We start from the raw sequence: 144179 nt of genomic DNA on the forward strand, positions 1-144179 counted from the left end.
ACTAATATTAACAACACAAGAAACAACAGATGTTGGCAAGGATGCAGAGAAAGGGGAGCCCTCTTACACTGTTGGTAGAAACGCACACTGGTGCAGCCACTCTGGAAAATAGTATGGAGGTTCCTCAGAAAGTTAAAAATAGAACGACCCTATAATCCAGCAGTTGCACTAAGTATTTATCCCAAGGATACAAAAATACTGATTCAAAGGGATTCATCCACTACAATATTTATAACAGCACTATCAACAATAGCCAAACTATGGAGAGAGCTGAAATGTTCATTTGCTGATGAATGAATAAAGAAGATGTGGTGTGTGTGTGTGTGTGTGTGTGTGTGTGTATGTGTGTGTGTAAAATAGACAATGGAATATTACTCAGTCGTCAAAAAGAATGCAGTTTTGGGGCACCTGGGTGGTTCAGTCAGTTAAGTGCCAGCTCTTGGTTTCACCTCAGGTCATGATCTCAGGGTTCTGGGATGGAGTCCCATGTCAGGCTCTGCACCCAGTGAGGAGTCTTTTTGAGGATTCTCTTTCCCCCTCTCTCTCTGTCCCTCCCCTCATTCATGCTTTCTCTCACTCAAATAAATAAATAAATCTTTAAAAAAGAAGAATGAAATCTTGTCATTTGCATGATGAAGATGGAGCTAGAGTATATTATGCTAAGAGAAATAAGTCAGTCAGAGAAAGACAAATACCATATGATTTCACTCATATATACAATTTAAGAAATAAAACAGACAAACATAGGGGAAAGGGGAAAAAAAGAGGGAAGCAAATCATAACAGACTCTTAACTAAGACAAAGAGAATAAACTGAGGGTTGCTGGAGGGGAGGTAGGTGGGGGATGGGTTAAATGGGTGATGGGTATTAAGGAGGGCACTTGTGATGAGCACTGGGTGTTCGGTGTTGTATGTAAGTAATTAATCACTAAATTCTTCCCCTGAAACCAATATTACACTATATGTTAATTAACTAGAACTTAAATAAAAATTTGAAAAAGAAAAAATAAAACAAAGTGGTTATACCAATTTGTATATTCACTAGTAGAGGAAAAACTAGAAATAACCCAAATATCACCAGCAGTAGAATGTATCAATAAATTGTAGTACATTCATAAAATAAAATGCTATTGAGCAATGAAAGTAAAAGAAATACTGCTTCACACGATAGAGATGAATCTCACAGGCATAATGTTGAGAGAAGCTTGACATAAGAGTTTATAATTTATGACACCACTTACTTAGAGTTAAAACAATAACAAATCTGAAACATGCTGAGAGAAGTCAGAATCATGGTTATCTGGGGGAGTTATGACTGAGGACTCCAGAGCACCTTCCCTGCACTGGTAGTGTTCCAAACCAAGAGCCGCATGAGGGTTCCAATAGTCCATTCATTTGGCAAAGATTCATTCAACTTCACACTCAATATTTGTGCATGTTGTATAGGTTTAAATTCAACAAAAAGTTTTAAAATGTTAGTTAAAAAGCATAAGACAGAATGATTGATAGAATATACAAACATAAATGTAAAATTTTCCAAGGTAAACAAAGTAACACTAGATTATATCTCTCTCTCTGAGAGAGAGGGAGGGAGAGAGAAAGAGAGAAGAAAGGAAGTCAGAAAATAAGCCTAGGAAGTTGAAAATGAAGGACTTCATTTATCTGCAGGGATAATCATCACACTTACTTCGCAGGATTGTTGTGAGAACTGGATGAATTAACAGATATAAACACATAGAACAAGGCTGGGCACAAAGGGAACACTAATATATACCATCAGTCTTGTTTACGCCACAGAGAGGCAGTGTTTCAGCAAGAAGTAAGAATAGGCCATTCTTCAGGATTGTTGCCTACCTTGTCCATTTCTACTCTCCTCATATGTTTGTGTGTGTTTTCTCTGTGTAGATGTGTGTATGTGTGTGTGTGTGTATAGATGTATTCTCTGCATATATATATGTATTTATATATATATATATATTCTCTGAAATATTTCTTGTTGTAGACAATATAATTAAATGAAGGAAATATGATATATTCAGTAACCTCTAAATGGAATAACAAAATGTCTTGAGCTAGATTAAAGTTTAATCTTTAATCATGCTGAACAACATCATTACCCTTTCTCCATAGAAAAATTCTGTTATAATAGAAGATTTAATTATTCAACTTTAATTGGTAATTATAAGCTTCAGAATTCACATCTTTTATTTCCAAAATCACAAATAAAGCAATCAGCATAGAGGATAAGTTTGGGTTAGGTACAATGCATATAAATGTTACTGAACTGCTAATGTACCTATGAGTTTAATTGATATGTTTACTCAAAGCATGATGTGGTGTGCTTTTTTAGCCAAATCATTTTGACCCTTGTCCTTATTCCAGTGCTGCTTTATAATTATCACCAACAAGGTCAGAGAGCTCAGAAGCACACTGGTTTTAAGAGAATTAAAAAAAAAAAAAGAAAAGAAAAAACCAGAAAGCTAAAAGTATTCATAATTTTTTTAAAGATTTATTTATTTAACAGAGAGAGACAGCGAGAGAGGGAACACAAGCAGGGGGAGTGGGAGAGGGAGAAGCAGGCTTCCCGCAGAGCAGGGAGCCTGATGCAGGGCTCGATCCCAGGACCCTGGGATCATGACCTGAGCTGAAAGGCAGACGCTTAACAAACTGAGGCCACCCAGGTGCCCCAAAAGTATTCATAATTTAAAGGTAAGTTTGAATACTTTTATGCCTTAGAAATATCTCCAGGGGAATAAAAACATCCACAATGTGTAATCATTTACCTACACTCCAGTTAACAACTCTTTTTCATCCAAATATATCTTTTCTGATATTGAAGAGCAGTGCATTTATTGAACATTCAAACCCTTGCTTTAAAAATAAAATGTATTACTATTTATTGAAACATACTATATGCCTGACACTTATCTAAGCCCGGGGAGAAGTGGTGATCAATATGACTATATCACTGTTCTCTGCAAGTGTAATGTATTTTAGGGAAAACCACAAGTATGCAAATAGTTAATTACAATACTGGTGAGTGCCCTGAAGGATAAGTACTACCTGATAGGAAACTAATGAAAATACTGAAAGGGATGAGTACTGTCTGGGGCAGTTAGAGGAGACTATCTCCCCTCTCACTAAATAAATTCTTAGTGTCAGCAGAAAACCATTATACTCCTGCCAAATTGCCTTATGAGACTTTAATTGGGGCTTAATGGGATTGATAAACAATGTGAATCAAATTCATAAGTTTATTTCTGTCCTTTTATCACTTCCTAAACTTGATTTGAAGAACTACAGTCAACCTTTAAAAAAGTAAGGAGAAATTAAGGCAAAAAATAAATAAGTAAATATATATTTTTGATGCTTTTCTTTTTGAAATGTGTTAGGTGATAATGCAGTCTATAAAATTCAAAATCACTCAAATTCTTCATTGGTGGGTTTTTAAATTTTTGAACATAGAGAAGAGTAAATAATTCACTCAAGACCTTCTTAGCACTATAATGTTAAATGTGAGACCACGAACAGAATAAATGTTTCCACACTTTACTTCTGAAGTGAGAAGTATTTTAAGCACAGAGGTTAAAAAACTAAACTATGATAGCATGAAAATGACCATACAGTATCCTTTACAAATGAAAAAAAAAAGTGTATTCATTTTGCTTTTTAAAATAACTAGTATCTAAACTTTAAGAAAGTATAAATAACAAGTGAGTAAGATGTGAGACTGATGTAGTGGAATGAAGACAAGACTTATTACAGTTCAATTTTTGGAAACTATTCCAGATTTGATATATCTGACTGTCCTGGGTGAGCTGCTCTCAAGACTGATTTTTACAAAACCTTTTACATGATTCTGATACAGCTTAAGAAGTGTTTTGAGACCAGTGAACTAAAATGCCCCACCTATATCTAGCATTATATGGCCTTATGTATAATGAAAAGGAGGAACTACTAGAATATATATACATGTGCATATAATATATATATATATATACATATATATTAGACAGGTATAGTACTAGTCAGAAAAAGATAGCTATTTTGTTGTTGATTTAAAAAAAACACCTTAATCAATCTTTTATTTCTATTTATGAAAAGAAACTAATAAAAGACTGAAAGAAGGTTGGCCAGGAGAGAAATATATTAAAAAGGAAAGATACACACAAGAACATGTTGCATTCAGCATAGATCAGAATAGATGACATAGTAACTTTACAATAGTATATGAATATATATATATACATACACACACACACACACACACACACACACACACACACCAGGAGTGGTTTTTTATGGTTTATAAATACTGATATTCAACAAATGAAATACAGCTTTGTGTCTTCTTTACAAATGAAGACATTTAGGCACAGAGGGTTGAGGTTACTTGCCAAAGTTCAAAGAATTGATAAGAGGTAGGGTAGATTTTTGAGCCCAGGCTGTCAAGATTCAAAGGTCAAAATCTTAACTATAACTTTATGCAACTTCTCCAATAGAGAATTTGAACATAGAGATAGTCAGGAAGAATTATTAAATATATAGGACATTGACCTCAGATAATAAAAAACTTAGATAAATCAAACCAAACTACCTGCAAAAGAAAATTAGAAAATCTGGAGTATATATGGAACCTGCCAGAAGTTATCAAAGAACTAACACTGTTGTGAAGAAATAACAGACCAATAAATGAGGCTGACACTTTAAGTTATTGATATAGAAAAGGCAACTGAAAGGCTGCTCAGCACTTTTGATAGTTTCATGGATTGAGGTTACAAAAGTTGGAGCACAGGGCACATGAAGAATGGTGTTTTTAGCAACCCACCTTCTATTTAGAGTTAGAATGGCAAAGGACTGCATCCAAGATATAAGCATGAGCTGAATATACAACCGGGTTTGCACAAATGATAGCTAAACTTCAAATCCAAATTTCTAAAACATTTAATTCTTGAAATTGGATTACAATGATGCTACATTGTTAGTGGTCTTAGAATAAGGCAGAAAAAATAAAATCCTCCCTGAAGAAAGAAAATATCATTCTTGCCTTCAAAATGTTTCTGATTTTTTTCCAGACTATAAAATATATAATCAAAAAGTACAAGAGAAAAAATATAAAAAGTTACATGAAGTAAAATTAGCAAAAGAACTAACAATGGTTAAAATGGCCCCAGAAATTGAAATTATCTAATACTGACTTCAAAGAAAAGGTGATCACCACATAAAGAGATAAAGATGAACACAGAATATCAAAGCAGAGAACTGGAAACTGAGCACTTTTAAAATACCAAAAAAAGAAATTATAGAAATGGAAAATATGGTACCAGAAATTAGGGACTCAGGGAGGGGGTGTCAAAGCAGGTGAAAAAAAATTAGTGAGACACTTGGAAAACTAGAACATAAAGGCAGGAGAAAATAAGTAAAAAAAAAAAAAAAAAAAGAAAAAGAAAAAAACAGGCACAGAGAAGTAAAATGATGGAATAAAAGAAATGAAGTATATGGTAAAAATATATAGCACACATGTTAATTAGCATCCCAGAAAGAGAGGAGAGAGAAAATAGGACAAGACTGAAGAGATGTGACTAAGAATATTTCAAAACTAATAAAAGACACTAACCTACAGATTTAGCAAGCTATTCTGCACATTCAATCAACCTATAGATTCAAGAAATCCATACCTTCACATATCATAATAAAAGTACAAAAACTTAAAGAAAAGACAAAATAGTAAAAGTTACTAAAAAAATTACAGACCATAAGGAGGAACTTATAGGTGACTTCTATATAAACAATGGAAGCCGAAGACAATGGAATGACATAGTCCTAGTGCTGAAAGAAAATAATTACCCAAATAAAATATCATACTGGTGAAATCGAGACATTTTCTACCCAAAGCCCAGAAAAATATATTATCTAGCAGACATGCACTAAAGAAATATAATAAAGAATATTCTTCATCCAGAATAAACCATACATAATTGGTAGGTTGAAGACACAGGAAGAAATGAAGAGAAATAAAACCAGTAAATCTTTGATCAATATAAACAAACATTGACCAGATAAAACACTAAAAATACTTATAATAGCATAATAATCATAAACAGCAATGTACTCATAAATAGTAGTAAAAATCATTAAAAAATCATAAAAGTAGTAAGTGGAGCTAAAACAGTCTAAGATTTTAATGTTGGATGAAAAGAGAGAAGAACTGATGATTAATATTAGGTTTTAATTGTTCAAAATCTTTGGGATGCAGCAAAGACGGTCCTAAGAGGAAAGTATATAGCAATACAAGCCTTTCTCAAGAAACAAGAAAGATCTCAAATACACAACCTAACCCTACACCTAAAGGAGATAGAGAAAGAACAGCAAATAAAGCCTAAACCCAGCGGGAGAAGAGAAATAATAAAGATCAGAGCAGAAATCAATGAAATAGAAACCAAAAGAACAGTAGAACAGATCAACGAAACTAGGAGCTGGTTCCTTGAAAGAATTAATAAGATTGATAAATCCCTGCCCAGACTTATCAAAAAGAAAAGAGAAAGGACCCAAATAAATAAAATCATGAATGAAAGAGGAGAGATCACAACCAACACCAAAGAAATACAAACAATTATAAGAACATATTATGAGCAACTATATGCCAGCAAATTAGACAGTCTGGAAGAAATGGATGCATTCCTAGAGATGTATAAACTACCAAAACTGAACCAGGAGGAAATAAAAAAACCTGAACAGACCCATAACCACCAAGGAAACTGAAGCAGTAATCAAAAATCTCCCAAAAAACAAGATCCCCGTGCCAGATGGCTTCCCAAGGGAATTCTACCAAACATTTAAAGAAGAATTAATACCTATTCTTCTGAAACTGTTCCAAAAGATAGAAATGGAAGGAAAACTTCCAAACTCATTTTATGAGGCCACCATTACCTTGATCCCAAAACCAGACAAAGACCCCATGAAAAAGGAGAATGACAGACCAATATCCCTGATGAACATGGATGCAAAAATTCTCACCAAAATACTAGCCAATAGGATGCAACAGTACATTAAAAGGATTATTCACCACCACCAAGTGGGATTTATTCCTGGGCTGGAAGGTTGATTCAACATCCACAAATATGGTGAGATACAATATATTAATAAAAGAAAGAACAAGAACCATATGATCCTCTCAATAGATGCAGAAAAAGCATTTGACAAAGTACAGCATATTTTCTTGATTAAAACTCTTCACAGAGTAGGGATAGAGGGTACATACCTCAATATCATAAAAACCATCTATGAAAAACCCACAGCAAATATCATACTCAATGGGAAAAACGAAGAGCTTTTCCCCCAAGGTCAGGAACACTGCAGGGATGTCCACTATCACCACTGCTATTCAACAGTGTACTAGAAGTCCTAGCCTCAGCAATCAGAAAACAAAATGAAATAAAAGGCATCTGAATCGGCAAAGAAGTAAAACTCTCACTTTTTGCAGGTGATATGATACTTTATGTGGAAAACCCAAAAGACTCCACCCCAAAACTGCTAGAACTCATACAGGAATTCACTAAAGTGGCAGGATATAAAACCAATGCACAGAAATCAGCTGCATTTCCATACACCACCAACAAGGCAGAAGAAGGAGAAATTAAGGGGTCAATCCCATTTACAATTGCACCCAAAACCATAAGATACCTAGGAATAAATCTAACCAAAGAGGCAAAGAATCTGTACTCAGAAAACTATAGAATACTCATGAAAGAAATTGAGGAAGACACAAAGAAATGGAAAAAGGTTCCATGCTCATGGATTGGAAGAAAAAATATTGTAAAAATGTCTATGCTACCTAGAGCAATCTACACGTTTAATGCAATCCCTATCAAAATACCATCCACTTTTTTCAAAGAAATGGAAGAAATAATCCTAAAATTTGTATGGAACCAGAAAAGACCCCGAAAAGCCAGAGGAATGTTGAAAAAGAAAAGCAAAGCTGGTGGCATCACAATTCCGGACTTCAAGCTCTGTTACAAAGCTGTCATCATCAAGACAGTACAGTACTGGCACAAAAACAGATATATAGATCAATGGAACAGAATAGAGAGCCCAGGAATGGACCTTCAACTCTATGGTCAACTCATCTTCAAGAAAGCAGGAAAGAATGTCCAATGGAAAAAAGACAGTCTCTTCAACAAATGGTGTTGGGAAAATTGGACAGCCACATGCAGAAGAATGAAACTGGACCATTTCTTTACACCACACACAAAAATAGACTCAAAATGGATGAAAGACCTCAATGTGAGACAGGAGTCCGTCAAAATCCTAAAGGAGAACACAGGCAGCAACCTCTTCGACCTTAGCTGCAGCAACATCTTCCTAGAAACATCGCCAAAGGCAAGGGAAGCTAGGGCAAAAATGAACTATTGGGACTTCATCAAGATAAAAAGCTTTTGCACAGCAAAGGAAACAGTCCACAAAACCAAAAGACAACCGACAGAATGGGAGAAGATATTTGCAAATGACATGTCAGATAAAGGGCTAGTATCCAAAATCTATAAAGAACTTGTCAAACTCAACACCCAAACAACAAATAATCCAATCAAGAAATGGGCAGAAGACATGAACAGACATTTTTCCAAAGAAGACATCCAAATGGCCAACAGACACATGAAAAAGTGCTCAACATCGCTCGGCATCAGGGAAATCCAAAACAAAACTTCAGTGAGATACCACCTCATACCAGTGAATGGCTAAAATTAACAAGTCAGGAAACGACAGATGTTGGCGGGGATGCAGAGAAAGGGGAACCCTCCTACACTGTTGGTGGGAATGCAAGCTGGTACAACCACTCTGGAAAACAGTATGGAGGTTCTTCAAAAAAAAGTTGGAAAATAGAGCTACCCTATGACTCAGCAATTGCAGTACTGGGTATTTACCACAAAGATACAAATGTAGTGATGCGAAGGGGCATGTGCACCCCAAAGTTTATAGCAGTAATGTCCACAATAGCCAAACTATGGAAAGAGCCTAGATGTCCATCAACAGATGAATGGATAAAGAAGATGTGGTATACACACACACACACACACACACACACACACACACAGTGGAATATTATGCAGCCCTCAAAAAATGAAATCTTGCCATTTGCAACAACGTGGATGGAACTAGAGGGTATTATGCTAAGTAAAATAAATCAATCAGAGAAAGACAAGTATCATATGATCTCACTGATATGAGGAATTTAAGAAACAAGACAGATTATCATAGGGGAAGGGAGGGGGGAAATAAAACAAGATGAAACCAGAGAAGGAGAAAAACTGTAAGAGACTCTAATCTCAGGAAACAAACTGAGGGTTGCTGGAGTGGAGGGCGGTCAGAGGGGTGGGGTGGCCTGGTGATGGACATTGGGGAGGGTATGTACTATGGTAAGCACTGTGAATTGTGTAAGACGGATGAATCACAGACCTGCATCCCTGAAACAAATAATATGTTATATGTTAATAAAATAAATTTTCTTTAAATTAATTAATTAATTAATTAATTAATTTTATGAGTAGCAAATTGAGGAAATAAAACCATAATTTGATTCTCTGAACTGTTTAGAATTCAAATGTATAAAGTGTATCTCAATAATGTGAAAAACAAAACAAAACAAAAATTAGATTTTAATTAACCAAGGACATGTAATCTGGGTTAACACTAAAATAATAATAAAAGACTGTATGACTTACAAATAACAAAGAAAAGCAACTTAATAATAAATACAGAATAATTTTAAGAGAAAGGAAGAACATATTAAAAATTGATCATAAAACAGGACAAACAGAAGGTATTCATTAACATGGTAAATATTAGTGATTACTTCATAATTGGACAAAGAGACAAATTTACAAGCAGTATATTTTGGAAGTAAAGTTACATTCTGTTTATATGAGACACATGTAAAACATATAAACACTGTAAAATAAAAAAAGATACATGTTAAAAATATTAATAAAAAACAAGCTGGGGTAGCCATATTAATATTTAATAAAAGGTAGACTTTAAGAAAAATGATTTTCAGGAATATATATTTTACAAGACCCTAAATATATGCAGCAAACACTGACAGATCTGAAGGGAAAAAAAGACAGCAACGCAATACTAGTAAGAGATTTCAATACGTTACTTTCATTAGTGGAAAGAACAACCAGAAAGATCAATAGAAAACAGAAATTTGGAAATACTATAGACCAAATGAACCTATCAGACATATACAGTTAGTCTACCCAATATTAGTAAAATACACATTCTTCTCAACCCATGGGACATTCTCTAGGATAGATCACACTGAAGGGTATTAAGGAGGGCACTTGTTATGTTGAGAATTGGGTATTGTATGTAAGTGATGAATCACTAAATTCTACTAATGAGACCAATATTACACTATATGTTAACTAACTGGAGTTTAAATAAAATTTGAAGGGGAAAAAAAAGGACTACTTATACTCTCAAGTCCTTATTCCGAATTGTTGAAGTGCCAATACATAATGAGATCTCAAGGACAAACTTAATATCTCTGCATTTTAGTTTTAGCTCAGATTAACCTTGTGAGCCTTATCTTTATTTTTAGCTTTCAAATGTTTTAAGAAGTTTGTCTTAACTATTTTCTTCATTTTTACTTGAGAGAATTGATCTGAATTACATATTCTGATATTCTAGGTTGTCAGCTTTGATTTACTGAAATGACTCAGGCAAAACATTTATTTAAGGCACTTTTATGGTAAAATTCTTTTTAACCTAAACTTGTTACTTAAAATTAGAGTATTGTTCCAAAAATTAGCATCTTCTCTATCTGGATAGTCTCTAATATTCCATCTTAGAGCCATCTCAGCCTCTGAAAAATCTACTCTCAGGATGCTCACAGGAGGGAGTCCATTGTTTTCTTTTAGGTTCCCTATCTTGCACCTGGAGTGCAGACATTCCTTCCAGGCAGAAGCCAGGATGATTGTGGGATTCATTTTGTTTTCATTTTCTCAGGGATCATAGCCCCGTGCTACTTCTTTCCAGTGTCTGAAAGTAGTTCTCTCATATACTTTGTTCAGTGTTCTAGTTATTTCTGGCTTGAGGTTAAATTCAGTCTTATTTACACCACTATGAATGTTTTTACCATTAAAATACTAGTTTTTTTAAAATTTATTATTGATTTATAGGACACTTTTCATCTATTTTGGATATAAATTGTTTGTCATAATAGTTTGTGAAACTATGAAAACTCTAATAAATGGTATCTATAATGTGTCCAGATGTGTACTACTACTATTTATTATTATAATTAATAAAGTGTACATTTGTCAAAATATTGGAAAGAAAAGACTTAAGAACACTGAAATCACACTAAGTATCTTTTCTGACCACAGGGAAATAAAATTAGGAATCCATAGTAGAATGAACAGGAGTATGGGGAAATTAAACAACATACTCCTAAACAACCAATGGGTCAAAGAAGAAATCAAAAGGGAACTTAGAAAATATAGTGAGACAAATAAAAATGAAAACAAAACATACCAAAATTTATACAATGTGGCAAAGGCAGTACAAAGGGAAATGTTCATAGTGGCAAATGCCTACATTAAGAAAAGAAAAAAGATCTCAAACAACGTGAGTTTACACCTCAGGAAGGAAACAAAACAAAACAAAAAACAAGCAACTAAACCCAAAGTTAAAGGAAGGAAGGAAATAATTAAGATGGGAGCAAAAATGAATGTGATGGAGAATAGACAAACCATAGAGGAAATCAATCATACTAGGCGTTGAATTTTTTTTAGGTCAATCAAACTGAAAAGTCTTAGCTAGACTAAGAAAAAAAGAAAGAACTCAAATAAATAATATCAGGAATAACAGAAAAGAGATTACAATTGATGCCACAGGAGGGAAAAGAATTATGAGACTACTATGAACAATTATATGTCAACAAATTAGATAACCTAGAAGAGAAGTATAAATTCCTAGAAACATACAACTTACCAAGGCTGAATCATGAAGAAAGGGAAAATCTGAGCAGATTGATAATGAGTAAGGAGATTGAATCAGTAATCAAAAACCTCCCAACACAGAAAAGCCCAGGACCAGATGGCTTCAATGTTGTATTCTACCAAATATTTAAAAAATTCATGCCAATCCTTCTCAAACTCTTCAAAAAAAACTGAAGAGAAGGTAATAGTCCAAACTCATTTTAAATGCCAGGCTTACCCAGATACCAAAGCCAGATAAGGACACTACAAGACAACTACAGAACAGTATTCTTAGATATATATATAGATATAAAAATTCTCAGCAAAATTCTAGGAAACCAAATGCATTATAGCACATTAAAAGGATCATTCACCATGAGAAAGTGGGATTCATTCCAGGGATGCAAGGATGGTTCATTTTCAAATCAATAAATGTGATATGCAACATTAACAGAACAAAGGATTAAAATTTTGTGATCATCTCATTAGATGCAGAAAGAGCATTTGACAAGTCTGAACATACTTTTTGATGAAAACAATGAACAAACTAGGAATACAGGGAAATTAACTCAACATAATAAAGGCTTATATGAGAAGTCCACAACTAGTATCATACTCACTAGTGAAAAACTGATCTTCTGCTAAGCTCAGGAACAAGGCAAGGATATACATTCTCACTACTTCTATTCAACATAGTACTGAATTTTAACCTCCTTGCCTTATTAGGCAAGAAGAAGAGATAAAAGTCATCCAAACTGGAAAGAATAAAATTACCACAGATGATGTGATTTTATATGTAGAAAACCATAAAATGCACATGTGCACACAAGCACACATACACATACATAAACTGTAAGGACTAATAAATGAATTCAGCAAAGTAGAAGGATACAAAGCCAATGCACAAAAACCAGTTGCATTTCTATACACTAACAATGAACAGTCTGAAAGGAAAGTAGAAAATAATTACATTTACAATAACATAAAAAATAAAATACTTAGGAATAAACTTAACTACAATGGTGAAAGATTTATTCACTGAAAACTGAAAAACATTGCTGAAAGAAATTAGACACAAAAAATGATAAAGCATCCACTGTTTATGAATTAGAAGATTTTATATTGTTAAAAAAAAGATTTTATATTGTTAAAATGTCCATACTACCCGAAGTGATCTATAGACTCCATGCAACCCCTATCAAAATCCCAGTGGCATTTGTTGCAGAAATTTTAAAAACATCCTAAAATTCATATGGACCCATAAGAGCTCAAACAGCCAAAACAATCTTGAGAAAGAGGAACAAAGCAGGAGGCATCACACTTCCTGAATCTGAGACACTTTACAAAGCTATAGTAATCAAAACTGTATGGCACTGGCAAATACTGGGTATGGCAAAACTGTATGGTATTGACAGACAGCCAATGGAATAGAATACAGTGCCTAGAAATAAACCCATGCATATATGATCATATTATTTTTAATAAGGGTGCCAACACTACACAATGAAGAAATGATAGTCTCTTCAACAAACAGTATTAGAAAACTGGATTACTCACATGCAAAAGAATGGGACTCTTATTTCACATCACTCAAAAACAAAGAGAATGGATAATGACTTCAATGTAATACTTGAAACTACTACACTATTAAAAGAAAACATAGGGGAAAACCTTCATACCATTGGTCTTGGCAATGATTTCCTAGATATGACACCAAAAGCACAGACAAGAAAATCAAACACAAGCAAGTAGGACTACAACAACAACAACAAAAAGTTTTGCACAGCAAAGGAAAAAATTAGCACAGTGAAAGGCAACCTACAGAATGGGATAAAATATTTGCAACCTATATATCTGATAAGGGTTAATATCCAACATATATAAGGAATTCCTACAACTCAGAAACATATAAACAAATGGCTCAATTAAAAAATGGACATTAAACTTGAATAGATATTTCTCTAAAGACATACAAATGGTCAGCAGGTATATGAAAAGATGTTCAACATCACTAACAATGAGGAAAATGTGAATCGAAATCACAATGAGAGATCACTTCACGCAAGACAGGGTGACTATATTAAAAAAAGATAGCAAGTATTGGTGAGGATGTGGAAAGTTGGAATCCTTCTTCACTGTTGGTGGGAATGCAAAATTAAGCAGCTGCTATGGAAAACAGCTCGTAGTTTCCTCAAAAAATTTAAAAATGGAATTATTGTATGATCCAGCAATCTTACTTCTGGGTCTATACCTAAAAGAATTGAAATCAGGATCTCAAATCTTTATCTGCACTCCCATGTTAACCGTAGCACTATTCATAATAGCCAAGTTATGGAAATAATCTAAGTGTCCATAGACAGATGAATAGATTTTTAAAAGTGGTATAAATATATATATATATATATATATATATATATATATAATGAAATATTTTTGAGCCATAGAAAAGAACATAATCCTGTCTTATGCTACAACATGGGTGAAACTCAAGGATATTATGCTAAGTGAAATGAACCAATCACAGAAGTCCAAAGACAGCATAATTCTACTTATTTGAGGCATTTAAAGTAGTCAAACTCATAGAAGCAAAAAGGAGAATGATGGTTGCCAGGAGCTGAAGGTTAAGCAAATGGGGAGTTGCTAACTCAATGGGTATATAAGTGTCAGTCCTTTAAGATAAAAAAGTTCTAGAGATCTGCATTACAACAATATACAAGTACAGAAGCCATACAGATGGCCAACAGGTATAAGAAAATGCTCGATGTCACTAATAATCAGGGAAATGCAAATCAAAACCACAATGAGATGTCAACTCACATGTTAGAATGGCAATTACCAAAAGACAAGAAATAACAAGTGTTGATGAGGATGTGGAGAAAGAGAACACTTGTACACTGTGGGTGGGGATGCAAATTTGTGCAGCCACTATGGAAAACAGTATAAAAAACTTAAAAATAGAACTACTGGAAAAAATAAAACAAGACAAAATCAGAGAGGGAGACAAACCATGACAGACTCTTAAGCATAAGAAACAAACTGAGGGTTGCTGGTGGGGAAGGGGATTGGGGCATGGAATAACTGGGCGATAGACATTAAGGAGGGCATGTGATGTAATGAGCACTGGGTATTATATAAGACTGATGAATCACTAACCTCTAACTCTGAGACCAATAATACATTATATGTTAATTGAATTTAAATAAAAATAAATAAATTTAAAAAGATTAAAAATTTTAAAAAATAAAAAACTAAAAAAAAATAGAACCACCATATGATCTGGCAATTCCACTTCTGGGTATTTATCCAAAGAAAATGAAAACACCAACTTGAAAAGATATATGAACTCCAATGTTCACTGCAGCATTATTACAATGCCAAGATATGGAAACAACCTAAGTGTCCATTGATGGATGAATGGGTAAAGAATATATATATATACGTATATATATATATATATTCACTATATATATATATATAGTGAATATAACGGAATTTATTCAGTCATAAAAAGACAGAAATCTTGCCATTTGTGGCAAATGGATGAAACTTGAGCACATCATCCTAAGTGAAATAAGTTAGAGAAAGACAAATACCATACGATCTCACTTACTTGTGAATCTTAAAACAAAAACAAACACAAATAACAACAAAAAACCCAACCTCATCTATATACAGATTATAGATTGGTGGTTACCAGAGATAGGCGGTGGATGAAATGGGTAAAGGGAGTCAAAGGTACAAACTTCTGGTTATAAAACAAGTAAGTCATAGGGATATAAAGTACATCATGAGGACTATGGTTAATAATACCACACAGTGTATTTGAAAGTTGCTAAGAGAGTGAATCTTAAAAGTTCTTATAAGATTGGGAATAAGAACTGAATCACCATTTCTATTCATTTTTATTTACTTTTTTTAAAATTTTTTATTGTTATGTTAATCACCATATATTACATCATTTGTTTTTGATGTAGTGTTCCATGATTCATTGTTTGTTCATAACACCCAGTGCTCCATGCAGAATGTGCCCTCTTTAATACCCATCACCAGGCTAACCCATCCCCCTACCCTCCTCCCCTCTAGAACCCTGTTTGTTTTTCAGAGTCCATCATCTCTCCTGGTTCGTCTCCCCCTCTGACTTACTCCCCTTCATTCTTCCTCTCCTGCTATCTTCTTCTTTTTCTTTTTTCTTAAAATATGTTGCATTATTTGTTTCAGAAGTACAGATCTGTGATTCAACAGTCTTACACAATTCACAGCGCTCACCGTAGCTCATACCCTCCCCAATGTCTATCACCCAGCCACCCCATCCCTCCCACCCCCAACCACTCCAGTAACACTCAGTTTGTTCCTGAGATTAAGAATTCCTCATATCAGTGAGGTCATATGATACATGTCTTTCTCTGATTGACTTATTTCACTAAGCATAACACCCTCCAGTTCCATCCACGTCATTGCAAATGGCAAGATCTCATTCCTTTTGATGGCTGCATAATATTCCATTGTGTATATATATACCACCTCTTCTTTATCCATTCATCTGTCGATGGACATCTTGGCTCTTTCCACAGTTTGGCTATTGTGGACATTGCTGCTATAAACAATGGGGGTGCACGTACCCCTTCGGGTCCCTACATTTGTATCTTTGTGGTAAATACCCAGTAGTGCAATTGCTGGATCGAATGGTAGCTCTAATTTCAACTGTTTGAGGAACCTCCATACTGTTTTCCAGAGTGGTTGCACCAGCTTTTTTTTAAGATTTTATTCATTTATTTGACAGAGAGACACAGTGAGAGCGGGAACAGAAGCAGGAGGAGTGGGGGAGGGAGAAGCAGGCTTCTCGCCGAGCAGGGAGCCCAATGTGGGGCTGGATTCCAGGACCCTGGGATCATGACCGGAGCCGAAGACAGACGCTTAACCATTTGAGCCACCCAGGCACCCAATTTTTATTTACTATTTTCCTTAGTCAAGCAATGCTATAATAAAAAAGTGTGAAGTTGGAAAAAGAAAAAAGAAAATATAAAACTTCTATCACATGTTTCTATATTAGAAAATCCAAGAGAATCCACAGATAAATTATGAAAACCAATACTAATAATTTGATCTGTCGAAAGATAAACTGAGGAACATTATTAAAATTTTGAAGATTTTACTTGAGCAAACATGGATTGGAACCTGACCGCATGGAGCCAAAGGTGATTAGGAGCACTCCACCCACCAGAGCTAAGGGTAAGGTTTTTTTTTTTAGGGAAGACATTGAAGCAAATAATAGAATTTATTTGGTTGGTTATAGCTTAAGAAGTTGCTGTATTTGGCTGTTTGTGATTGGTTGTTCTTAAGTTTCATTTTCTTGGATTCCAGTGCATCAACTCTGGCTTAGGTTTTGGTTTGTTTATGAAGGCTACCAAGAGTCACTTCCTTTAATGCCTTCCTTGTTTAAAGACTTTAACAGAATAATTGTAAGAATGAACACATTTGCTAGATGTACGGTCTAGATATAAAATCACTGTTTTTCTATATTCCAGCAACAAAGATAGAAATTAAAAGTTTAAAAAATATTTTCTTTATAACATACAAATTGTGCATCAAAGAATAAAATACTAGAAAATAGATCATAACTTCACAAGGGGAGAATTAACTTTTTTGACAAAAATTAAAGACAAATGGTGACATATATCATATTTAAGGATTGGGAGTCTCAATGTCATATAAAGATGTAAGAACAATCTCATCTGAAATGTGGACAAATTTTACTTCTTTTCTTTTGATTTTCTTTGGCTTTTTTCCTAGAACTTAGCATATTGATTGTGAAGTTTACATGAAAACATATGCATTAATGCAAACATTGACTCTCTTTAAGAACATGAAGGGGAATACTCCCTCTGTCATGTACGAAGATTTATAAAACTAATTAAGTATGCCTATGTACTCAAGGATAGGCAGAATAAAAAACCCAGTAAGAATACCCACACATAGAAGGATGTAGGAGTTAAAGCAAAGGAGCATAACAGAGTGGTGGAGAAAGAATAAGGACAATCTTTTCCAAAATATCATGCCTGGACATTTGGACATCCATCTAGGAAAATAAATAATTTGGACCCCACATCCCTGACACAAAAATAACTTCCAGGCACATCACAAAACTATATGTGAGACACAACATAATAATGCTTTTAGAAGACAATGCAAGCAAGTATCTTCATGTCAGAGAAAGATTTCTTTAAATAGTACACAAAACACACTAACAATACAAGGAAAAGGTTAATCAATTTAACTACATTAAAAGTAAGAAAAAGAAGAAGATAGCAGGAGAGGAAGAATGAAGGGGATTAAGTCAGAGGGGGAGACGAACCAGGAGAGATGATGGACTCTGAAAAACAAACTGAGGTTTCTGGAGGGGAGGAGGGTGGGGGGATGGCTTAGCCTGGTGATGGGTATTGAGAAGGGCACATTCTGCATGGAGCACTGGGTGTTATGAACAAACAATGAATCATGGAACAGTACACCAAAACAAATTATGTAATATATGGTGATTAACATAACAATAAAAAATTTTTTTAAAAAAGTAAGAACTTTAAAAAAAAATTTCCAGTGTATAAGTACATCAAGTCATCACACTGAACACCTTAAACATATATATTTAAAAAAAAGATTTATTTACATATTTGAGAGAGAGAGAAACAATGTGCATGGAGGGAGAGGGGCAGAGGGAGAGAGAGTGAGAGAGAATCCCACAGGTTCCCTGCTGAGCGCAGAGCCTGACCCAGGGCTCAATCTCAAGATCCTGAGATTATAACCTGCGCTGAAATCAAGAGTCAGATGCTTGGGCGCCTGGGTGGCTCAGTTGGTTAAGCGACTGCCTTCCGCTCAGGTCATGATCCTGGAGTCCCGGGATTGAGTCCCACGTCGGGGGTCCCCGCTCAGCGGGGAGTCTCCTTCTCCCTCTGACCCTCTTCCCTCTCATGTTCTCTGTCTCTCATTCTCTCTCTCTCAAATAAATAAATAAAATCTTTAAAAAAAAAAAAGTCAGATGCTTAACCAACTAAGCCACCCAGGCGCCCCTAGGTAATTTTTATTTGTAACTATACTTCAATAAAGCTGGTAACATAAATAAACAAATAAAAATAAATACACAACTTTGGGAGAGTAAAAAGGCACATTAGAAGAATATTAGTAGAAATTTGTAACCCTGTAATTGACAAAGAACTTGTATCCAGATTTTATAAATTAAAAATCAATAAGAAAACAAATTTAAGAATGGAATTCCCAGTACTAAAAGATAGAGAGAGACTTGAATAGGCACTTCATATAAGAGATACTAAATATCCAGTAAACATGAGAACATTTCAGCAGAAATAAGAAAAATGTATATTAAAATTACAGTGAGAAACAACCACTGCCCATCAAATAGTTAAAATGAAAAAGACCAATACTACCAAGTACTGTCAAGTATTGAAACTGCAGGAACTCATATATATTGATGATGGAACAACCTGTTTAGAAAGCAATTTGGCTTTATTTCAACACATACCCTCAAATCAAGTAAGTCCACTTCTAGATAGGTATGCAGCATAGTACTAGGAACTATATATATTAATGTTCATAATAGAATTATTTATAACAATTGCAAAATAGAAACAACCCAAATAATCATCAACAATAGAATATACAATTAATTTTTACATATTCATACAATGGAGAATGGGTGAACCGCAGCTATGTGCATGGTGTCATCATACAAATGTAATACTAAATGACAACAGACACAAAATAATACATATTTTTCTGTCTATAAACACTACACAAAGGGGGCAAAATTAAAGTTTAGTGTAGAAACTCTTCCAAAGAGGAGTGATAAATAGGGAAAAGTAAGGAAGTGATTTTCACAGAAGTAGGGGTAAGCCATAGATATGACTGAGAAGGAGGCATAGGAGGAGTTGGTCTCTGTAATATGAGCAATATTCAATTTCCTAACCAGGATAGTGGTTATGTAGGTGTTCATTTTATAATACTTTAAGTAGATCATTTGTTTCTTTGCACTTTTTGACTTGTGTGTTAAAAGTATAAAATGTAGGTTAAAACTATTAAAATTACATATTCATTTGAAAGTATATTGGGGAAACTAATTTTTTACTAACATGTTTTCATATGTATTACTAAAACAAAATAAGAATATTAAAGTGAAGTTCGGGTAAAGAAAGGAACATTTGTTAGTGTTTATCTTATTATAGCCTCAAGAAGTTCTAACATGTTTATCAAAGAAAAAAATATAAAAAAGAAATAAATCCAAATATGTTTCTCAGTTGTTTGAGTCTTATGGATGGGAATAAGCACTGGTATTTTGTTCTGTGCATGTTTATGATGAATAAATACAATGTAAGAGATATGTTTCTTATTGCTAGTATAATTGGGGAACACATGAATCATCCAGTCTCTTGAAGATCAGTTTAAGATTATTAATCTTCAGACTCTAATTTTGAGCAGGCTCTAATTATTGCTCTTTACTAAACAGAATTTTCTGAAGTGTCATATTGATATACCTTTTGCAAACATCCTAAGGAAAAACTGCATCCTTCCCTTTGAGTTGTTCCAGCAATTTTTTCTACTTTGTTATTTTTCAGTTAAATAATAGCACATTTTAAGCTACAGTAATCCACATTTGACTGATTATTAATCTTCCATATACAAATTATGCATATTCTTGACAAGTTGAAGGTAACGTAATATAAATGAGGTCTGACATATGAATGAATGCACATCCATCTGTTATATTTGTTGCACTATCTTATTTATGTTGTTCTATATAGTCTTCAAAGGAGTGATCAGCTTTCTGTCAAATTAATCAGTGTGATCCATTTATAAGACAGCATATTTAGCTAATACAGAGAAACATTGGTTTTTCAATGGAGTGTAGAAAGACTGTGCTAACAGATTTGACCAAATACGGTGTTGTAAATGCTTCTGATTATTTGTTTAAGTATATAAAACCAAGTTGAACCTAAAATCGAGCCCATCCATAAAAACACCAGACACTTAATGCATTACTCATTGACCATTTCCTGTTCCACTTTGATATTCATGCAATAAAAATATCCCATAAAATAAATGCTATATCATTTACCATGTAAATTTAAGTATTACTCCCTTAATTTCATAAAAAACTAAGCCCTCCCCCAACAAAAAAAATTGTAATTTAACCAAGGTCACGTAGCAAGGAAGTTGCAGATAGGGGATAAAAACGAAGTTATTTTATTTCCAAATTAGTGCTGGTTGTGTTTTCAAACACAGATATCGTTTTCCTTTCAGACCACTCCTCCTGAAATCTGTAGTTTGGTGTTCATTGTTTAGCATTTTTGTTTGTTTGTTTTTTACTTAAGGAATGAAAGACTTCTCTTTTTCAAATGACATAACTACCTGATTCTAAATTGTTTCCCAAGGCAGAGTTCAGTATGGTATGTTTCTCACACTGAATTACACAAATATACTTCAAAACATAGATTATCTATGTTGGTATAAAACTAAAAATAGATCTAAATCTCTATATACTTGGTACACAAGGACATGAATGTATTTCCTTTTCTGAAAAATAGAAATTTAGTTTATTTAAAAATTCAAATGATTATTTCATTCAGTTTTTCATCCAAATGCAAACTTTCTTTTAAGCAGTAGTTGTAAGACTTATATGTCACAGAGGAATAATGCTGTGAAATATAGAAACACTTTATTTCGGATTACAGTTACTAAATACATATTTACTTGGTAAGTTGTTCTTTAGTAGTAAGAATATTTCCTAATTATGTCTGTACAATAAAATGTAGGGGGTCATTCCCTGAATTTATGTGTCACTCTGCAAGACCCTGTTTATAGAATGAAACCTTGTTGATTTACTGTTCCACTAATCTCCTAAACCTGTAATTCTGTATTTAGTCAATGTTAGTTCTACTCTTCTTTGCTTCAGTTACTTAAGTAAGTGCTTAAGTTTTCATTACATGTGTATTGCCAAGAATCACCACAGTTACATGAAATTATATTTATAAATATATTTCTAGTAGTGTGCCTGCACCTAGAAGTATCTATGAGTAACTTTCTTTTTGCCCGACAACAGCAACTACTTGTATCATCCTTCAGTGGCTAATATGAGAGCAACTTACATTACAGGAGGCTGACACCATGGTGTAAGTATTAAAGCAGTATCTTTATGTATTTTTTAATGCCACACTCCATCTTTTTGCTCATATCTCTAAAATTCCAAAACATAGCAGTTAACTAGTTTTTGACCTCAGCTACTCTGCAGTCATTTTCCCAGGGAAGAACTTAGGCTTTTTTCTGATTTTGGTATTATGAGGCATTTCTGATAATGTAACAAAGGGTTGAGGAGAGTATAATCAGAGATGTAAGCTGGAAAGACCAAATGTCAAGCTAAATAATGATAATTTGATTACTTAATACCCCTAAAAATATTCCATTAGAATTTCTTAATTAAACCTCCACCCCTAATCCTCAAAGTTTAAGACAAAGGGCAGCTAACATTGTTTAGAGGTACAAAATACTACAGAGTGGAAATTTTCATCTGACCTCAGTGTACAAAAATATCTTCTGGATTTTTCCCTCTGATTTACAAGGTTTATGTTTAGAAATCTGGTTATGGGATGACTTTCAAAACAGCGCTCTGAAAAACACACAGTCAGTGCTTAGGCAACTCATACTGGCTCTTATCTAGGACAAGTGCTTAAGTTTTTTTTTTTTTCTTAATTCAAAGTCGTTATTTCAGCTTGAAAGTACTCTTTAGTCTCCATAGCAATCCTTTGACTATACAGTAACATGATCTTCAATATCTTTGTATTTGTTCTGACATAAAAGATCCTGCTGTCTTTCGTATTATTTGAACACTTGGAAAGAAAGGATGAAAATGCTCCAAAATAATTCTGTGATTTTATAACTAAAGGGTGGGAGCTCTTCAACAGAAGTTCCTTCTTATTACCTGTTGGAGTTCTAAGAAAAAAAAGAAATCTGGGAATAAGTTCTCATAGATATCACAGCCCCTGTTCTCAAAAGTTTTAATATCCTATGGAAGATTTAGAGAACACAAATACTTAATATATAGACCATATATATATATATATATATATATACACACACACACACAAACTTTATATTCATTTAAATATGTATGCATATATATGATATACACACACCCACACACACATATATACTCTATATTGGGAATACGTAACCTTAGAATATGAACACTATGTAACCACAGTATATAAAACATTTCTCAACCATATTGTGGACTAGGCAGAACGAAATAAACTGGAAAAGTTTACTGAGATAATTTGAGAAAAATAGAGAGGTGGAGCATTATTTTTTGTACTTTTTTTAAAATGGAGATATTGGTACCTGCCATGTCTAATAAGTACCATGTAGGAGTGTTTGTGTTAGACCTAAAAGCTACTTGAAGTCAGAGATGTGCATAAAAGATATCTTGAATGATAAAGAGAATGGATTGTCTTCAGTGAATGATGGAGAGAAAATCAGGTGACAGCAATAAGAGAAAAGCAAGATGGTGAATTATAATGGTGTTAGCCTCAAAGTAGCAGTGGACTTTGCTTGTTCATGTTAAGAAAGCTAAGTCTTCATGGAACAGCGAAATTCAGTAAAAACTGGAAGGCAGAAGAGGTGTTCAAGAAGAAAGCTGAGAATACACTGCTGATGACCTCACCACAATTCTGGGAACGCAGTGAAAGATTTGGGTACCACAGGAGGAGTGCACAGATCACAGCAGCACAAAGGTTGGAGTCCCATCAATAAAGGGCAAATGTGAAACATCAGAAATCTCACAGTGCCTAATTAAATGTGCATAGACCGTGGTGGGGTTTTTCTGACAGTTTCTTAGAGGGGAGTGGGTGCTCATTCTCTTCTGGAGTAAGGTGACATCAGTAAGATGGCTTCCTAGAAGCCCTCCCATCATACAGCATCTGGCAATGATTGATGGCTTTAAAAGGAAATGGCACAAGGGATGAGAGTTAACAGATGAACTGGTGGTTGCAGATGGACAAGTTCAGGATGGGCATGACAGTGAAGAGAGTACTGTTAATAAAGATGATTGAAGTGACAACTAGTAGATAAGCTGCCTTTGAGGAGCTAAATACAGTAGGAGGAAAAAAGGCTGGATACATATACATATACAACACTAAAGACAACGTCTTGACTGATTTCTCCATCCTCAGTTATTTGTGCAGAAATGGACAGCTGAGGACCAAGCCATCATGCAACCCCATGACCAGGTTATAGGCCATGTTTTTTGTTTTCCTCAACTTCTTTCTGTACAGAGTGGGACCTGTGAAATTGCTCTATCCCAGAGGTTGGCCAACTATTGTCCACAGGCCAAATCAAGTCTCCACATGTTTTTGCAAAGAAAAAGTTTTGTTGGAACACAGCCCCGCTTATTCACTTCCATTTTGCCCATGGCTTCTTTCACATTACAAGGCACCGTTGAGTAGCAACAGAAACAATATGACTGGCAAACCTGAACATATTTACCATCTGGCCCTTTACAAAAAAAGTGTGGTGACTCCTCTGTTCCATCTATATTTGTTACATTTGCAGTAGAGATATATTTTCTATTGACATACTTACTTATATAGCTTGCTAATTAGAAATAGGGGCTAGAAATTTTTTTAGCTCAATTCTTTTGCCTCATTTAATTGGACAAAACTGAGACATATTAAAACATTATCAGGGTCACTAATTTTGTAATTAGTACATAGTATTTTGCCTTTTCTCGTACTGCTTATAAACAAATTTGAAGATTATTCTTTGATTGTTCATGAAAAAGTTTGAAGTTTCTTCTCCTTTTCCCTAAATATGAGATAATTATGAGTCCAAATATGAGATAATCACAAATAGAATTGTATTTTCTATCGTAGGAGTTAAAAGGTCAATTATCTGCCTAAAGTGGGTGAAATTGGTGAAGTGTAAAACAATAGGTGCTAAATTTCTAGAGTTATAACTAATTTTAAAAGACTTCCAGATATAAAAAAATTCCTAAATAAAACATGTCAAACATGTTGATTGGTGGAATGAAGCCATAGACCATCAGTTTGAGACAGCCATCATACAGAATAATTTAAAAATATAATAATGATGGTAGCTTCACTGTGGTGAGCATAGCAATGCATACAGAGAAATCAAATCACTATGTTGTTAATGTAACTGTGTGTCAACTATATTCAAATGAAAAAATATTTTAAACTGTAATAATGAAAGTTCACAGAAGTAAGCTAAATTACATCTTAAGAAAAACCTATGTTCTTATGAAATATTAAGTCAAAAAGTAAATAAAAATAATTATAAATAATTTATAAAATTATGAAAATGATAGCATTATTTACAGAAATGTTTGTTATACAGTCAAAGTTCCACATAAATATGAAATTATTGCATACATTATTAAATAAAAAGCTATTAAAATAAATTAATATTGTAAGACAGCAGAAAAATAACAGCTAAGTGCATCTAGAGAAAGCAAATAGAAGGCAAGGAAACAAATTGATGAGATTGGTTTGGAGCTTCAGAATAAGAATGGTCACTGTAAAGTGAGAAAATTATTACTATTAACAGGCAATATTTGTCTGCCTATAGCATACACGAAATATCTGCAAAAAAAAATAAAAAAAGAACATGATAAGCTGTCCACTTACAAAATAAATATTCACAAATTAAAATTTACTTATATACGACAAAGCCTCAGAAAATCTAATGGGAATATAATATTGTTTTTTAAAAAGTCAATGGAGTTATTTCAAATAACCTGTAACCATCTTAATAAGAAATACAAGAAAAGTAAATAGCTCTAAAATCTTTGCTAAGAGGTCTTAAAAGAAGATACACAAAGTGGAGAACAGAGGTTTACTTTCCTGAATATCAAACCATGATATTGTAAAACTTCTTCCCAATAAATATTTATAAATATTTAATGTACTTGCAAATAACATCTCCATAGATTTTTTTTTAATTACTTTGAAGTTCATCAGGATGGAATAAACGGGAGTGAATAAATTTTTTCCTGAAACAGTGACAAATGAGATAATCTTCTCTCTCTAGAATATTAAAATGTAATTTAAAGACAAAATAATTAGGCTTCTGGTTGTAGGCAGTGAATTAAACATGTGCATTTTCTTTTGCTCTTTTCTGAACCCCCGGAGATAACAGTAAAAGATGTTTTTCGTTTTCTGTAGTCACACAATTGCAGGAATAAAGATACTGGGGGAAGAGTTTTCAGAAACAAAATCCGAGAAGCTTAAAAACAGAAGATGAGTGGTAAATGACTTAGCAGAACACAAAAAAAGTGAGTCCTAAGCAGGCATGTAGTGAGTCCAGTCGCACTGCAGAACCTCCTGAAGGTTCACTGAGGCCCCTGCGTACTGAAAGTGCTGGACTCTCCCCCACAACTGTGCTAGTGGCTCTGCCAGATCTGGTTGCCGCCACTAGAGAAAACCCTCAGTCTGTTACAAACGAGGTAAGTAAGAGAGACCCTTCTGCCAGGAATCAGGGAGGGGACATAGAGGCCTAATTTCTTTACTTCTCTCTCTCTTTTTTTTTTTAAAGTAATATCCACCCAATGTGGGGCTCAAACCCATCAAAGTCAGATGCTCTACCAACTTGGCCGGCCAGGCATCCCAGCCTAATTTCTTTTTTAATTGTACTTTCAACCAATCCTGTTTGCTCCACTTTCACCCACAATGGATGTGATGCCATCCATTCTGCAGGTCATGGGTCAAACAGAATTACCATAAACAGGGGCCTCAGCGAATCTTTACTCAACGACATACTGACACATCTAGCATGATTTCTCCACTGAGCTCCCACAAAGTTGGCATTTTACACCCTACACATGGCTGATTGAGGGATTCTTTTGTGGGGGATCTGACTAGCCTGAGGAAAAAAGTTCTAAAGATACACTGGGGGCAAAGCAATTCTTCTCAAACTAAGTTCTGTGGAAGAAGTAAACCCTAATGCTCTAGAGCTTCCATCGTACACAAGGAATTAAATTATCTTCTCTGAATCTAGAATGATACTAGCTAAATAACTCCCTTGGGACAAATGAAAAGCAGTCACTTATATAACATTCTGTAGAGCCAATTTCTTTCTCAGACACTGATGAGAAAGGCCAGGCCTAGAAAGAAGTCCCCAGTCTGCAAAACCCACCCTTGCAGAGAAAATGTTAATCAGCTTCTTTGTGTTCTTCTCTCGGGTATGCAAATAAGCGAAGAGAATGTCTGAAGGAATATTCCAACAGAAGAAATGGAGGCCAAAATAAACAAACAAGCAAAGAGGAGGAGAAAATGTAGAAAAGCAGACCATGTGAGATTTCTATAATATTGCATCTATGAAACAAGAACGAAGTGTTTTGATAAATGAATATTTGAGAAAAAAAGAACTTTAGAAATCATAAATGTATTAGCAGAAATGAAAAAAATATAATGATTGGAAGATAAAATTACTACATCATCCCGTTGAAGCGGGAGAGCTAGGTTCTTGTCTCACAGAGTCGAAGAATGAATCTCACGGACAAAGGAGAGTGAGTAAAGCGACAGAAGGTTTTTTTTTTTAAGATTTTATTTATTTGACAGAGAGAGAGAGAGAGAGAGACAGCTAGAGAAGGAACACAAGCAGGAGGAGTGGGAGAGGGAGAAGCAGGCTTCCCGCGGAGCAGGGAGTCTGATGCGGGCAGGACTCTGGGATCATGACCTCAGCCGAAGGCAGACACCTAATGACTGAGCCACCCAGGCACCCCACAACAGAAGGTTATTAAGCGAGGATACAGAAAAAGCTCTCAGGAGTGAGAGGGGTCCCAACAGGGTTGCCACTGAGAGCTTTTAGGGTTGGTCTTTTATAGAAAGATAACCAGGGAACTTAAATCTTTTTGACTTCGCTACTGTTGGCACCACTGATCAAGGACTAGTGATAACATCTTTAATGGCTTACTTCTTTTTAGGGTCTGGTTATTTTCTGTTGACCACAGGAGACTGTCATAAATAAGACTTCCCCCTCAGACACCTAGGGCAGGGTGGTCTGGAGTGTTCCCTTATCTCTAGTTTCCTTACATCTCCACAGTTTTGGGATTTCTGTGAGTCTGATCACCGAGCCCCCTATCTATTTCTCCCTACCTAGCCCCACCTATCCCTTACTCACTGGGAAGCAGAACAGAAGTTTAAAAATGAAGAAAAGCAGTGAAAATATTCTTTTAAATAAGTTCAGTCCAGAAGTTCCAACATGCAAATCAGAGTTCTATAAAGAGAAAATCAGGAAAAAGAATCATCAAAGAAATATCACAGAAATAGGATCATAACCCTCATTTTGAAAAGACCCACTGAGTATTCAACACAATGGCAAAAAAATGAACTCACACTAAAGGTGCAGTTTCATACAACTTTAAAATTTAGGGAACATAGAAGAAAAATCAAACAAATACCATTACAAAGGCTAAAGAATCAGAATGTCAACAGCAACACTAGAAGCTTAACCACAATGTGGTATTGCCTTTAAGATTACAGAGTGATAATTCTCTCCAACCTAGAATTCTATCCCCAGCCAAACTAATACAAAAATTCCAGAGTGTTACAGAATATACTTTCAGATATAAAATAGCTCCCAAATCTTACCTTCCATGCCACCTTTCTAGGAAGAAACCGAGAAGAAATTAAGAAAGAGGAAGTCATGGAATTTAGAAAACAGAAGAACAAACAACAAAGAGGCAAAGGGAAGGGAAATTGGTAAGGGAGATTCTCAGATGACAGTCTCACGGTAGTCCCCGGAAGCAGCCAGTCCTGACTGAAGCAGGTCAGGAGACGTGGGAAAGATGTCTGGAAGAAAGTGGAATTAACAAAATACTGTTGTATTTAAAAGCATCGAGAGGTGATTTAAGCAATTGGAAGAGATTTGGGGAACACACTACATAGAAACAAGTGAGGATGACTATTAAATTCAGGGGAAAAATTTTGTATAGGAAAATAGTGTAATCTTATTGCATCACATGCTTCTTCTGTGAATTCACTTCACATAGTCAAATACGTCAAAAATGAAAAAAAAAAAACAACCACCTCTGGCCAGTGTTATGACATGACCACTTTGGGAGCATTGGGAAACAGTATGCATGCATATAACAGTGATAGAGAGAATGATAGTACTTATTTTCAAGAGTGCAAAGTCAACAGATAATGATAACATCATGTAGCACACAGTTTAGATACAGAGGTAAATACCAAAAGAAACCCCTGAAAGAGTTGCAAGATCTTGCTGCTTGCAGCACATAGGCACTCCCCTCTCCCTGTTCTGTGTGTTCTAGGGTCTTCTGCTCCAGAGTCTGTACCTGGGGTTCTTCCTGGGTCTCCAGTCCTTTTCACGCATTAACCACTACTCCATTTTTAGCTCTTCTGCAATTGTCACTTCCTCAGGAAAGTCTTCCTGAGCATTCAGATTCTCCTATTTTGTCCCTCACAGCATTGTCACCTCCTCTTTGTAAAATACATCATGGTTCCAATTGTACCTTATACTGTGAGATCCAGGAGTTTAGGTATCACACTGGTTTTGTGATCCATTGCACTCCTGGCACCCAGCATAATGATGACAGCAAAGTGAGTGCTTACTAAGTATTTGTGGAATAACAATCAAATACTGCAACTAATTAATTATTTAGCACAAAAATGCAAACCATAAGCAAACTTAAAATATTATGGATTTTAATTTCAGCAGGAGAAAGACAAATACCATATGATTTCACTCATATTAAAAAACAAAACAAAGGAACAAAGGGAGAACAAAAAAGAGAGAGGGAGAGGCAAACCAAGACACAGACTCTTTAACTATAGAGAACAAACTGATGGTTACCTGCAGGGAGGGGGTAGGGGGATGGGTGAAATAGGTGAAGGGATCAAAGAGTGCATTTGGTGTGATGAACACTGATGTTGAATCACTATATTGTATACCTGAAGCTAATATTACACTGCATGTTAACTAACTAGAATTTAAATAAAAACTTAAAAAAGTTATGGATTTTAAAATCCTAAATCATATATTTGTAAATAAAATTCAGCCATACATTAACAAACTAATTCACCATAATTTAGCGAAATTTATTCTGGAATGCATTTATTATGAGAATGTATCTAACCAACATGACCAATAAGAAAAAAAAAAAATATGTGCTTATGTCACCACCAGAAAAAATATGATTTTTTAGATCCCATCATTAACCAAATTAACCAAATTATATCTTTAAACAAAACAGAAAGAGAAGAATAACCATGAGACCAATAGTCATCATCTTATACTTGTAAGGCACTATTTATTCCCTTTAAAGTAAGGAACAAGGAAAATTGTTGCTTATTTACTCAACCATTATTTAACATTGCTCTGTGCATTGTAGAGACTGCAATTGAAAAACTGGAAAAAAAATCCAAAAAACTAATAGAAAAATCTTTCAGTAGATCAGAATTCTTTTAGTTCCTATCTACAAGAACCAGTTGGAAAAGTATAGTGGAAAAGTGGGAAAAGATCCTATTTACAATAGTGAAAACAAATATAAAAGAGTTAGGAATAAACTTATGCAAATGAGTAGTCAGAGATATTGGAGGAAAACCAGTACTGAGGTATTATTAGATCAAAAAGAACAACATGTTTTAAGAAGAGGGAATTTCGGGGGCACCTGGGTGGCTCAGTCATTCAGTGTCTGCCTTCGGCTCAGGTCATGATCCCAGAGTCCTGGGATGGAGCCCTACATCCGGCTCCCTGCTCAGAGGGAAGCCTGTTTTTCACTCTCCAACTCCCCCTGCTTGTGTTCCCTCTCTCGCTGTGTCTCTGTCAAATAAATAAATAGAATCTTCAAAAAAAAAAAAGGAGGAGGAGGAGGGAATTTCGAACAGTGTCAAAAGCTGGTTAGAGCTCAGGTAAAATGGGAGCTTAAATATAAACACTGGACCTGCAAGACAGATAACTGGACCGTTGGTGAAACCCCTATGTGAAGAAAACCACAGAATTTTACTGAAAGATGTCAAATACTTAGCCAGTAAGAAAGTATACCCTGTTTCATGATGAAAAGCCTTTTAACTTCCTGAGACTGATATTTTAAATTAGTGCAATTTCATTCAGTATCATAAGTGTTATTGTAGAACTCAGTAATGAAAGTACAGATTATTTGTTTTCAACATAATATAATCTACATTAGTCCAAATTCTTTATCCTTAACAGAGAGGCACCAGATTTCCTAATTAAATGAAGAAAAAAATAAAAGGATACTGCTATTATCTGATGTTTTACTGCAAGTAAAATAAGCTATTAAAATTGAACAAGAGATAAAACTATCATTATTTTCACATAATGTGACAGAGTATAAGAATTCAGTAAGTTAGCAAGGCATAAAATTGATATACAGAGATCAATGCCATTTATATAATCAGAGTCTCATGTGGAAAAAAGACTTGATTTCCTATAGCCACAAAATATATAAATACCCAAGAAAGAAACTTAACTATAAATGTCAAAAACCTCTATGAAGAAAAAAAAATTTTTTTTCAAGATTTTATTTATTGATTTGACAGAGAGAAAGACAACGATAGAGGGAACACCAGCAGGGGGAGTGGGAGAGGGAGAAGTAGGTTTCCGGCTGAGCAGAGAGCACTATGTGGGGGCTCGATCCCAGGACCCTGGGATCATGACCTGAGCCAAATGCAGATGCTTAACGACTGAGCCACCCAGGTGCCCCCAAAACTTTAAATACTACTAGAGAACACAGAAGGCTTGAAACAAGTAGAAATATGTAACATACTCTTATTTGAAAATTCCATAATCCACATTATGTCATCACCCCTAAGCTATTTTAACAACTTCATTATGTTTCTAATTTTTTAAAAGAAGATTTCCTTGGAAGTAGACAATTGATGATAAGTATAGAAAAATAAACAAAAAAAGAAGAGCTAGAAAAGCCTCCGCAAGAAGAGCAACGAGTGAGAGATGCTCTGTCAGATATTCAAATGTATTATGAAACCTCAATAGTTGAAAGAGTGGAAAACGTACATAAATAGGCAGACCATTGGAATTAGAAAAGGAAGCCCAAAACTAGACTCCCAATAGAAGTTGAAATTTAATATATGATCAACGTGGCATACCAAATCAGTGGGAAAAGGGGTTGACACAATTTCATTGCCAATTAAACCAAAAGTATGTCAAATCCATACTTTAAATCATACAGCACAATAATTACCAAAAAATCATTCATTATATTTTAAAATGAAATAATAAAAATATAGGAAGAAATCATACAATTCATTACAACTTTCAAGAAAGGAAGACTTTTTATGACTCAAACTTCAGAAGCCATGAAAATTTGATATAATTTAACCACACTTCTTTAAGATCTGAAAAAAAATTTAAAGACAACATACTGGGGAAAAGTATTTTCAACTCAATCACAAAGTGTTTTGCTTTTCCCTTATTTGTAAAGAGCTCCTAGAAAAAAAACTCCACTAAGAAAAATTGAAGAAAAAAATACAGTAGCCCTTAATCATAGGAAAAGATGTTTAATATCACTCATACATAACATAATAATAAAAAAGTTTAAAAAAATGTGATACCATTTTTCATGATCAGATTAACAAAAATCTAAAAATTAGATAATACACAACGTTGTTAGCACGAGGAGGAAACAGGTATCCGCAAACATTACTAGGGAGAGCGTAAATTTATGTGACCCCACACAAAAGGCAATTTGGTAAGATCTATTAGAATTATACATGCTTGTGCTTTTTGACCCAATAATTCTATCCCCGATAAATTATTCTACTGATACAATTATTCTTTCACTAATTTGGGTATATGAAAGTTGGCAAAAGACTGGCAAAACACAAATGTCCATCAAAAGGGGACTAATTATATAGATTATGGTACATCCATAAAATGCTATCAAATTATAAAAAAGAATAAGAATTATAAAAAAGAATAAAAAATTTTTATTATATGAAATTATAAAAAAAGAATAAGAATGCTGCCTATATGAAGATATTCCCAAAATATATTGTTTAAGTGATAGAAGTATATTGTTAAGAAGTAACTTTCATTTAAAAAAGAGGGAAATCAAGAATCTATAATTGCTTTAACATGCATAAAGAAACCCTGAAGGATACATATGAAACAAATGTTAGTGGTTAGGTGGGTTTGTGGGAGAAGGATGGCATGGGAACCATAAAGATGGCAAACAAGGAGGAGAGGAATAATTTTCACCGTATAGCTTCTGATAGCTTTTGAACACCATGAATGTCAAAAATACTTACTTTCATATTGCCAAAAGATTTTTAGATTTACTAGGAAGAATAAATAAGTAGGAATAGGACAAAATTGTGAGAACGATGTCTTTCCCTATTGGATAGCAAAATGCCCTCTACAAATGCAGCTTGAATTAAAATGAAGCTGTGCTACATTGGTCCAATGAAGGTAGCCATAGCAATGGCAAAGAACACAGAAACACACCTACATGTGTACAACATATAGTACATCAGAAATATGATATGGGGTGTCTGGATGGCTCGGTCAGTTAAGCATCTGCTTTCTGCTCAGGTCATGATCCCAGGGTCCTGGGATCAAGTCCAGAGCCAGGCTCCCTGCTCAGTGGGGGTCTGCTTCTTCTTCTCCCTCTGCCCCTGCTCATGCTCTCTCTCTCACTCACTCTCTCTCAAATAAATAAAATCTTAAAAAAAATATATGATAAATGTCAGGAGAAAAGATAGATTATTCAACAAATGGTAATGGAATCAATGGGCAACAAATGAAGAGAAAAATAAATTTAGATCCCTACCTCGTACCATATTGCAAACTAATTCTAAAAGAATAAAAGAAAAGAATTGGGCACTTGGAATAACTGACCTAGTGCCAAGAGAATTTTAGAGTTCGTTTATGAGGATATGGTGACTATAGCTGGACTCCAAGCCTGAAAAACCACTTAAAACGACCTGTGAATAAGCAAATTAGAACTCCTTCAGAGAAGAAGACTTTCATAACCATCTCGGTCGGCAATGACCCAAAAACTCCCACTTATTTCAAATCAGCTCTTCGCAGGTAGTTAAACAGAACTTCTGTTGCTTATGTTGCAACCTATTTTTCCTCAGTAAAAATTCACAGCTATTCTCTGTTGCCAGTTTGAACTACCCAGCAATAGTAGTTTTGAGTATTCTTTTTAGGTTTCATCCTGCACCAGGTACCTAAGTGGTTCTTAAAATTGGCCCATCTTCTAGGCTGCGCTGCGGCTATCTGGGTGTTTTCCTAAAGAGGGCTCTTGATTTGCACTGGAACACTAAACTTAGATTGTCAGCATGAAATTATTTTTCTTTGACTTTATTTCCCCCCAGCATCAGTTTTCTTCATGAATTTATATTTTACTGCTAACTGCACTGTCTTTGAGTCTAACACTTTATCTTGTAAGTTAGGCAATGACTACAAAAAAGAAAATTACTTTCATCTTAGGATTTCTTTCCCTTTTTCTTGCTCTGCTGTCCTTTCTAGCCATCAAGGACTTTGTTCGTTAACCCCCCAGATCTGTCAATTAAATGGAAAGAGAAGTATTTGCAAACAAATGAGGTGTCTGGGTATATGGGGAGAATTTCTCCTTTTGTTTGTTTGTTTCTCTTCTTGTTTGCTTCCTTGCTTGTTTAATTAAGCAGAGCTAGGAGTGTAAGTGGAGTCAAAATATACTGGGTTCAATTCTCATATTTACCTGTTATATGAGAGATCACAGATGCATTACTGAACCTTGCTGAAATTCAGATTCCTCACCTATAAACTAAGGAGAACACCCACCTCTTATAACTGTTGTGAGGATTAAATGCATGTCACTGTTATCCTAGGTATATTGATGCTAACAATAAATCCTAGTTGTTCATTTTATTTTCTAAATACTTAAAAAATTTGGCAATTATGAATATTGATGATGTTTCCTCTGAAAGACCCATGTAGAACAGTGACCTCAGCAATCCACTGCCTCTCTGCATGCACAGCTCTGCTGTTGTGCAATGCTCATCCTTTGGATGTAAGTCACAAAAATCTATTCTAGACCCTAGGAAAGTAATGTTTTTCCTAAGCTGTGATGCTAAGAGGATGCTTTCAGGGCAGAGAAGCAGAGTTTTTAGAACCATCCTCCTATTCCAGAAGTGACACAGATTGGTTTTTAGCTGCCCACAGAGAGATATATTCCTGCCCAGGGGGAGACATGATCTCTGTGGAGTCAACCTGAGAAAGATTAGGAAATGGATTGTGAGTAACAAATGCATTGTCGCATTGAGCTCTGGTTCAGGAACCCAGCCAGAGGCCCAGAGTGGGACAGCCAAGTGCATAGCGCGGCACTGTGGGTTCCCATGGGAAACTGTAACTGGATGGATGTATTATTCCACAAAAGATTTGCTTCAGGACTGCAAACCTGCTTGTGGATATTCCTTTCCTGAAAGCATGCTTGTAACCTATATAAATCAGTGATTCGAATGCTTGCTTGACTATAACTCTGACTACAAAGAAATTACTCAAGATTCAGACCCAGGTTCACACTTGGAAACCTAAACCTATGTGGTGGACTCCTTCATGCCACTTGGCAAAAGCAATTTAGCCTAATCCGTGTAACTTCTGATGAAGTAATGCATATATGTTGGTGAGGCTAAGGGGTTCCAGAGGCATGATGGACGCCAGAAATTATTAGAAGCCTACAGTAAAGAAACATGGGGGGAAAAAAAAAGGAAAGGAAAGAAGAAAGAAAGAAAGAAAGAAAGAAAGAAAGAAAGAAAGAAAGAAAGAAAGAAAGAAAGAAAGAAAGAAAGAAAGAGAAAGAAAGAAAGAAAGAAAGAAAGAAAGAAAGAAAGAAAGAAAGAAAGAAAGAAAGAAAGAAAGAAAGAAAGAAAGAAAGAAAGAAAGGAAGGAAGGAAGAGAGGAAGGAAGGAAGGAAGGAAGGAAGGAAGGAAGGAAGGAAGGAAGGAAGGAAGGAAGGAAGGAAGGAAAGAAGGAAGGAAGGAAGGAAGGAAGGAAAGAAGGAAGAGGAAAGAAAGAAACAGAGTGAGGAAGAAAGAAACATGGGCCAGGTAAGGGTGGTGCTTCTTTCATGAGTAATGAGTAATAAGCAAAGCCCTTCAAGCTGGACCTGGGCTCTCTTAGTTATGTGGATAGGCAATATAAATACATAGATATTATTCATCAGATTTCAGGTGATGAGAGCTAGAAAAGGACATATACAGATCTGAGATACTATAGAGAATGGGAGGGAATTTCTTTGAGGAAAATAATATAGATGGTTCATCTTCTAAATCCAGTGTTATTTCTCTATCTTCTCATTCAAGTGTCCACAGCCACAAGTGACAGAGGGAAAATTGATGGGGTTGGAAAACAGAGAGAAATTGCCTTCTCTGATGTCCCACCACCTGGTTTCACTGTGGACATGATGACGTTCACCACTATCCTTAAACATGCCATTTTAAACAAAAGCAAGAGTAATGCTGACAAATATCAGGTCAATCTTTAACTCTTGAATTTTATCTCTGTAAAAGAAAAAATTTCTTAGTACCCTTACATCAACTATATAGCCAAAGTTTCAGCACCTGACTAACAAAAACTTAATTTTATTACCTTAATATTCAGTGACCACCTATCCCTGTGATAGGACCCACTCCAGGCACTGTGAGTATAGCAGTGAAAGAAACAAAGTACATGCATTTGGGAAATTTACATTCTAGTGTAGAAAGATAAGCAAAATAACCTTGCATTCTATTGTGTCACTTTATCTTCATTTATCTGTATCTTTTCTATAGTACTAAAAAGGGAAAAGAAACAGATAAATGAAGATAAAGTGATGCAATAGAATGCAAGGTCTAGTTTATACACAGTGGACAGAGAATATCCCTCTAACAGGTATTGGAGCAGAAGCCTAGAAAAGAGGAAACAGGGTATGTGTATAAGTAGGAGAAAAGCATTCTAGGCAGAGGAAAAGCAAATACAAAGGCTATGAGGTGGGCAGCTTGATTTGTTCAGAAACACAGAGAAGACCAATGAGGCAAGAAGGTGATAGAAGCAACAGGAAGGACAGCAGGATCTGAAAGTGTCTTGCAGGACCTAGGAGAAATGGGCAGCTATTGGAGGATTTTTAAAATAAAAATGACATGATCTGACATATTTTATTTTAAAAGGCTCATCTGGCTGCTCTATGTAGATGAGACTGGGCAGTCAAAGATGTGTTTTTAAACATAGATATTATGATTCACAACAGATCAGGATAATTTGTTCCTCACAATTCAGAAGAGGAATGGGCATACCAAGTCCTGCAGGGGATAGGTGAGGAAGCACTGGGGTTGGTCAGGAGGCAGAGGGAGCTAGAGGAAAACCTGGGCAAGAACTTGACTGTGGTTTCTGTGGGAAAGGTAAGGCAATGCAGGCTCTGCAGGTTCAGGCTTGGCTAGTTTGAATAATTTCAGCAGGCTGTACGGATGCTCTCAGGTTGTCAGTTAGCTAGCACTAGTGTTATTAGGGCAGGTGGATAACTGTCTACAGTATAGCTCTATAAAGGAGGTGATTGGGGGTGTGGGCTTGGATTGGTCTGCATATGAAAGGAGTCATTGGTTTGCATATGAAAGGAGGACTTGCAGGCCAGCACTATTTGGATCTCTAGAAATTGGCTAGCCCTGGGAGGGCCAATCTCTTCAGGGTCAGCAAGACCTCTGATGTCAAAACATCAGAAACGTGGTTAATAGAGGATGGAAGCAGAAGAAATACTTAGGAGGCTATACAATAACTCAAGCAAGAGGAAATGAAGAGAAATGACTGAGTTTGGGTATATTTTAGAAGAATAGCTGACAGGCTTTGAAGATGACTTAAGTGTGGTATGTGAGAGAAAGAGAAAGTCAATGATGACTCTGAGATTTGGGGTCCAATCTACTGCAAGAAGAGAGCTGCCCATTGACTGAGATGGAGAAGAAAATCAAGAGTTTTGTTTTGAACTTACTAATTTTATGAATCCAAGGCAACTGGATATATGTGTCTGTAATCCAGGAGATGGTCCTGGCTGGAGATAGAAACTTCTGAGTCATCAGTATATAAATTGTATCTAAAACCATAGAACTAATTCAGAGATGAATTTATTATTGATAGAAATGAAGGCTAAAGGACAGAGTCATGGGTTGTTCAAATATAGGCACCTCAGGAACATGAAAAGAATCCAGTTGCCAAACAAAAAGGAGTACAAAGAAAGGGTGGTCTTCATTGCCGAGGGATCTGAACCTTGGTTTTCCTGCCGATATTAAGTTTCTGTAGACTTCCACTCACTTTACCACTGGATGTGGTAGTATTAGGAGACACACACAAAACTCCCTGAGATTTAGACATATTTTTCTGCCTCACTGCAGAGCAGCAATCATAATGACTGGTCATAAAAATCAAACACCCTAGCCAACATAGCCTTTTTGGCTTTTGGGTTCAGTGGTGTCAGGAGCCTAAAATGGCGTGTGGTGTCCCAGCTTCCAGTGCAGTGAAACAATTGCTGTTATTAAACTTTTAAGCCAGCAGAATTCAAGGTCAAGAGAATGGAAGAAAAAATTTTACAAATGGGTTATCAGGTTTAAAATGGAAAAAAGGGCACTAATTCTTTCATATATTCCATGAGTACCATATATCCGCCACAAATTCAAAGAAAATATTAAATACTGTGGGCAGTATTCTAATCTGGTAATGTATTAGACCCAAGCTAATGCCATAACTGACAGTTCAATAATCCATTTCTCCACATTATAAGGCCAGCTGCTTCTGCATACATGTAAAATTAGTAATTCTCTTAATAGTCAACTTGCTATTTCACTTCTGTTACTGCAAAATAAATTCCTTGATCAGAAGCAATAATAGATGGGATGCATGACATTGAATAAGTCATAGATATAAGCCACAGGATGGTGTTTCTGGTAGAAGCATGATGGATAGAGAAAGCAAATCCATATTCAGTATAAGTACTCATTACAGGAAGGGCAAATTATTTCCCCCTCCATGATAGAAGGGATCCAAATATAATCATCCAGCTACCGGGTAGCTGACTGGTCCTCCATATTCTATATCAGCAGTAGCTCAGCATTGTCCTCTGCCATTGGCAAGTGGGTCCTCAGCAGCGACAGTAGTCAGGTAAATTTTGCCTAGATGCCCATGTTATAAAATACATAACTGCCAGCATCCCTGATACCACAGCCACTTTGTTCAGGAGCCCATCGAGAAAGCATGAGAATTGTAGAGAGAGAGACTGACATTCACAAAGTGAGTTATTTGTCTGATTATTTAGAGCCATCTCTGCAGTGGGTGTCATTAAGAAGGCTTTTTTAGGGAAAACAAACACCCACCTACTCGAAGACATCCATCCACATAGCTCTCCCTTCTTGCTTATATCTTGTCATCATCAATCCTCCAATACTATTCCTTCCAAGCCCCTAACCACTGGACCATACCACTCACCAGGCAGCCTAAATCCAAACCTCAGATTATCTCAACTCCTAGGCAAAATAGACAACCAGTTCTAACTATGGAATGATTTATCTGCCTTTTATATCCATCATTTAATGGGATTATAATTCTCAACAATGAATTTATGGCAAGTGCCAGCATGTCATGTACAACCACCCATAAGCCAGAATCTACTTTTTTTTCCTTACTCAACTGGTGATAGGAGACTCCCTAGGTGGCTAGAAGATGCGCTGAAGTGTGGGTGCAAGTGCAAGGGAAGGTACACTGGGGGTGTGGACCACCTGCTTATACCATGTACATGTACTCCAGCCCAATCTTGGGTGTACCATCTCCATTTGATGAGGGTGTGCCACTTGGACACCCAATTTTATAACTTGGAGGATCAAATAATACCCAATCAGTGATGGGCATCTCAGGTCATCTGGTCATGTTTTGTCTTATGGTTAGGCATTTAATCTCAATCAGGTACATTTGCAAACAAAATTTTTTGCCAAAAGAAGAGTGGTTGTAGAAAACCATGTTTTTGTATGGAAGTCTAAGGGACTTCGGTTCCCTTATCAGGGATTTTCACAGGCTCCCTTCAACATCCTGTTCTATCATGGACACTTAAAGCAACACTGAATATACAATGGCATAGGAGTCAAGTGGGAGAGCTTCTTGTATGTAAGCTAGAATGAGCTGAAGAGAATTGTCTTGCTCTGCAGTCCACTCAAATCCTTAGGGATTACGAGGTAAGAAGGTAACATACACTAATAAATGCTGTACGTCTATATAACTTCCAAAATCCAAAGATACAAACAAGGCTTCCTTTCTTATTAGTAATAGTGCCTTAAAATGTAGCATCTTGTTTTTCACTTTATGGACATCACTACACACCATAAACCATGGGCTCCAAGAAATTTTACTGAGATTTCAGCCGCTAAGTGGGGATTTTATCTCCCAGCTTCTAAAATAATTATATCCATGGGCATTTATGTTTCTTGCTTCTTCCTGTTACTGACTTCCCAACAGCATGACATCAGCATTACAGAAGATTTGTTGTATTGTGGGTTGCCATGAAGATCAAATCAAGAAAAGAGCTGGAAAGTTAAAAGGACACTAATTAAAGATTAAAAATTGTCCTAATATCTCTGCTAGGGGAACTCGGTGTATGTGTATTATATACAGAAGTTTTGTTTTATATTCTCCAGTAAAAGAAAACAATTTCTGGAATGGAAGCTGGGATTGTAAACCTCATCTTATTAAGTTTATCAGTCCATTGTCATTCTCCAAGCTCCTTGGAGCTACAAAATATCAGGGATCCTTTAACGTAATCATAGAAAGTCCCCTGTTCTCTGTGTCTTGAACTTCAAGCTCTAAGTTTTAAGTTCTAGCTTACATTTGGAAATACCCAGTTTATTCTAACACATTCCTCATGTCCATCTCAGCGACCACCCATACTACCACAGAGGTGCCTTAAATTGGAATTTCACTAGAGAGGACAATAGGTACGAATTGAGGAAAACATTTCCATCCATTCCATGGACTACTAGAGTCCCATGCACTCATTTTTAATATTTCACTTACTAAGAACATTTTCTCTGCTCTCATCTCCAGTGAAATATTCGTAAGATTCATTTCTAGTTCCATCTCCTCAGGACAGTCTTGCTTAAACAGAAGGTATTCTTTCATCCTCTGAATTCTCCTATAATAGTTCTATTTGTAATTGATTTTAATAAAATCACATCTCTTCTGGCAATTCCTTAACTCTTACTTAAAATTGATGTTGTTTAGTTTTTAGTATGTGTATTTATAATTTCTTTCTTAAGATAGATTATAATTATTTTAAAGGTAAAGTTAATATCTGATACATGTTTGGTATCTTACATATCTTGAAAGGGTTCTAGTTACTGGAACTGAATTCAATGGACCACTTATTTAAATCAAAGTCACATAACTGGCTATGGAAATTGTTATCAAAATTATATACATATATACATATATATACTTAAAAAAATACAAAAATGTCACCTTTCCCCATCTTCCTGGGGGGATGGGCCTAGATCTTCATAGGAGCTTAAATATTTAGCATGCTCTAAATTATATTTGCCAGAAAATCTTTTAAGAGTTATTCTCTTTATCCTACAGCCTCTGCCTTCATATTCCACTAAGTAGAATACCAGTGACATATTTAGTCATATTTCTTTATAGTAAAATGCTATACTTTTCTAAATTCATATTAGACTTTTAGGAACTTAATATACTGAAAAGTTACTTAATGTGAATGGATGATTATCACTTATAAAATGCAATTACAGTGAAGAAGGCTGAAAAGAATATCCTATGGGTACTGTCTGCCTTTCACTGAGGGAACCATGAAAGATGAGATACACCACAGTATTGAAGTAATTAGAAACTATTCACACACACACACACACACACACACACACACAAACACACACTGATGCAATTTTTGTCCTTCAAACAGATACTGCTGCTTGCATGCCAGGTAAGACTGCCTCTCCCTGAACCTCCTTGAAACTTTAAAATATTCATGACAATAACAGCCATGCCTTTTCTGATCTAAGTACCATGAATGAGAGTGGTTATATATAAGTTGAAGATAACTTTTCTTGTTCTCTTTTAAGTGTGCATTTAGGTTTTGTTGAAAATTAAAGAATAAGCTCAATTTTCTTTTCTTTCTCCGTTCTCTCTCTTCCCACTGGGGAGAGGGAGCAGGCACACAAAATAATAAAATCGTTATGTGTTTAAGCAGAGACTAGAAACAACTCTATGTGGGACATTCCCCATCTGTGCCACTGCACCAGAATTAAAAATGAATGTTCTCTCTGCATACACCCCTCTCTCCTGCCACCACTTCCCTGCACATAGCAATTGTTTTCTCTCTACTCAGTTTGAAGGGATGTAAATGATAAGACTTAATGTAAACCTGACCCAATCAGAAAGCTTTTGTCTTGTTCTCAGGAAACTCTCCTCAGCATGATAGAAAAACCACTTGGCAACAATGCGCCAAAATAAAGAATAGAAATGATTTCCACATCAAAATGCTAACGCACCTGTTAATTCCCTGACATAGTCATATTTTAAGCCAACACTTAAAATTAAATCCTATCCCAGTAATTCATTACATCTGCTATGATAGACATTGGCTAGAAATAATACTTATTTACTACTGCCTGGCAGAGGTAGTCAGCCATAACCAGGATATTATTTTGGGCACCAAAAAATGTGAGCTGTGATGTTCAAAAACTAATGAAAAACTTTATGAGAGTCTATAAATTTCACTTGCATAAGAAAATATTTTCACTTTCTATGTGTTCTACCATTGCACTAAAACTCTGATTAAATCCTGAAGACAAATTAAAACTTACTTCTGTAACTTAGAAACAAATTAATTTTTGTAACAATTTTTATTGGCAGTTGATATATGTTTTGATTTCTTTTACAACTGACAACTTAGGTCTATTGTCTTTGAAATGACAGTACTCAGGATATTTTTTCAGCCTTCTTCACTGTATTTGCATTTTATAAGTGAAAAACATCCATTCATGTTATGTAACTTTTCAATATATTAAGTTCCCAAAAATCTAATGTGAATTTAGAAAAGTATAGTGATTTTACTACAAAGAAATATGACTAAATATGTCATTGGTATTCTACTTAGTGGAATATGAAGGCAGTGACTGTAGGATAAAAAGAATAATTCTAAAGATTTTGTGGCAAATACAATTTAGGGCATGCTAAATATTTAAACTCTTGTGAGGATCTAGGCCCATCCCCCAGGAAAGTGGTGAAAAGGGGTAAAGTTTGTCACATGGAAAATGTCTCAAAAATAACCTGAAAATGGGGGGGGGGTGTGGGGAGAATGGGTGTAATAGGTGATGGGGATTAAGGAGTGCACTTATCCTGATGAGTACCAGGCATTGTGTGGAAGTGTTGAATCACTGTATTGTACACCTGAAACTAATATAACAGTGTATCTTAACTAACTGGAATTTAAATAAAAATTTAAGAAAAAAAGAAACAATCAACTAAACTGCTCCTGAATTCCTGACCACAAAAACTGCTTAAGATAATAAGTGCTTTTTTGTTGTTACCAAAAAAAAAATCTGAAAGTAATATTCTGCCAATGCAATTAACTTAGTTACATAGAGAAAGTGAAGGTCACAAGTTTTCTTTTCCCCTTAAAATTCTGAAGAAGTTGCTCATCACCCTCAGATGGACTGGTTTTAGACTTTAGAAAAATCCTCAGATTTTTAATATTGGTAAGTCTAAAACCAGTCTGATTTTCCTTGTTTTGTTGCTTAGACTGCATTCTCGTCACATTCTTTATAAGTAACATGGAGACACTTCAAAAGAAAATACTGTGAACTTGGTATCATTCTATTAACTTCTCATACTCAGGGGACGCTTTTGATGTTATTCAAGAGTGGGATTTTCTTTTTTTAACTCGATTTGTATATTTTCATTTTGTCCACTATTTATCCTATCACTCAACTTTTCCTCACAAAATTTGCGGGAGTTTACTGAGGTTCTGCTAGGGTTTCCTCCACGAATACTGCCCATTGATAATGACATTCTGTTAGGAGGGAGGATTGCAAGTTGATACAGTGTATCTGTTATCCAAACTATCTCAAGTGCAAATTTCCAAAGTTTTAGTACGTGGAAGGTATTACTCCACTGTCACTAGAAATGATGTAGGTTTTCTTCCATTTGTGTCTTCTGTTGGTCATTGCTAAGACAACTTGGAATCAGGGATTAGAGTGTCCCAGTAGGCTCATTTTACTTTTTCCCATAAGTACAACTGGTACTTTGTCACTTAGTTTTGTTTCCACATTAAAATAATACATGATGGGGGCGCCTGGGTGGCTCAGTTGGTTAAGCGACTGCCTTCAGCTCAGGTCATGATCCTGGGGTCCCAGGATCGAGTCCCGCATCGGGGTCCCTGCTCAGCAGGGAGTCTGCTTCTCCCTCTGCCCCTCCCCCCCTCATGTGCTCTCTCTCTCTCATTCTCTCTCTCAAATAAATAAAACCTTTAAACATAAAAAAATAATAAAATAAAATAAAAATAATACATGATGTATAAAATAAAAGTTTTGTTGATGGATTAAAACACATTTGATTGATACATTTGATGCTGCTACTTACATTTTCAAAATTATTTTATCAAAATCACTTTTGTTCAGCATAATAGCAAAGTTAGAATAAAAAGCCATTTTGTACCGACTTCTAGACTGAAACATAAGATTCCCAAAATCCAGTTGATATTCAAATTGTCTTTACTTGACAAAGTTTTTTAAATGAATTTTAATCTGACCCTAGATTTATTGGGGGAGGGGAGCTTTCTAAAATGCATAAGTATCACACTCAATTGTTCATCTATTGCACCATAATTAAAGGTAGTGAGACTCTGGTGTATATTTGTAGTAGTCCCTATTAGTGTGCATTTTTTTAAAGAATTTATTTATTTGAGAGAGAGAGAGAGAGAGAGAGAGCACAAGCCAGGGGAGGGGCAGAGGGAGAGGGAGAAGCAGACTCCCTGCTGAGCAAGGAGCCCACCGTGGGGTTGGATCCCAGGACTCCAGGATTATGACCTGAGCCGAAGGCAAGTGCTTAAGGCAGATGCTTAAGGCAGAGGCTTAACTGACTGAGCCACCAAGGCACCCCTAGTGTGTATTTTTAAAAACAAAATATCTTATCTTGATGAAGTTCCAATAGTTCATTTTTGTTCTTGCTTCCCTTGCCTTTGGCGATGCTTCTAGGAAGAAGTTGCTGTGGCTGAGGTCGAAGAGGTTGCTGCCTGTCTTCTCCTTCAGATATTTGCAAATGACATATCAGATAAAGGGCTAGTGTCCAAAATCTATAAAGAACTTACCAAACTCAACACCCAAAGAACAAATGATCCAATCAAGAAATGGGCAGAAGACATGAACAGACACTTTTCCAAAGAAGACATCCAAATGGCCAACAGACACATGAAAAAGTGTAGTGTTTCCTTCTGTTAGTATTGTCTAGTAGGAATGGGGAAAGATTAAGTCACAAAAAATGAATCAGGCTTATTTGCCAGATTTAGTGGCCCCCCAAAGAAGAGCAATTAAGAAAGCTGACAAGTTTTTATATAAATTGGGCTTATGCATCAGGAGAATAATTTTCTTAGTTAAGGATGTCAGAAGGAGGGATAGGTAGGTAGGCAGTGGCTACTAGAATCATTTCTGACTCCTAGTCCAAGTTCTGATATCAAGTGCTATCCTATTTCCCCAAGTTTTAGGATGATAGGCCTAGAAATTAAGGATAATCTAAGTTTCTTACATAAATATTAAAATCCCACAATAGTCCCATTAATACAGAAAATTTCTCAATTTCCATGTGAAAATATATATATACAATAAAAAAATTTAAAAAAAGAAAAAATATATATGTAGATAGATAGATAATAAAAGGAATGAGACCAGATAGAAAAGACTATACAACTTTTAATGTCTCATTGGGGATTTCATAGAACTGTTATTAGTGAAAGTGAAGAGTTCCCAGGTGCCAGACAAGGAGTGGGAAATGGGGATGACCCAACTGCTGATGCAATATCTACATTAATTTCAATGTGAAGGATTGTCTTTTAAACATTCAAATGAGAGATATTATTGCAAATATTTAAAACATTGATGGATAAATCCACCTCTGAGACCTTCTACTCTTGACCCCTGCCTTTTCATGACCTTTAGTCTCTATCTCCTAACAGGGTGAGTTGGAAGAGGTGCTAGGGCACATTTATATACCAAATTTAGGTTCCCATCAAAGTCTTACTCAAATATTCATGCATGGAGTGTACATTAAAGATCTAGGGGAAAAGTACTTCAATATTTAAAGCAAGAGGAATTTCTTACATTCTGAAGAATCCTTTATATTATTCATAACAGGAAGGAACTCCAGACCCTGATCTGCAAATTCTAGATAAGCAAGTTTAATTAGAGCTAAAGCACCAATATTTTAAAAGATTTTTCTTAAAAGGTAGTATAGATTGGACTGCAAAGAAAACTGTGGATTGCTTGTTAGGTATATGTACAAATTTAAAATTACCTAATAATGGACAAAATTAGAACATAGTTTGTTTTCATGCCACTGGCAAATCTTTACTCAAAACCTAGTTTATTTTGTAGGACAATGTCAATGCAAGTTATGTGAGAGGTAGAAAACAGTGCACTTAAATGACTAACATAGTACAGGTGTTAGTTAAGTCAAGGTGCATCTATGAAAATGGAGTTATAGAGAGAGTTAAAAAATTAAAAATATCCTGAAGAATTACTGTTACTTTTTTCTAAAACACTTAAATAACAATGTCCTTTAAACATTGATTTTATTTAGCATCTAGTTTCTTTAAATCCTTGCCAAGATTTTTAGAGACAAATTTTGTTATAGTTTTTGTTCATTGTAACGATTGACACTTTATTGTTCCTGGGAAATCACATTAGATTTTTTTCATTGCCTTATCTCTTACTTCAGAAGTATAACCCACTTTATTATAACTTGTTGGCCATCAAAACAGCACCTAGAACTTACTTTACAAAATTGTATAATTTATTTCTAAATCTAAAAAAAAAAAACTGAACACTAAGGCCATATCCTCCAGTATTATACGTTACTCTTTTTTGTGTTAATTTTTGTGTAATTCTGATTTTGAAAAATCTCATTGATCCATTAAATTTTTAAATCTTTGACCATTACATTATCAGTACATTAAAATATCGAGCTAGTGCCTTAGTATTTTTATATTATCACAGATACATATTCATTTTATTTTTTAAATTTGATAGTAAGTTAAACATTAAGACAGAGGTATTAAATTTCAAAGACTAGCACTGAGTCATTATAGAAGGATACTTCCTTTGTATGACTTTTTGGAAAAAAATGACAAAAGCAATTCAAATATTACAAATAGGAACACATTTTAGCTAAAAAGTGTTAATATTAATAAATCATTAAATCAATGAATGTTTCTAGTATTGAACAACTAGTGTAGCTTTTTTAAGTATGGAAAGAAAAGGAAATATCTGAAGATAAGAAGAAAAAATCAAAATAAATGTTCAAGACAAAAATTCTATGAGGGGGAAAATAGAGGTAATATCTAGGAAATCCAATGTCAATCTTTGTGAAAATTGGTAGAAATGGGGGCAGTAAAATATGTATTAAACACAGACTAGTCTGGAATTTGTTGTTGTTTTCAAGTGACAGAAATCTAACTTGATCAATTTAGTCAAAAATGTCAGTTTATTTATTTACCTAATTAACCCTTGAGAAAGGCAGGGATACAACTAAGCTTCAGGGAAGATAAACCAGTAACTTCAGCTCTGATAAAGCTCTCTCATTCCACCTTGCCTGTCTCTGTCTCTCTCCACATCACCTGTATTGTCTCAGATGACTTCCTTCCATGAAGATGGAAGAAGGGCTGCTGGTAGCTCTCAACTTCTTCACCAGAAAGGGATTAAAATATAATCTTGCTTTCTTCCCATTCAGTTTTCCCTCCCTTCCCCTATGGCCCTCCACGCTATTCCTCATGTTCCACATCTGAGTGAAACTATATGATACATGTCTTTCTCTGCTTGACTTATATCACTTAGCATAATCCCCTCCAGTTCAATCCATGTCAATGCAAATGGTGGGTATTCATTGTTCAACACTACATCAAAAATTAATGGTGTGCTATATGTTGGCTAATTGAAAATAATAAATAAGTAATCTTGCTATTCTCAAAAAAAAATTTCAAAGGAAGGTTCTTAGTCCATTTGGGCTGTAATAACAAAATACGACAGACTGAGTAGATTATAAACAACAGAAATTTGTTTCTCACAGGTCGGGAGACTGGAAGTCTGAGATCAGAGTGCCAGTGTTGGCTGGTTGAGGGACTTGCAGTCGGTTACAGACTTCTTACTGTATCCTCATATGTGGAAGGGGCTAGGGAGCAATGTGAGGTCTCTTTTATAAGGGCACTAATCATCTTCATGAGAGCTCCATCCTCATGACTTAAAACACCTCCCAAATTTTAATATGAGCTTCAAATGCCTGACACCAATAAATTGAAGAGTGGTTGGGTGTGGTCTAGACAATTGTGCCACTTAGTTTGGGGTGAGTAATTGACGTGAGGTCAGTCTTCCTGTGATTTGACTGAGTGTCCATGAAGCTTTGGTGAATCCAGACCAGGTGTCTTTAGTGTAAAATATAGGGACGTCTGGATGGCTCAGTCAGTAAAGAGTCTGCCTTAGGTTCAGGTCATGATCCCAGGGTCCTGGGATCAAGTCCCACATCGGGCTTCTTGCTCAGCAGGGAGCCTGCTTCTGCCTCTCCCGCTACTTGTGCTCTCTCTCTCTGACAAATAAATAAATAAATAAATAATTTTTTAAAAAATCTTAAAAAAAAGATATGTAAAATATAGTTATTTGAAAAATTAATAAAAATTATGTATAAATATGCAATTGTGTACAACATGATGTTCTGATAAACATATACATAGTGAAATGATTATTACAGTCAGACTAATTAACATATATATCTCCTCATATAGTTACCATTTTTTTGTGTGTATAATGAGGTACCTAAAATTGACTCTCCTGCCAATTTCCAGCATACAATGTAGTACGATTAACTATAGTCATCATGCTAGACATTAGATCTCATCCTACATAACTGCAATTTTGTGCCTATTGACCAACATGTGGTTCTGAGTATTCTCATCTAGGATATGGTCCACATGTCCAAGGAGAGGGAAGCTTTACTCAATGATATTACATCAAGGGAGGTGCTTTGATTTGTCAAGTTAGAGTTTATGGGGTTGTGATCATTACTTACACTAAGAAGTTCAGACTTCTTTCTGAAAAAAACCAGAACATCCTATCAAGGAGATAGGTTTGGAGAAGACAGACCAGAAAATAACACATTATAAAGCTGGTGATTTTAGTCTATAGCTTACCTCTCAAAATATGATAGGATCTTAAATGACTGAAGTTGTCCCCCTCAAGGAAACTCTAGCATATGAAGACCACTGGGTAAATTTTTCGTGGTATCTTTCCAATCAAATTCCCCCACTCTCCCACCCTTCTTGTTTATTTCAGTTAAGAATTTGTAAATCAAAGTGTGACAAATTTCCCAGAGGTAAATTTTCCACATTTCTTAGTTTAAAGCCACTAGAAAGCTGATACTTAATACTTAAAGGTAATTCAAAACTTTATGTCAGTGACTATTCAGATATTCAGATAAAATACTCTGAAGAAGACTTTTTCTTTAGTGAGAATAATGGACCCATAAAGAATCCTCATTTCTGATTGGTATCTCAGAGCTCAAGGTTTTAAAAACTTTGAAATCAGATCAGACTTACAGGTGCTGCAGCAGGACTGGAATTTTCTGGCATAATGCAGTTTATCAAATTATTGTTCCCCATCCTTTATAGAGATTACTAAATTAGTTGTCTTTAAAATTTCTTTAGGTGTGTGTGAGGGCATGTGTAATGAAGTTTCATCTATTTTGGGGAGGCAGTTTTACATTTAAATCCATTTCATACAACCTATAGATTTTCACATTGGATTACATAAGATTTGAGAAGCCTGTAACCCAATACTGACCTAAATCCCCAAACAACCATATACTAAACATATACTCAGTAACTTATTGTTACCTCAATGTATTGAACATTTTCTTAAGAATAATTTGTGAATAGGGCACCTGGGGGGCTCAGTCAGTTAAGCGTCTGTTTTCAGCTCAGGTCATGATCCCAAGGTCCTGGGATCGAGCCCCCAGTTGGGTTCCTGGCTCAGCTCCCTCTCCCTCTACCCTGCTTGTGCTCTGTCTCTCTCAAATAAATAAATAAAATCTTAAAAAAAGGGGGTGCCTGGGTGGCTCAGTCATTAAGCGTCTGCCTTCAGCTCAGGTCATGATCCCAAGGTCCTGGGATCGAGCCCCGCAGCGGGCTCCCTGCTCTGCAGGAAGCCTGCTTCTCCCTCTTCCACCCACCCCTGCTCTCGCTAACTCTCTCTCTCTCTGTGTCAAATAAATAAATAAAATTTATTTTATTTAAAGATTTTATAAATAAAATCTTTAAAACAAATCTTAAAAAAAAGAAGAATTAGTGAATATTTGGAAGGGCTCAGAAAATATTTCCTTGAGCATACATATATTTTCATATTAAAGGGGGCCTATGGGGTGTCTGGATGGCTCAGTTGGTTAAGTGACCAACTCTTGATTTTGGCTCAGGTCATGATCTCAGGGTTGTGAGATGGAGCCCCTCATCAGGCTCCGCAGTGGGCATGGAGTCAGCTTAAGATTCTCTCCCTTTCTGTACCCCCACCCCGGTTTACTCACATGAGCTCTCTTCCTCTAAAAAAAAAAAAAAAAGAAAGGAAGAAAGAGAAAACAGGGGGGCTATATGTCTATTGAATCTCTAAAAAAGGAGAGGAGACTGTGTTGGGTTTATAGCAAATAGGTGGGTACCATTTAAATGTATCAGTCCATTATGAGTTCTGCCAAAGCTGAGAAAAACCACAGAGCATATTATAAGCATCAAATACTTAAGGGTTATTAATTTCTGTTTTAAAAAAGATTTAGTTATTTTAGAGAGAGAGCATGAGTGGGAGGGACAGAGGGAGAGGGAGAGAGACTCTCAAGCAGACTTCACTTGAGCTCCAAGCCCTACCTGTGGCTTGATCTCATGACCCTGAAATCATGACTTGAGCCAAAACCAAGAGTTCCATGCTTAACAACTGCACCACCCGGATGCCCCAGGGTTATGGATTTCCAAAGCTTTTTTGGAACATGTTTGGGCAGTAAAACTAATAATTAACAACTTTGCAAACCATAACTTTCATTTCTGGCTACATCAGTGTATCTTGCATTGGATCAGCTCTTGGACTGAGCCAATAAGAAAAGTTAAATTGAAAAACAAAATTAAAAAAAAAAAAGGAAAGCTAGGATATGAGAGGCCAAGGCCATATAGAAAGGAGAGGCTAACATTCTCCACCAGGCCTTTCTCTCAATACATTTTCAACTGTGCTAGAGCAGCCAAATAGAAAGCAGAGGCTGAGAGCTTATGGAAGTCTCCCAGAAAAAACTACAGTTGAAGGACAAAAAATCATCTAGGCTAGGGGCGCCTGAGTGGCTCAGTCAGTTAAGCATCTGCCTTCAGCTCAGGTCATGATCTTGGGTTCCTGAGATGGAAGCCCACGTGGCACTCCCAGTTCAGCAGGGAGCCTGCTTCTCCCTCTCACTCTCCTTCTCCCCCACCACTTGTGCTCTCTCTCTCTCTCTCTCTCTCTGTCTCAAATAAATACAATCTTTAAAAAAATCATCTAGGCTAAGGCCCTGGGAAAAAGGGAACCACAGAGAAGTGAACCCAACATTATGTAGAAATTTGCTAAATTGTATGCTGTGCTGATATTAGAAATGAGAAGTGGATGCTAAAAGCGACAAGGCTAGGCAGAGATGTCAACACAGCCATGGCGCTGGGAGACTAGAACTGGAGTCTGAGTCCTTTCACAGAAGACAGCTCAGGTGGACCCATGCCAGGAGACAAGAAAGAAGAGAACATGAAACTCACCATGCATTAGGGCTCTCTTTCAAGGTTTTACTTCAGTCCTCAGTTCTTCTGCTGGTGTTTACTTCTCAGAAACCCCAGGGCGTTGCTGTTTGTAGTCTGCCCAGAGTTTTGAGTTGTAAACTGTAGTTGGCTTACTCCACCTTAGCAATTACCAGAAAGATGATTTCTTTATTATATTATGTTAATCATCATACATTACATCATTACTTTTTGATGTAGTGTTCCATGATTCATTGTTTGCTTATAACACCCAGTGCTCCATTCAGTACGCGCCCTCTTTAATACCCATCACCAGGCTAACCCATCCCCCCACCCCCTCCCCTCTAGAACCCAGAGTTTGTTTCTCAGAGTCCATCATCTCTCATGGTTCGTCTCCCCCTCCGATTTCCCCCCCTTCATTTTTCCCTTCCTGCTATCTTCTTCTTTTCTTTTTTTTTAACATATATTATTTGTTTCAGAGATCTATGATTCAACAGTCTTATACAATTCACAGTGCTCACCATAACACATACCCTCCTCAATGTCTATCACACAACCACTCCATCCCTCCCACACCCCACCACTCCAGCAACCCTCAGTTTGTTTCCTGAGATTAAGAATTCCTCATATCAGTGAGGTCATATGATACATGTCTTTCTCTGATTGACTTATTTCATTCAGCATAATACTCTCCAGTTCCATCCACATCGTTGCAAATGGCAAGATTTCATTCCTTTTGATGGCTGCATAATATTCTATTGTATATATATATACCACTTCTTCTTTATCCATTCATCTGTCGATGGACATCTTGGCTCATTCCAGAGTTTGGCTATTGTGGACATTACTGCTATAAACATTGGGGTGCACGTACCCCTTCGGATCCCTATATTTATATCTTTGGCGTAAATACACATTAGTGCAATTGCAGGGTCGTATGGTAGCTCTATTTTCAACTTTTTGAGGAACCTCCATACTGTTTTCCAGAGTGGCTGCACCAGCTTGCATTCCCACCAACAGTGTAGGAGGGTTCCCCTTTCACTGCATCCCCGCCAACATCTGTTGTTTCCTGACTTGTTAATTTTAGCCATTCTGACTGGTGTGAGGTGGTATCTCATTAAGGTTTTGATTTGGATTTCCCTGATGCTGAGCGATGTTGAGCACTTTTTCATGTGTCTGTTGGCCATTTGGATGTCTTCTTTGGAAAAATGTCTGTTCATGTCTTCTGCCGATTTCTTGATTGGATCATTTGTTCTTTGGGTGTTGAGTTTGATAACTTCTTTACAGATTTTGGATACTATCCCTTTATCTGATATGTCATTGGCAAATATCTCCTCCATTCTGTCGGTTGTCTTTTGGTTTTGTTAACTGTTTCTTTTGCTGTGCAAAATGGGCTTCACAGACATATTCAGAACATTCCATCCCAAAGCAACAGAATACACATTCTTCTCTAGTGCCCATGGAACATTCTCCAGAATAGATCACATCCTAGGTCACAAATCAGGTCTCAAATGGTACCAAAAGTTTGGGATCATTCCCTGCATATTTTCAGACCACAGTGCTTTGAAACTAGAACTCAATCACAAGAGGAAAGTCAGAAAGAACTCAAAGACATGGAGGCTAAAGAGCATCCCACTAAAGAATGAATGGGTCAACCAGGAAATTAAAGAATTAAAAAAATTCATGGAAACCAATGAAAAGGAAAACACAACTGTTCAAAATCTCTGGGATGCAGCAAAGGCAGTCCTAAGAGGAAAGTATATAGCAATACAAGCCTTTCTCAAGAAACAAGAAAGAATTCAAATACAAAACCTAACCCTACATCTAAAAGAGCTAAAGAAAGAACAGCAAAAAAAGCTAAACCCAGCAGGAGAAGAGAAATAATAAAGATCAGAGCAGAATTCAATGAAATAGAAACCAAAAGAGTAGTAGAACAGATCAATGAAACTAGGAGCTGGTTCTTTGAAAGAATTAACAAGATTGATAAACCTCTGGCCAGACTTATCAAAAAGAAAAGAGAAAGGACCCAAATCAATAAAATCATGAATGAAAGAGGAGAGATCACAACCAACACCAAAGACATACAAACAATTATAAGAACATATTATGAGCAACCATATGCCACCAAATTAGATAATCTGGAAGAAATGGATGCATTCTTAGAGATGTATCAGCTACCAAAACTGAACCAGGAAGAAATAGAAAACCTGAACAGACCTATAACCTGTAAGGAAATTGAAGCAGTAATCAAAAATTTCCCAAAAAACAAAAGCCCAGGGCTAGATGGCTTCCCAGGGGAATTCTATCAAACATTTAAAGAAAAATTAATACCTATTCTTCTGAAACTGTTCCAAAAAATAGAAATGGAAGGAAATTTTCCAAACTCGTTTTATGAGGCCACCATTACCTTAATTCCAAAACCAAAGGCCCCATCAAAAAGAAGAATTACAGACTAATATCCCTGATGAACATGGATGCAAAACTTCTCACCAAAATATTAGCCAATAGGATCCAACAGTACATTAAAAGGATTATTTACCATGACCAAGTGGGATTCATCCCTGGGCTCCAAGGTTGGTTCAACATCCACAAATCAATCAATGTGATACAATACATTAATAAAAGAAAGAACAAGAACCATATGATCCTCTCAATAGATACAGAAAAAGCATTTGACAAAGCACAACATCCTTTCTTGATCAAAACTCTTCAGAGTACAGGGATAGAGGGTACATACGTCAATATCATAAAAGCCATCTATGAAAAACCTACAGCAAATATCATTCTCAATGGGGAAAAGCTGAGAGCTTCCCTCCTAAGGTCAGGAACGGGACAGGGATGTCCACTATCACCACTGCTATTCAACATAGTATTAGAAGTCCTAGCCACAGCAATCAGACAACAAAAAGAAATCAAAGGCATCCAAATCGGCAAAGAGGAATTCAAACTCTCACTCTTTGCAGAGAATATGATACTGTATGCGGAAAACCCAAAAGACTCCACCCCAAAACTGCTAGAACTCATACAGGAATTCAGTAAAGTGGCAGGATATAAAATCAATGCACAGAAATCAGTGGCATTCCTATACACCAACAACAAGACAGAAGAGAGAGAAATTAAGGAGTTGATCCCATTTACAATTGCATCCAAAACCATAAGATACCTAGGAATAAATCTAACCAAAGAGGCAAAGGATCTGTACTCAGAAAACTATAAAATACTCATGAAAGAAATTAAGGAAGACACAAAGAAATGGAAAAACGTTCCATGCTCATGGATGGGAAGAACAAATATTGTGAAGATGTCAATGCTACCTAGAGCAATCTACACGTTCAATGCAATCCCTATTAAAATACCATCCACTTTTTTCAAAGAAATGGAACAAATAATCCTAAAATTTGTATGGAACCAGAAAAGACCCCAAATCACCAAGGAAATGTTGAAAAAGAAAAGCAAAGCTGGGGGCATCACGTTGCCCAATTTCAAGCTATATTACAAAGCTGTGATCACCAAGACAGCATGGTACTGGCACAAAAACAGACACATAGGTCAATGGAACAGAATAGAGAGCCCAGAAATGGACCCTCAGCTCAGAAAATTACTGCTATCGAGGAATTAGTACTTCCTTTCATGAAGCCATCTGCTGAGACAAACTATCCACAGTGGTCAAGGTTTACCATAAATTGCATCTCTTCTGGTAATCACAGTTTCATAAGATGATCAGACAGGTACTAGTGTCTCCATTTTTCACATGAGGAAACAACCATATGATTTTTCCCCAAATGCATAGCTAATATCATTAATGAAAACATTAATACTTTGGCATCCGAAGCCCTTTAAAACTAAAAACTCCATGGTGTACTTGTCACCATTTTTAATGGTGAAATCTCTTATAGTCAGAGAATTCATCCTTTTAGTTAACACAAATCCCTGAGGTTTTTATGTAAGTCAAGGAAGATTGACCAACTAGAGATACTTTTTAAAATAACAAATGTAAGCCCTTTGAAAGCAGGGACAATATTTCTGAATCAGCAGCACCTAGTTGCATGCCTATCCTAAAATAGAAATTTGATTTTTTTAATAAATAGGATAAACTTATATTTGTTTTGGATTATTTATGTTTCCTTTATTTTTGTGGTATCTCCAATTCTATAATGAGCTATGCCATAGTGAGACCTATTTGGAATGTCAAGGAAATAAATTTAATTCTAGTATGTCATTTGAGGAAAACCTACAACAAACTAGGAAAAATGTATTTCGATAACTCAAGAAAGGTCATTTTCTTGAAAACAAAACAAAACAAAAACAAAACTATAAACCTAGCTAGAAATTGATTCCAAGAACAAATGTTTTCAACATCCACCTGACCTTTATGTTTGTTTCCTCTCCAATTAATATGTGCCAAACCAAGGCACAAAATTGTAAAGTTTATTTAAACTACATTGGTAATGCTCTAACGGGATGTAGGAAAACTCAAAATTTCTAATAACATTTATCAGAAGATCTTTTTCCTAAAATATAAACTGGGTGGTTTATTATAAAATATTTCTAAGAACATAATTCTTAATCCAGCATTTTTTAAAAAATAAGTTTCTATTTCAAACTCCTGCTGTCATAAAATGAAAAAAAAAAAAGATGATCAAGCTTGTTAGCAAAAAACATTCATCTATAAAGCATCACCCATCCAAACTGATTAATAATATAAGCAATAAGACCATTATCTAAAGGGCTACTGTTTTATATGAACAGAAAACAAAGATACAACCAAGATGCATCAAATAAGTGGAAGGGTCATATTATAAGTCTTGTATCCTGCCAATACAATTTCTCAATAACTGATAGCATTCTGGGAGAAGTAGCCAGCAAACCTTGACTCTTTTTTTTTGAATGGAACCCAGCGTGGGGTTTGAGCTCACAACCATGAGATCAAAACCTGAGCTGAGATCAAGAGTCTGATGCTTAACTGACTGAGCCACCAGTTACTCCAGCAAACCTTGAATTTAATTGGGTGTGGAGTGGCTTGCTAACAAAAAAATTTAGCCAAGTAATTAAGGTCATTCACAAACAAATCTCTCTGTCCATGAAGGTTACTTTTCCAAGGGAAAATTATTACAATCCTACTACATATTTCAGTATTTATCATTGGCATTTTACATTAATATACACTGTAAATTTCCTAAAAAAGAATAAAGCATGTAACATTTCCCAAACTTATTTGGCCATTACATTAGTTTCCTATTGTTGCTATAACAAAGCACCACAAATATAGTGGCTTAGAGCAACACAAATCTATTGTCTTACAGTTCTGGAGTCCAAAGTATAACATATGTGTTTCTTCTGAAGGCTCTAGGGGAAAATCCATTTGGTTGCCTTTTCTAGCTTCTGATGCTACCTGCATTCATTAGCTTGTGGCCTCATCCACCATCTTCAAAGCCAGCAACATAGCTGGCTTCCAATCCTTCTCTCTAGCCCTCTGCTTCCACTGTCACATTTCTGACTCTGATCCTCCTGTCTCTCTCTTACAAGAACATTTGTGATTACACTGGGCTCACTCAAATAATGCAGAATAATCTCCCCATCTCTTAATCACATGTGCAAAACCCCGTGAGCTATGTGAGGGAACATATTCATCGATTCCAGGGATTAGGATGCAGTCATCTTTAGAAAACCATTATTCACCCCACCACAGCCATGGCATCCTTCTTTTTTCCCCCATGGAGCCCCCATTATAATCTTGCTGAAATAGAATTCTGTAGAACAAAGTTTGGTAAACTTGTGTTTTTATAAGAAGAAGGACAAGGCCCCAGACTCTGGAAGCAGAGGTGAGAAAATGAGGAATAAGTTGTACAGCAAAGGCCAATTTATTGTGAGGAACCTGTAATTGCTGGAGCCTTGTGGCTTGTGACTTGAACCAATTGTGTCAACATAAATAGTCAAATGCAGTAACGAAAAGCACTGGGGTACTAGGACCCTGTCTGGGCACACCTCCAGATTCCTTAGGTGCTATGTTAAATGCTCCTTATGATAATTAGAGAATTATCCAAAGTGTAATAAATGAACAAAAGATGAATGTGAGTACTATGACCTGTTGAATTAAGGGAATTTGTATGTTTAATGAGGATGTGCCATGATGCATGGTAATGAGGGGTAATTAGAAAATGGGATTTGGAAAGTGCATAAGGTTATGTGAGGTTGATGTGATTTGGGTATCTTATGTGGTGCTAAAAGTATATTCCCTTGGTTAAGCCAAGACCAAAAAAAAAAAAAGTAAAATCTAGTTTCAATTAAAAGGCAACATAGTGTGTAGTGGTTACCTGCCCATGGTCTAAAGTCAGGTTGCCATGTAGAATTGTTGCTCTAACACCTTACCTGCCCTTTACCACAATAGAAGAGTTTCTTCATCTGTAAAATGAAAAATATATCTATGCCATAGTATTTGTAAAGCTTAGGTGCATTATATAGCTTGGGTTCAATACATTTTATCAATTGTTCTTAAAATTGCTCTGGTTTCTGAGGAAGAAAGTGAAGGGCAACAATGGGAGAAAGAGATGGCCCAGAGCTAAATGTGAACATGTCTTCTCCTGACCATTGCTTCTCTGACAAAAAAAAAAAAAAAAAAAGATATATGTCTGGCTATACACATTCTAGATCAGTGAGCTGAAAGAAAGAATAATTCTCTGGGCGCCTGGGTGGCTCAGTTGGTTAAGCGACTGCCTTTGGCTCAGGTCATGATCCTGGAGTCCCGGGATCGAGTCCTGCACCGGGCTCCCTGCTCAGCAGGGAGTCTGCTTCTCCCTCTGACCCTCCCCCCTCTCATGTGCTCTCTCTCTCTCTCATTCTCTCTCTCAAATAAATAAATAAAATCTTTAAAAAAAAAGAATAATTCTCCTCTGACAATTCCAACTGATGATGTGAAATCACTGTTCACCCTACATACATTAATAGAACATAAAGAATGTCTTGAAAAAGTAAATTCCCTTGTTACGTGGCTCAGAAACATTGGTATATTTTGGAATCAGCTTGGGACATTAAAGAATACTGGTTCCTGGATCCCACCCCCAGCCATTATTATTTACTTGTTCCAGGGGTCCATCTTTGACATTGATATTTATATAGGCTCCCTTGGTGATTTTAATGTACAGCAAAGTTTGGGAGCCAACATTTTATTACTTTTGAGTTCATATTACTATCCAATTCTTTAGTTGCTGGAGATACAGTAGTATATTGAGTCATATTAAATTACTGGTTATTAAACTGTTTTGGCCTATAAAAATGGTAACTTCATATGCAGTGATTCTGAGTAGTGTTTTTGCAGAATAGCTTTTGTCCTAAACAACCTAGATGTCCGTCAATGAATACATGGATAAAGACAACATGGCATATACATACAACCGAATATTATTCAGCCATAAGAACAAAGACATCCTGCCATATGCTATAATATGGATTAAACTTGAGGATAATATAAGTGAAATAATCCAATCACAGAAAGATAAAGGCTGTGTGATTACACTTGTATGAGTTACCTATAAAAGAATTAAACTCATTGAAACAGAAAGTAGCACAGTAGTTTCCAGGGGCTGCGGTAGGGGAGGGAGAAATGGAGAGTTGCTGTTTAATGTTTATGGAGTTTAAGTCACGCAAGATAAAAAAGTTCTAGAGATCTGCTGTATAAAATTGTACTTATAGTTAACAATATGGTACTCCACACTTAAAAGTCTTAAGAGGGTAGATCTCTTTATGTGCTTTTTACCTCAATAAAAAAATGTACTATTTAGTGAAAACTAGATTTGCCAGCAAATAAGCCTCTCCCACCACATCTTCCACCTAGAATGTCTTCACTTTGAGTTCCATCTATAGAAATCTTATCAAATCTTGAAATCCTAGTTCCAATGTTACATTCTCCATTAGTGCCTTATGTTTCAGAATGTCATGAGCCTTGCCCATGGACATAAAATCCCAGGGATGCGGAAGTGACAAGAGAAAGAAGGACAGACATGGGCTACTTCTAGAGAGTCATCAAAGACTTTAGTGAAAAATCTGTTCAGAAAACTAATGAGTGAGAGATGGTGGGGAATAGAATACTGGTGAGAATGGGAACAGGAAGTGGAAATAAGGACATTGAATTTCCACAAATTGTATAACAAAGTGCAAAGACAGGTGCAGCAGGAAGCACAGCCCCAAGCAATACTGCAGAGCATGAGCATCTCATTGACAGCATCGAGATCAGCTGAAAGTAGAATAATAGGTGTGCGTGTTGGGGAAGTTTGGTAAAAGCACAATATTGCTGCAAGCGATTAAATGTTCGAATTAAATTACGCTTACTGCCATTATATTTACATCCAATTCAAATTGTATATAATTAAAGGAACTAACATAAGAGATTGGCATAAGCTGTTTTCTTAGCTTCCTTCCTGGCACACGTTATTGAAGGAAACAAGCAGAAAGTGAAGACAATGGGGCACCAGTCTCTGTGCCTGATCCCTAGAGATCCCTGGGTAACAAAGAAGAGTACAAGTGTGAGGTTCAACAGCACATTCCAAAAGAGGAATAGCTTATGTGGGGGCAAAGAGGGACAGTTTTTATAGATTCCCATCACCGCCGGATTTTAGCCCTCCACCTTAAGCTCAAGTGCTTCCCTCTCCTGAATCAGAAAAGGCAAGCATGACTGCAGTCCTCATGTCCTCAGTGTTCTGGGCCTCAGGAAGAGACAAAGACAACTTTTCGATACTAACAACAATTGTAGGTGGTCATCTACTTCTAACTCAAACACATTAGCATTTCTTCTATGATACTCATTGCCAAGTTGTAGATGGGCTTTGATCAAGGCATCCTGGAGTCTCAGCACTACCAGCTACAAAGAAAGGAGAAGCAAGACCAGGACAGGTAGAGGAAAACCAATCTGGGAGCACAGCTGGTCCTGTGGGGTGGTAGCTCCATTCAAACATGCTGTGATAAAGTGGATGAGGCTGATGGAGACTATATTCATCAGGAGCAGATCACCCATAGATCCCAACTGTCAATGGGACAAGATAGAGGTACAATGGATGGATATATTCTATGTTACATTGGGTTACATTTGTAGTTTAGTATTTAGAGGTGATTAGTACATGAAGAACAGATACCTGGCCACCAATGTAGAGTGTGTACAGGACCATGCTTCCCGGGAAAAGAGGTTTGTTAGAGATAGGTCGGGTGTTAAGAAGGTGTTCTCCAAGACTCAGTAGAAAACAGCAGTACTAGGTAGAGAAATGAAGGCAGAACCTCCAATTGAGGAGGATGGCACTTGTGTTTTGAGTACATTTGTGCTGACTATCATCAAAAGGGCACAGGATTCTGGGTCTGAACCTGTGTCTGCCTACATACTGCCTGCTTTTGCCAAGAGGGTATCAACAACTAAAAGGTCCTAAACTGTTGGAAATAGGAGTAACTGGAGGTAAAAACACTAAAAGCACAGTTAGCTTTACATAATAATTACCTTATGTGCTTAACATATTTCTTATACTAGACAGTAAACACCTTGAGGGCATGGATGATGCCTAATTTATATTGAACCCTTGGAGAAACTTGTGCTTATTATAAAATTGGAAGATAAAAGCACAGGGAATTGTGGAAGTTCCTCCATAATAATGGACAGGGCTTCTTGATGAATTTATATCTAATTCCATTCTGCAGACACATTTCTTCTTGAATTATAATTGGTACATCACTGCCATCTGGCATTTCATGGCTAAGCAAAGCACCTTTTCCAGAAAGCAAAAAGTCAGTGGTAATAAATAGCAGATTGTGTCCACTGCGATGCAATAACATAGTTTGTGGGCAGTAATTCACTGCCTTGAAATGGAAAAAAATTAAATATGAGCATTAAAAAACAACACCTATCATAATGCATAATGCCAAACAGAGGAATGGCGGTGACAATGTATACAGTCTATTTAGGGTATGATGCTCCAGTTTGGCTGGTAGTTAAGTCATTTGTTTTTCAAATGCATTCAACATTTTTCCACTCATGCAATTTTGCTCATACATCTCCTTGCTGCCTCAAGTCCCTCCCACCAGATTACTGTTGAAAATTCTGCCCATACTTCAGGCCTAAGTCAAATGGTATCTCATACATGAAGCTTTTTCTGCGCCCCAGACCTGTAAGTGGCATCTCATTACTACTTCTGACACTCATCCTTATCCATTTGTCTAAATATCAGTGGTCCCTGGTCTTGGTGTTTGGGCCTTTTCTCTTCTCTACCCATGCCATCATTGGTAAGTGATCTCATCTAGTCACAAGAGTTTTAATCTCATCCAGAATTATTGAATTCCCGTTTTTCCCCCCAGCCTTGACCTCTCCCTTGATGTAGTCAACTGCCTACTTTACATCTAGACTTGTGTATCAACAGAAATCTCAATTTTAACACGTGCAAAGCAGAACTTTCACTATTGTCCTCCCAAATTATCCTTTTCCATTCTTCTAAACAAATAGTTATTTTTGGTTCTTCTTTTTCTCTCAAGCTGCACATCCAATATACTCCAAGCAAGTCTCCTCAGCTCTATCTTTCAAATGAAGAGAATCAGGGAACACTTATCTTTCCACCACCACCAGAGCCTACGGCACCATTTTCTCTCACTTGGACCTCTGACAGAGCCTCCTAACAGATTATTCAGATTCCGCTCCTTCTCCAGCATTTCTCCACAGGGCAGCTGGAATATTTCTTTCAGAATTTAAACTAGATAATTTGGTACCCCTGCTCAGAACCATAGAAGTGAATCTCATCACACTTACAGCAAAAGCTCAAGTTCTCTACAGCAACTGTAAAGCCTTACAGTGTTTTCTCCCAGAACTTTCTTCCAGATTTGACTTCCAACACCTTCCCCCACAACTCATTTATGGTTTTGTTTTACTAATACAGAATAAACATACTTTCACTAAATTTATTTAAAGAAAAATAGAGGTAGTACTTAGAAGTTTAGCATTTCAAGCTAAGAAGGTTGAAAGCTGAGAGGTAGTCACTGCAGAGCAATTTTTATAGGTTCTAGGAGAAAGACATGGTTATTTGATACCTCAACTGAGAAACCCATTCTCTTAAAAAATATGGAGAGTAACTAAAATACTTGAGAAATTACTTAATCTGTTAAGCCTGTGATATAGAAAGAATTGGAGGTGAGGGAAAAATAAAAGATCAATTTAGAGACTATTATAACAGGCAAGGTGAAAAGTCATAAACTCAAACCAGGCAATGAGACTATGAGATTAGAAAGAAAGAGAAAATTACAAGGGGCTCTTTAGAGGATTACTTGGTACTAATACCAGATTACCTTTGGTCACGGTTCAGAGGTGAGACACAGAGAAACAAGAGGCATCAAGCCAACTTTAAATTTGTACCTAGGGAACAGAGAGGACAATAATGTCAATCAAAATAAAAAAGTTATGAGGAGGTAAAAATTTAAGGAGAAAAATTTATTCAGTTCAGACATTCTGGGTCAGAAAACAAAGGGGACAGGGGTAAAAGCATAATGATAAAAACGGAAAGAAATACACAAATGACTATTGTGCTAAGGACTAAAATTCTACTTTTTAAATCATGATCCATGTTTAAGATGTTGCAACTGAAAAGAGAAGATAGGTGGATGTTGACCCCAACTTTGAAGAGCTGGAAGAGAAGAAAAACAGTCCTCTGAAATAGAACACTTTGTGATCACTATACTGTGTCTTGCATAAAAAGCCTAAACTAAACGGTCTTACAAAAAAGAATAATCCACCACCATGTGTTGGACTTCAGTATAACTGAATCTTGCATTATCTACATTCTGCTGTTAAAAATGAACTAAGACCTAGGTAATACTAAATTCTGGAATTCCTCTCTTAAAAAAGAAAAAAACAACAACACTCTTCCATGTTCTAGAAGGAGGTGTAAAGAGAACCACATTAATTTTAAAGCCATTCAAATGAAATCCAGGAGGGGTGTCTGGGTGGTCAGTTAAGTGTCTGACTCTTGATTTCAGCTCAGGTCATGCTCTCAGGGTCGTGAGATTGAGCCCTACATCAGGCTTCACATTGGGCATGTAGCCGGCTTAAGATTCTCTCTCTCCCTCTCCCTCAGCCCTTCCCACTTTCCCCCTTTCCAAACAAAGAAAAAAAAATGAAATCCAGGATACATGAGTTGCCAGGCTTATGTGATAACACATCCAAAATAAAAAAATGTTGAAGTTCTCTATGAATGTGTATTTATACAAATAATTCGAAGATACACAAAAGCATGATTTTTCTAAGAATGAGAAATCATTTAAACCAATGTTATCACAGAGATTTCATTAGTGATGCAGTATGTCTTAGCTTTGCCAAACATGACCAAGCTCCCAACTGTCTCAGAGTTTCAATTAACAGCCTTGGTAATGCAGATTTATAAATTTTTGTCTGATGTAGCCTCTTCAATGGCTGACTCCTCTACAATATCATTCTCTAGGTAAAGTTAATGTAACAAAATACCTGTGTCTTTATTTTTGTTAAATCTCAGGAGTTTTGACAGGTAATAATTTTATGCATGTGGTTTTATTATACATTTTAAATGGTCCTGGATCACTGATATGTCCTGAAGTAATCTATTCATAGCTCATCACTTCCACTTCAGTCTAGACAATCTGCTCAATATTTATCACTTCCAAGTAAAGTTTTTGATGAAATTGTGGCATAGATAAAATTTGCTTTTCTAATATTTGCACATTTTAGTGTCCATCTAATTCAAACTTCTTATTGCGTATCACTTGCCCATGTCCTCACTGTTTGAGGACATTTAAATATGCTTGGCCTGCACCCACAAACTGCAGATGAATCTACATTAATTACATGCTTGGAAGGGTGCCTGCACTTTTACCTAAAAATTTCTCTGATATTCACTCTCTTTTGCCTCTGCCAAGAAGTTCCCTCCATTTTCTCAGACTTACCTTCAATGTTAAGAGCAACTTCCCCTATCACTTCTTACTTTGGCAAACCCCCTTGTCTGAGACAGAATTTCCTAAGATGCTCCATCAGGTTAGTAAATAGAGCAAAAACCATTCTGATAGTTTGCAGCTGCACCTAGCTGTGAGTGCCATTGTAGCTAATACATGTCACTTACTGTGAGATTCCAATAATCCCAAACTAATCCTTTTTTATAACTTATAAAATCTGAGCACTATGTAATTGTTAGATTGCCATGCTTCTCATGGTAGCCCTCTCAATCAAGCTATGTCAGATTACTGTTCATTGCACCTAAAAGATATCTTTGAACACCAAGAAGAGGTGTTACAAGAATCAATACACAAATAGAGAATTGAGAGAGACTGGCAAAAATTTTATCTTCATAACTCTGCTCTCATACTTCATAAAGCTAACAATGAAAGGCTAGGCAGCTCATTAATTTTTGTAGATTGTCCTTTTATAGTGGCATATACTGCAAACCAACATAGTGTCAGCTGTTCTATTTTTCTCCCTTGGATGGTAGATTTGGGAAGTTTACAACTCTTCACACAATATTTTTAGTGATTCATAAGCAAAAAAGTGATCAAAAAAATTACCAAATTTATTTTTTTTCAGACCCATCACTCAGAAACTGTTTATAGACTTAAACTAGATATTGGAAATTCCTGAAGAAAGTCATAATTTTTTCAATATGGCTTGAGCAATGGCAAGAGGAGTGGTAATGAAACTCATCCTTCAACGTTGCCACCTCTTACTAACTCCCATGAATGCAATAATAAGTGACATCAGTTTACACAGTCAGGTAGAAATGTCTCTGCTACACAAGCAAGATGAAACCATCCCTATGACCTGAATATGGCCTCACCTGCATTATACAATCAGAGAACATGCTGATAACAGCAGCAATAAAATAGTTTCTCCTAACCTGGCAAGGGAAAAAAAAAAAACTATCCCTGTCACCCTCAGAAGCCATATTATAACGAGATCATCTGTGTCTAAATCACAGAAACCCTTAATATACAGGACCAGGAATTTCTGGTCATCTTTGGGAAACTGATGAAAACACCATCTCAATAATATTTTCCTTTTTTTTTTAGATTTTATTTATTTATTTGACAGAGAGAGAGACAGTGAGAGAGGGAACACAAGCAGGGAGAGAGGGAGAAGCAGGCCTCCCGCTGAGCAGGGAGCCCGATGCGGGGCTCGATCCCAGGACCCTGGGATCATGACCTGAGTCAAAAGCAGATGCCTAACAACTGAGCCACCCAGGTGCCCCTCAATAATATTTTCAATTAGTTCTTACATTGATGGAAAGTACAGCTGGGCTCACCTGACACAGGAATCAAGGTAAAAAGTTCTTAGGAACAGGATCCCCAGAGTATAATTTGATGAAAAGATTTTAGAGGTTTTTTTCACACACATACTAAATAGATAGATAGATAGCAGTATGATCCCCAGATAAAAGGTTCAGGTGAGCTGAACAAGGACTGAAACCATGTAGATGTGTGAAGAAAAGCATTCTAGGCAGAGGGAATAACAAGTGCAAAGCCTTGAGGTAGGATCATGGCTGGTATGAACTAAGAAGAACAAAGAGCCAGCAGTGAGCAAGGGTATAGGGAGAATGAGATGAGGTTCTCACAAACCATTTAGTGGATGTTGGCTTTTACTCTAAGTGAGATGATAAGGAGAAATGTTTTCAACAAATATTTTGGTTACTGAGCTAAGAACAGACAGGAAGCAAGGGCAGAAATAAGGAACATTTAGAAGGCTACTGAGGTAAGAGAACATGGTAGCTTGAACCAGCATTTTAGAAATGAAGGTGGTAAGAAGTAGTCATATTCTGAATATATTTTGAATATAGAAAAAAAAGGTTTTGCTGACAGATTGGATGTGGGATGTGAGAGAAAGAGAGGCGTCAAAGACTCTTAAGTGTTTGATCTGGGTAACTGGGAGAATGGCTGGAGTTGTCATTTAAAAAGAGGGAGTATGCTGAAGGAGAATCACTTTCAGGAGTGGAGAGAACGGAGTTTAATTGTGACACGTTCTGCTTACTGTTAACTATTACACAGCTAGTTGTTGATTGAATGATGAGACATCTAGGTGAGAGACATAAATTTGGTTTTCACAAGAATGAAGATCATTTTTAAAGCAAGGACATTGGGCGAAATCACCAAAGTGTGAAAGTGAAGGGCAAAGAGAAAGGGTCTTAGAATTAAGTCCTGGAGCCCAGAGGTTGGAGAAAAGAGAGGGGACAGTTAAAAAAAAAAACAAACAAACTGAACTAAAAAGGGTGATTAGTGAGGTATGAGGAAAAGTGCATGCATGGATTGGGTCTTAGAAGGCAGGTGAAGAAAACATTTCAAGGAGGAGATACAGATCAACTCTGAAAAGTTGATTGGTCAGTAAGAAAGTCATTGGATTTAACCCTCTATAAACTCAAAGTATTATAAACTGTAAGGCATTTGTGACCTTTTTGAGAAAGGGGTTATGAGCAGGTGAATTTGTTCCAGAGAAAACAGGCAAAGGGGAACAAGAGTGAGCAAGTGTGTGTATATATATATATATATATTTTTTTTTGAGGAATTTTGCTATGGAAGGGACCAGAGAAATGAGTCACTGGAAGTAGATGAAGGAGGGTCAAGAAATATTTTGTTTTAAGATGAGAAATAACAGCATGTGTGTATGCTAATAGAAATGATCCAGTTGAAAACATTATCAACAAGTCATCTAGTAAGAAATATCTTATCTGTTCTAAGAAAGGTATACTTCTTTTCTGAGAGTAGGCTAAATCACTAAACCATCAATTGCTAATAAAGAATAAAAACTTTTACTATATTTTTATAATACTAAATTGAGAATACAAATGGCCCATTTCTATGCCTTGTCCTTTTTTCTGTGCAGCAAATAAATATTCATCATGGACCATTATTTTGGCCAAAAAATTTCCCACAATTTAACTTACCACCATGAGCAACTTGCCTGATGAGCATACTTTAAAAAAATTCTTCACAACTATTTGATATATTCATAAAGGCCCATATAATTGGAGTTCTGGTCAGGAATATTCCCTAAGATTACAGTTTCTGGGAAAAGGAGCAGTGACTTTGAGGAGCTAGATGTTACTGAGGAAATGCAGGAATAGGGGGCAGGGGTGACCTTGATTGATTGAGAATCAATTCTGGGTGAACACTAGAATCACTTGGGAAGTTTAAAAAATATGGATACCCTGGATTCCTCCTCAGAAATTCGGAGGTTTACATGGTCTTGGACAGGACCCAGGCATCTGAATTTTTAACAGCAACCCAAAGGATTCTAATGAATAGTATATAAGCTCATTGGTATTTAAGAGCCACTACTCTGCGCACATATTTTTGACAGCCATCTTCCAAGTAAGCTTCCAAGTTCTGAGGGGTTATTGTCAGGGAATAGAGGAACCATGAGATCACCTTCTAACCTGCTCAGGAGGTAGTATGGTATGGTAGGGTCTCTGGCTCAAGAATGACATTTATCTTTTGTAAAAGTCCTATGAAACCACCTTAAACAAGCTTGTGCTTATCTAAACTGCTCTGAACAACTCTGTTCTTTATCTCCCCCGAGTTCTTCATAATCCAACTTAAAGGTATGAGTCCAGGACTAAATTATGACTTAGAATATATAAGGATATCCATACTATTGATTGAAAGTAATTTTTATTTATACCGCCTGGTTGAGCAGAAGCCAGAACAGAGAAGTAAGATCCTTGGGATGCTAAGACCCTGTGTATAAACAGCATGCTTTAATTTTCTGTTATCTGTCTCTTTTTTTTCCTGTGTTACTCTAATTTGTTCTTTGCTTCCTCTAGCCTGTTGTTATTGTTGTTGCTTTATCATTCTCCTATGTTTTTTCTTGGTGAATTTATTTTTATCCTTCTCTGTCTTTCTTTTTATTTGGTGATATCTTCTTTCACTTCCTTTATCATTGCTGGCAATAGCTGGAACGGAGAGATAAAGAGAAGATGGACTCTAGAAATGTAACATCTTGGAAGGTCCTTATAGTCATTTAGAAAGCATTTCATAAAGAAGGGAGATGCTAAAAAGTATTTGTCAGAGCAATAAAGACCAGAAAATAAGTTCCAGTGCAGTTGCACCACTTTCTCAAAATGAAAAAAAACTAAGAAGTGGAAAATCACATACATTATATATTCACATACATTTTAATTATACAATCTATTTATTCAATAGATAATATTATTGCCTGACTACAGGAAAAAAATTGAAATAGTGGTTCCGTTGCATTTTAAGTGCCAGCATTCTCCTGAAAGAGTGATTTACAAAGCAATCATAGCATAATCAACATAAGCAGACTTTTAGACCGAGTGCATGTATAAAAAGGATTCTTTAAAAGAAAATGCCTGGAAGTGAAGAGAAAAAAACATGCATTAATTACATATAGTACTTAGCTTTCAGTCCTATATACATATTAATTTAGTACTACTAAATATTGGTAAATAAATGAAGCTTTATAATAATTCTCAAAGAATTCAGATAAAAACATTTAAAAAATCCTTTTCATTCTTGACATTATCACATCTCTATGATAAATCAGACTTTTTTCAAAAGCAGTGATACTTCAGGCAAAAAATGCTAGAAAGCCACAGCATATTTTAATCCATTAAAATAACTTAAACATGTTGGTTGCATACCAAAAGTCACAGACACCAGCTGATATAGGATGCATCCAAACAATATGAAAATGATTTCCGGAGACAGAAAAAAAATAGCTAATTGAATTTCACAAAGGAAATGTCTTTATGATTCCAATCAAGGTAATCATTTTATCCTTTGCCAACACTATTCAGAAGTTAAACTGTCAAAAGAAACATAGCCAATTAACTGTGAATCACAAAAATGTTAGTCCATTTTTCTTCCATTTATAATGACTTAGTCAATATTTTAATGGTAAATAGACTTTCAGAATTTGGGTCTTCTTACATAAAAATGCTAAGGATTTTGGAGCCATTTGATTAGCTTTAATTGAGCCATTACCTACTTTAACCATGTAAAGTTATTGTGATGTCAAATACAAGATACTTTAATGTTTAATAAAAAGGATCCTACAACAGGTATACACTTGGACACATTCGTTTATTTTTTCTCAATTGTTATTTATTTGTTTAAATATCTATATATCTGGCATATTGTTTCTTAAGAATAATGTCTATTCAAATCTTTCACTCTAGTAACTACAACATTGCCTATACATTTGACATTTGATAAATGTTTGTATATTAGATTTCTTAGTTCTTTGCACAAAAAGACTAAACCGTTTTTTTTAAAGATTTGTTTATTTATTTTAGAGAGAGAGCGAGCATGAACCGGGGGAGAGGCAGCGGGAGAGGAGAGAAACAGACTCCCCGCTGAGCAGAGAGACCCATGTGGGGCTGGATCCCAGGACCCTGAGATCATGACCTGAGCTGGAATCAAGAACCAGAGCCTTTCACCCATTGAGCCACCCAGGCACCCCAAAAGACTAAACTGTTCTAAATTTTATTTTACAGATATGAAATACAAAAAGCCATTTGTCCATTAATCATTCTCCTCAGTGGGAAATCCTAGAGCAGGGTCTCAATCTCTGGTCCACAAATTTATAGAGCCATAGAATGTTTCTGGTCATTTCGTTTGGCCTGAAGAGTGAAAAACTGTAATGAGGCAGGTGGTGTGCCTGCAGTGTTAGTGGTGTCTCATTCCCAGACTCCTTCATTCTACATCACAACATAAATCCTGCATGCATTTGAGTTTATGAGCCTTACCTCCTATAGTCCAGAATTTGAGAATTCTAGATTCTAGATTTTTCTAGAATTTCTAGATTCCAGAAAGTATCTGTATGATTCTACAAGAATATGTGGCATATGCAATTTTTGGCTAAATCGTTGCATTTGTTTTTTTTAATCGCTGTGTAACAAATTATCACAAATTTAATGGCTTAAAACAACACACATTTTTGTCAGCTCCTGTGGGTCAGGAGTTCAGGCCCAGCTTGACTGGGTCCTCTGATAAGGGTCTCACAAGGTTGTAATCTAGATGTCTGCTGGGCTTTGTTCCTTTCTGGAGTTCAAAGTCTTACGTCAACCTCCCACAATTGTTGTCAGAATTCAGTTCCTTGCAGTCATGGGCCTGAGGTCCTGCTTTCTTGCTGACTGTGAACCAACTGCTACTCTCCGTGCTTTAGGGACTTTCCCTGGTCCCTTGCCATGTGACCCCCTCACACGCACTGTCCTAACACAAGTAAAGCTACTTCGTTAAAGCCAGCAAGAGAATCTCTCTCTTGAGGAAGGGCCCACTCCCCCTTTTAAGGACTTCCATTTGATCAAGTCAAGCCCACTCAGGATAATCTTTTTTTGGTAATCTTTTTTGATAATCTTTTTAACTCAGAATCAACTGACTTGGGATCTTAATTACAGTTGCAAAATCGCTCCACCTTTGCCATATAATGTAACCTAATTATGGTTATGACATCCCATCTATTCAGAGGTTCCATACATACTCAAGGAGAGGGAATTATACAGAAGCCAGAAACTTGGAAATCATCTTAGAATTCTGCCTACCACAATGATAAATGTCTTTCAGATAACCTTGTTTGACAGGATACAAAGGTGTGTTAACATTTATATTTACATGTGCATATTTATGTAATACATAAAAGATATAATATCTATTTGTTTAGTTAAAAACTTTGCATATATGTACATACATGTAGGTATACATGTGCAGATACACACACACGTCTACTTACTTTTCCTTCTACTTCTTTTTCTCCTCCACTTGCCCATGTCCTCTCTCTCCTTCTCTTCCTCCCCTCTTCTAACTAAATACCAAGTAGAGTTAATTTATATAAATTTCCAAAAAGCACTTTATCATGATTATGAGAAATTAGTCTAAGGTTTTCAGTTTCATTCTTAAGAGAGCATTTAGGGCAACAGTATGCTAAACCATGTGTTTGTATGTATAAATGAGATGGAGTTTACTTTTTACATTGGAGAGCTCTCTAAAAAAGAAACCAATGTATCCTCTTAATTGCACATGATTACATAAAGAAAAATACACCATCTGTAAACCAATTTCCTCAGGAAAATTAGGGACATTTTTAGAGGATTCACAATAAAGTGAAATAAAAGTTTGATAGAGCCAATTCTCTACTTTGTTCAATAAAAATCCCTGTTTAAAGAAAGTGGATTAAAGTGACTTTGCTCAAGGTATTTGTCTAATGGATTTTCTCAAAATTGCAAAGCTTGAGAAGATAAAATGAGTAAGAAAGTGAACTGTAGAGATTTCCCTATCTAATCAGAGATTTAGAAGTCATTTTATTCATAAGTATTCAGGAGTGGAAATTAAAGGGAAGATTTTACAGGGTGCCTACTTTGAGATAGTAAGAAAAGCAAAAGTATACATCATAAAGTGAGCCACAGAGGGGTCCAAAGGAAAGAGCACCACTCAGCAAGTGGGAGTCTTAGTTAAAGGCCAGTTCTACTATTAACTAGTTCTGCCATTTAAGACATGATCTCATTTTCTTCACCTATGGATTATGAATAACACTGACTTCTTTGTCCCTTTATGAATAACACTGACTTCTCTGTCCACTTCTCAGGGTTATTGTAATTAACCATCATGATTTAATGAAGAGAACATGGAAACACATTTCAGAGAAAATTTTGGTATAGTTCTGGCTTTACCACTTTCTAGCTATGAGGACCTGGGCAAGCTATTTTTCTAGTTTTAACCTGAATTCCCTCCTATGGAAAATAACATACAGCCTCAGGATTATTTTAAGGATTAAACTATTTAATCCATAAATTGTGTCTATTATTAGGATTATTAAAGTGTTATTAAAATGTAAAGTATAATTATTAAAGCATAGATTTAGAAAGATCCCCCAACTAGAGCAAAGGATGACTAGTGGACTTTACTCTACATGCGTAAGAATACAGTGCAAGGGACACACACTTTCACATTCTCCCACAACTTCATTTCCATATTTCAAATACAAATATATAAAGCAAAAAAGACTGAGGGATGATTAGAATTCATTTTATGATTTGAGAATATTTTAAATGATTCTGTATGTATGGGTTTTGAAATTGTTATTTTGTTTCACCATTGTTTCAGAATATTACAGCCAATATTCTGTATTAATTTTATTTTACAGTATAAGGAAGAAATGCTTTGGAATATCTTTCCTCTAATAAAATATTTTTTTAAGTTTTGTGACTTACTCTCTCTAGACCATCATTACTTTATATATAAAATGAGGAAAACTTACCCATGCTCTAATATTTTGCATGCTATAAAGTATAAAGAATGCTTTTTAGTAAGCAGGGATCTACCTTTTGTTCAAATTTGGCACAAAAAATTTGTGCTTTAGGAAAATCATTTAGATAGATAATAGATAACACGTTAATATCTAGGTATCAGGGGGAGAGAAAATAAAATCTGAATCCACATTTTTAAACTGAGAGAGGGGACCCCTTCTAGTCCAAAGTGATTTGCATATGCTCAGCATGTGAACTTCTGCTGTGAAACCTTCACTAAAATACTCTCTTGAACCTAAGTTGCTGCTGAGGAAGTTGCTGCTAAGGAAGATGAAAGATATCTACTCCTGTACAATCGCACTACATGGTTTTCAATGAAAACAAATCTCAGACTAAATTCTGCCACTGCCATTTATAAGTTAAATCCTTATTGAAAAGTAGGCACAAAAACACTCATATGCCTTGTTCTGTCAGCTTGATGAAGTCCCAATTACGTGTTTTCTGAGATTAAGCAACCACTTTTTGCATAAAAGGTTTTTCTCTCCCAACAATATTTTAGAAGCAGGACTCAGTCTAACATTTGACACAGCCAACCAAAATATTCTAACCCATGACTACATTAGGATGTCTTGAATGATGAGGAGTAAAAAGCTTCCCTGACTCTATTATCCTATAGAAGCAGTAGTGGAAAGTCTAAAATAGTTTACCAATCTCTATATGTCAAATACAACCAAATTCACACTTAATTTATAGGCATACCCATTATGCTTATTAAGAAGCCACTAAATTCACCCCTGAAAATTCCCTTATAACATCCATTTGCAAAGCCTCCCTCACAATGTTGATCAGAAATAATAATAGCTGAAACACTAGTAGTTGCCTTGTAAGTAAATGTTACCACCCTTCACATGTACAAAGTATTCGCTATTAGGAAAACTAACTGCCCCTTGATGAAATTAAACTAATACATACAAAACATCTTACCTCCTATGAGGAAAGGTTATAAAGCATACTTCCAGTGTTGTAACACTTAGCAGTGTTTATCTCCAACCAACATCTATTAGCTGTAAACTCATAGCATCAGCCGCCTACTACACATAAGCATTAGCCTCCTAATTGGTTCTTGCTATTGCCTGTTGCCCACTGTAGTCCATTATAATACCACAGACAGGGTGATCCTGGTTTCTTTTGGTAGAAATTGAGAGCTAGTCAAAGAAAGGAACAGACTTTATTGTCCCTGTGCTCAAAGCCCTTCAGGGACTTCTAACCTCATAGGCAGTGCGAATGAACATCATTACCAAATCCTCAAGTCTTCTGACCTCTCTGGTCTCATCTCCCACAACCCTTTCCCTGCTCACAGCTCTTGGGCCCCAGTGGCTGCCTTAATGTTTCCTCAACCATGGCAGCAGGCATGCTACCATCTCAAGGCTGATGGACATGAAATACTCTCTGCCAGGAGTTCTCAGTCCCCAGATATCTGCCTGGCTTGCATGCATAACTGCCTTTAGAGATGTGTGCTAATGTCATTGGAGTAATGTCCTGTGGCTGCTGTAACAAATTACCACAAGCTTTGTGGCTTGAAACAATAGACAGTCATTCTCTCTCAGTTCTGGCAGGCAAAAGTCCAAAATCATGGAGCCAACGTCAAGGTGTCAACAGGGCCATACTCCTTTTAAAGGCTCTGGGGAGAATCTTTTCCTAACATCTTCCAGCTTCTCATGGAAGCTGGGTTTGTGGCTGTGGCATGCAAATCTCTGCCTTCGTGGTCACATTGCAGCCTCTTCTGTCTATATGAAATCTTCTTTGTTCCCTCTCCTCCAAAGACATTTGTTATAATATTTAGGGCCCACCAGGATAATCCAGTATAACCTCCCCTGCTCTAGATCCTTAACTTAATCACATCAGGAAAGACTTTGCCATATAAGATAACATTTACAAGTCCTAGGGACTCAAATCTGATATCTTTTGGAGAAGCCATTTGTCAGCTTTCTCAGAGAGGCGTACCATACTTAAAATTTCCACCCCCCCCTTTCCCACAGTGTGTCCTCTACCTCTTCCCTTTATTTTTTTCTCATAGCATTTATCACCTTATGGCACTCTACATATTTACTCATGTATTCCTTATATATTTGGCTCCTTCAGCTAAAATGTAAGCACTATGAAGACAGAGTTGCTCTCTGTTCTATTCATTGTTCTTTCCTTGGCACACTGAACAATGTCTGCCACATGGCGGACCTTACATGAATATTTTAGAGTAAATAGACGGATGAATGAAGGAGGGAAGAGGTTCAAGGTATTTGAGGTGAATGGAAAATATGCTCAGTGGCTTAAAATTTGCCCCCTTTCAAAAGATTTGTATATGTCCAAATCCCTGGGGCCTGTGAATATTACCTTAAACAGAAAAAGAATGAATAGTATATTATACTGCAAAAGTTGTGATTAAGTTAAAGATTAATAGAAGGAGCTTATTCTGATAATCTACATGAGTCTTAAATCAATCACAAGTAACCTTTTAAGAAAAAGACAGAGGGAGGACAAAAGGGAACATAGAGGGGAAGACATATAGAAGAGGAAGAAATGTGACCATGAAGGCAGACAGTGGAGCGATGTAGCCATAAGTCAAGACGTGCCAGGAGCCACACTGGAAGTGGCAAGGAATGTATTTCCCTTCAGAGGGAGTGTGGCCCTGCCAACACTGTGATTTATACTGCTGGTCTCCAGAATGATGAGAGAACACATTTCTGTTGTTTTAGGCCACCAGTTTGTGGAAGTGTGTTACAGCAGCCACAGCAAATTAATACAATGTGGGTGTTCTAATGGCTTCTAATAATACATTTGGTTGTTAAAAGAAGAAAGAATGTAAACAGTTATAAATACCTTATTTTTACCATAAGGAAAATAATTTTTATCTTGAGATTATAACTAGAATTATCATCTGGGTTCCTGCTACCCTATGAAGAACACAAACTCTAAAGTCCAATTTCATGTTTCAGTCATGCCCTCAATTCTGAGGACCTTGGGGAGATTATCTGATCTTTTTGCCTCAGTTTTCTCATTATAAAATAAGAATAAACCAATGCTTACCTCAAAGGTAGGCCTGGGAATTAAGAGTTAAGAATTATGAAGAACTTAGAAACACACCTATACCTAACACACAGTAACCATTGTGGCATTTTTTGCTACTATTTTTATTATATAATAAAAAAATAGAGTTTAGTAGGAGTATGCTTGCTCTGAGATAACATCTTTACCCATAAGATTGACAAAGGTCAAAAGGAATGACAACACACTGTGTTAAAGGGGGTGTTCAGATGGGCATTGACACAGACTGATGAAAGGAGTACAATTGCTACAAGCTCAGTGGAAGGCAATTTGACGTGACCAAAAGTATAAATTATAGTTGTGAGGTAACTTGGATAGATATAGCAGCACTGTTTTCATATCAGAAGACTAGAAACCTAAATTTCAGCAACATAGGACTGGTTAAATTAAGGAACATCATTCAGTTGACTATTGTGAAGCAGTTAGACAAATAAGGCATATTTTAAAAAGCCACACTACCCAAAGTGATCTAAAGATTCAGTGCAATCCCCATCAAAATCCCAATGGCAATTTTTACAGAAACAGAAAAAAAAAAATCTAAAACTAATATGGAACCAGGCACCTGGGTGGCTCAATCAGTTAAGTGTCTGACTCTTCATTTTGGCTCAAGTCACAATCTCAGGGTCATGAGATTGAGCCCCACATCAGGTTCTGCACTGGGCATGAAGCCTGCTTGGGGTTCTCTCTCCCTTGCCCTCTGCTCCTCCCCTCCTGCTTGTGCTCTCTCTCTCTCCCCCTTATTCTCTCTCTCTCTCTCAAAAACAACAACAACAACAAAACTGATATAGATCCATAAAGCCTTCTGAATAGCCAAAACAATCTTGAGGAAAAAAGAACAAAGCTAGAAGTCACACACTGCCTATTTTAGAAATGTATTATAAAACTACAGGAATTAAAACAGCTTGATACTAACATAAAGACAGACTAATAGACTAATATAAGAGCATGGAGAGCCCAGAAATAAATTCCTCCATATACAGTCAAGATCAACTGATCTTTGACAAGGGTATCAAGAATACACATTGGGAAAGGATAGTCTCTTCAACAAAGGATGCTGGAAAAACTGGATCTCCACATGCAAACCTGGACCATTATCTTAAGCCATATACAAAAATCAACTCAAAATGTATTAAAGATTTGAAGACTTGAAACTGTAAGTTTCCTAGAAAAAAACATTGTGGAAAAGCTTCATGGCATTGGTGTTGGCATGTGGGTTTAACATCCAGAATTCCTGTAACTTAACAACAAATAATCTAATGAAGAAATAGACAAAGACTTGAATACACATTTATCCAAAGAAGATCTACAGATAGCCAATAAGGACATGAAAAGATGTTTAATATCATTAGTTATTAAGGTAAAGAAAACACAAACTATAATGAGACACTACTACATACCCATTCAGACAGCTATAATAATAATGATAAAAATAATAATACCAACAACAATAATAATAAAACCAATTATAACAAGTGATAGCATGGATTTAGAGAAATTAGAACCCTCACACATTGCTAATTGGAATGTAAAATGGTGTAGCCATTCTGGAAAACAGTTTGGTGGTTCCTAGAAAAGTGAAACAGAATTACCACATGACCCAGCAATTCCAATCCTAGATGTATTTCCCAGAGACTCAACAGATACACGTACATGTTCAATGCAGCATTATTCATAATAGCCAACAATTGGAAACCACTGTTGTGTCCATCAGCAAAAGAATGGATAAATAAAATGTGGTATATACATATAACAAAATATTATTCAGCCATAAAAAGCAATGAAATTCTGATACTTGCTGCAATATGGATGAACTTTGACAACATTATGCTGAGTGAAATAAGACAGACACAAAATGACAAATATTGTGTGGTTTAGTTCATAAACACAGAAAATAGATTAGAGACTACTAGGGGTGAGAGGTAGAGGGAATGAAGAGTTCTTGCTCAATGGGTACAGAATCTCTGTATGATGAAAATGTTTTGAAAATAGATAATGTGATGGTTGAATAACACTGTACATGTAATTAATGAATTGTACACTTAAAATATTTAAAATGACAACAGGTTTTATGTTATATACATTTACCACAATGAAAACAAAAAAAAGAAGGAAAGTATGCTAGGAGGCAGGACCAAATGAGTAAAAACAAAAGAACAAACCCATGGATGACTAAGATGTTGGAATTATAAGATAGAGACTTTAAAATATCTGTAATTTAAATGCACAAAAAAATACTATCCCTGAATTTAAGAACTAAGTTGATGGAATTTAAGAATTAAGTTGCTGGAGGATTAGAAATATCAGAAGAAAGAATTAGCAAATCAAAAGACAGGTAACAAGAGCTCACGGATATAGAGAGCAGATTGGTGGTTGCCAGAGGCTGGGAGGTGGAATGCGGGGCGGGGGGGGAGTGTTGGGGATGGTGCAAAATGGGTGAAGGTGGTCAAAAGATATAACTTCCAGTTCTAAAATAAGTCCTGAGGATGTACAGCAAGATGACTATAGTTAATACTGTATTGTATATTTAAAAGTTGCTAAGAAAATAAATCTTAAAAGTTCTCATCACAAGAAAAAAACTGCAATGATGTTTTGTGATAGATTTAACTAGACTTATTCTGGCGATCATTTAATAATATACACAAAAATTGAATCATTATGCTCTACACCTGAAACTAATATAATGTTATTTGCCAATTGTATCTCAATTTTTTTTAAAGATAGGTAAACAGGGGGTGTCTGGGTGGCTCAGTTGTTTAAGTGTCCAACTCTTGATTTTGGCTAAGGTCATGATCTCAGATCATGAGATTGAGCCCCATGTCCAGCTCCATGCTGAGTGTGGAACCTGCTTGAAATTCTCTCTCTCCCTCTCCTTCTGCCCCTCCCTCCCACCACTCACACTTTCTCTCTCTCTCTCAAGGAAGAGAAAAAAGGTAACAAAAAAGATCCAGATAGAAGCACAAAGGAAAAAAAATAGAGTAAACTGTAAGAATGAATGGGATGAACATTCTAATATATCTGTTACTGGAGAGGTAGGAAAAGGGAGAGAGAGAGAATGGCAATTTTAGAAGAGATAGTGGCTTAAAATATTCCAAAACTAATCTAAAGCATCAAAATCACAGACTTAAAATGTTCTAAAAAATGTATGCAACACAAATATATAGAAAACCAAACCAGTAACATCTGCTAACATCTGCTAAAAACCAAAGAAAAAAAGAATACCTTAAAAGCTTTTAGAGAAATCTCCTCTAAAGAAACAAATAAAATATTGACAACTGTCTTTTTAACAGAAATGATGGAAGCCAGCCACATAGGAATAGATTTCTTAAAGTTAAAAGAGAAAATAACTGCCAACCTAGAACTGTGTGACTATTGAAAATTTTCTTCTAAAATATAGTTTAAATTAATGAAATCTGTTAAAATCAAGAACTATGAATGAAAAAATGTAAGCAAATATCACAGTTTTAGTAAAACAGAAATTGAGAGAATACTTCACTGGGAGAATCACATTAAAAATAATAATAGAGGCAGAAATTCTCCAACAGAAGAAAATTCATTCCATTTGAAATCATGGTAATGCAGAAAGGTATGAAGAGTACCATAAAGGTTAAATATATACCTAAATCTAATTTTGTACTGATTGTGTAAAGCAATAATAAGAATGTCTTCTGGGAGCATTAGGGTGGCTCAGTCGGTTGAGCATCTGCCTTTGGCTCAGGTCATCATCCCAGGGTCCTGGGACCAAGCCCCAGGTTGAGGGTCCCTGCTCAGCAGAGAGTCTGCTTCTCCCTCTGCCCCTCCTCCCCTAACCCCCACTTGGGCTCGCTCGCTCTCTCTCAAATAAATAAATAAAATATTTTTAAAAAAAGAATGTCTTCTGATTTAAAATATATAAAGAATAAAATTTAGGACAATCATAAAGTGAATGCAGTCAGAGAGTTCTTACATACCTGCATTTTCTGAGAATTAGTAGAATGTCAACTTAAAAAGAACTATAAGTCAAGGACATGAATTGTGTGTCATAGGCTCTAGGACAGCAGTAAAATAAGAAATAAGAGACACAACTAACAAATTATAATGTGGGAGGAAGAAATATAGTAATGGTTTTAAAAATCTTAACTAATCTGAGAGAATAACAGTAAGAGAAGAAAAAGCAACATGGAACAAGAAAAAATAAATTATAACTTGATTTGTTATATCTTTTAATTTGAAGATTAAATAAGTCATTAAATAGGAATACAATAAGATATTAAAAAGAAAAGATTGTTTAAACCCATCTGTATGTTGCTTACATTAAATGTATTAAATATAAGGAGAAAAGGGCCAAAAAATAAACAAATGAAAAAAATATGCCATGCAAATACTGTTAAAAAAAAAAAAAAGCTGGTGTGGTTCTACTAGCATCAGACAAAGTCAACTTTAAGGCAAAAATTTGGTCCATTTTCAAATTGGGTTATTTGTTTTCTCTCTGATGCCTTTGAAAGCTCATTAAAATTCTTAATACAAGTCTTTTCTCAGATATGTGACCTGCAAACATTTTCTCCCAATCTGTAGGTTGCATTTTCATTCTGTTTCTTTTTGCAGGCATAGACCAAACGTCCAATTCATTATTGTTATTTTTAAAATATATAGGTAGTTTTACTCTTGTCTTGTCTAAGAACTTTTGGCCTGACCTCAGGCCACAAAGATTTTTTTCCTGTATTTTTTCTTAAAACTTTAGAGTTTTATGCTTTACATTTAAATCTATGAGCCATTCTGAGTTAGGATAGAGAATTTTAGTAAGAGTGTAGCTCGGCATTTGGTGTCCTGATCCCATGTATATGGAACTCAGCCATTCACAACTGGTTTTAAAATAATATAATCTAGTTACACAAGAAAAATACTCTTCATTTCAACCATGCATTGTTATCATTGGAAAAGACTGTCTTCGTCTTGGTTTTAGAATTGTCAGTCAACAAAGCAAGTCCTTTCTCTTAAAATTTGGGACATTCCAATTTAGAGCCTTGATAATAAACACTCACTTCCTCAGCCCATGGTAAATGAGTCTGTCTCTACCACCTTCATTAGTTTCTTGTATTACTAGAGAACAAACCCATGTCTTCAATTAGACTAAGCCCTCCTTTCAAGTGGGAACCATGACTTTTTACCATTGTTCCCACATTTCCACACATTACATTACACATACTTGGCACTCAACAAAGTGCACTAAATAAATGTTTGATATCCATCCCTCTCCCACTATCTTTCCCTTCCTGGTCCACTACACTTCCTTTCTCTTGATATCTTTTAGTTAAAAAGGTGTGGGCGGGGGGAGTTTGCTGGCAGAGAGCAAAACTATTCTAAGGAAATTTCTACTTCACATTTAAATAAAGAGTTCATTGTAGAACATGTGCAAATTAACCAAATATTATTGGGGAAATATAATTAAAATCAAATCTCCCAACCCTGAAATCTTCAGGAAGGTAGTAGAGAATGAGAAGCAGTTTTATTATTGAATAAGAAGCAAACCAAGATATAATGCGCATCACAGACTGAAAGGACAGACAATCTCACCCTTTTACATAGCTGAAAAAATAAAGCCAGTCTTCAAGATAAATGGTAACTAGTCCTCAAGTAAGAAGAATTGACAACTCCATTTGTCCCACATAGTTAATCTTAACATCACCTGTTAATTGGAGTGACCCAAGTTGAAAAACAGACTCTCTATGACATAAGGTAATTTCCTGTCTTAGAAGTCAGGCTCCTACCTTCCCAGAGAAACTGGAAGATAGGGGTGCTCTCCTTGGACGCTGCATTTCAAAGAGCTGGTTCCACATTCTTGAGAAAGGCATTTTGGGTCATAAAGCTGACAAAAGGCCTTTCTAGTCTTCAAAAACTTTACATACATCTCAAAGAGATGAGAAAGTACTTAGAATTACATGCTTTCTTAGATAAATGTTCTAAGAAAAGGGAGAAGAGGGAAATATCTTCCCCCCATTTCAACAGGGATAAGTTAAGTCTTTTATTTTCAATTTGTATCATCCTTACAATATATAAAGTATATCTTAAATTTAGTTAATCTGTCAAATGACAAAACTAAAACAACTTAGTAATGAGTTTGATGTCCTTTATTCAAGGAAAAACAATCCGTGAATTGGGGAATACAGTGACTCCCAAGCCAGGAGCATTCTCCCCCAGGTGTTTTGGGCAAGAGTGAGTTTTATAGAACATCAGAAAGGGTAACCCGGAAACAGGGCATGATTGGCTGAGAGGGCGAGGCTTTCCTTATAAAGCCACCAGGTCCTATTTTAGGGTAAGGTAAGCTAGCTAAACTGAGTTGGAGGATTGTGATTAATGTATTTTAGGCTTCCTTGATAGGTATTTCCCATAAGTTCAGGCTGACTTAGGTTTAGATTTGTGACACAGATCAGGTCACTAGCACTGCCTTCATTTTGTGAGTACTGATAGACAAATTAACTTTATCAAATCTCACTATAAAATTGTAATATATTTAGCATATTTCTTTCCAATCATATGCATGCAGGCATGTGTGTATCAATTGGCTTCATTTTACATACCTATTCCATTATTTATTCTTTATTACATACATTATTATTTATGTCTCATGTATTTCCTTATGTATTTAAAACTTTCTATTAATCTTAGTGCTAATGGTGACTTCCATTTTTGGGAGAGGCATTAAAAAGTCATTTCTAAATGACTAAATTTACACTTAAGATATTTTTTCAATTTTTTCAATTTTTTTTTTTTTTTTTTTACAGCCAGAAGCTCTGACCTCCAGGATTTCAGTGTGATGCTTGAGACGACTGATACACCTAGGTTGGTGCAAACTGTATTCTTAGTATTGATTTTTTTAAAGAAGTATCTATTCTTTAAGGAGTCCACAATCTATCCAGGAAATGAATGTAGCTCACTGAATTGCTATGCATTATTATATTTGCTTTAATAATCAAAGTGTAAGTTGCTATAGGGACACAGAGGTGAGAGTGGTTATGAAGGCCTGGGAAGTACAGGAAAGACACCACAAAGGTTAAAAGCATGGTCTAGGCAAAGGAAGGAGCAAAGGAGAGGATTTACAGAAAGGTCTGAAATATTTGAGTAATGGATTACAAATTCCAGTGGAGTTGTATCAGAATTACCCAAGGGAGTTTCTTAAGGATATGATCCTGAGGGTCTATATCTGTCAGAATATCTACAAAGTGGTGCTAGGAATCTTGACATTAATGCACATCTGTGCAATATTGTGATTTATAAGAAATATATATTTTGTCATTCAGATGACCAAGACACTTCTCATATATATTTAGTCTTTGTCCACAGTTCCTGGCTCACAGCTCCCAAAACCCTTGGAATTTCCTGAGCAGTAAGAGCAATGGGTACCTCTTTTTTTTATATTTGGTCTCTTGTCCTCAGTTCCAGAAATTGCTTCAGAGCCATAAAGATGAAATTAGTGTCTTGTTATTCACAGCAAGGCCCTCTCCACCACAACTGGGTTTATGTTATTGAAGTGACTTTGGAAAGCACCTAAGGATGGGGGCTGGTGGCCAAGGGAACTAACAGTGAATACAGTGTTGTAACATTCAGTCCCAACCACTAACTTCTGGGGAGGAGAGAGGGACTAGAGGGTGAAACAGTCAACAATGGCCAATGATTTAACAATCCTGGCTATGGAATAAAGCCTCCATAAAAATTTAAAGGATGAGGTTCAGAGAGCTTCCAGGTTGTGGAACCAGAATACTTCTTCGTGCCACCATTCTGGGATTCAAACTCCACAAGGACAGAGGGTGAGGCTCAGGACCTCATCCTATGTATCTCATCATCTGGCTGTTAATTCATGTCCTTCAATATCCGTTGTAATAAACAGGTAATCTAGTGAATAAATGGGTCTCCCAAGTTCTGTGAGCTTCTCTAGCAAATTAATCCAACCCAGGAAGGAGGTCATGAGAACCCCCAATCTATAGCTAGTCTGTCATAAGTACAGGTAACAACCTGGGCTTGGGGTTGGCATTTGAAAGTGGAAAGCAGGCTTGTAGGATGAATTTTTAACCTGTGGAATCTGATGTTATCTCTGGAAAGATAGTGTAAGACCGAGTTGAATTGTAGGACACCTAGTTGATGTCTGAGAATTGCTTGGTGGTGTGGGGAACCCCACTCCCTCCCCACCCATGTTGGAACTGGGTGCATAATCTTCACCATCCATTTTGATTTTAATGCCCATTCATGTTAGGAAGTCACTTTTTAGGGATTGTGCTTGGGGTCCAGTGCAGATGAGAAGTAAGAGAGACAAGTGGAGACCAGACACTGAAAAGCTTTGTCCATAAAGAGGCTGAATTTTTTCCTGATAGTTTCTAACAAAGACTTGTTAATTTCTAGCCAAACTGGGCATTACACGCAGGGAGAGATGGGAGGCAGAAAGAAAACAAGAAGAGGAAAGAGTCAGAACTGAGAAACAGTATTAACTTATACTCTCCTCCTCCCCCACCAGCCAGGAGCAAGATGTTTCTGCTACTTTAACTGTCTTCTGCCCTATCAAGGATATAGCAAAATTTATTAGGAAAGACTTCTCCAAGTAAAGCATTTGCTTCCAGCTGTGAATCTGACTGTTGTTCCTTGAGTCACACAGAAGCCTATGCTAGTAGACATGGTTGCTGTTTCAAGAAAGAAAATAAAAGTCTATGTTTTGGAAATTACAGGGGAAGAACAACTTTCTTCTCTCAACCTGTGAAACAAATTATGTAAGCAGGAAAATATGTTGTATAAATGGGATGTTCAGTAGAGACAAACTCACCTCTTACCTTTCACCTATCAGTTATGACAGAGAGTAAGGAAACCATTACATATAAGCACAATATATATTTAATAATGTACAAAAAGTCCTTGAGGAAGACAGTGACATCCCAACAGCTATTGAGAATACTTAAGATTATCTAAAATATGTCATGAAATAAAATGACATTAGAACCTGCTAAAGCACTAGCTGTTACAGACAACTGGTTATACCATGGTTTCTCAATATCAGCATTAGTGACATTTGGGGCTAGAGAACTCCTTGTTGTGGGGACTGTCCTGTGTATTGTAGGATGTTCATCAGCATCCCTGTCCTCTACTCGTTAGATGTCAGTAGCACCTCCCCCAGTTGTGACAACTAAAAATGTCTCCAGACATTGTCAAATGTTCCTTGGGGAGAAGAGGGACAAAATCATCCCTGGTTGATAATCAATGGTTTATTGGTAACATATGAAGGTGTAATACTTCCTGCAATTTCCATAATTAAACCCCCACAAGTAGAGTGTCCAAGTCTAACCCAGATCCAATTTAGAAAAATGGATGTTCTCAAGGCTTCTGGATGGCTCAGTGTGTTAAGCATCCCCTTGACTCTTGATTTCAGCTCAGGTCATGATCTTGGGGGTGTGAGATTGAGCCAGTCATTGGGGTCTGCACTCAGTGGGGAGTCTGCTTAAGATTCTTTCCCTCTCCCTCTGCTCCTCCCCTTGCTCTCTCTCTCTCTCATTCTAAAATAAATACATCTTTTAAAAAAAGAGAAAATTAATGTTCACTAAATCCCACCAAACCCACTGATATTAAGGCACAGATAAATAATCCTGACCATAAACAGCCTAGAGTAAAGATCAGGGAGTTGAGGCTTGAAGACAGACTTTCATAAAAAGATTAACAACATATATACTACTGATGTTTTCCCCAAGCATTAAACTGTATTTCAGTATCCTTAAGAGTTAACTTTTCAAAAACCATCAGTGATGTATTCCTTTCTAGGCCCAATGATCTGGCTCACAGTAAAACCCTGTAACTCCCAGAGATAGGATGGGGGAATCTAAGGCAACAGCATCCTTCATATATAATTTCTGTGCATTCCACAGACTCACACAGAACTTATGCGGTCAGGATCTCTGAACTCCAAATGTTGCTGATTCACAGCGTCTCCTTTAACTATGACCCCGACTTATTTTTGCAAAATTTGAAATTCATTTTCTCTAGAATGAACATCCTTGGATCTAAAGATAAATTTCGTTCCATAAAAAAAGTCAGGGAACTGACTAACCTCTAACCATTCTGAGTTTGACTTCTATAGATCTCATTTCAATTTTTTTGCCTCTAAAGAGTCTTAAATCTAACATACTTATTTAAATTTGATGGTAAATACTGGCACCTTCCCCAGTGTTCATAACTCCATTTCTAAATGTATTTTCAGTGACATATTGCTTGGGTAAAATTTATATAGTCTATATTTATGGAAACAACTTAGCTCTCCAACAATAAGGAGATGGTTAAATAAATTACTTTACATATACAGCCATTTAAAAATCATAGGTGAGAAGAATAAGTAATGGCATATGTATGATATAAAGAGGCAGTTACAAAAGCAAAATAGGAACTATGTACATTTGATCTTGATTTTATAATTAAATACATATATGACTGAAGAACATTTAAAGCGACAATTATTACAGTTCATATATTTATATTCTTCCTCTGCTATCCTCAAGGCCTTCATGCCAGAAATGAAGAAGGGAGCTGCATGTCCAGAGCAAGACACACCTGCGGCTCCCTAAACACCTACTTCTGCCTCCCAGTTCATGGTGAACCTCTACAATCTTCATTCTTGTTTTCAGTCCCAAGAAATGCTGAACATCTTTCACCCTCAGCAGATTCTAATCTCCATCTGGCTCTATCTTCTTTTATGACTAATTCCTTGAAATTCTTTCATAACTCATTTGAGGACTCAAGCTCACTCATCAGTAAAAGCCCCCTTATTCTCAGCCACCTCTATAGACATTTCCTTTCACTTTTTTGCTCTAACAGGAATCTGGCTCTCTCTCCTGTGACATTGTTCCCTGAAATCCATTCAAGTGGAAATTGAGTTGATCTCTCTATCCCTTATACTTCTCAATTTTGAGCTGGGCTAAGTGTCCTTTTTATTCCACATTGTCACACACAAATCACTGTGCTCTCCTTCCCCCTAAAGACTTGCTGTTCCCTTAAAGCACATGCCTTCCGAGTATACCACCTGCTCACTATCCCTCCTGAGGGGCTCCCAGTCTTAACATTCATCAGTTCCTTGATTTGATGCTTGTGTCAATCATTTTCATCATTATTTGCATAAATCCTTTCCCTTCTATCATTACCTAGCCTCAACCACGACTCTAGTCAAATCCAACTCTCTCACATGTAGTTGGAATATTGAATCAAGGTGTGACTCCACTGTATTGGAAGAAGGAAATATATTTTCAGGAGGACTGAAAGAGTTGTGTCAAGGAATTTAGGGTCAGCATTGTGTATAGTAGCTAAAAGTAGAAACCCCAAGTTTTCAACAAGAAAGGAATTGTAAGCAATATAAAACAAATAAGGAAAGAATGTCAGACTTTGAAGTGGTTTGACCAGAAACTGAAGTGATATAAGAACACAGCAACACACAAACAAATGGTGCAGAGGATGTACATGGACCAACAGACAAGGGCGGCTCTTCTTACAATCCTAAAATGAAGCCCTTCTTCATGTTAGTACTTTCATAGTGAGAAAAGCCACATGAGGTGATGTGCACAGTAATTAATGGTGGGGTTAGGCATAATCTACCTAGGTCCATCTTGGAAGACAATCTGACTAGGACTTTGGCAAGGGTTTGAGTACATAACAAATGATTTTTCAAGGGGATGATCTGAGGTGAAAAATAAAAATTGATTTTGTTGACAATCGGAGTGCAGATATTTATTTGGCCTGCTGACCTACTGAGTCACTCACCGATGTGGTCATGGTCAATGAGAACACAGGGAATGTTTATCGATCCACTGTCACCTGTGTTTCACCTCGTGACAATGCCTACATCGAAGGAGGTTCTAGCGCTGGAAGACAGTGGAGCTCATCCTCGTTGTGACCTAGCTTTGGCTAATTAGGCATTAATAAGCTCCTTTCTGTCACTGATAAAGCTAAAATATTAATGATAATGAACTTCACTGATTTTTTTAGTAAGCTTCAGGCACTGTTCTTCGTGTTTCATATGCACCATCTCCTTAATTCTCACAACCCAGGTAGAAACCACTTTTATCACCTTTGCAGATGAGAAAGCATACAGATGTTAAGTAATTTGTCTTGTCACACAATTAGCAGATTAGCAGGTAGAGTTGAGATTTCACCCCAGGCAGAAGGGCTCTAGAGCCCGGGTTTTTACTCACTAAGTGATACACCAAGAAAGATTAAGACTACCTGGGGGAGTGAAAGAATGGAATAGTCCCAAATGCCACTTTTTTTCAGTATTTTAAATTTTTCAATGTTCATGTATTACATGCATATTCAGAAAAAAATTTCATTATTTTATAATTTTATTTCTACTAATCATAGATTTGAATGTAAGACTTGAAACCATAAAACTCCTAGAAGAAAACATAGAAGGTAAGTTCCTTGAGTTGGCCTTGGCAATGACTTTTTGCATTTGACACCAATAGCAATGACAAGAAAAGTAAAATAAATCAGTGGGACAATATCAAACTAAAAGCTTCTACACAGCAAAGGAAACTATCAATAAAATGAAAAGACAACATACGAAATGGGAAAAGATATTTGCATACTGCATATTCAATAAGGGTTTAATATCTAAAATATGTAAAGAACTCATACAACTCAATAGCAAGAAAAAAAAAAGTAGCTCAGTTACAAAGTGGGCAAAGAACCTGCTGCTGAATAGAAACTTTTCCAAAGACATACAAATGGACAAAAAGTACATGAAAAGATGCTCAACATCATTAACCATCAGAAATATATAAATCAAGGGCGGATGGGTGGCTCAGTCGGTTTTAAGCGTCTGCCTTCAGCTCAGGTCATGATCTCAGGGTCCTGGGATCAAGCTCTGTGTCGGGCTCCCTGCTCAGCGGGGAGCCTGTTTCTCCCTCCCTCTGCTGCTCCCCCCCTGCTTGTACTCTCTCACATGCTCTCTATCTCATAAATAAATACATAAATACATAAAATCGTTTAAAAATATAAATCAAAACCACAGTGAAATATCATCTCACATGTTAGGATGCCTATTATCAAAAAGACAAGCGATAACAAATGCTGGTAAGGATGTGAGAAAAGGGGAGCCCTCTGTACACTGTTGGTGGGAATGTAAACTGCTACAGCCACTATGAAAAATCTGTAAGGACATTCCTTAAGAAATTAAAAACAGCTACCATATGATCCAACAATCCCACTTCTGGGGTGTATATACCTAAGGAAATTAAACCATTACCTAAAGAGATATCTGTACTCATGTTCATTGCAACACTTTCACAATAGTCAAAATATGGAAACAACATAAATGTCCATTGACAGGTGAATGGATCAAGAGAATGTGAGATATATACAAAGGAATATTATTCAGCAGTAAAAAAAAAATTAAGGAAATATCGCAATTTGCCAACAACTTGGGTGAACTGGAGGGCTAAGCGATATAAGCCAGACAGAAAGACAGATACTGCATGGTATCACTTATCTGTCAAATTAAAAAAAAAAAGTTGAACTCATAGAAACAGTAGAATGGTGATTGTGAGCAGCCAGGAGGATGAGGAAAACAGAGACAGGCTGATAAAAGGGTATATAAACTCTCAGTTATGAGATAAATAAGGTCTAATATACAACATGGTGACTATAGTTGATTACACTGTATTATATATTAAAATTTAAGAGAGTAGAATTTAACTGTTGAAAAAAGAAAGAAAGAAAGAAAGAAAAAGAGAGAAAGGGAGGAAAGGAAAGGAAAGGAAAGGAAAGGAAAGGAAAGGAAAGGAAAGGAAAGGAAAGGAAAGGAAAGGAAAGGAAGAGAGAAGTAAACATGTGAAGTGACGGATGTGTTAATTAACTGGATGAAGGGAATCTTTTCACAATGTATATGTTATCATTACATTGTACGCTTTATAATAATTCTATTTGTCAATTATACCTCAATAAAGGGAAAAACAAATAAAAATAAAAACAAAAACCCACCAAAACACTAATTATATGTTACATGTTATTCTAAGTACTTTATGCACATTAATCCATTTAACACTCCTAATAACCCACGAAATAAATATCACCACTATTTATACATAAGAAAATGAAGACTTAATGGAGGAGAAAGCCGTAATTAACCCTAAACCGCCATCATCACAAAGAGATAGAGCTGGGATTTGAACCCAGGCAACCTGACTCTAGAATCTGTTCTTGGAGCCATCCCACTGTAATGCCTCCTTTTGTGGTCCTTGACACTGTCTTGTATTTCATTTTTTTACCCCTAATTATATGAGCTCCACTGCTTGCTTTATTGTTTTCTTTATTCTCCCTGACATCAGAGGACAGGTTATCTCTAAGCTCTTAGGGTCAGGCAAATTTTCATGAAAGTTACAGTACTTAAGCCATAAATCATTCTCAGGTCCCATGTTTGAGCCATTTCAGACTGTCACCTATTACTTGGTGTGGGTTTTCAAAATCTCAATGATTTTTCAACATCAAATTTATTTTTAAAAGTTAACCAACGTATTATATTCTGGTTGTGATTAGTATTAAAACAACCACCACCACAACCACAATAATATTGTATCTCAATGGCAAAATGATTAGAAATGCCTGAATTAGATATTGAATAAAGGATTTTAGCCTGAATAAAGACCGGTATTTGATTATTATACACATTCATGTCATGGTCCTTTCTCAAAACAAGAGATTAAGCAATTGGCAAACAGAAATCAGTGGTAAAATGGATTTGTTGAAAATCTCCTTAATGACATATTTTGGTAAATTTTCCATACATCAAGTCACAGAATATATATTTACTGAGAAGATATTTACGAGATCTCATTTTGTTCATTTTTTGTAATGAAGATCATAAACCAGTATCTTAAATTTATAGCACTTTCCAGAAAAATTTTCTGAAGAAAACAGACGAAACATCAAAATTCAAACTCAATTCAAAGCTGAGCATCTAGAAAAAAGTATCCTTAGTTCTTTTCCTTCTCCTTCTCCTTTTTTTTTTTTGTTCTACTCTCCCCATATTGAACAATGTAAAACAATTCCCAGCAAGTTGACTACCCAGGAAAAGGAAATGCCTGCTTTTCTTCTCCAGTGTCTGCTTTCTCACTGTGCTGATCTTAAGCCAATCAATTGACTGGCACAAGACCACAGTCTCTAACAGAGACTTCAGGCTGTATAAAATGCCAATTTGTTGTTGTTGTTTACTTAAGTTTTAAGCTCTATACAGTCAATCAAGTAGGCACATAATAACTTAAAATCTCAGATCTTTTTCAGGAAGCCAGAGAATGACACAGAACTTAATTTATAGGAAAGAAATTGAACCTTTTCTCTCTAATGAGTTTAATTATCCTATTTGTTTAAAGTATTCAATTTTTTCTTAGAAGTGGTCCTCTCTATTCCCATACTAGAAGCTGGTGGTGCTGTGATATGCCACACAAATCCCCCTTCAGAGGTAGACTTATTATCCCAAGCTACAGAGAGTGCTACCAACAGACAGCCCCTAGCTGGGCCCAATTCTGTAATTTGTGGGATCCCGTGCAAAATGAAAATGAGGGGCCTGGCCCCTTGTTTAAATATTAAGAATTTCAAGGTGGTGGCAGTAGAGAATTAACACAAATGTTGGGCTCTTCTGTGCATGGGGTCTGCATGCCCATGAAGTCCACCTGCCTTTACCTGCCAGGCAAAACCTGTAATCATAGTCTCAGCAGAAGACAGCTGCCTCAACCAAAGATGTGCCCCTCCCAGAGTGGGCGAAATTCAATAGTTGGATTGACACAGGGATGTAAAGTCCTGGCCTCCTTCACCTCAACTTGGGACAAATCTGCTAGGGATATCTCAGCTTCAAAGCTGCTAGTAGTATCAGCTTCATTGAGACTGCCTCACACCTCATCTTCTCTGAGGACAGGATCTGGTCTCATTCCCTTCCCTTCCCTCCCCTTCTCTTCCTTTCCCCAAATATTGACTGAAAGAACATTCTCTAATAAAACTCTTGCATGCTCCTGTCTCCTAGAGTCTGCTTTTCAGAGAACCCAACCTGTGAAACCACACTTTCCAAAAACCCTTGCACTTACAAACACAGTAAACATCAGCATAGCAGCCTTTCCCATGCCTGTTATCTGGCCATATATCCATATTCAGATAGCGGTGAGCTACAGCACAGAGGAGCCCACTGTGGGAAAGGACAGAGCCTATAGGAGGGTAAAGGTCTGTGGTATTTCCATTTAGCCACCATGTTTGATTTGTCCATGGCTAAGATTTATTGAGCACTTAATGTGGTATTTTATATAAATTAGGTTATTTAATCCTCACAATAAATCTTCGAGGTAGATATTCCAATTATCCCCATTCTACAAATGAGAAATAAAAGTAACAACAGAGAAGTTAAACAACTTCTCCAATGTCAAAGATGAAAGTGGCACAGTCAGGCTATTAAATCAAAGCTAGAGCCTTTGATTCCTACCCTATAATGCCTGTCTAATGCTATTTTTCCTTCTTTGGCTTTTCTTGCTGAACAGGGACACCTTCGAGTCAGAAGTCCCAGTGTGAATACCCAGTGGGCAGGAAAGGATTAATTCAACAAAGCTGAGTTTCTCAAATCCCTGTATTTTCAAGAAAGACTTGTTTTCAAGACTAGCCCTTGACCAACTCCAGGGAACTGAGCTCTGAGCCTTGGAGTATTCTACCTCATAAGTATGTTTGTAAGCCTTGGAATATTCTACCTCATAAGTATGTTTGTAAGCCTGAGGCTTGGGCCACACTGTACAGGTCTGACTAGACAGTTTATGTTAATAATACGATTTATGGTAACACCTGTCTTTGCATGAAGGTTAGAGTCTGAGAAACTGAGATCAGTCACATAAGTGTTGCATGCCTTCGTGACTGGCCTCTGATAAAAAAAAAAAAAAAAAAAAAAAAAAAAACCCTGAACATCAAGGTTTGGGTGAGCTTTCCTGGTTGGCAACGCTTTCTATTTGTGGTCACACATGACCGGTGGGAGAATTCAGAGCACTCTGTACAACTCCTCTTAGATGGGTTACCTGAAAGCTTTGTTTCTTCTGTACTTTGCCCCATGAGCCTTTTCCCTTTGTTGATTTTAATCTGTATTTCCCTCACTGTGACAAATGTGAGATAATAGTTTCTGATTCTGGTAAGTCTTCTTAGTGAACCATCCAGTCTGAGAATGGTCTTGGAGACCCTGACAGATGTTGCGATACTTCTTTTTTTTTTTTTAAGATTTTATTTATTTACTTGACAGAGAAAGACACAGCGAGAGAGGGAACACAAGCAGGGGGAGTGGGAGGGGGAGAAGCAGGCTTCCCGCGGAGCAGGGAGCCCGATGCGGGGCTCGATCCCGGGACCCTGGGATCATGACCTGAGCCGAAGGCAGACGTTTAACAACTGAGCCACCTTCTTTTTAAACAGAGCAAGATGGACAAATAGTCCCTTCTTGCTGTCTTTGTTGCTGTCTAGCTCAGAACCTATGAGGGCCATGCTGCATCTGAACGCATCAACCCTGCAGAAAAAGAAGCATAGGTAGGACATTAAAGCCATTGTTCTCTCATTCGCATATGCATCTAAGCTGGAGAAATCTGCGTTTCCTCAGTAGACATCATTGCTATGTAGGGAGAGATAGGCTCCTTTCAAGAATGTATTTGATCATGGGAGAAACAAAAGTCTGGAGCCTGAGAGTCAGATGATGCTGAGGTTTATCAAAAAGAAAGGAGTTACCATATAGGGTTCGGAGGAAAGAAAGGAAGGGACAGGGGGATGCTGAGAGGGATAGGATGGAAAAAAGCCAGCAGGAAAGAGAGGTCAGATGGCGGGGGACCAAACTATTAACCCCTGATCATGAAATATTGTATATTTATAACTCCGGCAAGCTTTTCCACAAGGAAAAAGGAAGCACCAGGTGCAATGCCTAAAGCTCTGCCCACTGAGAGGATTTTCCTCCACCACAGCACTTGGAGGCCACCTGGAGGACTTGCGGGCAGGCTTGTGGTGCTGCTGCTGTTCAGTTTCTGCTAGTGCCAGCATCTGGTGCAGAATTCTCTTCTTCTTCAGTCAACCATTAAAGGGTATGCTCCATGAGGCCATAAGTGCAGAACAAGAGGGAGGAGTGCTGGGAGGAAGGGCCATGGGTCCATCCCTAACTCCCACAAGTAATTTGAGCACCATCGGATCCATTAACTCATGGCCCAAGTAGCAGAGAAGCTTGTGTGGCAGCCCGGACCCCTTGCATGACCTTTTACTTTTCTGGGCCCCACTCACAACTGGCAGCTTTTTGTTTTACTAGGTAACTAGTCAGAGTAGTGTGCCCAAATGACATATATGTTTCCTTCAAAATCTAAAGAAGCACACCAAGTATTATGCCTCTTTCTTAGGGGTAGGAGGAGTCAGATGAAGCAAGCTGTCCTTCACCTTGGCAGAGATAACTTGGCATGGCTCAGTTCACTGGGCAAGGCTGGTACACTACGGCCCGGGGCTTCAGTGTAATCTTTGGCCTTTTTTTATACAGCCCACAAGCGAAGAATATATACCTATTTTTACATTTTCAAAGGATTAAGGAGAAGAAGGAGGAGGAGGAGAAGATGAAGAGGGAAAAGAAGACAAGGAGGAGTGGGGGGAGGAGGAGAGGGGAAAAGGAGAGGGGAGAAAGCAACAGAGGGACACGAAGGAGATGGGAAAGGGGGACACGAAGGAGACGGGAATGAGGGACACGAAGGAGACGGGAATGAGGGACACGAAGGAGACGGGAATGAGGGACACGAAGGAGACGGGAAAGGGGGACACGAAGGAGACGGGAAAGGGGGACACGAAGGAGACGGGAAAGGGGGACACGAAGGAGACGGGAATGAGGGACACGAAGGAGACGGGAATGAGGGACACAAAGGAGACGGGGAGGGGGAAGAAGAAGAAGAAACAGAGACTACGTGTGACCCACAAAGCCTAACATAGTTACTAATTTACGGGCCCTTTACAGGAAACGTTTGCCGACTAGACAGTTGTAACGGTTTGAGCATGTCTTTCCTTGCCCCTAATGGCTTTCACGCCACAGGCCAGAGAAACAGTATGAAGATTCAGACAGCTGACGGCATGTTCTCATCTAATAATGACTTCCAATTTGGGGTAGTAACTATAAGGTTAATTCAAAAACCCACTGAGATGGACTCAATCCAAAACTCCACGGATCACCTCACATCCATAGCTCCTTCTCTGACTGATGGACCACAGTAGCATTTTGGGTGACGAGGAATTAAGTTTAGTTCAGAGCCATTGTCCAACAATTCCTAAAATGTCTGATTATTTCCCTTCTGCAATGCATAGTCATTCTGGCAAATGGATTTAGGTTTCTTTAGGGAAGGCGAGGAGGAATATTTAGAGTATAATTTTTGGCTGAGAGCAGGGTAATTTGTCAAGGGGACCTAGCCTCCCCCTCATTCAGGAGTCTCTAGGTGCTAATGGCTCAAGCTTGGAAATTTGTCAAGGCCTTAGTAGGCACCCATTTATTCTACTTCTCGGAGCATGATAACTAACCGAAGCCAAAGATCTTTATTCGTCAGGTCATTCTGATTACTGCTGCAGACCTGTTAACTATTATGGTTACCACATCTACATTGTCTTTCGCAACCAGGTGATGCCACTTCTGCAAACCTAGAATGTTATCATCTCCAGTGAATTCTGAGAGTCCAGCCCTCTATCATCCTACAGAGGATGACATCCATGGCCTACAGAGAATACTTACCCCAGAGCTCTTCAAGAATGCTAGGACTCCTCTCTTGAATGTATTTCTCAGACACTTAGTGAAGAAAATTTACTCTCCTGGAGAATCTATTGAGGGCAAGGACAAATATATCTTGTGTGATAAATCCACACTAGCATCCCGATGACTCCTTTACATACTTTCCTATTCAGTATAGCAAGGAAGTCTGGCTGGCCCTTCAACCCCTTTTAGTGTAGGCCATGCACAAGTCCAGGTTTGAAACAAGCAACCATGTAAGCTGTTAAGCTAATGCAAGCATTGAGAAGTTCTGCTTAGTAAATAAATTTCAGTAAATTTGGCTGGATCCAATTTTGTATTCCTTCAACCCCTATCTCATACCACTAGGATCCATTCCCACATTGTACTTCAGACTTCTGTAGAAATAAATGGGCAAATAGTGTGCAGGTTTTTTAGTGTATGTCATAGCTTCTCACTAATCACACTCTGTGCCTCATGAATTTTACTGGGATTAGGTCTGGTTATAGGTTTCAAAGCAATGAGAATTAATGACGGTAGGTCGTGAGGAAGATTAGCACTTTCTTGCAAAGCAACTACAATTAATGACGGTAGGTCGTGAGGAAGATTAGTACTTTCTTGCAAAGCAACTACCTCAGGAAAGTCCACTTGAGTGTCTTTAGATACAAGGAAACAAATATCCTCACATGGGGGGGGGAGTTGCTTCACCTTGAAAAGAAGACTCAAAAATTTGTGAATTCAAGGACTGTAGCTTCATCAAATACAACCATATGATCCCTTTACGTCAGCAAGATCCTACTGCTTCTCAATCACGTAACTTTAACATAAGATATTTATATGCATTTGATTACAAGTACCTAAAGATGATAATTTTAATAAATATTTTTTTCTATTGCATGCCATGGAACACCAGTGTTACTTACCTATACCCTAGAAAAGGGTCATTAATGCACTTAAGTCCAACCAAATTAGAGAACAAATTCCAGATATCTCTGAACCCATCCAGAGAATTCATTCTTAAGATTAGATTCCTCTGGAACCACTTCTAGTACCAACTCATGTGTCAGTCAGGGTTTGATTCAAGAGGGAGAAATAGTAGAAATGATATAAAAAATAATGGATTTGCTAAAGACATCGACCTTACAGTATTATAAGAACTTATTACATTTTTTATATATGCTTGTTGCTTCTGAATCTGAGCTAGAGCCTAGGGTCATTAGGATAGATAGTTGAGAAAGACAGATGGATGTAAAGCGCACGGCGGGACAGGGATGAAGAAGGCAGGGGAGGAGCAACAACAAAAAGGAATCCGTGAGAATGAGCTGGGAACCTCAAGAGCAACCTGGAACCTGCTTTGGTCTCTCATCTCTTCCAAGCCTCGGACATGTGGGTGACAGGCAGGGGAACGTGATGCCCTTTACCATGGAACTAAGTGAGGATATCTGGAGGATGCTGCAGGAGCTGTGGGCTTAGCTGTTGTCTTGCAGGAACAAGATAAGCCAGCGGATCCACACAACGGAATCGCTGCAATAGCACCTAACCGTACGCTGATCTTCCATGCACAGTCATGGCCGCTGCTTCATTCCCACCTTCCTAATCTCATGCAAATGCCTCTTGGGACTAAACTAAGCTCAGAACGAGCTAGGGAAGAGAGTTTCAGCCGTGTCAGATAAGCTGACACAGGACAAAGCTGCGAAAGATGATTTGCTATGTAAAAACAGTAACTGAAATAACATACTACGTGTACTTGGATTTCTGGTGAAGTAGAGTAAATGTCTTGCATTCAAGTTTGGCGTGGAGCAGCAGTAGTGGGCCCACGGTGGGGGATGGAGGGGACCAAGGCAATGGCAAGCAGGCGGACCTGGGTCAGACACATGGTGGCTGGCAGGGAGCTGAGGAACAGGATCCTCAGAAAAATAGGATCTTTCAGAAGAAAACTTTGGCAGCTCCTTAGAGTGGGAAACCTGCACATGGCGGGGAGATGAAGGGAGAGGACGCCCCGCGTCAGCTGACGTGGAGGCAGCAGGATCAGGAACCGCCCGTGTGTTTCTGGTACCACAGACCACCAGCCACCATGGCGGTTCTAGGTAAGCGCCATCCGCAGACCAAAGCCTCCGACATGTGCAGGGAGCACCCAGCTCTTGAAAGCCCAAAAGTTCCCAGGGGACCATGTTGACCAGACACGGCAGGACCACACCTGCAGCTCAAAGCTGACATTCCCAGTCCAGCACAGAGTAGAACAGGGAGGGAGAGGATTGGCCCACATTATGATCCAGAGAGTAATCATAAGACCAGGACCTACTTAAGTCACTTGGGGATATGTGGAGCTGAGACAGGGCTCTGTATGGGCAGGGCCCATGCCTCTGATAGAGCACGTAAGGAGTGATTAACTGCATTTCTGGTGATTACCATTCGGGAGCAATTCTAATGAGCATTCAGGAAAAACAGCTTCCCCAAACTTAGATTATATGTCATTTTTAACGATGTCAATGTGCTTTGATTTTTATCTCTATTTATATCATGTAAACTTTAAGACGAAATCCCATAGCTGATTTATATCTCAGAGTTTTAGCCTTTTGCTTATATAATGCCCCAAAACTATCCACATTCTCAAATGATTCTCAGTTGTCTTTGTTAATAGAAATGGGTATGTTTATTTTTTTGCTCCTTGGACCCAATTAGAATACAGCTATAAATTCTTTGAAAGGGTAAATACTTTGCTACTTTAGTCTATGAGATACACATTACACTCAGTAATAAATATTGTTTCTACATTAAGGAAACCACTATCCATTACAGGTTAAGTAGTAACCGAATATATATGGATGATAAAATTATTGCTTTTGAAGAGAGCGGAGAAGTTTTAAGCTGCTAAAGTACTGCTGATTAAACATAAATATGGGAAGTATGAGGAATTTGAAATTTTTGAGTTTATGTCTTCTATGACTGCACGAACATCTGCATGCATGAACATTTTGCATATATTTGTGGTATTGAGATATTCTAAATTTACACTTGAACAATTACCAAAGTGTTAGGTTTCTCCCCCCCCTTTTTTTTTAGACACACACAAACAAAAAATGTTATTCCTTTTCTGTAATAGGTTGGAACATACATGTGAAACTAAAGGAGAAAAAAAACAATACTTGGTGATATTTCTCCAAACATTGGTTTATTTAGCCTGAGAAATAAAAGAGAACTTTCTCTACGACTGCCACCTTGTGGTTTAATATGTCTGAACAGACTGGAAAAGATCATTAGCTACAATATTTTGAGTATTTTCATCTGGGTTTTTGTTTTGTTTTTTGTTTTGTTTTTTAATAAAGAAGGGCTGTCTCGGAACTGTATGACTGGTTATTCGGAAGTAAATAATTTGCCATAACATTGATACCTGACAACTACAGTGATACACCTCATTTCTCAACTACATATGGTAAGTAGAAAATGTGTTACATAGCATAGATGCATAGACATTTTATCTTGAAGAAATCTTAGGGATAATTTAATAAATCATTGAATTTTACAAGTTTGAAAAATCAAATAGTTTGATTTCTACTATATCATGATTGGGTACATAGAAAAAGACAAATATAACATGTGGTTCTTTAACCTCTATAGGACAAATAATTTTAGGAAATAAACTTTAGTTTTAGAATATTTAGAAGTGATATTATAATAGATAAAATAAAAAAGTGATTAAATTCACATGTTTAGTGCCTGCCAGGTATAAAGCTATTTTTGAAATAATTTCTTTCTTCTCCTTTCTGATAGTAGAATCCCTGCTTTTTAGTTGGTCTCTTTTCCCAGCTTCTCTCACAGTCAGGCATGGCTAGCTATGTAACTAGTCCTGACCAATGATACATAAGACCAAGTGATGTGGGCAGTTTTTAGGTTACTTCTTTTCAGGGTAGTTTGTGTCCTTTCTTTGTCTTGAGTGTTGACATGGGGGTAAGCTATTTTGGACCATGTTAATGAGGAAAAACCCCAAAGATGGCAGAGCAAAATGCTAGAAAGAATTTGGGGCCTTGACATGATAGAGTAATCACCCAGCTCTGAATTTAGGCTTTTAAGTGTAAGATAAGTAAACTTCTTCCTCATCTTTGTTATTTGGGACTCTTTTATTCTAGCTAAACTTATGTCTAAACTAATAAAATGTGACCGTTTTTTAAATGGGTAGTTGACAATTTCAGATGTTGCAGAAAAATAAAGACAAGGGGTACATATTAGTTTGCTAGAGCTGCCAAAACAAAATATCATGGAATGGATTGCTTAAATAATAAAAGTGTTTTGTTCTCATAGTTCTGGAGACTAGAAGTCCAAGATCAAGATGTCAGCAGAGTAGGTTTCTTCAGAGTCCTCACCCCTTGGCTTTCAGATGGCTACCTTCTCAATGTGTCCTCACATGATCTTTCCTCATGTGCAAGCATGTATGCCCTAATCTCCTCTTCCTATAAAGACACCAGTCATATTGGATTAGAGCTCACCCTAATGACCCAATGTTAACTTAAGTACCTCTATCTCCAAATGCAGTCACACTCTGAGGTACTAGGGGTTAGGACCTCAACACATGAATTCTGAAGATACACAATTCATTGCCAAACAGAGAGAAAGTGTTTATTGGTTAAATAAATGGTGATACCAGATACTTCAGATACCAATTTTGGGTATCCTTTGATTTCTTCCCCTAAGCTGCTTCTTCCTTCCCAGGCTTTCTGCTCTTCATAAATGAAATGACTACCCACAACTTTTCTAAAGCCAAAACTCAGTTCCTCTCATTCATCACCCCCAGCTCTCCAGCACCCTCATATAATCCACCGTGAAAGTAAATCCATTATTCTGCCTAAACACACCTAGATTCCATACCCTCCTCTGCATCTCTACTGTGGCAGTTGTCGCTCAAGCACCACAATCTGTCATGGGGACCCTTGCACTAGCTCCTAATTGGTCTTTGTGCTTCTACTCCTGCCTCCTACAGCACATTCTCAAATCAGCACCCTAAGTCATCTTTTCTTTTTTTTTTTTTTTAGATTTTATTTATCAATTTGACAGAGAGAGACACAGCGAGAAAGGGAACACAAGCAGGGGGAGTGGGAGAGGGAAAAGCAGGCCTCCTGCCGAGCAGGGAGCCCAATGCAGGGCTCGATCCCGGGATCATGACCTGAGCCAAAGGCAGACACCCAACGACTGAGCCACCCAGGCACCCCACCCTAAGTAATCTTTTTATTTATTTTTTTAAAGATTTTATTTATTTATATGAGAGAGAGAGAATGAGAGATAGAGAGCACGAGAGGGAAGAGGGTCACAGGGAGAAGCAGACTCCCCACTGAGCAGGGAGCCCGATGTGGAACTCGATCCCGGGACTCCAGGACCATGACCTGAGCCGAAGGCAGTTGCTTAACCAACTGAGCCACCCAGGTGCCCCGTAAGTCATCTTTTTAAAACATAAATCAGATCATGTTCCTCTCCTGCCTTAAAGTCATTAATGGTTTTCCACTGCACAAGAAGTAACATCTAAATCCCCCACCATAGTCATGTGGGGCCCAATACAATCAGCTCCCTGTTGTCTCCCTCTCATGATGAGACTTCATCTAATGCTTTTCTTCCCCTTGCTCAAGTGCTTCTCCAAGATGGTTCCCCTCCTCTCTTCTGAATCCTTTAAGTTCATTGGCTATTTGAAGTCTTTTCACTTATTTTCTCGACTTGAAACTCTCTTCTTCTAAAAGGTCATTCAGGTTTCCACTCCAATGTCACCTTTCAGAGCAAGGCCTTCCCTGACTACCCAGTGTAGCTCTCAACCTCAGCACTCTCATCAATCACATCAGTCTCTTTAATTTTTTGAATACTTCCCACTAACTGAATTTGCTATCTTGAATTTCCCACTTGCTGAATTCAACTTATTTGTTAATTTAGGAATAGTTTATCTTTTTCACCATAACATCAACTACTTGAACACAGGGACCTTACCTGTTTTGTTTACCACATTATCCATAATACCTAAAATAGGGTCTGGCAATAAATATTTTTGAATGAATGATAAATTAATGTCATGAGCTGCTTTGTGGAATGTATATCATAATTTATGATGATGGGCCAGAAGCTGGGTGACAGGAACTTGGGAGAAGATAGTGCAATGTTCATGTTCAAGGTACAACCTCACAACATTTGTGACAATTGCCTCTTTTAAGTGAGATTTAAGATATCTAAGTGCTCCCTTGGAGGGAGATATTCTTCACATTCATCCATATTCTAAAGTTCTGAAATCTTTATCCCTTGAACTAACCACTTTCCTGAAGTCCAGACATAATTAACAAAGTATTTCTTAGACGTCATCTGTAAATCTCACTCAAGCACTTCAAATTCAGCATGTCCAAAACAATGGTACTTTGTTTCTTCCTTTTCCTCTCTGGAGATAAAAAATATCTGCAAATTTTGTTTGGTTCTAATTCCACTACTAGATGTATGATATTGAGTTATTTTGCCTTTCTGAGTCTGCTTCACCATTAAAATGAAAGGGTGCATCTAGGTGACCTCAATTATTTCTTATAATTTCATCTTTTACAATGTAATAATGACTGAGTAATGCTAAGTCATTTTCCCTCCAAATCACTGGACCTGAGTAGCCATAAAAATGATCAAGCAACCAATTGTGCCTTTGGACCCAGAGTGGACATAGTCAAATGAACACTGAATGTAAGATCATTTGCTGACAGGGCCCGTCATTCCAAGTAAAATCTGTATAACTCAAGAGCATTCTTAAAAATAGACATACCTTGTGGCGCCTGGGTAGCTCAGTCAGGTAAGCATCTGACTCTTGAGTTCAGCTCAGGTCATGATCTCGAGGTCCTGGGATTGAGCCCCATGGCAGGCTCCGTGCTCAGCGGGGAGTCTGCTTGGGATTCTCTCTCTCCCTCTCCCTCTCCCTCTGCCCCTCTCCCCACTCATGCTTTCTCTCTCTCTAAAAAAATAAATAAATAAATCTTTAAAAAAAATAATAGACATACCTCTGAGGATCACACTCTCCATTTGTTATTTATGTACCAAGTAATTTGGAATTTGGAGCCAAAACAGACCCACACTTCTCTGTATAGTATTTCACTTTCCTAAGTTCTGTTTATCTTTAAAATTTCACCTAACATCTTTCTCCTCTTTGAAGAGACTCTAGAATACTTGTACCTCCCTCTCACTACCTTTAACACTCATTTGTCAGTTGATGTCTTTTTTCTAAGTCACTATATATAGTCTCTCATACAGTTTATTTTTCTCCTGGTATCCAATATTGTACCTTGCATCTGGTGGGTGAATGACAAATATCTGGGAATAGGGATTGCTATCATACTGACACTGACCCCTATCTCTACAGAAAAACATTGTTACACTGTTGGTGGGAATGCAAACCGGTGTAGCCACTCCAGAAAACAGTATGAAGGTTCCTCAAAAAGTTAAAAATATAACTACCCTACAACCCAGCAATTGCACTACTAGGTATTTAATCAAAGGATACAAACATAGTGATTCGAAGGGGCACATGCATCCCAATGTTTATAGCAGGAATGTCCACAATAGCCAGACTATGGAAAGAGCCCAGATGCCCATGAGTGGATGAATGGGTAAAGAAGATATGACATATCTATCTCTCTATATATACAAACATATAGATAAATATAATGGAATACTACTCAGCCATTAAAAGAATGAAATCTTGCCATTTGCAACAATGTGGATGGGACTAGAGGATATTATGCTAAGCAAAATAAGTCAGTCAGAGAAAGACAAATACCATATGATTTTACTCATGTGTGGAATTTAAGAAACAAAACATGAACATACAGGAAGAGAAGGAAAAAATAAAAGAGGATAAAAACAGAGAGGGAGACAAACTATAAGAGACTCTTAACTATAGAGAACTATAGAGAAGGTTGCTGGAATGGAGGGGGGGGGAGGGGTAATTGGGCACTTGATGTAATGAGCACTGCATGTTATATGCAACTGATGAATCACTAAATTCTACCCCAAAATTAATAATACATTATATGTTAACTAACTTGAATTTAAACAAAACCAATAAACAAAAAGACCGATTTGGGTGTCACAGATTAAGAAATCTATTGCCCATACAGACAGATGGCAACACAGCAACAGATAAAGAAATGTCTCAAGCTGAACTCATAAGAGAATACATTCACAAAAATTTTATAGATTACCCTTTTATATTTTACATTAATTCCTCTAACCCTTTCTGAGTACCCCCCCCAACCACCACCGCCAATCACTACAGCAATTCACAACCAGTATGAAACACGATTATAATGAAAGAAAGTAAAAAAAGGTATTTGGATGTTTTGCCATAGAAGTAAGTCCAATATTCTTATCTTGTCTATGCAGAATATTGCAATACTGACCTACTATGCCTACTAGCTAATCCTGTAAATACTTCCCATGCATGTATCCAAGCACAATAATTCAGTGGCTATAGAGATGTATTTACAATGGAGTCAAGGAAGCTGACTCTTCAGGACCTTGACCTCACAATCCCCTTCAGAGGCTTGAGTTATGTATTCATAATTTTTCATTCTTTTTCTTAAAGTGAGCTACCCAAATTGTATGAGCTTTGGACCCTACAAAACCTGGATCTACCCTTAAGTACCTGGTATACATACCACTTAAATCCATATGTGTCTTCTCATGCACCCCTCAAAATACACCAAAATGACATAGTAAAACATAAAAGTCAGGGTAGTGGTTCATAGATTAATTTACTACAAGAGTCTAAAATCCCTTAAGCAGTTGGAATGGAATGTCAAGCGTGTACAAATCTATTTTTACTTCTTTGATTATGAAAATGTAGTATGCTAAATAAAAAGGTTGATAATAATATAGTTACCAAGCATGGTTTAGATAATGAAATTCACCTCATAGAAGATGTCATTAATCATAAAGTTTTCTGGGTAGGAGAAAAAAAATATGTTAGTGTGGTAGAACAAGAAATTGGTACCAAGGGAAGCTGAACAGGGAAAGGTAAAAGGATTTTTTTTAAAAGGTCATCCAGTACAGCTGCCTATATGGTGATGAGGACTGCTCTTTTGGGACTTTCCATGAATGATGAGTTTGTGATAAAAAATCAGGATGGTACTATTCCTCATAAGATAGAGAAAAATCTTAGAGACACTCAGAGAAACATAAATAGAGCCTAGCATTATTGTCCCTACTTAACACACCATGGGATGGAGGACTAAGGATACTATGTCACCAGTGACAACACAACACACATAAAATAAGCAGCTGGTTTACATTTAAACTATATTTGCAACATAGAATACAAAGGGCAAAAATTATACTGTCTCTAATGGGGGAAGGGGCTCTTAATTCTTAGAGGCAGAAGCCAACACAAGCATCCTAGCAGATAGGGAAAAAAAAATAAAAAATGAGATGTCAGGTGAGTTTGTGAGAAAGGAGAAAAAGGGAATGGCACCCGTATTTTTTTCTGGCTTGAGCAAATAATGAGGAGGAGAGGCCACAATGAGGAAGAAACTTCCCTATGTTATTCCCTTTATCGGATTCAGGAGAGATCATATGTGAGTTTCCGCCCTCCTGGGGCACCTCAAAATTTGAAAGGAGCAAACAATCAGACTGAAGGTCAGGAAACTACGAGAGGGTGACCACTGCAGAAAGGTCTGAGAGAATAGATCCCGGGGGAATGGAGGGGCGAGTGGCAGCTAGCACACAGAAAAACGGGACTTAGAATTAAAATAATCTTAAATATAATTATGATAACTTTAGCAAATTTAGAGATCTGAATGAATAGGAGAGTATTTAATGATATGTGCTTAAGGACCCAAACATTGCAAGTGAAAATTTCTGTAGCTATGAAAAGCATCTCCTTTATTAGTTTTGTTTTCATTGACAAGGAAAAGATTTTTTTTCTCTTTGTTTTTCAAATGCCGTGGCAGAACATTTCCTTAGGAAAATCAGTGTCACAGATAGGATGCATCTAAAATTTTAAATATGTTTTGGTGTTCGGTCAAGAGATCACCTCAGATCTGCCTGCTGACTTGGGAGTGGAGGGGGAAGGTGAGCACCTTGGGACCTCAAAGGGCAGCTGAGGGCTGGCAGAAGGGAAAGGTTCATTATTTGTGCCACTCTACCGAGATGGCAGTCCCAGAACTTGCAAGGCATTACTCCAGTATGACAATTTATTTCTAGTTAATCTTTGCATCATTGCTTCTATCTGATGCTGGAGTTCACTGAAAAAGCTTGACAAAGTCTGTATTACAGTGCTTAATTGGTATATATTAAGTTACAATATGGTTAATTAGAAATTAATCAAAGTTTCTTATTCCATAAAAGAGGGCAGAGTTTAGTTAGGCTCTTTCCTCAGTGCTCTAACTTTCTGATGTGGTTTAAAGATGAAAAGAAACTAGTAACCTGTTCTTCAGTAGGAGTGAAGTAACTTGACAAGCAAAGAAACTTCAATTTCTGTTTACTGTTACTTCATTCCTATGACAGCTTTTAGTTCCCTGAAGCACAGTTCTAAATTATTAGGATACAATAAAAATAAATTATTTGAAAAGAATACTGCCCCATCTGACTAGCATTATTTATATGAAATCTATTCAGCATTTGATGGGTAGACTGGATAACCTCTGACAATAGAGGCTCATGATGATTTGTCATGATGTCTTTAATTGATGATGATGATGATGATGATGATGATGATGATGATTTTTAAGCATGGAGCTGAGTGTGGGGCTTGAACTCACAGCCCTGAGATCAAGACCTGAGCTGAGAAGCTGAGATCAAGACCTCAGCTGAAATCAAGAGTCAGATGCTTAACCAACTGAGCCACCAAGGCACCCCTGGCATTATGTCTTGAAAAAGGTTAATCATACCCAAGAAACCTCTGATAATTCTAGAGGACATATTGAAATACACCTCTAGATACTAATAGGAGGTTTATAAATTGGTATAAACATTTCTGGAACAAGTCAACAAATTCTATCAGAAGACATTGTAACATTTATACCTCTTATGAATAATTTTCCTTCTAAAAGAGTATCTCCTAAGGAAACAGAGGGCAATCAAAGATTAATGTAAAATTATGACTATCATACAATTATTTGTAATACTGGATTAGTGGGATCAACTTTAAAGATTAACAAGAGGGAAACATTTAAGTAAAGGACCCCATATTCAAATTGAAAAAGTATCTACATATATCCTTAATCATGAAGTCTACAAAAATATTAAAGACAGAAAAAAGTGTCTGTACTGTAGGCAGTATAATATCAAGTGAAAAGAATATGATTAATTCATGATACAACTATAGCTAAACGTAGAGCTAGATAGACAAATACACTGAGGAATAAATAGTAGAAATCTCTTAGAATTATGGGAAATTTTTATTTCTACATTTTCCACAATGAGCATGCATCACTAATATAAACATAAGTACTGAAGATGTGACTCTTTACTTAAAGACACTGAATAGGTCTATTCCTCATAAATGCTAAAATTATTTGTATGAACTAGAAATTGGACATGAACATGCCATTAATTGTCTTTGATCAAAATAATTTTAGAGCAACCCTAAATATATAGCCTGGACTTTTAGGAAGGCCTTGTTAAAACTAGGACAGGTGAAATAAAAAATTCATTAATATTATTAAAAGAATGGCCATAGAATTTTTAATATGAAGAAGGAAAGGAAAGGAAAGGAAGGAAGGGAAGGAGGAAGAAAGGAAGTTAAGAAAAGAGAAAAAGTAGAAAGAAAAGTATAGAAAAGAAGAGCAAACAAAAGTAGCCACTCTAATTCCCGGGGGCATAAGGGGGTGGGGAACCATGAAGCCCTTTAATGTAACCTATGGGTTTGTCCAACACTCTGGATATAATTGGACCTAGTCTTAAAGTTTCTGGGACAATAAAATCAACAGGTATCCCCTTTCTTTGATTTCCAATTCTTTGTTGTCTCCAAAGATAAGAAAATATTCTGCGACCTAGACTAAACTGGGGAGGGCTAAGATATGCTTCTCCAGATAACCAAGGCTATCAGGTATAGATCAGGACTGCAGTGATGTTTACAAAGAAGATCAGGATACCAAGACTCCCAGAGCTCTCCAAATTCTGTCTTACTGCTCAGCAATTGTACAACATATGCCCAAATATGACTGGATCATACCAGGAGACCCTGTGGCTGTCACACAAACATTCATGAAAACAGCTAATGGGAAGCACGAAGCTAAAAATAATTGGATACTGACTCTAACCATATGGACCATCTGCCAACCAGCCAAAGCCCAGAAAGCTGATGTAGAGCAGATGGTGAGTCTGGCTGTTTTTATGGGTATTGGCCACTTGGTAATAAACCAGAAGACCTATTTGAGATGTTATTTGATACAAAAGTTTGGATGATATGGGACTGGACCACATGGTTTCACCCAGAACCAAAGGAATATCTGGTCATTTTTGAGTAAATAAAATAGAAATGGATCATGTTTAAGATTCCATACATTAATATTTTTTTTTTCTGTGAAGGTACTTTTTCCTTTTTCTGTGGTGTTTTTTCCTTATGAATTTTGACTATTTCTATGAGAAAAATCAATGTTTCTTATTTACTTAAAGCACAGCAATCAATTTAGTGCTTTTCTTTCTGCTTTGTAGCCACTCCAAACAAAAAAGGTAAACCCAGAAACTAGTTCCCTAAGCATGTTTGGCAATCTATTGATTGTTGAAGGGTTTTACTACCATGCCTCAGGCACAGTCAAGTGAGAAGAATCACAGAATAAACACAGAGGAGAGAAAAAGTGGCCAAAAATCTGCTTCTTCGGTTACCAGAGGTAAAGTCTGGGGCAGAAGGATAATCCATCTAGAATGACCAGCTCTGACCTGTTAGAGAAAACATCAGTCTTTGTATTGAAAAGCAGTCTGTCTGGGCACAGCAACTAGAAATCCAGAAAAGTGGTAAACATTTTCGGGGTAGGTGGGAGGCAGACATGGTTCTGGGAGAGATGATTATGCAAACCATGCCAGTTGTCACCAGAACGGTGATCAAATTCCAGGAGGGTCCTGAGGCTCATGTCAAATGGTTTCGGGTCAGGGCAAGTCCCATGCATGGGTAAAAGGGTGGCATGGGAGGCAGGGTTTTAAAGACTTTAAGCCCTTGGCAAAATGATAAATGAAAACCAATAGGAGGACTTGAAGATGCTAATACTGCATAGGGAACCAAGATGTTGAAGGGAAAAGTTAGGAATTTCTAATTTCAGTGTCATATCAGTGCCTAGGTTTTCAATTGCCACATAGCTCTCAAGAAAGGTTGACAGCAGAGACTCAAGCAATAATGATGAAAAGGGTGAGCAGTGGGCAGCATAACTACACACTGACAGAGGCCCAAGTCTTCTAGAGGATAGCATTTTGGCACAATCTGTGAAGAACTGAGAAAGACGGGGGCAGAGACATTCAAAAGTCCTGACCCAGTCTCACAGTGGAACGTAAGTTTTATTCAGATAAAGTATTCCAGCGTTATAATTTCTCTGAGCCACCACTTCACATGTACATGCTGTTGGACCCCAGCACAACTACGTGGAAGGTGTGCATAGCTCTGGTTCATATGTTAACATCACCATTTCTGGACAGAAGCAATGCGAAGATTATATCCTGTCACTTATGGGACACTGTATGAATTAAAAAGCATATATCTGATATGCTAATGTTAATAAGACATGTAAAAATATTTACTTGCTGAACTATAATCCTCAATATTGATTTATGAAAGGAATGCATCAGTAGATCAAGAAGTGAATTTCATTGCCATATGAGACAAGGAAAATAGTTCTTTAATAAATAAATGTCTTACCCCAAATGGCTTTATATAAATATGCATGTTAGGTACCAAATGGAAATAGGCACAGGCATGGAAATGAAATTAAAAACAAAGCCATCAACCTAAGTGTCCATTGATAGGTGAATGGATAAAGAAGATGTGATATATACATATATATCCATATATATATATATATGGAATATTACTCAGCTATAAAAAAATAATGAGATCCTGCCATTTGTGACAACATGGACGGACCTAGAAGGTATTATGCTAGGTGAAATAAGTCAGACAGAGAAAGACAAATACCATATGATTTCATTTCTATGTGGAAACTAAAAAACAAAACAAATGAACAACCAAAAAGGCAGAAACAAATCCATAAATACAGAGAAAAAACCTCAGGGTTGATGGGGGGATGGGCGAAATGGGTAAAAGGGAGTGGGAGGTACAGGCTTCCAGTTATGGAGTGAATAAGTTTTAGGGATGAAAGGTACAGCATAGGCAATATAACTGCTTGGTGACAGATGGTAGCTACACTTATGATGAACACAGCCAACATGTAGAATTGTCAAATCACTATGTTGTACACCTGAAACTAATGTAACATTGTGTGTTAAGATAAATAAAATGATAAAATATTTGTTAAGATAAATAAAATAAAAATTTTCAACTTGCCAATAAAAATTTTTTAAATTTTTTTAATTAAAAAATAAAAAATAAAACAAAGACATCATCTCTCAAAGTCTCTACTTCATTTACTGATGATCATTTAATACTACCTTATTAATATAAAAAAAGCATGTTGTCAATCTACATATGATGTTCAGTCAGGTAACATATTAATATTATTTTTCCAGTGAGCAGTTTACAAATACCAGGAGTTTATCATAGTTGTTATCATTTTCATTAATTTAACTAATTTGTCATATATTATTTCAGGAACCTTAGAATATATGCACATCATAATGAAGAACAAAAGAAAATTATGCACTGTGTTAACTCTTTATAATAGACTTTAGTTTTTAAAGCAGTTTTAGGTTCATGGCAAAATTGAGAGGAAGATACAGAGATTTCTCATATATGCCCTGCTGAGGCTCATGGATAGCTTCCCACATTGTCAATGTCCCCCATCAAAGTGATACATTTGTTACAATTGGCTAGCCTAAGTTGACACAGCGTTCGTTATCACTTAGAATTCATAGTTTACATTAGGGTTCACTCTTGGTGTTGTACATTCTGTGGGTTTGGACAAATATATGATGACATGTGTCCATCATTAGAGTATCATACAGAGTAGTTTTCACTGCCCTAAAAATCCTCTGTGCTCCACCTCTTCATCTTTCCCTCCCCCTAAGTCCCAGGCAACCACTGATCTTGTTATTGCCACCATAGTTTTGCCTTTTCTAGAATGTCATAGAGTTGGAATCATAAGTATGCAGTCTTTTCAGGTTGACGTCTTTTACTTAGTAATATACATTTAAGTTTCTTCTACATCTTTTCATAGCTTAATAGCTTGTTTCTTTTTTTGGTGCTACATAATATTCCATTATCTGGATGTGCCACAGTTCATCCATTCACCTCCAGAAGAACATCTTGGTTGCTTTCAAGTTTTGGCAATTATGAATAAAACTGCTGTACACATCCATGTATGGATTTTTGTGTGGACATTAGTTATCAACTCCTTTGGGTAAATACCAAGGAGCATAATTGATAAAAAGTATGGTAAAAGTATGTTTTGTTTTGCAAGGAAGTAACTGCCAAACTGTCTTCCAAAGTGGTTATACCATTTTGCATTCCCAACAGCAATGAATGAGAATTTATGTTGCTCCACATCCTTTGCCAGCACTCGGTGTTGTCAGTTATGGATGCTGGCTAGTCTAATAGATGTATGGTGGTATCTTGTTTTAATTTTCATTTCCCAGATGAGATAAAACATAGAGCATCTTTTCAAATACGTATTTGCCATCTGTATATCTTCCTTGATGAGGAGTCTATTAAGATTTTTGGCCCATTTTTTAATTGGATTGTTTGTTTTCTTATTGTTAGGTTTTAAGAGTTCTTTGTATACTTTGGATAATAGCTCTTTGTCAAATGTGTCTTTGTAAGTATTTTCTCCAAGCCTGTGGCTTATCTTTACATTCTCTTGACAGCGTCTTTTGCTGAGCAGACTTTTAAAAATTTAAATGAAGTTCAGCTTAACACTTATTTACTTTATAAATCATTTCTTTGTAGCTAAAATGTCATTGCCATACTCAAGGTCTCCTATGTTATCTTCTAGGATGTTCATAGTTTCACACTTTACACGTATATCTGTGATTCATTTTAAATTATTTTTTGTGAAGACTATAAAGTCTGCATCTATATTCCCTCTCTTTCTCTTATGTTCCATCACCATTAGTTAAAAAGATAATTTTACTCCATTGTATTGCCTTTGCTCTTTTGTCAAAGATCAATAGACTATATTTGTGTGGGTCTATTTCTGGGTTCTCCATTCTGTTCCATTTATCTATTTGTCAATTATTTCACAACATCACAGCATCTTGATTACTGTAGCTTTGTGGTAAGTCTTATAGTCAGGGGGTGTTACTCCTCCAACTTTGATCTTCTTCAATATTGTATTGGCTCTTCTGCGTCTTTTGCCTCCCTGTTTAAATGTTAGAATCAGTTTATCAATATCCACAAAACAATTTGCTGGGATTTTGATAGGGTTTGCATTGAGTCTATAGATCAACTTGAAAAAAAACCTGACACCTTGACAATATTGAGTCTTCCTATCCATGAATAAGGAATTTCTCTTCATTTATTTAAGTCTTCTTTGAAATCTTTCATCAGAGTTTTGTAGTTTTCCTCATATAGATCTTATACATATTTTGTTAGGTTTATTCTTAAGTACTTCATTTTGGAGGGTGCTAATAGAAATGGTATTTTTTTTACATTTCAAATCCCACTTTTTCATTACTAGTATATAGGAAAATGATTGATTTGTATATTAGCCTAATATCCTGCAATCCTGTTATAATCACTTACTAGTTCCAGGATTTTTTTGTCTGCTCCTTCAGAATTTCGACATAGATGATCACGTCATCTGCAAAGACAGTTTTATTTCTTCCTTTCCAGTCTGCATACCTTTTATTTCCCTTTCTTGTACTGCATTAGTTAGAACTTCCAGCACAGTGTTGAAGAGCAGTAGTGAGAGGGGACAGCTTTGCTTTGTTCCTGATCTTAGTGAGAAAGCTTCAAGTTTCTTACCTTTAAGTATGATACTAGCTATACGTTTTTTGTAGATATTCTTTATCAAGTTGAGGAAGTTTTCCTGTCTTTCTTGTTTACTGAGAGTTTTTATTATAAATGGAATGTTGAATTTTGTCAAATGCTTTTTCTGTATCTATTGATATTGGTCTTTAATTTTTTTAAAAATGTCTTTGCCTAGTTTTTAGGGTAATACTAGCCTCATAGAATGATTTAGGACATACTCTCCCTGCTTCTATATCCTGAAAGAAATTGTAGAGAATTGGTATGATTTCTTTCTGAAATATTTGGTAGAATTTACCAGTGAACCCACCTGGCCCTGCTGCCTCCTATTTTGGAAGTTTATAAATCATTGATTCAATTTCTTTAATAGCCATAGGCCTACTCAAATCACGGCATTAACTTCTGAAAGTAGGATAAGAAGGGACTGGGAAGAGTCATAGAAAATTTAATCCTACAGATGGCCCAAATTAAACTATATGTGGATAGTTACATATCTTCACGTGAAGAATGGTACAAGAATCATTCCTACATTCTCTACCTGCTGAGATTTCCACATCATGGATTAGTTTTATCTGTCCTTCTATAACAAAAACTGATAAAAGTTATGGCTTCAACAGTCCAATTCAAGTCTAACCAAGTACAGTATAATTTATTAACTGACCACCTACAATGCAAGTGAAGTCTACTCTCAAAGAGTTCAAAATTTTCTAGGAGAAGTAACTGCATGAAATTAAGTATTTTTAAACAGCACAATTTATATTTAATTAAAATATATTTCCCATAACTTAAGAGAGGGAGAGATAATAATAGCTAACACTTACTTGGCACTACCTGTGTGTGGGACATTCTTCTAAGCAGTAGGATACATCTTGGAGAAGAATTCACTTTGATTAGGTCATAAAGATGGGAAAAAATTTCAACAGTTTGAAAAAAACATTGAAAGATATTCTAGGCAAAGAAAAACAGCATGAAGAGAAAAGTAGCAGGTAGGAAAATAGAGAATATGATTAAAGAAGCTAACAAGGCATGGCTACTGTATAAATAGGAAGAAAGTAGGAAATAAATCTGGACACCTAGGCAAGAGCCACAAGATAGAAACCTTGGATGCCATTTATTCTAGAATTGTTTTGAGCAGAGAAATGACCAGCCATTTCCCTCCAGAACTGCATTTTAGAAACTATTGGTTTTGGTTCCAACAAGATGGAATAATGGAGTCAAGCTTTAAAAATATAAGCATATGTTTCATAGGGTACCATGGAAACAAATCAGCTCAATAAAAATAAGTACATAAACAGACTGGATAGCTAATATATTGATTAGAAACTGTGTTCTACTACTTATAACACATAAATAATGGCTCAAATAATTACAGGATTTTTGTATTGCTTATTTGTTTGTTTTTTAATCACTCACCAGCAATCTAAGTTTGGTGAGGAGGCTCAGTGACGTCTTCAGAGACTCATCCTCCTCTTCTGTTCTGCCATCCATAGCATAGGATTTCAATCTCAGGTTTGCAAGTTGGCTGTGCACCTCAAGTCAGGCATCTGTATCTGAGCGGAATTAAGGCACAAGGACAAAAAGGAAGGGGAAAGGGCAAAGCCTCACAGTGTTTTGCTTTCTTATTCGGAATAGGAAATACTCCTCAGACACTTAGGCTCATATCTCCTTGCCAGAAATGTGTCTCACGGCCACCCATAGCAATAACAAAGTGGAATTTTATTTTCCAGTGTCTATAATATTAGGAAGATAGAGAAGGAAATTGCAATGGGAGAGAAATAGGAGGCTTCTGTATCTGCCAAAGCAGTGGATTCAGCACAACAAACATCACAGAAGTACTTGTGTCTAGCAGACCCCTTTGTTTGCCTACTCAGCAGTGATCTTCCCCATGATCCTTTCACTGGTTTTGTCCAGAAATCTACAGTCTTCTGCTCAGGCTCCAATTCCTGCCCCAAGAAAATAATAATTCATTTTAGCCAATCATAAAAACCCCAAACCCCTTTGCCAGTGATTAGATTAAGAATGGTCATATGACCCAGTTTTAGCCATTGAGCCATAAGGAAAAGTCTACTGGAAGCTTATAGAATAAGGTTTTCTTCCTGATAAAAAGAGAAACAATTTCAGCCCCTCAGAGCTGCCGTTGCCATCTATGAGAATGAGGAAAGCTATCACTCACACAGATAGCAAAGTGGAAAAATGAAAAACATGTGAGTCCCTGAAGACTTCATTGAGGTACTGAATCAGCCCTGGAACCATCTTCCCCTGGATTTCTTATTATTTAAGATAATAATTGCTTAAGCCACCATTAATTCCAGAGCTTGTACTTGCAGTCTCAAGCATATTAACTGTCATAATATGAGTGCAACATTCAAATCAAGACTCTGGGAATCTAGAGGAGAAATGAGGGATCTAATTCAGGTCACAGATTATGGTCCAGGGCTGAAGTTCATGGATACAGCTGTAGCAGAGAATAGAAGTACATAGAAATGGGAAGAGTTCACTAGAAAGTAACTTTATGTTTTGAATACAATTTACTCATACGAAATCAAATTTTGGAAATCTAAATAAAAGTTTAGCTCTCATTATTTGCCAACGCAGAATGTGATAATTTTATGGACTTAACTGTCTATGCAAAAATCACTGCATTATTATGCACTGGTTCTTGAAGTTGCCTAAGAGACAGTTCTGGAAATGGCTGTGGTGGGAGTCAGACACTAATCAGGACTTGGGCAAGTGTCCAGCAGGTCTGGCATAGCACACCTGGCAGAAAAGCAATGAGTGTGTCAGGGATTGACATGAGAAAATTCTGACATTAAAGGCTTTTCTGCAGTATGAACTTTTTTCTCCCATGCCATCGTTCTACTTGCTCTCATAAAATATAAATCCAGAGCAGAAATAAAATGATGATAAATAACTTATCATGAGGAATTTCACTGTGAAATGTATTTTCAGGAGGCACCAGAGAAAGAAAACATAATATGGCTGATGATAGATATTTTGGGATAATACCTATTTATAGTTAGGGTCATTTCTAGGCTAGGCTGGGGGGTGTGATTGCTAGGACAAATCGTAGCATAAGCTGTTTCCTTCCCACGCTCAATATTTTTACCCAGTTAAAATGTGTTCAGAATAAATCTCAAGAGCATCCTTGAAGAAGAAAAGAAGTGGGAAAGGTTTTAACACTTAGTCTTTGGAGAAGTGAAGGAACAGTCCCCATCCAGCTCTTCTTTGATATAGTGGAGAGGTTTATAGTCTGGTTAAATGTGTTAGAATCTCATCTGACTTTGCTAGAGCTATCACAGTGTACAAAAAACTTCAACATAGGAAATCTCACTTAAAACTTGAAGCACTCATAAGTGTCAGGCACTAATAATTCTTCTCTGGTGATCTGTGAACCTCTCCCACAACATTCATTCTCCATCTTTTGCTTCAGTTTTCTGTGCCTCAAGGGCATGAACTCTACAGACTCTATTACCTGAGTTGCTTTACCCTCTGGCTTCAAATGGAAGGCATGACCAGGAGATAAGAAGGTGGGAGAAGGGTACTTCTTCCCCAGTTCCCTCGTCACTTCAATGCCATAGTTTCTCAGCTGTTCATCCCTCTATGGCCTCCACTGCTGATGGAAGCCACGGCTCCCATTCTCACAAGGCTCCAGTAACACTTTTTCCCTTTGCCTCTTCAAGCCCAGGGTGAAAATAACTTCTCATGCTATTTTGGTCCCCAGGGTAACAACATCTATATTGGTTCTCACATCTATCTAAATAATCCATTTCAGTGTGACTTCTGTTCCTAAGACTCATTTACCAATCTTCTGTTCTTAGTCCACAGTTTTTCCCTTCCACTATATTATCTTTATGTGTATGCATCCCAAATAACTGCTTTCCTCACTCTATTCTTACCAATCACCAGCAAAACTCAAGATATCAATATTCAAGACCTATAAGATGACCCAATTTGGCATAATTTAAGAAGGGCTTTGATCAGTATTCATTTTAGAGAAGTATTTGAAACGTGAGCTCATTGAAGCATATTTTCCCATCACTCTCATAAAAATGCTTCTTCTGAGTAAGACTGAAAAGCTTTGGGAAGGAATGGCTTATTAAAAAGTAAGCAGATCAGTGCAGTACAACTATGTCTCCTAAGCTGTTTTTTGAAAAATATGATCAAAACATAATATGATGTTTTTATGATGTCTACCAAAATAACCTTTCAATTCTTCACTCAGGTCAGTATAGCTCTGGAGGTACATAACACGTAGGGGAACATTTAGTTGAACTGGCCCACCAAAACAGCTAAAGAGAAGTCAGATCAAGAAGCAGAGATACATTCTCTGTTTCAGTTTTGTCCTTTGCTGTTTTCTGTGGTCAGTTTAAAGTACATAAATAAATTCATTCATAGAAACAACTTTGAGGGGCACCTGGGTGGCTCAGTTGGTTAAGCGACTGCCTTCGGCTCAGATCATGATCCTGGAGTCCCTGGATGGAGTCCTGCATCGGGCTCCTTGCTTGGCAGGGAGTCTGCTTTTCCTTCTGACCCTCCCCCCTCTCATGTGCTCTCTCTCTCATTCTCTCTCTCTCAAATAAAGAAAATCTTTAAAAAAAAAAGAAAGAAAGAACTTTGAAAAAAATTACAGCAACAACTTTCCATTCTACTTTGCTCTTTCTGAAAGCATGGTAATTTTGGCTATGTGTGAAATGATAATATTGAAAAGTGTTGCAAAAATATGAACTAAAAATTAGATCTTGTACTTTATGTGATGGCTTAGATGACCTTGAGAATTTTTTTAAGTTGAGCACTAACCCAATTTTTGTAATTTTAATTATTTGATTAAGTGAGTGTTCTTTTCCTTAGACTCTAAGTTCCTTAAGAGCAGGTACAGTTTTGTTTCTGTACTCTCACATCTATCCTGGCATATGGTGGGTCCTCACTAAACGTATATTCAGTTAATTGTGATATGTTTAGTAAAAAGCTGCTCTGGTGATCCTCTGCCATATTTGTACTAAGTTCAAAATGTTTTTCAATGGCTACCATGTTGTTTTTTGTGTAATGGAACATGTATTTTTTCTTTTAATATTTATCAGAGACAGCATGTCAATCATCCTTTGTTAACATTCACATTTATATCTTAGACATGCTCAGCCTCCCTTTAACAAAATTTGCAGAAACAATGCAAATGGTAGCCTCCATTCTTGTTTAGAGTGGTATCTTTCCAAGCATGTAAGATGTGACATGCTTTTGTTCATATACAATCGATCCCATACACAGACCGGGGGGGGGGGGGGGTGGGAAACTTTGTTTGGTCTTCTAAACCACTGTGGACACCTGAATTTTGGCTTCAATTGACTGATTATTGGTTGTGTCTCAAATTCAAATCCCTCTCCTGAAAGATCTTTCTTTCTCTCGTTCATTAATCTCAAGGATTATTTCTTTTTACCATCACTAGTTTTATTCCATTTTGTGACAGAAATTATACATGAACACATAAAAACCAATAATAAAAAGCTCAAATAATGAATATATAGAATAAAATTTAAGCCTTTTTAACCTTCCTCCCCATCCTGCTCCCCTTCTAGTAGTAACCACTGTTAACAAATGTGTCCTGCTGGACTTTTTCCTTTGCATTTACAAACTGATATGTATACATATCTTGTTTGGAATAGTCGTTATTTTGAGGGTTTTATTAACATAAATGGGATCATGTTTTCTGACTTTCCTTCTTCCTTTAACTTTCCCTTTGATTCTCCTGTCTATATAACACATCATTTTACCAAATATATATATATGATAAAATCTCTCTCCCTTCATCCAGAACCTCTGCAGAGAGTACTTAATTTTTATTCACTCTTTCACAGAAGATGCAACTTTCCTGGTTTGGCCTTATCAGAAGGGTCTCCTATTAGATTTCTGACATGCAACACGATCTAGCTTTGTCTTTTGACCTCACAGCCCCAGCCACACATCAAAATAAAGGTCATGGAACTAGCCATGAATAACTACATTTCCCTAGAGAAACCATGATTTGAAGCTTCACTATATTTTTGCCTACTGAGAAATTCTCTTAATTTTTTTCTGGCTCAGCAATGCATTTATAGATGTATTTGAGGATGATTTTCAGAGGGGGTGGGCTGGGAAGCTAGTGTGCAAAAATACCTGAAATAGAAGTTCCTGATAATCAATATACTATGAGCACAGAGAAACTTCCAACAGAGAGATTAAGTACTATCCATCCTGTGTAACTGTTTGTGGTCTGGTAATTCATGAACCTCAGGTTTTTCTTATAGATCATATATTGACTTTCCTTTCCAGCACTCACTGCTTTCTGCTTTATGGGATATCTTCATAGCAGGATCTAGCTCTGGTTCTATGGATCTCACTGTGTTTCACTGCCCTACCCAACCTAATTCAGGTAGTCAACTAAAATAATTCATTCTCACCCCTACCCCAAACTCCACTCCTTGGCTCTAAAAGGTTCCTAATCTGATCCCATTCTCATACGACCCTAGACATATTTTTACATACCACTCCAACACTGAATCATAGTGATTTTCCATTATGTTATTGACTTGTGTCCCCCATCTGCAGGCTTATAAAAAGATTTTTCTTCTTCAAGTCCTCCATGGTATTAACAAGGAAAAACTACAAAGAACTACTTCTAAAATTTAAATATTTAAATGTTGCACAATTCTAGAAAAAAAAATGGATTACTCAGACTTAAGTACAGAATGTCTTTTTTCTTTTTTTTTAAAGTTCTAAGTTAATTATACAACCCACGTTAGGAATAATACTCTTATCAGCACTTATTGTCTACAAAAGATGCTTTTAAAATGGATGAAACAAAGGGAAGTAGTTGAAAATCCTGCATGTTTACTTAAATGAGTGTAGTTTTCCCGAGATTGATCGGTCTCAGAAACAGGTAGTGCATATTGGTGCTGAGCTCACAGGATCTGAGGTGTGCCAGCTGGGAAGACCTTCCACCTGTGGCTACTGTCCTAAATTCTAAAATTGGTATTCTATTGTGGAATAATTTACAGACATTTGATCCCATGTTACAATAAAATCTTTCCTATTTCCATCTTCCTCCCATGGGTACCATCCTCATTTATTCTAGTAACATGTTCTGGGTAATTAGTTTTTAAAAATCATTTTAAATCACGACATCTTAGGTAAAAGAGCTTTTTAAGAGGACATCATAGTGTTGCTTAGGATTGGACCTGTAATGTGGTCAATTTTTGAAATTTTGAAAACTATTATATTCCTATTTTGCTGTCATAGACCAAAAACTAATCTTACTTGGACTACCAAAATAAATTTTTAAAAAATACTTTAATGTTCCTATATAATCAGTCAAGCTATGCGAACCATTCTCCTGTAAAGAAAAAATTATAAACCTATTTATTTAATATACTCTAGAAAATAATGTTAAAATAAAAGCCATAAAACAACAGAATCATTCACTTGGTGTTTATATTATTGCTTCCCAGCTATAGTCTCAGAGCCCCTCTAAAGATTTATTTGCAGTCTATGAAGAATGAGTGAAACACAATGAAATCATACTAATGAAACTCTGTTCAAAACTAAATGTTTAATTACCAGAAAGTATAAATTGAGCTAGGTTATGCCATATCAGTTATCTTCTATTGTGAATAGATGAATAAAATGTGGAAGACAAGACAGTACTAAACACATTTGTGTTTTATTTTCTCCCTCAGGAAACAAAACAGAATGCTCAATTGTGAAGCAGTGAGACAGACTGCTAATTTTATAATGATGGATCCCAAGATTAAGTAGCAATCATTCTCTTTGGTTGTATAACTGCTAATTCAAAACCACCCAAAAAAGAAAAATCACTTAACATAAAGATAATGGGCTTGGGATAGCTACATGGAACATCTTGCTTAGATTTGTGAATTCCAGGGTATACTACGTTGAAAAATTAAGCTTTGGCTTGAGAATCAATTGCAAGAAGAAACTTATTTCAAATTCAAAGAAGTATTCTAGTTGTCTCACCATAATATGCTCTCTGACACAGAAGCATTCTACCCAATATTCAGAATTTAATATTCTGATTGTATCTATTAATGGTTCCTTGAAAATTGTCTAAAAAAGATCAAGGGCAGACTCTCCTTGGGGTACCTGGGTGGCTTAGTTGGTTGAGTGTCCAACTCTTGATCTCAGCTCAGGTCTTGATCTCAGGGTCGTGAGTTCTATCCACACGTTGGCTCCACACTGGGTGTGGAGCCTACTTAAAGGGCAGCCTCTCCTAACTCACTGCCATATGCAAAGGGATTAGATCCCACTATTAGTATTTTATTATTTGTAAAATTACTTATTCTCTTTATAGGTTTTGCAGTGAAAAAAATAAAACTTACTAGTTGACACTTAACAGAAGAATAGGAGTAATTTTAACAAACATGGAACTGGGTAAAATAGAAATTTTACACATTAAGCAAAGATAACATTGTGGTTATGAATTATTTGGGTCTTAAGAGCTCACCTGGCCCTGCCTTTTTCTTCTCAATGGCCCAAAGTCATTTGGCTTTTGGAGTATAACCAAAGATAGTAATTAAGGTTTAATGTTTTACCAGAGAGGCATTATAGTCATAAGATTCTTGATTCCAAAGTCTCTAATCAGTGATATTTTGTTTTCATTTTTGTTTCTGATCAGTGGGAATGTTCAGGAGAATAAGCATTAATTTAATAATTTGTGTAGAATTGGAAAACTATTACTCAAAATGAAATCCTTCAACTGATGTGTATATATTTATATATATATATATATATATAGCTGCATAAACATCTATGTATACATCATTAGAAATAATGGTTTGGGGCACCTGGGTGGTTCAGCCAGTTAAGCCTCTGACAACTGATTTTAGCTCAGGTCATGATCTTAGGGTCTTGATATTGAGCCCCACATTGGGCTCTCTACTAGGCATGGAGCCTGATTAAGTATCTCTTTCTCCCTCTCCTTTTGCCCCTCTCTGCCCCACCCCCACTGCTCGCATGCTCGAGTGTGAGTGCTCTCTCTAAAAAAAAAAAAAGAAGAAGAAAGTTTATGAATCAAGAGAAAGAGATACAAATATAAAATCAATGGACTTAAATGAAAACTTGTAACCCAAGTTACAATAGGAAATATCAGTATGAACTTAAGATGCATCTTTTATTAATAAAAACAAATAATGGTGAAAATCCAAAACACTGACAACATCAAATGCTAGCAAGGACGTGGATCAACAGGAGTTTTCCTTCATTGGCTGGTGGGAATGGAAAATAGTACAGTCACTTTAGAAGACACATTAGCAGTTTCTTACAAAACTAAACATGCTCTTATCATAGACTCCAGCAATCATGCTCCTTGGTATTTACCCAAATGAGTTGAAAACATGTCCACACAAAAACCTACACAATGATATTTATAGCAGCTTTGTTCATAATTGTCAGAACTTGAAAACAACCAAGATGTCCTCCAGTAGGTGAATGGATAAATAAGCTCTGGTATATCTGGACAATGGAATATTACTCAGCACTAAAAAGAAAGGAACTATCAAGCCATGAAAAGACATGGAGGAACAGAAGTCAGTCTGAAAAGTCTATGTACCATATATTACAACAATATGACATTACAAAAAAGGTGACACTAAGAAAACCTTTAAAGATCACCGGTTGCCAAGTGTTACAGGGGAAAAAGGAATGAATAGGCAGAATATAAGGGATTTTTAGGACACTGAGACTATTCTGTATGGTTCTATAATGATGGTTACATGTCATTATACATTTGTCAAAACCATAAAATGTACAACATCAAAAGTGACCCTAATATAAACTACAGACTTTGGATAATAATGATGTGTCAATACAATTTCAGAGGTGGTGACAAATGTACCAGTCTGTTAGATGATGTTGATATTGGGGGAGGCTGTGCATGTGTAGGGGCAGATGGGAACTCTTTGCACTTTCTGTTCAATGTTGCTGTTATCCTGAAACTGCTCTAAAAACTAAAGTCTATTTTCAAAAAGGTACATTGCCCCTAACTCTGTCCACTGAAAAGACATAGGGGAAGAAGAAAATCACCCTGGCTCTAATGAGCACCCCTTGTGCCGAGATTGTAGTATCTAATGTTTTTCCCCAATGAAAACAAACCAAAGCTCCATAAAGAAATAGGTGATTACATGGTTGGCAAAGGAAATATACAAGATGTGTCTGGGGCATCTTAAAGTAGAAAGCAATAAAAATTAATGATGTAATGTATGGTGATTAACATAAAAAAAACCATATTGCCATGTCACAGTACTCAGGAGTTAACTTGAAAAGCCTTCTACTGGGCAAAGGTGGGGTAATTTGCATCTCAGAAAGAATAATAACTGTAGTGCAGTGATATTAGTTAAATGATTTCAGAAGTATATTGCTTGTGCTTTCTCTCTGACAAATAAATAAATAAAAAATACTTAAAATTAAAAAAAAGAAGAAAGAAAAAAATAAAAATAAAAATACATATAGTGGTCTCCTTAAAAGGATGCTAGGGAAGTAATTAATTCTGTTAAAAACTGGTACACTAAAGAAAATAATCAAGCATTTATCCTTTCCTTTGTGAATAAAACTTTGGAGTAACCAATTGAAATAGCTGATTCTTTACAGCCATATTCCAACTTAAAAAAAGGAAGAAGAAATAATAAAACTAGAATATTCCCATTTTGTAAATTTATGATAAAAAAATTAATCTAAGCAATGAATATTGATGTTTGCTAATATCATAAAATGAAGGACATCCAGACATTAGTTACCTCCTGATGAAAGTACACAGTAACACTCAAAATAATTCTAACCAAATAAAATAAAAAATCAAACCTGAATCTAACCAGACCTCTATATTTAACTATCAGCTTACAGAAAATTTAGGGAGCAAAGGAATATGCCAAGCAATACCAAAATGATACAAAACGAATTGGGGGGAAATGGTAACCAATTGTGACATTTTGAATACTGACTGGATTTTTAATTAATCTCAGGAATTACCATGTATTTCTAAATAGTATAATGGTATAATGATTGTGATTTTAGAAGGGCCTTTATCTTTCAATGAAATATTTAAAGATGAAAGATATTATGCCTAGAATTTTCTTCAAATTAATCCAGTGGGGCTGAGTGGGTAGAGGCAAAACTGAAACAAGTTTGTCCATGAGTGATAACTGCTGTGAAGATGCATGATGGATACGTAAAGGATTCATGATGTTATTCTTCTAGATGTTTGTACTTGTTTGAAATTTTCCATAATAGAAAATGTTTTATAATGGTAGCATTACAACAGGATAAAAAGAATACTTGATATCCTACCATATATTTCTCCAATACTTAATATAAAAGCAGCAAATACTGCAACAAGTATCTATATTGCAATTTGAAAGACTCAACTCTAATGTAGAAAAGGTTAAGAGATCTAATTTATTCAACTGTTTAGGTAACAAATTTAGGCTCACCTTAATTTCTAACTGTTCTGCCATTTTGAGTCATAGGCTAAAGAAGTTTTGTTAAAAATATCTGCAAACCATATTTATTTGAAAAAGAGAGGTAGATAAAATGAACTTAGGCAACTAGTTTCCTCATAGAAACTTCAGCGAAGAAAGTTTTAAATTACTTTTAAACATAGAGAGGTTTGGAGACCTAAGAAATATATATATATATATATATATATATATATTTTTTTTTTTTTTTTTAACAGAGAGAGACAGAGAGAGAGGGAACACAAGCAAGGAGAGTGGGAGAGGGAGAAGCAGGCTTCCCGCCAAGCAGGGAGCCTGATGTGGGACTCGATCCCAGGACCCTGGGATCAGGACCTGAGCCGAAGGCAGACGCCTAACGACTGAGCCACCCAGGCGCCCAGAAATATTTCTGATTTACATAAAGAGGCAAATGTCAGGATAGCAATTGTCAATTTAAAAAAATAATGCTACTAAATATAAGTTTTATATGATTAAATGAAATGAAAAGAATTTAAATGGTTAGTAATGCAATGAAAGCAAATAAAATAAGCCATGAGATCGTATGGATGGCTCTAACCTCAGAAGAGGATTAAGAAAGAATACAGAGATGAGAATGTTTTGGTCACCCTCACTGTGTTTGTAGAGAATAATAACCATGGAGTTCATTTGAGCTCACAAGGAAGATATAGAAAGTCTGAGAGCTTAATGAATCTGGAGAAGCTCTGTAATATCCTACTACAAAATAAATTCTTTTGACAGAAATGTTTATATGGTAAGGGATACTAAGACCCTGTTATAGATTAACAGATTAATGACCAAAGTAAATACAAATGAAATGTATGTCTAAGACATGAGGCTTTAGCCAAGCCCATTTGGAATTGTTAGGATGGATAGTGCCCTTTTGAATATGCTCAGGAGACAAATTTTGGAAATGAAGAAAATATGGCAATATAATATGGACAAATCTTGCATCAATTAAATAGTTTTTCCCCCGAAGGAATTCATGGTTTCAGGATTGGATTTAGTTAGAAATGCCACAATGTTGACTACTGCCCCATCAATGAAAAATCAGGTCCATAGGTTTCTATACATAGGTTGCTGAATATGAAAGATATATTGGTATAAGCTAAGCAGCAAGGAAAATTCCAGGACCCTTGAAATAATTGTGTGTATTTCTTTTGGAAACTGTAGGTAAAACAAGTACACCCTGAATAAACAAACATAGAACTAGAGATTATAACACACTGAACTATCAAAGGAAAACTCTGCTTATCATAGAAAGGCAAACACTCCATGACATTTGACAAATGTGAATCTTACATTTCTGGATATTAGAATTTAACTTTAGGATAGCTCACAGATAGCAATAATCATACTATTAACATATATTCAAGCCAGATTATTTCATTAGAATCCTTGAGTGTCTGATGCAGATTATGTTCTTATAATCCATTTACTTGATTATAACATTCAGAAGTATTATTTAATAGGTACAGAGTTTCAAATTTCCAAGATGAAAAGAGATCTAGAGATGGCTGGTGATGATGGTTGCACAACAATATGAATGTACTTAATAATATTGAACTGTACATTTAAAAATGGTTAAGATAGTAAGTTTTATGTTATGTTTAATTTACAATAATAAATTGGGAAAAAATTACAGAGACATTCGTAGGAATAAACAAAGTATGGTACAGAATCAAACTATCATATATTAAAATTATTATGTACAATTTAGAAAGAGTCATGAAAACTTAGGTATTGAATTTAGCACAGAAATGAAGGAATAAAGCAAGAAAGAGTTAAACAATGCAGTTTTATCATCTAGCATTAAAAACCTTATATGTTATAGGGCACCAGGGTGGTTCAGTCCGCTAAGCATCCAACTCTTGATCTTGGCTCAGGTCATGATCTCAGGGTCATAAGAGTGAGACCTGCTTCCGGTTCTGTGCTGAGCGTGGAGCCTGCTTAAGATTCTCCCTCTCCCTCTTCCTATCCCTCTACCCTCCTGACCCCCTGTGCACTCTAAAAAAAAAAAAAAACAAAAAAAAACCCTTATATGTTACATTAGTGGCATTAATAAACTCATGCACCTAGAAATAAACTGAAGCATAAAAACATAGTCTGATGAAATAAAAAAGGCTTAATTATCATTTCTATGTATATGAAATATTTACATATATTACAAAGAATTTTCATGTGTTCTATTCACTTTTGTACCTTGTGCATGAAGGAATAATTCTATACATCTGATACACTCTCCCAAGAGACAATTCTCCATGGTCTCTCATGTTTCTGCGCAACTAACTGCCTTTGCTCTAGATTATCTTTTTAAAGATGTTTGTATTGAGAACAGCCTTGGAAGACACAGATACCATCTCCCTTAGAACAAGAACAGGTTTGCTTACAGACTTGAAAGATTTCTCTCTTGAGAAAAAGACAAGCATGTATACCACCCATTATAAGAGATATGAGTCCCCTAAACTCAATGTTCCTCTCCTGTCATGCAATTCACTACACATACAAGTATCATTTTGCTTCCTTCACATCACCCTGTGGGAATTGTGGCTTGGAAAAAATGCCATAAAAATGTGGATTCTCGGCAAGATGGTGGAGGAGTAGAAGACCTGGATTTTGTCCAGTCTCAGGAATTCAGCTGAATAGGGATGAAACCATCCTGAACACCTACGAACTCAACAGGAGATCAAAGAAAAGAATAGCAACAACTCTCTGAACAGAAAAGCGACCACTTTCTGGAAGGTAGGACAGGCGGAGAAGTGAATCCGAGGTGATATTCGGGAGGATAGACGGCGGGGGAGGGGGCCTCCGTTGGCCACTTTCTAAGTGATAGAGCCGCGGAGCACAAAATTGGAACTTTTAGAAGTCGGCTCCACGGAGGGATGTCACTTCAGTGGCTAAGCAGGGAGTGAAACCCTCTCAGGACGGTGTGGTCTCAGGACCCTCGGGGTCACAGAAAGACCGGGGGTGCCTGAGTGTGGCAGAGCTCCCAGGTTTCAGAGTGGGGAGCCGGCTGCAGAGACAGAGCCGAGGAGCAGGCTCTCAGCTCGGGGTTGCCATAAACTGTGATCCGCGGCCCAGTCGGGCCACTGCTCCTCCAGCAGGGACCCAACAAGCGGCAGAGCCGAGGAGACTCCCCTTCCCCCCCCCCCCCCCCCGGGAGGAGCGGTGCATGAGCGCACAGCAGGGATCTTCTGGGTTTGGAGACTCCACACGGCGTCGGGTGCCAGAGATAGAAACGCTCAGTCGCAGGCCTGGTGAGCACGGAGTGCGGCCGGAGACCGGGGAGATGGGAGTGGTTGACTGCTTTTCTCTGGGGGCACACTAAGGAGTGGGGCCCCAAGTTCTCGACTCCTCCAGGCAGAGATTGGGAGGCCGCCATTTTCACCCTGGTCCTCCAAAGCTCTACGGAAAGTTGCAGGGAACAAAAGCTCCTGAGAACAAACTGGAGCAGATTACTTAGCCTGGACTGACAAGGGCGGGGCAATTCCGCCTCCGGCAAAGACATTTGGGAACCACGGCAACAGGCCCCTCCCCCAGAAGATCAGCACGAACAGCCCTCCAGGACCAAGTTTACCGATCAAGGAGAATGGGAGAATTCCAGCGCTAGGGGATTACTGCACATAGAATTCATGGCTTCTTTACCATGATTCCTTAGGCTTTCAAAGTTGATTTTTTTAACTGTTTTTTTTTTAATTTTTCTTTTTCCCTTTTTCAACCAACATCTTATCAATCCCTTTTTTTAAAAAAACATTTTTATTTTTCATTTTTAGAGTCATATTCTATCCCTTCATAGTAGTTACCCTTATTTTTGGCATACATATATAAGTTGTTCTCCCTTTAAAATTTTGAGATACAGTTTCTTCTAACATATCAAAGTATACCCTAAATCTCTAGTATATGGCTTTGTTCCAATCTCCTGCCTGATCACATTCTCTCCCCTTTTTTTCTTTCTTTCTTTCCTTTTTTTAAACCCTTTTCTTTATTTTTTCAAACACCTTCTTAATTCCTTTTTTAAAATTTTTTATAATTTTCATCTTTACAATCATATTCCATCCCTTCATCATATCAACCCTTATTTTGTACATATATAAGTCTTTCTTTCTTTAAAATTTTAGGAGGCACTTTCTTCTAACAGACCAAAATACACCCAAAATCTAGTGTGTAGCATTGATCTATACACCAGCCTGATCATATTTGATCACATTCTGTTTTTTTTTGTTTTGTTCTGTTTTTGTCTGTTTTTATCTTTTTCTTTTTTTTTTCCTCTTTCTCTTTTCTCTCCCTTTCTTTTCCCCTGGTTTCAGGTCTTTTCTGATTTGTTTAGAGTATATTTTCTGGGGTTGTTGTTAACCTGTTAGCATTTTCTTCTCTCATTCATCTATTCTCTTCTGGACAAAATGACAGGACGAAAAAAATCAGCTCCACAAAAAGAACAAGAGGTAGTACCATCTGCCAGGGACCTACTCAATATGGACATTAGTGCGATATCGGACCTAGAGTACACAATTATGATTTTAAAGATACTAGCTGAGCTTGAAAACAGCATGGAAGTTTTTAGAGAAACCCTTTCTGGAGAAATAAAAGAACTAAAATCTAAACAAGTTGAAATCAAAAAGGCTATTAATGAGGTGCAATCCAAAATGGGGGCACTAACTGCTAGGATAAATGAGGCAGAAGAGAGAATCAGCAATATAGAAGACCAAATGATGGAAAATAAGGAAGCTGAGAAAAAAAGATAAACAACTACTGGATCACGAGGGCGGAATTCGAGAGATAAGCGATACGATAAGACGAAACAACATTAGAATAATTGGGATCCCAGAAGAAGAAGAAAGAGAGAGAAGGGCAGAAGGTATATGGGAGCAAATTATAGCAGAGAACTTCCCTAATGTGGGGGAGGAAACAGGCATCAAAATCCAGGAAGTGCAGAGAACCCCTCTGAAAATCAATAAAAATAGGTCAACACCCCAACATCGAATAGTAAAACTTACGAGTCTCAGAGACAAAGAGAAAATCTTGAAAACAGCTCAGGAGAAGAGATATGCAACCTATAATGGTAGAAACATTAGATTAGCAACAGACCTATCCACAGATACCTGGCAGGCCAGAAAGGACTGGCATGATATCTTCAGAGCACTAAACGAGAAAAATATGCAGCCAAGAATCTATACCCAGATAGGCTGTCATTGAAAATACAAGGAGAGATAAAAAGCTTCCAGCACAAACAAAAACTAAAAAATCTGCAAACAGGAATCCAGCCCTCCAAGAAATATTGAAAGGGGTCCTCTAAGGAAAGAGAGAGCCTAAAAGCAGCATAGACCAGAAAGGAACACAGACAATATACAGTAACCATCACCTTACAGGCAATACAATAGCACTAAATTCATATCTTTCAATAGTTACTCTGAATGTAAATGGGCTAAATGCCCCAATCAAAAGACACAGGCTATCAGTAGGATTAAAAAACAAGACGCATCAATATGCTATCTGCAAGAGACTCATTGTAGACCCAAAGACACCCCCAGATTGAAAGTGAGGGGGTGGAAAACAATTTACCAGGCTAATGGATACCAAAAGAAAGCTGGGGGGCAATCCTTATATCAGACAAATTAGATTTAAAACAAAGACTGTAATAAGAGATGAGGAAGAACACTATATCCTCCTTAAAGGGTCTATCCAACAAGAAGATTGAACAATTGTAAATATCTATGCCTCTAACATGAGAGCAGCCAATTATATAAGGCAATTAATAACAAAAGCAAAGAAACACATGGGCAACAATACAATAATAGTGGGGGACTTTAACACCCCCCTGACTGAAATGGACAGATCATCTAAGCAAAAGATCAACAAGGAAATAAAGACTTTAAATGACACACTGGACCAAATGGACTTCACAGACATATTCAGAACATTCCATCCCAAAGCAACGAGTCCACTAGAGAAGAATACACATTCTTCTCTAGTGCCCATGGAACATTCTCCAGAATTGATCACATCCTAGGTAACAAATCAGGTCTCAACCACTACTAAAAGATTGGGATTATTCCCTGCATATTTTCAGACCACAGTGGTTTGAAACTAGAACTCAAACACAGGAATAAAATCAGAAAGAACTCAAATACATGGAGGCTAAAGAGCATCCTACTAAACAATGAATGGGTCAACCAGGAAATTAAGAAGGAATTAAAAAAATTCATGGAAACCAATGAAAATGAAAACACAACTGTTCAAAATCTTTGGGATCCAGCAAAGGCAGTCCTGAGAGGAAAGTATAAAGCAATACAAGCCTTTCTCAAGACACAAGAAAGGTCTCAAATACACACCTAACTACACCTAAAGGACCTAGAGAAAAAACAGCAAATAAAGCCTCAACCCAACAGGAGAAGAGAAATAATAAAGATCAGAGCACAAATCAATGAAATAGAAACCAAAAGAACAGTAGAACAGATCAACGAAACTAGGAGCTGGTTCTTTGAAAGAATTAACAAGATTGATAAACCCCTGGCCAGACTTATCAAAAAGAAAAGAGAAATGACCCAAATCAACAAAATCATGAATGAAAGAGGAGAGATCACAACCAACACCAAAGAAATACAAACAATTATAAGAACAGATTATGAGTACCTCTATGCCAGCAAATTAGATATCCTGGAAGAAATGAATGCGTTCCTAGAGATGTATCAACTACCAAAATTGAACCAGGAAGAAATAGAAAACCTGAACAGACCTATAACCACTAAGGAAATTAAAGCAGTCATCAAAAATCTCCCAACAAACAAAAGCCCAGGGCCAGATGGCTTCCCAGGGGAATTCTACCAAACATTTAAAGAAGAATTAATACCTATTCTCCTGAAACTGTTCCAAAAAATAGAAATGGAAGGAAAACTTCCAAACTCGTTTTATGAGGCCACCATTACCTTGATCCCCAAACCAGACAAAGACCCCACCAAAAAGGAGAATTACAGACCAATATCCTTGATGAACGTGGATGCAGAAATTCTCACCAAAATATTAGCCAATAGGATCCAACAATACATTAAAAGGATTATTCACCATGACCAAGTGGGATTTATCCCTGGGCTGCAAGGTTGGTTCAACATCCGCAAATCAATCAACGTGATACAATACATTAACAAAAGAAAGAACAAGAATCATATGATCCTCCCAATAGATGCAGAAAAAGCATTTGACAAAGTACAGCATCCTTTCTTGATCAAAACTCTTCAGAGTATAGGGATAGAGGGTACCTACCTCAATATCATAAAAGCCATGTATGAAAATCCTACAGTGAATATCATTCTCAATGGGGAAAAACTGAGAGCTTCCCCCCTATGGTCAGGAACGCAGCAGGGATGTCCACTATCACCACTGCTATTCAACATAGTGTTAGAAGTCCTAGCCACAGCAATCAGACAACAAAAAGAAATCAAAGGCATCCAAATCGGCAAAGACGAATTCAAACTCTCACTCTTTGCAGAGGATATGATACTTTATGTGGAAAACCCAAAAGACTCCACCCCAAAACTGCTAGAACTCATACAGGAATTCAGTAAAGTTGCAGGATATAAAATCAATGCACAGAAATCAGTGGCATTCCTATACTAACAACAAGACAGAAGAGAGAGAAATTACGGAGTCAATCCCATTTACAATTGCACCCAAAACCATAAGATACCTAGGAATAAATCTAACCAAAGAGGCAAAGGATCTGTACTCAGAAAACTATAAAATACTCATGAAAGAAATTGAGGAAGACACAAAGAAATGGAAAAACGTTCCATGCTCATGGATTGGAAGAACAAATATTGTGAAGATGTCAATGCTACCTAGAGCAATCTACAGATTCAGTGCAATCCCGATCAAAATACCATCCACTTCTTTCAAAGAAATGGAACAATCCTAAAATTTGTATGGAACCAGAAAAGACCCCGAATAGCCAGAGGAATGTTGAAAAAGAAAAGCAAAGCTGGCAGCATCACAATTCCGGACTTCCAGCTCTATTACAAAGCTATCATCATCAAGACAGTATGGTACTGGCACAAAAACAGACACACAGATCAATGGAACAGAATAGAGAGCCCAGAAATGAACCCTCAACTCTATGGTCAATGCATCTTTGACAAAGCGGGAAAGAATGTCCAATGGAAAAAAGACAGTCTCTTCAACAAATGGTGTTGGGAAAATTGGACAGTCACATGCAGAAGAATGAAACTGGACCATTTCCTTACACCACACACAAAAATAGACTCAAAATGGTTTAAAGACCTAAATGTGAGACAGGAGTCCATCAACATCCTAAAGGAGAACACAGGCAGCAACCTCTTAGACCTCAGCCACAGCAACTTCTTCCTAAAAACACTGCCAAAGGCAAGGGAATCAAGGGCAAAAATGAACTATTGGGATTTCATCAAGATAAAAAGCTTTTGCACAGCAAAAGAAACCGTCAACAAAACCAAAAGACAACCGACAGAATGGGAGAAAATATTTGCAAATGACATATCAGATAAAGGGCTAGTATCCAAAATCTATAAAGAACTTATCAAATTCAACACCTAAAGAACAAATGATCCAATCAAGAAATGGGCAGGAGAGATGAACAAACATTTTTCCTAAGAAGACATCCAAATGGCCAACAGACTCATGAAAAAGTGCTCAACATCGCTTGGCATCAGGGAAATCCAAATCAAAACCTCAATGAGATACCACCTCACACCAGTCAGAATGGCTAGAATTAACAAGTCAGGAAACGACAGATGTTGGTGGGGATGCAGTGAAAGGGGAACCCTCCTACACTGTTGGTGGGAATGCAAACTGGTGCAGCCACTCTGGAAAACAGTATGGAGGTTCCTCAAAAAGTTGAAAATAGAGCTACCCTACGATCCAGCAATTGCACTACTGGGTATTTACCACAAAGATACAAATGTAGAGATCTGAAGGGGTGCGTGCACCCCAATGTGTATAGCAGCAATATCCACAGTAGCCAAACTGTGGAAAGAGCCAAGATGTCCATCGACAGATGAATGGATAAAGAAGTGGTATATATACACAATGGAATATTATGCAGCCATCAAAAGGAATGAGATCTTGCCATTTGCAACGACGTGGATGGAACTGGAGGGTGTTATGCTGAGTGAAATAAGTCAATCAGAGAAATACATGTATCATATGACCTCACTGATATGAGGAATTCTTAATCTCAGGAAACAAACTGAGGGGTGCTGGAGTGGTTGGGGGTGGGAGGGAGGGGGTAGCTGGGTGATAGACATTGGGGAGGGTATGTGCTATGGTGAGCGCTGTGAATTGTGCAATACTGTTGAATCACAGATCTGTACCTCTAAAACAAATAATGCAATATATGTTAGAAAAAAAAAAGAAGATAGTAGGAAGGAAAGAATGAAGGGGGGGGAAATCGGAGGGGCAGACAAACCATGAGAGATGATGGACTCTGAAAAACAAACTGAGGGTTCTAGAGGGGACGGGGGTGGAGGGATGGGTCAGCCTGGTGATGGGTATTAAAGAGCGCACGTTACTCATGGAGCACTGGGTGTTATGCACAAACAATGAATCATGGAACACTACACCAAAAACTAATGATGTAATGTATGGTGATTAACATAACAATAAAAAATTTTTTTTAAATGTGGATTCTCCAGCCACTGCTATTACTGTGAGTAATAAGTGGTCCTTTGTCTCTTACCCAAGAATCTCATGTCTTCAACCAGCATCCAAGAAACTGTGGCACACTAATTTGTTGACTTGTAATTGGGTTAAACAGACACTTGTCACTCTGTTATATGTGTTTTAATGTACTGAGTAATGTTTAATTCTCAAAATATAAAAAGGAACTGAAAAACCCATTTTATCCCTAATTCTCTGGAAAGTCTAATTCTATTTTACAGTTCTTCCTGCAAACATTATGAATGAAGTACCACAGTTCTGCTTTTACTTTACTTCTAATTTCTTGATTTTTATTCATTTTACCAAAAGTATTATATCCCTGCTTGATGAAGTTACCAAAGTTTAAGTATCCCAAGTTCATATACCTACAAGTGATTCAATCATATATGGCTGAGTAGGCGAGGGGAGGAAATTGCATAATATAAATATGGCTTTCTAAAGCTGCCATAATGAACAGGGACTCTAGAATCGGCAAATTCTATTTGAAAGGTCCTTTATTATATCTGGCACCAAGACTGACATGTCTTTTAGTAATCACCCTGTTTAAATGACCTCAGTAGCAGTTTTTACATGTCAAATTCTCTATGTCTTAATTTCTTCATAACAAAAAAAGTAATTACAATAAGTATGTTCTGAAAACTGATGAATGAATACGGTTCACTTCTTTAGATAAAAGGCATTATAGATTGAAATTATTATTTGATTTCAACATTCCTCCTGAGGGACCACCTTTGTTTCTCTCTCTTTTTTTTTTTAGATTTTATTTATTTATTTGAGAGAGAGAGAATGAGAGATAGAGAATACGAGAGAGAGGGAAGTGAGTCAGAGGGAGAAGTAGACTCCCCGCCGAGCAGGGAGCCCAATGCAGGACTCGATCCTGGAACTCCAGGATCATGACCTGAGCCGAAGGCAATCGCTTAACCAACTGAGCCACCCAGGCGCCCCACCTTTGTTTCTCTCTAAAGAAAATATAATTTGTTCCCAGTAGGGAAGCATCTTTCCTGTTCAGTACTTAATAGTACAGAATGAGTACCACATCTCTGAATTATATTTTCTCTCACTTTTGACAATTTATGAATTTTGTAAGTCAATGTCTTAACTAATCTCTTAGCAGATACAGATTTTGCAATTCACCAAGCTTCTATTTGGATTCCCTCTCTCTCCGCTGTTTAATTTTCATTAATATTTAAATTTCATTAATATTTCATTAAAATAAATTCTTACAATCATTTTACTAATTTGAGTTCAGTAAGTATATGAAAATTACTTAATATCCACTTATATAACTCTTTGTTATTAGTATTCTTGAGGACTTTATAAAAATATCATACAAAAATAAGCTTTGTGGGGTTTTTTGTTTTGTTTTGCTTTTTCATTTTTTCAATTTGGGTCAAGTGCCGTATGGAGGGAAAATGGTAAAATTAAGAAAATCTGAGGCTAAGGTAAGGAACTACAGGTAGTTTTCAATTTTGCCTTGAGCTAGACAAAAATGGAGCCAAACAACAATCTCCTCTACTACTGTATAAAATAGAAAAAAAAAGTCACATTCAAGAATTATCTCCTTGGTCTTGCCTAGAGCCATTCTTCTTCTGCTGAAAAAGCTTTCATGCCCAAACTCCTATTTTGAAGGATTCCCTTTATATTGAAGACTAGAAGAATCATTATACCTTAAAACAAAGATTTACAGAATGCATTCCTCACAAAATTGATCTTTAAAAAAATCCAGATTATTTCATTTTATCAAAGAATTGAATTTTTATTTTTAACAGTTTTTTTCCTTCTACCATCAGAAAGCATAACACCAAATTTAATGTACCATTGAAATAAATAGCTCAAGGGCTTGCTCTGTATCTTTTATCTTTCTAAATAGTTTTTGTATTCTTATGTCTTTCTGTATTATCATATTCTATTAACTTTAAAAAGTATATTTAAGGTATTTTTCCCATTTGAATATCTCTGAATCAAGAGTGTGTCTTACATTCAATGGCATCCAGGTTGTCCTTCAACATCTACTTTCCTTCCACCCAGTGAGGTGCTCTCTGCCTTGACATCCATCCAAGATATTCTAGATCATATGTGCCTCTTGTCCTCTGGATTCTGGTAGGGTCCTTGAATGGGATGCTCCAGCAATATACCAGAGAAAATAAGTCAGAGAATGCACTCTCTCAGCTCCCTATTAACAAGATTTGGTATGGCAATAACTATATTCCTCTAACTAAGACCTAAGTTCTTATCTGGCTGATACTCTTCTAGGACATAGGTTCTCCTAATAGCTTTTTCCTCCAGCTCTTCAAATTAAAGATTCCTAATGGCTTCCTGCTGTTGCTAGATCCTGGCTGCTTTGCAGTCCCTTGTTCATTTCCTTAACCTTCCCACACTTTTATGTAATTCTCTTTCCCTTTTTGAATGTGCTGTTTCCTTTCTGATAGGATCCTGATTAATACAATATTTTTTGCCAGAAGTGGCCTGAGGAAACAAATGTCAAAATGGAATTCTGAGATTTGGTTGCATATGTCATCAATGATTACATTTACTGGAGAAATGAGACACTGGTAATTCATGGCATGCACTGGCATCACAATTGCTCAATTTGTCACTAGTAATGGTAGGAATGGAAAACAAGGAGAAGGTAAGGCACTGGAAGATTAAGGGGCTGAAACATATGACCACTATTGTGACAATGGTGGTTACAAGACTGTTGGAGAAGATGGCTGTTCCGATTGCCCTTGAGAAAGTACACAAAGTAAAGTTTTGTTGAAAGCCATGAATACAAAATTAAAGGCACGAGTAGAAAATCAAAAAACCTCTATCAGCTTTAAAGGAATATAGTGTTGCCTGTATTAGCAAATCACTTATGAATGAAAACCAAGTTCAGGTATTAATAAAAAGAGAGGCAGAGTTGCAGCATCAATTTTCAGTGCCCTTATGCTAAAGAAGCATCCTTGTTAGTGGAAGCAGTCTCTCCTCCCCCAATCTGAAAGAAAATCATACACTGATTTCAATTGGAGAATCTGTCTTATAAAGTCATACAAATTCTCCTTAGGAGCCTCCCTTACCATCTCATCACTTCAATGCCCACAAATATATCTAGAACCCAGAATAGGCCAGAAGATAGACAAGATGTGTTCTTTGAAGACACCATTTATAAAACAAAACTGGTGGGATCTTGTCAATTTGTAAGTGTAGGAGTTCAGAGAGCATGTATGGCAGCAAATTCCCAACATGTTAAACAGGGTTTAAAATACTATACTGGGATAATTTCATTTAAGTGAGTACACTTACCTAGGATTCAGGATTTAATGTGTTGGCTCAAGTGTCACATTAGTAGTGTCAACAGTCTACTGGGTTGGTTAATTGAAACCTGGACTGAAGAGTGTCCACAGTGGACTGAGATGCCAGAACTCCCCTGTCATACTGAGAAGGAAGGAGGTCTAGGGCTTAAGGAGATAGAACAGATCCGTTATCTACAATCTAATAAATCATTTCCCAAATGCATTTTGTAGAAGGGCCCATCGGACACTTACAACATTGAGGCATGAAGAAATGTATTATTGAGAAGCCACCAGTGTCCTTGAAAACTCGGCAGACTAGAGATGGGGGAGGAATGCACAGTGAAAATTATTTCCCTGATATAAATGAGAATAATAAGATTCCAGAGCCGATAAATGCTGGATAAGCAACAGTCAACATCAGAGTAAAAGGGGTTGATTGAGGCCACAGGGAAAAAGTGGTAATCAGAGCAATTTGAACAGCAGGGTTCTGTGGCAATGGCTGCTTGATCATGGTGTCCCCAAGGATAGATGAATGGTCAGACTACCAAGCCTATAAAGATACTTCTCATTGAAAAGTAGTCGAAAAATTCTAGATTTACTAAATAAAAATGTAAGTTCAAATGCAGTAGTGGGAACTCATAGGTTCTTTCCCATTTTACAAATCTGAACCCTTTCTTATGAAAGGGTGGATACGTCTATTTGATGGACTCTGCTGTACAGATTCTTTGAATCTTCTTAGAAGCTTTCTACAGAGGGACAAGCAGCTATTTGTTAAGGTGTCTATGCATTAAAGGAAGTGAAATACCCAGACTTTCTAAGGGATATAAGATATTGGCTCTGAATTGCTACCAATATCCACAGACAGCAAAAAGCCTTCATGGACAATTGGTCAGAGTGGGCGCTTATGGCACTTAGGTGATGAAGCCTTGGCCTCAGTTCATCTCATCTCTCCACAGTTATTTCCCCAACCCAGAATTCATAGTATGAATAGATATAATTGGTAACTGAGAGAATCTTCATTGGTTTCGGAGTCAATAGAGTGATGACTCCTTTTTTATGGGAAGGCCCAGAAAGATGTCCTTAGAACTATCTTGGAACACATCACTGACAAAAGTATACTAAAACAACACTGCATTCTTGGGGATATTGCAAAGGCTAATGGCATTACAAAAGACTCACAGGATGTAGAGGTGGTGATGGATCTCATATCCCTGTTAATGCATATTTTAACCACTGAAAAATTGAGATGGGTCCAGTTTATAAACAATAACTGAATTATTATAATCTTAATCAGGTGTTGATATCAATTTAAGCTGTAATTTTGGAACAAAAACGAAAAAAGCAAATCAGTTTAGCCCCTGGCAGCTAACAGGCAGCTTTTAACCTAGGAAATTCTTATTTTATTTCTCACTTGGTAAAGATAATCAAAAGAACCTTGTCTTCTTATGTCAGAGATAGTATATCCTCCATATTATATCTCAAGGCAATATCAATTCTCCTGCTCCCTGTCATTATAGAGTCTACCAGAAACAAAAACTCTTCTTATCCTATAGAACATTACAGTGGCTCATTACAAAGACATAAATTAGGAGAGAATCCTATAATTATCTAGAGTCCCTGCTGAAGTAGAGAGTCACCATAGGGGTCTGTCAAACTGTAAAAATTTTAGGAATTCAATGGTTAGAGGTTTTTCTAATCTTTTTACTAGATAAACTATAAGGCTTCTATCTTTGAGGAGAAACATCAAGAAAAAGAAGGCTTTTTCCAGTAGGTCCAGACTCACAGGGCAAGCTGCCCTAACGCCTGGGCTTTATAATCTAATGGATCCAAATAGGCAATGTCTGGGCAAATTCTAAGAAACCTCTTGAAAACCTCAATAGGGGCCTCAATGTGTAAATCTCTAGAGTTTTAGAATGAGCCTACACCACATTCTGCTCACAATTATTCCCTACTTGAAAAGCAGTTTCTGGTGGCAATTCACTGTTTGATCATGGCACATCAAATACCTATGCTACCTAAACTTTCCATCTGGACTAGTGTTACTGATCCATCAAATCACATTTAATGTGCAGAGCAGCATCCCGTTTTATGGCACCTGGCCCCAGCTGCTCCAGAATGCAAAATTAAACTTAATGAGTACTTATGGCCACATGGGGAGTTTCCTGGAACAGAGGAAGGAAAATGCAGGCCAGGAATACAGATGAGTCTGCATAATAACGTGGAATCAGCTGGAAGTGAATAGTTGCTGCATTACCTCCCCAGTTAGGGTGGCTATGAAATATGGCAATAAAAGAGTGTTCTCCCAGTTGGAAGAATTCCACATAGGTATTTAACCAAATTATTTGACAGTTGGGAAGAGATGACCTGAGGTATGAATCTATACTTTTTCAGAGGCAGTTCTTAACCTGTTGATCAAGAACTTATATCGAAGAATATTTGGAGATGAATGTGATAGCACAAAGAGTTGACGGTCAAATCAGATTCACACAAATCATAAATATTACTCAATGTTAACATTTAAATATGTGTTTAAATATAAGTGTCCACTTCAAAGGATAATCCATAAGCACAGGGAAGGATAGAAGTTCTTCATGGATTCAACAAGTCTGGTTTAAATATTGCAAGTGTCAAAACTGCCAAATGCAAGGGAAATTGCTAAGTTTATGTTATGGCATCATTCCAGGTCAAAGTCAACCAGCTACTTTGAGGCAAATTGATTACATTGACCATCTTCCACAACAGAGAGAGCCTTAATTTGTCTTCATGAGAAGAAATACACATTTCATATTTCTCTACCTACAAATTTTTTAACAAGATCAGCATTTTCAGATTTACACAGTTCCTTGAGATACTATACTAAATAGCCTCTAAGCAAGGAATTTATTTTACAGTAAAGAAGGCATGCAACGGGCTTATGACTAGAGTATTCACTGGTCTTATATGTGTACCAACACCAGAAGCAGCTGAATTGATAAAAAGATAGAATGGCCTATTGAAGTCTCTAGTATTTGTCATCTAGGAGACAACACTGAGAAGTTGAGATATTATTCAACAGGCTATGGAAAATGCCTTAAGCCAGCAACCAATATATGACACTATTCTTCCAAAGCCAGAATGCATGGATCTAGAAATCAATGGGTGGGGCGCCTGGGTGGCTCAGATGGTTAAGCGTCTGCCTTCGGCTCAGGTCATGATCCCAGAGTCCTGGGATCGAGCCCCGCATCAGGCTCCCTGCAAAGCAGGGAGCCTGCTTCTCCCTCTCCCTCTGCCTCTGCCTCTCTCTCTCTCTCTCTCTCTCTCTGACTCTCATGAATAAATAAATAAAACGTAAAAAAATTAAAAAAAAAAAAGAAATCAATGGGTGGAGGTCAGAATGGCCCATCCCACTGGAGGAATTTTTTATTCCTTCCTTCACAACCTTGGGCTCAGTGCATTTGGAGTACTCATTCTTCAAGAATGCTTCCATCAGGAAACACAATCATGGGTCCATTAAATTGGAACTGAGAATGTATGTATTAGTTTTCTATTGCTGTCATAACAGATCACTACATTTAGTGCCTTAAAATAATGCAAATTAATTATCTTACAAGTTCTGTAGGTTGGAAGTCCAATGTGGTTCTCCTGGTGCTAGAATCAAGAGGCCAGCAGGGTTGCATTCCTTTATAGAGACTCTAGGGGAGAATTCCTTTCCCTGACTTTTATCATTTCTAGAGGTTACACACATTATTTCACTCATGGCTCCACTCCTCCATCTTCAAAATTAACAATTCTGCATACCTCTAGCCATTCTTCCATAGTCACATCTCTCTCTGTCTCTTATTTTCTGCTTCTTTCCTCCATTTTTAAAGACTCTTGTGATTACATTGGATTCACATAGAGAATCCAGGATAGTGTTCCTATTTAGGGTCAATTTATTAACAATCTTAATTCCATCTGCAATCATAATTCCCGTTCACCATGTTACCTAACATATTCAGATTCTAGATATTAGGACACAGACATCTTTGGAGGGACATTATTCTACTAATCACAATGTATGTTGGTTATTCATGCCACTAAACCAATTGGCATAAAACTTCATTAGGAATGGTGATTTATCCTTATTGTCAAAGGGAAATTGCACAATAAGTTTCAAAGTAACTATTTCTGAAATCCAGAGTATTCACTAGGTCATCTTGTAGTATTTCCATACTCAATGGATAATGGAGAACTGTAGCAACTAATCCAGGATCATTAAGGACTTGGATCCTCTGGCAATAAAAGTTTCAATCATTTCACCAGATTAAAGATCCAACCAGTCAACATGATGGTAGAGGGTAAAAGAAAAACAGAATGGGTCATGGAAGAAAAAAAAACTATTTATTAACCTAGGCCTTAAGATCAACTACATAAGTGGAGACTCTAGTGACGGTGTTTCATGTAAATTATTTCCCCTCTTTTTTCCTCCATCATATCTGAATGGCCCAGGCAATCTAATATTTTAATTTAAGTAAAAGAAGAGGTTAAGATTTTAGTGAATCATCCTGTAATGAGACAACTGTGTTTTTCCATTGTTCAAAAGGACTGGGGGCTGATGGGCAAAAGGGGCTGATAGTCTCCATTTGTCCTCTATGGCCACTTTCTACTCTTCCAATTACTGTGAGTTTGGAGAGGTGATATCCAGGAACTGCCTCATCCAGGTTCTCTTAAGAATAGCATCTGTTTGGGGCGCCTGGGTGGCTCAGTTGTTAAGTGTCTGCCTTTGGCTCAGGTCATGATCCCAGAGTCCTGGGATCAAGCCCCGCATCAGGCTCCCTGCTCAGCGGAGAGTCTGCTTCTCCCCCTCCCACTCCCCACCCCCCGCTTGTGTTCCCTCTCTCACTGTCTCTCTCTGTCTGTCAATTAAATAGAATCTTAAAAAAAAATAGCATCCGTTTGAATTCAGACAATGAGAGACACTACCAGAAGATAAGAAGGCAGAAGACACAAGACAGAATATTTACTGCCTCAATCCTCCCTAACAGTGGCTACATCCTCTAGTTATGGCCACTGATTCTAATAAAATTATACAAGCTCTCTACACAATGTCTTCTGAGTTCTAATAATTGTGCCTCCTCCTGACACTTCAAGTCTAGGGCTAGGAATGGCTTCCAGCTGTTGCAATTCCCTTTGGGTTTCAATATCCTTTGTTATGTTCCTTAACCTGCCTTCTCCTTTGGAAATAATACCTTCATTAAGCTCTTCTCAGTTACTCCCTTGTATAATGTTTCCTGCCTGAACCCTGATCCAGACATATGACAAGTGTATATTTTTAATATGTAAGCTAACCCACATCTACCTATCTTTTGATCTATTTTATCTCCCTTTCTCTCTTTCTTTTTCCTTACTATTGACCTTTCTTTTGCTCTTGTTCTTGTTCTCCTTCAACTATCTCCACATAACACCATCAAAATAATAGTACACAAACCTGATTTTGCATGAAATGTATAAAATAATATTAAAGATTATCCTTTATATGTAAAATGTTGAATATGTTAATGGAGACAAGAGCTTTGGAATTCTCTATATTGGTGTCTGAATCCTCATTTTGCCATCATGAAGCAAGGTTACTTGAATTCCAAGGCTGATCAAGAAGTAATGAATCCATTACAGCCTATCTACTCCACTGATTACAAATCTCTGGACAAAATATAAAGAGCAGCTACCTGAGAACTCTGAACAGTTACTAATAACAGGCAGATTGAGGAGGGAAGTCAATGCTTGAAGAATAATCTATAACAGGGCTAAGTTTATGATTTTTTTTCCTCTTTTATCTTGGCTTTAACCCAAAGAGAGCCCCATTGCAGAACTGTGCAGTGGTGCATGGGGTGCCAAAACCCAGAAAGAAATCTTGTCTTTCTGGAAGGAGGATTGGGAAAGAAGTCCCTGTGAGTCAGAGTATATGGGAAGTCTTTTTTTTTCTTTTTTCTTTTCACGCTGTCCCAAAGGCATTCTTGGAGTTACCCAATGGTGGTGGTAGTAGCACAGGCATCTAAAACTCTGATAGAAAACCCATCTTTCTAACCAGAAAACCAGAAAAAAAATAAAAGAATAGGTTCCTATGGCCTGAAAAGTGTTGAAGGAATCCCTGAATTTTTCTCTCTCTCTATTTTCCGTCATTGCTTTTCCCCAGGGGGACCTCATTCAGGCAGAACTGTGGGGCAGCATGGGTGGCTGAATCTCAGAGAAAAATACCATGTTCCTAGACAGAGGACTGGGAAAAGAAGCCCCTGGGACCCAGAGGGTATAAGAGAAATTCCAAAGAGGAAGAATCTGTAGAAGGAGAATCCTTAATCTTCTTCAAACTGACATAAGTTATGGCTTCATTTCCAAGCTACGGATGTACAGAACATACGGAAAGAAGCATGGAGGGAGGGGATTGAGCGATGGGCAAAATGGGTGAAGGGGGGTGGAAGATACAGGCTTCCAATTATGGAATGAATAAGTCACAGGAATAAAAGATATGGCATAGGGAATATAGTCTATGGCATTGTAATAGAATTATATGCAATTCAACAGATGGTAG

Source organism: Zalophus californianus, chromosome 7 (assembly GCF_009762305.2).
Source record: "Zalophus californianus isolate mZalCal1 chromosome 7, mZalCal1.pri.v2, whole genome shotgun sequence".
Taxonomy (NCBI): domain Eukaryota; kingdom Metazoa; phylum Chordata; class Mammalia; order Carnivora; family Otariidae; genus Zalophus; species Zalophus californianus.